The 144179-nt window shown below is 42.5% G+C and overlaps 1 protein-coding gene across 3 annotated transcripts; it reads left to right on the top strand.

The window, feature by feature from the left end:
• Window positions 1-40354: 40354 nt before the first annotated feature.
• Window positions 40355-143123, top strand: ANKH (ANKH inorganic pyrophosphate transport regulator). Of its 3 annotated transcripts, none has more exons than XM_082328674.1 (13): window positions 40624-40707; window positions 81358-81651; window positions 98139-98355; window positions 106713-106831; window positions 107974-108057; window positions 110576-110746; window positions 111346-111480; window positions 114579-114671; window positions 118354-118449; window positions 136201-136330; window positions 137356-137479; window positions 138058-138157; window positions 140399-143123. In XM_082328674.1, exons 3-13 carry the CDS (start codon window positions 98184-98186, stop codon window positions 140513-140515), a joined length of 1341 nt encoding a protein of 446 aa, XP_082184800.1. In that variant the 5' UTR covers window positions 40624-40707; window positions 81358-81651; window positions 98139-98183; the 3' UTR covers window positions 140516-143123. The 3 variants fall into 3 exon arrangements, with proteins under 3 accessions (XP_082184802.1, XP_082184800.1, XP_082184801.1); XM_082328675.1 differs by having other exon boundaries at window positions 40637-40707; window positions 81376-81651; XM_082328676.1 differs by lacking the exon at window positions 81358-81651 and having other exon boundaries at window positions 40355-40707.
• The last annotated feature ends 1056 nt before the right edge of the window (window positions 143124-144179 follow it).

Genomic DNA, 144179 nt, shown 5'->3' with positions numbered 1-144179 from the left:
AGCTGCGTCAGGAAGTTATCTATCTTCCGCACACTCCAGGAACCTCCGAGACTGTTTCCTCTCCACTGTATTGTATTTCCAGCAGACATCTGGTAAGTTGAAGTCCCCCATGAGAACAAGGGCTAGCAATCATGAGGCTTTCTCCCAGCTGCTTATAGAATATTTTGTCTGCTTCTTCATCCTGGTTGGGTGGTCTATAACAGATTCGCACCATGATATCTGCCATGTTGGCCTTGCCCCTGATTCTTACCCATAAACACTTAACCTTACCGTCACCATTGTTAAGCTCTAGACAATCAAAATATTCCCTAACATACAGGGCTACCCCACTACCTCTCCTTCTTTGCCTGTCCCTTCTGAAGAGTTTATAGCCATCCATTGCAGCACTCCAGTTGTACGAGTCATCCCACCATGTTTCCGTGATGGCAACTATGTCATAGTTTTCCTGCTGCATGATGGCTTCCAGCTCCTCCTGTTTGTTGCCCATGCTGCGTGCATTGGTGTAGATGCACTTCAGTTGGGCTATTGATCCTGCCACGTTTTTGGGGGGACGAGCCCTAATTCCTACATGTCCATTCTCAGGGACTTCTGTGGTTTCTAACACATCCATAGCCCTTGCGTCTTTGCTGCTGCATGGTTCTCCATCCCCTACCTCCACTGAGGTGGCAGACCAAAGGACCTCACTAGCACACCATCCCTCAAAAATTGGTGTGCTGCCTCCAGGCTTATCTCTAGCAAGGCTGGTTTTATCCCTTTCCCCCTTCAAATCTAGTTTAAAGCTCTTTCAATGAGCCTTATAACAATATCTATATGCTGTCCCTCAGAAATATGGGAAGACAAATGGTGCTGTGTGTGGACGATGGGAGTTGTTCCCTCCTTCTGCCCATTGAGCATCAGCTCATATTTGTCTACATGGAATTTCAACAGCTGTTCAGTACCGTGAGGAGGTTCTGCAACTCTTTACAGCTTGCTTTGGTTATTACCCCCTGAACGCGACGGTATCAGCAGCAAAACAATTAAAAGGGTAGCTTTTCTGTAATACTGGTACTGGTCAATAGTCTGGGTGTCAAACTACTTACTGTCAAGTATGCTCAACCCTAGGCATATACAAGAAGCCTAATTAAACAGTTCTGGTCTCCTGACCACTTCTAAGTTTTTAAGTACATTGAAGGATAAGAAATGCTGTGCCCACTTCTGTTCATCCTGGAAGTTGAGTGTTCCTACATAAATATAGCAACAAAGAGGCTTTGACTCAAGAGTTTCATTCCCCTTTCTTTCAGTAAAAAAGTAGACAGCACTTTAGATGCTGACTAATTTTTTTCCTTTCAAAACACCCCCTCTTGTATATATCACAGAGGTATGAATAGAGCCATACAAACAGCGATTGTTAACACATTAATTTCTCCAAGCTGAGTTTTTAAGCTTGCTGGTTTATGGTTATCAGGCCACTGCACAGCTGGTAAGTCTTGGTGCTGTCTGTCTTAGAAAGCCATAGGGTCAAGAAAACTGGATTTTTAAATATGTATTTTCAATCAGTAATAGAAGAAGATTATTAGTTTAAGATCCTAATGAAGGTATGTGCCCCCTGCAAATGCAAAGCTAACATCATACACAGTGGAGTCCTGCTGGGACAGAACCAGCCCTGGAAAGCACTTGAAATATGTGCTGTGAAAACTCAAGAATTTTGTCTTTCCATCACAGGGAGAAATTACATATGGTTGACGTTCACTGTGAGTTAATGAACTGATGTAAGCTATCTAATCCTCACACAGGAAACATTCAGTTCTTGTATCTCAGTACAGCATGATTAGCCTTCGCTGTTATGTAGTAAGCCTTAAATCTGCAGGCAGTTCTTTGACCGCTAGATAGTGCTACCCCAATGACAAAAGTTTTGGTTTTCACGCACTGATTGCTTTGAAAAGGTTTTCTTAAGCAACTCGATGGCAATAGTCTCATGGACACTTCTTCAGGTGTAAGACAGATGTCTATTAACATCTTTAGGTATACACCAGAGGGAATGTCCTCTCCTCTACCTAATCTATTGCAGTTAAACAACAACGAATGTCACAACAATGATACTGTCTTCCCATGTATTTTCTGAAAAGCACAGTAGCATATAGTATCAAAGGCATTTTCATGCATACTCTGACTCTACTTTTGACTCCAGCAAAAGTGCAATTGAAGTTGAGCACAATATTAATGCTCTAGCACGGTCCATATTAAAAGAAGATGTTTGTAAAAATGGGGTATAAGCAGTTGGGAAAGTCAACAATCGCATTATCATTGCATCATTTATTAGCCAGTATGCTGCAGTTTTTACTCCCCTGTTTTTTCCAGTCTACTGTTAGGTTTGATCTTATTTCTCTGCACCATTGCAAAAACAAGGGTCCCGCAGAGTTTCATGCAGAAAATCTTGCTGAACAAATAAAACTGTTTCTTGTATGCAGGAAATGGGAGAAAATGGTGCTACCTACCTAAATCAAGACAACTGTAGCCATAGGTGACTTAGGTGACTTTATTGCCATGTGGCACACACTAGAGATGGCTTTACAAATGATTGTTAAATAAATTAACATTGAGTCCTGAGGGGTTTGAACAGCAAATTTGCCAGCCTAAGGAAAAAAAACAAAACAAAACACTATCCTAATGCATGTGGACACTATTAGGAAACACCAACGACCACGGGAAAAAATTTAACTCTTCTTCATACCTCTCCTTTAAGAGGTCAGACATAAGAGAGTCAAAGCTACTCCCTTTGTCAGACATAAGGCAATAACCCACAATCAGAACGGAAGGCAACACCTTTTGACCATATAACTCCATGATTTAAGTGGCAGCATGGCAACCCCTGTTTCTTAGAACCTAGCTGCACTGTCAGTCTCAGATATATTGAACTGAAGCAATTTCTCAGCATCATTATTTTGGCCAACCTAGGGAAGATCCTGCAATAGAAATATTGACAGTAGTAACTGCTGTATAGTGGTGACTGCTGACCTCATAAGACAAATCATCTCTGTCTTCCCAAGTGAGAGCGGCAGAGACGACACTTAGAATTTGATTGCACAGTACACGCTACTTCTAATATGCAGGTCAAAGATCAACTTGCCTAAAGAAATATGGTGAAAGTATGCACTCTCCTCTCTGCAACAGAACTAGTGCACGTCACTTGTCCTCCAAATCAAAAGACAGATAAGCCAAGCACTGCCTTTCCCATTGCAGTCACCTTCAGAGATTCCTCCTCTCACGTCACAGTTATGCAGGCAGTTGCCTAGAGGATAAATCGCTGTAGTCTATACGAGGAGTGAGGGGAAAAGCACTGCTTCCTTATTTCCCTCAGTCTCAGCAACAAAAGGACTGCTGCTGAGACTTTATCAATTATTTATGCAGCTGCCATTTCTTCTTCTGCTCTGGATTCCCCAGATTGAAATACCTCTCTCTCTGGACCAAACTCCATCTTCAATTATTCATTCAGTTGGGCAAAATTTTTCCCTTGCTCATTTAAGATCCTTTTTTTGTTTGACTTGAACTGTTGGAACAGCAGCAATTTGTAGATTAGACAATAATGAGTTTGGAAGTTAGCCAAGAGCTATAGGTTGACCTGCAAAGTAAATCATCCAGACTTGGCAAGGAGGATGGAGTAAAGAATATTGCAATGACTGCCATGGGCTTTGCATCATATCATAATCATGCTACCCTGATTCATGTGAATAACGGCACTCACAACAACTGGATAAGTAGCACAGGCAAAGTACCTGTGCAGTTTGCAGATTCATAACTTACAGTGGCCTCTGTATATCAGTTGCAGCATATAAATCCCAGATAACCACACAAGTAACAAGTAAAATACCCAAATAAACGTGCCAGTCAGCTCCCTGCGCTAAGACTCCAGGCAACACATTTGGCTTGAGTTCACTCTTTCATCTTCGGAAGTAATTTCCTATTTTGCTAAGAAATGTAATTAAACCAAAATCAGCTTTTCTAAAACTAGCTCTACAAGCATGTTCCCATTTCCAACCAGTAGTACATATGCAGGGTACTCTAAATTACCACAGAAGCTAAAGAAAAGGAAGGAGAGGGATTTTACGTTCATTTTAAGCCCACGAAAACTCCATATCATCTCTAGAAAACTCTCTCTTTGAGTATCTGAATTTTAGATGGAACCTGTTAAGGTGTTAAGGACTCAGGAACAGCATTTGTTCCTCTTTTTAGAGGTTGTGCATGATGTCTTTAATATAATGAAAACAGAAATTTTTAAAAAATGCTCAGAAAATAACTTCCCACTCTTCCTTTCCCATTCTTTGCAGCTTGAAAAATCTTGTTATTCACACAGAACCATTTTGTCTCCTATTTCCACTAAATAACACATTAAGACAACTAAATGTAGAACCTGAAAGTTCTGAAATGAGAGGGAAAAGCACCGAGAAGGCTAATTAGTGTTGTTACACAGACAGTTGTTGTGCAATGGTTAATTATGGAGATAACAGCTGTGGCACCATGCCTAAGGCTGAATCAAGTATTTGGCTTCAAAAGCGTGGATTTTTTTACATAAAGTTGCTGAAATTTTAGTATTTGTTTAATATACAAGAAAACCTTGCTTACATTGAAAACATAAAATGGAATCTGTGTGGAAGTCTCACTGTCTTTCTCAGAGTTTCTTTTAGTGGTAACTTCTCTCCTTGGTGGACAAAGCATATTTTTCTGTCTGGTCCACTCTGTGTCATCTTACTCTACTAAGCAGAATTTGTTTTCCCATCAGACGGGCAACAGGTTCCTATGGTAATGTACTAGAAGGGCTTAAACTCTTTCTTATCATGATGAACTGTATCTCTACCTCAGATCCACTGCACCCTGCAAACATGCATTTTCCAATGCTAAACACTTAGATAAATTGGCCAGATAACGCATACTTACTAGCAATACTCAGATGACACACAGCTCTTTGTTGGCAGAGCACTACTACTACTACAGCCAGTGATTCAGTATTTTGAGAAGACCAATTACAAGATGAGGGAAGGCTGGTTGAAACTGAAGCTGAGGTAGGTAAAATAGTAGTCACACCACAGCTCAGCAGCCTTATTTTAAAAGACCATCTGCAACTTCTGGCTGACAGCTGGAGTAGGTCACTCTTCCTTTCTGACTTCGTGGGTATCTCCTGGGGAGAGGAAGGAGGGGGCCAGGGAGGAAGAAGTGCGTGCTGTGTAGGAGACAAAAAGTCTCACATTCAGTCTGTTAAATAAATACCTGACACAAACCTCATCCCCACTTCTGTGCTTTGTCTTTTCTAGAAAACTGCATGTATTAATTAAAAATAAATTTAAAAAATGCCCACAGGGCAATCCACTGCATTTCCGCCTCCACAAGGTGGGAGGAAGAAACATGACAGATGTTAGGTGGCCTTGTAGAAGGTGATGAACAGACTGTAGAAATGTAGGGAGACATGCAATGGCACAGAATACAGGAGAACAAAACAAATCAATTCTAATGCTCACTAAGTGGTCAATCATTTCAATCGTTAATTCTACAACAAAGCAACATTAGCCAGAAATTAAATGTGAGGGACTTTTAGGTCAGTATCAGTCTGTTGCAGAGAATGAGCAAAGTCAAAACAGACAGGTGTTTTAAATTTACATCTGTTAAGTTGCTTCTACTTCACAAAAATTGGTTCAAATAGACTTGTCTCTAGCTTGTATCCCAGAGATTTTTTTGTAGATTTCAAGATATTATTAATATGACTACTACTTTATAGTTACTTTTGTCAGTAATATCCCATGTAACTAAAACTAGGAAAAGCCAATGCTTCTGCAAAAGATTCAGTTGGAGCATCAGTACATATCAAATGCCACAGATTAAGCGTACAACTATCAGCCTTCATCCCCACGTAGCTTAAAGAAGTATTAAAAACACTCCAAATGAAAGCACACTCACTTCAAACACCAAAGCACAGCAAGCCTCTCTACATCTTGACAGGACTGATGTATCTTGTGTCGCTCTTTGAATACAGCTTAGACACTAGATTAGTCACTACCACTTGGAAATTTGTATTAAAGAGCTTTAAAGGTCTTGTCCATGTAACTAGTATCTTTCACCCCCAGGCACTTTACCCAGTTGCAGAGGTAAAACATCAGCAAAATACAGTCCAACGATATTTGATCATAGCAGCACTCGGCTTTCATAAATAAGGAGAGAGAAAAGGCAGAAATAATTTACTCTAAACACTCCGTAAAACAATGGGCATTCCTGAAACTGCCAGTGAAGGCGAAGGGCTGTAACTGCAGTGCATCTATTGAGTTTCACTTGGTTTGCGATTCTGCCCTTTCTTCTTGCACAGAGGAAGCAGGAGCTCATGGACTCACTTCCTGGAGCAGCTGAGCCCAAGGCAGGCAAGAAAAACAGCTCTGGGTGCTCAGCATCTCCAGGAAACTACCCGTTTGGTCTTGAGACTTCCTCCACAGGCGGTCTTAAAGCATGTTGTACATCTCCCCCTCCCCAAAGAGTCAGAGCCATGTCAATCCTACTTATTTCAAGCCTGCTACTTATAACAACTTCTCAAGACCATGATGATGTGAATTAGGAAGGTTATCCCTCTTCTCCGCGTTCCCTCTCCCAGTTATTCCTTCCTACAGAGAGAAGGGTGTGGGATGGAGCTAGCACACCCATGAAATCTTACTGCAGGCAACACTTCGTTTAACTTCTGCATGCTCCAAAGATTACCAATGGACATTTGGCATTCCATGTTGAAGAGAGAACACTTTGTATTATTAAGTAAGTACTTTGCTGTCAATTAACTATTGCTATGACTTCAGCGGATTTATGCTCAGGACCTATTTGTCTGTGAGGCCTTTCAGTGCTGCGGGTTCAGCTGCCCATTAGAACAGCAGTCCCTTGGGAAAACCTCAAAAGACAGCCTCTTCTTCCCCTTTTAATTTCATTCTGTAAATTGAATTCCAGTTATTATGTGCATTGACAATAGCCTTTCTATGCTGTTTGTTTATAGAAAGTGACATCATTCCCTTTGAAAAACAGGAGGAGGAATCTGTGGAAATAAATGCGCCATGGCAGGGGACCACTTTGGAGCAAGGCTCCTTCACACAGGGCGAGCAGCTGTACAGGGAGCTCGCTGAGGGACCCAGTCCTTTGCAACTGCAAACCACCAGCAGGAAGCAGCCTCTGTGTAAGGAAGTGATTAGGTATTTATATCCTTCACTGTGGCCTGTAAACAGAATTAGTGTGACTTGGACCAAGTTTTAATTATACAGGAGCTTAACGATCTAAGCTGTTGTGGGAGGAGAGCGTGGGGGAAGAGAATGAAGGGTCAACAAAGTGCATCTGTCTGTTTTCTCTCCTTCTCTCTTCAGAAATGGCATTCACAGAGCTATTTTTATTGGGTTTTTCAAGGTGTTTTTTTCCCCCTTAGTCCAAGGATTACTAGATTCATGACTGGCTCTTGAACAAGTGAAAAGCAAGGAGATGCTGGGTCAGAAGTACAACTCCTTACCAGCATGTAAGACTAAGCTTAAAACACCAGCAACCTCATTTCTCAGCATACATTCTCAAACCTGCTAGGCAGGTGAGAATATCCTTTCTGAATGGCACCTGCTCACGCTCTGTGAGCTGACAAAGTTACTCTGCTGCCTTGACCAACAGCAAAAGTTGAGGGTCTTAGTGAAGAACCAGCACTGATTCCATAACTGGCTACTCTAATTAGAAATCTTGGTGAGAGTGGGTCAGTTCCTACCTGTCTGAAAGGAAACTAACCACCTGCATACTTAACTTCAGGAACTGTAACCGGATTTGCATTTGACTCCTTATTTTTCTTACAATCTCCCAAATTGGAATCCACCCTTAGCAAATTGTATTGAATATTACTGTTTCATTCCAACTACCAAAAAAAGCTCTGAAAAACGTGCAGGTTCAGCCTGTCGTTTTGAACATTTTGATCTTTTCCAATTTTCTTTTGCATAAAGGGAACAGTGCTTGAAAATTTCCAACACTCAGCTTGCCTAGGGATTCTCCTCAGCTCAGCTGTTGCAGCTAGCATAGCAGGGAAAGAAGAAGACTTGCACTATAAAACTCATGTTTTGCATGTCTAAATGCACTTAAAGTAATAGCTAAGGCCTTGGCTGGTCTTCCTAGGCAAATGGAGGGTTTGTACAGGTTCAGATCAAGCCTACGTGCTGGGATCTCATTAACCCCTGCCATTCATTTTTAGGCTGGAAATAAGTATAGAGAAGTGGCATGCATGCTGAAGTAGGTAAACGCAGAGACTTCTGTTTTTAGTCACAAATACTGATATTTCCCTTTTTTGTCTTTCAAGTGTTAATTGCTACACCAGCCTACCAACATGACTCCAAACTGACAGAATACACATCACTATCATAAACAAAAAATAGGGCCATCACATTAAAAAAATAGGGTCCCGGCCTACACTAGTTCCACAAAACCAGAAATGTTTTTATGCAAGTAGTTTGCAATCCCCTGGAAAAAAGGCAAAGGTGATCAACAACATTATCCCTCTAGTGATGCTGAAAAGCACCCTAACAGTAAAGGTAATCTGAAATGTGACTTTCAGACAAAGAACCTATTTTCTTTTACACATGGACAGAGTATTCAGGTGCCTTCCAGATAGAAAATACAGCACAAAAATTGTGATTTACTGCTGTCCTCTTCCTTCAGTGGAGCTCATTACGGTTTTGACTAAAAAGCCTCCCTATCAGCAGGAGTAAACCACTGCTTTGTCAGCTCAATTGCCACTCACCCAACCAGAGCACAATCCTGCAATCAATCAACTCCGTCAGGACAGAGGCACCAAGTTAACAGATGGAGGGGGATTTGAGTCATATCAATTTGCCCCATGGATGCTCAGTTAGAGAACTCTCAAATCAGAACTGAATGACAGGCTCCTGCACTGGTCACCTGTGCTTGTGCTGAGCAGACACACAGTTAAGTACTCACAAGCAATATGCAGAGCGCAGGCATGTAGGGGGGGCATAGATGCATAGCTTAGGTAAAGGTTACACAGATTTGAACAGCTGCAGATTACAAAGCAGCTATTCAAGCAATTATTAAGTGCTGTTCACCCTGTGCTGAGACTGCAGAACACAGCTTCATGGTTCCTACACTGCTATTGAAATCAATTTATCAAAGGTTTGGTTTTTCTCTTCAAAATGCCTGCTACTAGTTTTCAGCTTCACCAGTAGTATCAGCCTATGTGGTTAAAGCAACCTCGAAACTGAAGTTACCTTTTTTAGTGTAGAGAGGTTGATAAGAAGGCAAAATAAACCATTGATACCAGCAAGCAGATAGTATTAAGTGTAATAATTCTGTACTCTCATTTAAGGGATGATCAGCTGGATTCAAGTGCCAAGTGAAGAAAAAAATCAGGTTACCACACTTGAAATCCCAGTCAAAGACATCATCATCTGTGAGTCAGCTACCATAGAAACCCATGTCTTGTTCCGTGTGATAAAGTTTGGCACAGCAAAAAACTGTTTCTCTATGCCCAAAGATAAAAACATGAAATATCTAAAATGAATCAGAGAGGGGTTTATTCTGCAAGAAGCTATCTATCATTTTGAGCCAAACTTCTGCAGTTTGTCATTCTGAACTATACATCTACTGCAATGAAATTGGCTTTTCTTTAGGCTGTACTGTTGATAAATATAATTTGTGAATGTCCTAAGTCCTGTTTCTGCAGATTCCAATTTCTTCACAGTGACGGCAATTGAAGGGATCATCACTTACTCACCTAGAATAAATGCCACACCAAGAAGTAAGTCATCCTTTAATTTTTCAAGGAAAAGAAGTTCTTTAAAAAACACACAATTTACAGGTTACCTCCTTTCATAACGCACAGAGACATACCTTCTTAAAGATGTCGTTGTATATATTTACACAGAAGCCACACAACAGAAAACAGTGTTGTCGATTCCAAATGTCAATTATTCTCTTAACACCACCATAAAAAAAATAATCCAAACCTGAAATTCTTCACTTCCTGACAAGCTCATGTAACACCACGCGTTGGCATATGCGTAGGGGTTATGCACTAACTCTATCGTGCCTATCAGTCACATGCACCAAGGACAGGGTTTTCAGAGTTTTCATTCTTACATGTAAAACTGCTAGTTCAAATCTGGAGGGCAATGCTTCAGCACAAAGCGGTCGGCCATGTGTACATCTGGGATTTACTATCTTTCCTGACTCCCATTCAGCTTTAGTGAATGACAGTTTAAAAGGTAGCATTCACATGGTAAAACACTATGACGAGACAGCTAGAGAGCTACAAAATGGACGGCTTCCTAACATGGAAAGAATTTTTACAAACAGAAAATCCCAAAGTGAGTTATTTAACTCTGCAATAGTAAGCAGCTGTTGACCAATATTTCCAAACTATCAATATAGTAAGGTTCTAGTCCTTCATTCAAATGCAAACAACATGCATCGAACATGTGTAAAACAAAACATATTTTTGTGTTCTGTGGCTTCTGGCTAGAATACTTCTACATGTACCCACTTCACAGTCAAGCAGAGTGACTGGAACACAGACAGCTTTGCTTATTTTAAATTAAATTTAAAATAATAATAAAATAAATGGATAATAAAATCCATCTTAAATTAAATTTAAAAAAAATAGTTAGGAGGAGGGGCAAAAGAGTTTATTGAGCAGAAAACAGAATTTACTTACAAATAACTTTCTAAACATGCAAAGCTGTTCAAGAAGCTTAAAAAATAGCAGATTCACTCAACTCTGAATGTTGAACAAGGAAGAAAAACCAAAGGCCATTTGAAGGGAGCATCTCTGCCATTTCCCACTACAATTATGCTATTGCAATGAACTGGAAAACTCTGCAGTATGTATTAAGATGGGAGACTTAGAAAATGTGACTATGCTTTCAGAATCCCAATCAGAATTATTTTAGGCAGCATTTTTAAAACAAGAAATAGAGATTAAAAGTCAGCCAATGTAAAGATTACCAATTTTTTTGACTTCTCACCCTATGCATGTGTTTTTCAGAATGAAATAACTTCTCTAGTTTCAAGGGTTTTATCATGACACTTCAAACAAAAACTATCAATCACTGCTTTTCAGCAGAACAGATCTGAGAACATTAAGTATTTGACTTCTTTCCTTTGCAGAAACTATTCACCAAACTGAAACCTCACTCTCCTAAACTGTTTTCTCCCAACAACACAGAAGAAGTTACTTTATGTCTCTGCTAAGCCCACCTGACGTGCAGGGCCGGATGCCCAGAGCCGACAGGAATAAAGGAAGGCGGCACAGATTAAAACCCAAAACAGAGAAAGAGGGTAGCATGAGAAACAGGACATCACCGGGAGCAGGGCTAGCTTCTGGAGAAGGAGCACCCAGTCAGATCATCCCAAGGTAAAAGCCAGTAAAACATTAAGACACAAGCTACCGTTAAACTATGCACTGTCAATGCCACTGCACACTCCGTCGCTTCGCACGGAATTCACAGGATCAGGGAAGTTGCCCTGCACATGAAGTGTCTTACACTGCAGGTTTTTTCCATTACTTTTCCATTAAGTTGAGGGAGTTCTGGAAACTACTAGAGTCAAGTCAGGAGGACAGAAATCACCATGATTACTACCCTTATAGCACAGGTCTCTTGATGTCAATGGAACAGTATTTTCCAGGGAAGGAGTTTCAGACAGTTAGTCATTGGTGATAGTGCAGGATAACAGACTATTTATAGCACTATTTCTGGAACAACTTTCCAGCTCCTTGTAGAACACTGTAATGAGACAGCTGGCATCATTTTTAAGGTACCCAAGGTGACAGAAGATAGCTGTTATGTGCCATCCCTACAAGCACAACAAATATCACAGGGGCCTTGGAAACCCCAGTTAAGAAAGGAACAGATTAAATTTCTGTTCAGAGAATAAATGGCAATCTTATAACATTTTAAAGAGAGTTTAATGATTGTCAACCCATGTTCTCAGCCTGAATCCCTGCTTTTGACAATTATGCTTTTGAGAATTTCACAATATAAGGGAGAAAAAACTGAGAAGTTGGAAAAAAATGTACACAATATGCTTCGCAACTCATTGCCAAGTCAGGTACTCATCCAACTGTAGAGTCAACTTGATAAAAGTAATAAGCCAGCAAAACTTCACAGATATAGATTAAAAAAAATGAATCATTGTATTTTAACACTTAGCAGCATGGACAAGAGACCATTTTGACTTTCATTCGGTTAAAGAATTCAGGCATTTGTGTAGGTTCTCCATTAACCTCAAGGACATAAACTATCATACAAGAAAGCACTGAGGTACCTCATTGAATTGGAAACCTAACCCCCGACAAGTTGTTAAGATTTGTTTCTGTCCCCAGGAGCTGCTCAGCACCTCTTGCAACCCCCTTTTTCCAACTCCACACTTTTTTATACTAGTTCTCCACTGAGTGCTTTTACTCACAGGTTTCTATCATCGGGTTCATGACTGTACAGCATCCTGAAGGTAGGGTGTAAATTGAAGTATGTGTGTATCAGTCAAACACCAATGTTATTTTAAACTCATTGTACGGCTATTACCACACAAGGATAAGCAGGCCAGCCAGCATAAGATAAGAAAATGTCACATGGGGTTTCATGTAAAGCTTCAATTTCAAGCACAAAAAATCCATAAAACTGCTTGGCTCACATCTACAGAAATGTGAACCTGTTTTTACAGAAGGCTTTGGCCTGACTCATGGAGAGCATTTATCCACCAATAAGCCCAGGTTTTTCCACTTCAGCTGCTCACGACTCAACTTGAAGCTTCTTATCAAGAGAAACAGGAGTTTCTCCCATTCCCTCTGTGACACATTTCAGCAGCAGCTCAGGGCCACAGTTAATGTCTTAGCTTTATAGAATAAAACACTCTACCCTTCAGTCTTGCCAGGATATCTTCAGATATAGGAGTCAAGACTCTTCCTCTCCTTCCTCCCACCAGCCCACTGTAAGATGACAGCAATTCTATGTTTTCCTCTGCACACACACCTCCCTCATAAATTTTAAGAGGTTCTTAAGAAACACAAAGCACCCAAACTAAATAAAAAGTTTAGTCTTTGCTCTGCTGATGCTCTTCAGACTGTAGAATTTGGCTTTCATAAGTCATCTTCAACTCATAATGAAACACCTTATCTATACCTGGATTTTCTACTTGTGATGTTTAAGGAATATGTTAGCAACATGGCAAAAGGAGACTTTAATGAAAATGAACCACAAATATCTCTAAAATGAAGCGGTTACTTGGCTTTGGGGAGGAGGGGCTTTATTAAGAATTCAGTATATCAAAAGAAGAAGAATGTCTTATCTGTGCTATTTTCATATACTGGTGTCTCCATTATGGAGGAAGGGGCACCCAGGACAACAAAGAATAATGCAAAGCAATTTCCTTTAAATATTCTGAAGCACATTACAGAATACCCCCAGTCTGTCAGGGCCCTGAGTGCACTAATACACCTTAAATAGCTGTGACCAGCCTCGCCTGAGGCTGCTTTCACATCCTTGGGCCCAGGAGCTCTATTCAAGCCCAGCCCTGGGCCTTCACTCTTTGCCTGGGCTATGGTAGAGGAGTGCTGGTCTCCATGGCCATATCTGGCCATGGAAGCCCCTTAATCTAGGCCCTGATCCAGAGACTAGCTTCCTGGCTTGACCTCAGCCAAGCCTTATTGTTATGGACCTGCTGGGTGATCACTGGACCTAATCCTAACCCTGACCTATGGATTGACTTCCTGGCTTGACCTTCAATCTGCCTCATGGCCATGATATTGTCTCATGATCTGAATTCTTGGTAGGACCTGGTCACCATCTCCAGATCTGTCCTGCTTGGCTGATGTGGGTACTGGAGGATAGGCCCTGGCCAGTGAGGCCCCTGTCCTGCTAGTCCAGGGATCCCTCTTGGCTTCCAGCTCCCCATCCCTTAGGGACCAGCCCTGATCTTGACACAGTCTGTGTGCACAACATAGGATGATAGGTAGGTGCAAAGCCTTCTTTTAGAAAGGCAGTCAAAGGATTATTTCCTGCCAGAATACTCTCTTTTGGGAGAGAAAAAGACAGGGATGGAGAGGCCTTTGCCTGCACATTTCCATTGTTTCTTCTGTTTTCTTCCCATGTCTGGAGAGAACATTGCCAAGTTTAGCATTCCCCTGATTCATCACATGTCTAATCTGTGTGCATATTAGACATGCTTGGCTTAATTTTTTGAAGACAGCAACTGTCTGAAATAGTAAGTAAAATGAACTTTAGAAGCTCATGACACTGAAAGTCACACTTGTTCATGTTGAGTTCAATGCTCAAACCCTGGTTTAGTGCAATAAAGGTAACTTGCTATAGATTGCCTAGCACATCAGTGACTGACCCAGTCCTGGGATTAGATCCTTCTGTCCTGCACAAGGATTAAAACAAATTCTTTTACTAACTGCTCCACTGGAAAAGAAAGTCAACAGATGAGAATTATCCAGAGTTTAACTTGATTTGGAGAAGCTGAAGAAAAGTAATAGGTATGCAGCTGTTTTTAGATGAAGCTATGGTAATAGTTGCTTTTCACTTCTGTTCTTGTAAAAGTGCACAAAAAAATAGGGAGAGACATCTCCCTCACGAGTGAAGAGGATAGCATCATGAGAATGGAAATAAATAAAACTCATACGCAAATAATAGTTTTCTCACTCTAAAGGAGAATTAATGAATAATTTTTTCCAAAACACTGAAGGAAGAGTTACTTCTACACCACTTCAAGGATCATTTTTTATAACCACAAATAAGATTTTCATAATATGTCAGATCATCAGTCACTATCTTACTAGTATGACTGTCAAAAGACCTTGACTTGTACAAAATGTCACTATGGGAGTTTTATGTAAGGGACATAAACCTGAAAACTAGTTTAACCCTAAAATAGGGAAAATTTATTTGTAAATTTAGAGCTATAATGGATTCCTGAAAAAGAAAACAATTATAATTTTTGGAAGTACATTTCAAGTTGCATTCAAGAAGCGGACTGACTTGCGGTGCAATCACACGCAAGTAACTCAAACTTCTTGCATTAGTTTACCTTTTCCTAAGAGCAGATTGTAATGCCCACCTGCTTAGGGAGTTTCTAGTGGGCCTTGTTAGACAACTTAAGAAAGTGCTTTCCAAGTCTTTCATGAGAGTTGGACAAATGGAATTTATTGTTCACTACAACTTTAAAACAAAGGCCTTCCTTTTTTGGGAAAAAAACAAACAAACAAACAAAAACATTTACCTAAATGAAGTATGCAAACACAGATCTGTTCACAACATACTTTGAACTATACTGCAAGATAATGAACATTAATTTGCAAAAAAAAAATGCTATATGCAGCCAATCTGCATACCAAACTATTAATTTTAAGGTAAAGATACTTCATTTTTTTAAAGTAGTTATGTAGATTGTTTTGCAAATATACTGCTTTTTAGATCAATGACCTCTATTTCTTTTCACCCTCAGGTTATGAAGCTTATTACAGAAATAAAAAATGTTATTTTGTACAATCTTTTCCTGCACTAATTTAAACTTTATTACACAATATGATGAAGTCACAGTCCTGTTTTCCAAAAGGAGGCAGGAAAGACCTGACCACAGCAGAAAGAATCTTGGGAGGTAAGGGGGACAGGGGCAACATAATTACCAATTACTTAAATACTGCAAGAAAAACAGGGGTAGTGAAGAGCATGCTGAGTGAAAGAAACAAGGCTTCTGTTTACCGATGGAGGAGAGAGTCATCTTCTGTTTCTTGTGTAATCTGTCAAGTAAGAAATGTTTGATTTGGGCAAGAACCAGCAGTAGAAGAAAAAATACCACTACTGATCAGTGTCAAATCACCTTTTAGACCCAGAGTAAACTTAGAATGAGACTTCTTGCACAAAAATATCTGAAAACAAAGGACCATACGTATCTAAACATCAAAACACTGATGTTTTGTTTATCATACTGCCAAAGGAACTTAAATTAAACTGCAAGAAGCACATCTTTAGGATACACTTCTTAATCCAATTTATCCCTACTATAAACCTGGAGCTCTTGTTCATACTCTATTTTGATCCATGTAAGTTTTCTGCCTCCTTCTGTTGTCGTATCACTTAATTCTGTTTTTTCATCCTGCTGCTGGAGTATCCTTTGGTGATCTTGGCTTGACTCCACCATTTTCTAGATTCTAAATGGAGACAAGTTTTGTCTGGTACTGTAAGGCAAATAGCCATGCTATGTAGCTAGTAAGTTAGCCAACATCTCTCCCTTTTAACATTCTTTCCTCAGTTGCCAAAAGACTTAAGCTACATCTTCCGTATTGCATTCTTCCTCAACCTGCATACTTCTGCAGTTTAGATGATTGAATCAGAATCAATTCTATCATTTCTAAGCAGTCTTTCTTCCTGATTTAACAAGAAAAAGAAAACTAGTCCTTTTTGAAAATCATATTCAAGGTGCTTTCCAGCAAGAGGTCTGCTAGGAAGGGACTACAATCACAGGGATAAAAGTGCTTTTCAGCAAGATTTGAGGTCTGCTGGGATGGGACTACAGTCAAAGGGGTAAACGGAATGCAACTTTATGATCACTGTGAAATACAGACAAAATACAAGCCTTCATACTAGTCATAATCTATGCATTCAGAGCAGATTGCCTAATGGCAAAACTCTTATCTCCCCAAAGATTTTATCTGTACTAGGTACAAGGAACCTTTCACAGACATATCTAGTGATTCTACTTGTTCCCTGGAAATGAGAATGATGAGCAGTCAGAAGATGCAGTTGCAGGGAAAATCACGCTGAGGTTGAGTGTTCTTGCTTCAGGCAACTGAATACTGGTGCTGGAAAAGGAAACGATGTGCCCATCTCCGACACAGCCCCCATGGGATGTGGGACATTCATCCAAGATAGAAATTTCAAAAGTGTTAATTCCAGGCACTCACAGGAGACCCTTCAGTCTGGCTTAAAAATGCTCAGCATACAGAGCTACAAATGAAGTTGTAGAGGGCGAGCCATACTTTGAACATATCCTATAGTATATATGGGCTCTTTAACATTCAGGTTTTAGGCATCTCAGACCAGGTACTCCAAGTTAGTTACCAAAGAGCTTTGACTTTAATTTCTCTGTGTTTTGTTAAAGTTAGGGCAATGTCCTTTGCACAGCTCATACAAGTATCTATCAGAATTAACGTTTGTGGAACAGACACTCTTCAAAGTACACAACAGAAATGTCCACAAAGATCCTACCAGCAGGCATGGCACAGCCTGCTGTAAATGGGGTCTACCATTATGAAGGGAATGGGAATAAGAGAACCTCAGGCAGCTATGCAACAGCTTCCCATGAGCCCTGAATTGCCCAGACACACCTCAACATCTCGCCGCATGCCCGAGGCCCTCCTATCTGCTAATGGCCACTGGGAGACATAGCTGTCTCCCCTCACCCCGCCGTGCCAGCTCCCCACTCAGGCCCCATGGGAGCGTGGGGAGCAGAGATTGCAAAACCTGTCAATACACTCAGATACCTTACAGGCTCATGTCCCATAATTTGTCTGGCTATTGAAGGACTGCTTTCCTCAGTGAGGGATTTCTTTTTTTTGGTGACTCACTGGCATTTTTCTGTGAAAACTGTTTTAGTGTGGACATTATGTATCAATGTATATGAACAAAATATGTGATTCAGTCAATAATACACGATAAATACACACAGTTTTCATTACTGTCTCAGACACAATGGTATTTAACCACTCTGGGATCATAGCAGTCTTGGGAGGGCTGATCCTCAATCTCGCCTCAGAATGAAAAATAGGGTGTAGTGATCTAAAGACTGCATCGATCTACACAATCAAGGATCCAAACCAGAACTGTAGACGGGAACTGTAAAAGACCATCTGAACAGTCCCCACACCTCTATTCCTACCCCAATGACTTCACTTACTGTAATGTTTCCAACAGTTTAACTGCCATACACTTTCACACAAAAAAATCACAGGGGTCAGAGGAACCAAAAGTTACAAATAATAGATTATGCTGGATGTTTTCACTTTGTCATCACATAGACTCAAGACTATGAGGCTTCTCTTACTGATAAATTCCTCCTTTAATCCATGGTGTTCAATTTGCTTAAATATAAAGCACCGCATTTTCAAACAGTTTTAAACTCATGCTAGGTTTCCCTGGCAGTGCTTGCCCCAGATGGGGACTCTCAAAGGAGCAGGACCCTGTTAAAAGATAACAGGGGGAAACTTTATGTAGTGAAGCTCCAGATTCAATCATCTCAGTCTCCCCTTCAAGTAAGGAATCAGTTTGCTTTTCACAGATGTCTCCAGCTTTGAGGACTCTCAGGTTGCCACCACAACCTGATCATCAGGTTAAAAGACAAACGCACACCCCATCCAGGTGGAATCACAAGAAAAAACTTTTCCCAGACAGTGAACAACTTTCCCTAGCCAATATTTTGGTGTACTTTAGCTAGAGTTAATATAAATTCTTTAGTACAGTTGCAAATGCAACACAACAAAATTCTCAAAGTAAAATAAATAATAAATCGTTGCATGTTTCTAAAGCACAAAGAGCCCAGTGTATTATGTTTCCACAGACTTTATGTGTATTAGTCTTAAAATTTTCCTTTCATACAGGAGATTCCAGTCCCACAGCCTTACCACTGCTGTTTGAACGGAAGCCCCAGTCTTACTCAGCATGAGCTGTTTGGTTGTGTTCAGAGGAATAAATCTAACAGGATAACATGCTCCTTGTAGATTCTAGTGACATTACTGTATATAAACAAACATCTGGATTTACTTTATATTTTCAATAAAATTACACATTTACTTTCAGTAAAATACAATGAAGACAGAGCTGCAGAATTGAGTAGCTTTTGCTGTATTTTTAAAATTATTATTCTAATATGAAATATATCTCGTCTCTCTTCCTTCCCTACCAATTATTTTGTTGTAGTTGTCATTTCTACAATGAACATAGGCAAAATCAAAGAATTTCTATTTTTTTTCATTACAAGAGAATATCAGACTGAGAAGTTTTAAGCCTGAAGGCCTTTGTTTTTAAGCCACTGGAAGGGTTGTGTTCATTAAGGTATATTAGTCATGTGCCTCAAGTCAGCAGTGGGGGGTCTGTAACATCTCCTCTTCCTGCACCGTAAACAAATATGGTTTCACTGCAGGCTAATGTAAAGACGAGAAAATAAGCCATTGAGGCCTTAAGTCACCTTATACCATGTAACTCAGGTTCTGATAGGGACTAGCCAGATAAAAATATGCAAGAAAGAAACTATAGAACTACAGAATTAATTTTGGACCAGTTTTGGAAGCAAACTATAAATGGTGGTACAGCTTACTCTTCAGCCTTTCTGCTGTGCCAGGTGAAATGTTAGGTTTATATTTAAGCTATCTATCCATCTGCAAGGAAACCAAGAACAGCAGCCTAGAAACCAGCCTAGAATCAATCCTACATCTAAATTATTTGTAAAGACGGCTCTTTTCTGAAATTCTGTAGCCGCAGGTACTCTGCTGTCCCGAAATCTCTGCGGGGTCTAGGAGCAGTGTTTCTGGACAATGTTTGCAGAGCACTCAAGCACACTGTTCCCTACGTCTTGGGTAACACGAGCCTTTCAATTTGATCAAGTTAGTTCTCTTACAGATGGAGACATTTATAATTTGTTATTGTTATTGTTAAAACAACTGAGGTTTTGAAGGCAGGAAAAACCCTTATGGAATGAGGTTTCTGAAACATGACCAAGCCAAAGCCACCAAAAATAAGTCTGGCTTGTCTGCAAAACAAAGCTCTAAGTCTGTCTCAGTCCATTCCCTGTGTTGCAGCTATGCTTCTGGCAATACAAACTCACCTTGCCACTTAATCACAAGAGGAAAAAAACCTAGCCAACCCCAGGCCAGTAGTTGAACCCCAAGTCTTAATATCATTCGCACAACAGACCAGAAAACATTAGAAGAATAAGTTTTTCATCTCACTGTATTCCTCTGCAAAGCAAATATACACAGAAGATAGGATTTAGAAACAGAATTAAAAGGCACAAACTGCACAAGCATGCACCAAATTCAGCGACTGTACCCCAGGTTTACGTCAGCAGAAGTGGAGGATTTCACGTGGCCGACTGACGCTCTCCAGATGTCCTCAGGGGACCAGAATGCAAGAGAGAGTACCGAGATGGCCATTCAAAAATTAGTGAAGGTTCAGACTGTTGTAGTTTCCTTCAAATAGTTAACAGCAACCTTTCTTGGAAATCTCCTCTTTCCTCAGTAACCACTGGCTAGAATCTCACCAACAAACTAATCAAACTGCATAACATAAAAATAATTACATTAGGGAACCTCAGAGCAGCACCTGAAAGAAACTCTGAACACAAAACACTGTCTCCTTTTTCTCTTGCATCAAAACCACACAAAACAACGATTATAGGGAAACCATGATAAAGAGAAAAGGAAGAGATCTTGAGTTTTTCTGCGAACGTTCCCACACAGGATATTTACTCGGCCAGTTGATGACTATGGAGACAGAATTCCAGACGTGTGGGTCTCAGCTAGGAAAGCCTTCCCCTCCCCTACACACCCACACATATCCACTTTGTGCCACTCTCAAGCAAGCTTCAGGATGAAAAAATAAGAATTATGGGTGAAATATTTGACATGAACATACACTCCTTGGCTTACGCAGGCCTCTTGATGGATTGTCTTGAGAGTAAATGTGTACCATGCAATTTTCCTTGAATAGAAGGAAATGCCAGACATTTACACAGTGATCAAGTTACCACTGAACTTCGCTGCCTCTACTAAAGAGAGCTGTATGTTTGATCCTAGAAGAGGTTTGGTTGTCAAAGAGGTCACAGGTTTTGAGCTTAAGTAGATTGTACGTTAGTAACCATTAAGAACTCACCATTTATCTGGCAGATCTTACCAGATAGACTGCCCTTATTTCTTCTGCCAAACATTGGGAACTACTGAAGTACTGTCATATATGAAGACTTCTTGATGGCCGTTTCATACTGGTATACCAGTGTTGACTATGACTCTCTCATACCCTACACAGATACCAAATGTTCGTATCAGGCTTCCTCCATTTTCTTCAAGTTAGCAACCTTGTGTGAACCTAAAAAATTAACCAGAACATAACTAAAAGCACTAAATCCTTATAATGTCTATACCAATAAGAGAAAAATTAATATCTCCATGCTACTCACAGCTGATAAAATCTATTTGCGTTCAAAGTATTGAGAGACCATGTGAGGTATACAGCTGTGGAAAGGGACATGACTGCAACAGTTTTTACTCTGTATTGAGCTTAAGCATCGTGTGAACCTAGTGGCCTTTCAGTTGGAAACACTGTTTATTCTTTTTGGTGTGAGAAGCTAACATTCATAGCAATTCTCAAGTCATATGACCTTCAGGAGAATAAAGAGCTGATATTTGCACTTCATCATAAGTCAGGAAGGATGACTCCACTTCCTGCTTGCTAAATTTACCGTAAATCCCAAAAACTGACTTTGAAAAAAGAAGTTCCAGGAGCCCAGGTCTTCCCGAAAATTTATTACAACGGAAAAACAAAGTAGTTTACCCTTCTTCCACGCCTACACCCCAAAGGAAAATAATATTCTACCTACTGATCACAGAGCTCTACCAACTGCTCCAGCCACTCTATTGTTCTAGCCTGGATTGCTTTCCTTGCTGGCTATTAGTCTTGGAGAAAATTCATCACTGAAAAAATACAAAAAAATCTCTTTCACTGATTTTCAGAGAACACATATGCTTAGGCTAATAGTAAGTTTAGACTCATGATTATAATTAAAAAGGAAAAAAAACTTCTCAGATGCCAAGCTCAGGAAAGACTACTCTGACCCAGCTGGTCCCCTGGTTACACATCTTATACAATTATCCTTTTATTTCTATTGCACGTTATGGAGCTCTTAGGTATGGAGAATGCAGCCACAGGCACCAAGTAGCTGATTTTCTCACAGACTTGATAGGATGGATAGCATTGCTAACTATTTTTAATTAAAAAAAAAAATATTGAATATAGCAAAAAGAAAAAAAATTACTTCCTCTGTTAGAAAAAAATCAATTTAAAATGCATGCTTTGCTTTTTCAGCTTAAATACGCCAGTACTTGAAGGTAAGTGTCTTTCTGTGAAAACTGCTGTTTCTAGCCACTGTGGGACAGAAAGTGAAGCACGCATGTTTAGTGCTTGCCTGTTTAATCTGCCATAAGATTTCTACAATTATACGCATCTTGTAATAGCCATGTATCAATCCAGATTCTGACCCCAGTTACAAGGTTGAAGGTTCTTGAAGCTTGGTTGAGGCCACCCACCAATTCTGACTAAATAAAGAGCTAATTATAGCCATATGTTGATGAGTGACAGGTCTGTAAAGGAAGATTTTTGTAAAAAAAAAAAATAAAATTAGTGGAGAACTAAACACTCAGCTTCACTGAGAAAGCATTCACTTTAACTGCAAGCTGTTGACTCAGTATTTCAGTGCTGATCATCAATGGCATGTGTAGATAGCAATCATAACCAAAGAAATTGACCTGCTAGGATCTATAAATGCATTTTTTTACAATACTGAAACTACAGAACAAAATTTGCAGCTTGTTTTGGAAGAGTCACGTTGTTTCTTACTGAATGTTGATCTCGGGAGAGGCAGGAGGACACAGTCGTATTGCATTTTGAAATTTACTGGTATAGAAACCAGGCTTGTCAAGACGGTAGCATCAGTCACCTAGATTTTAACCCCTGCCTGTCTGTTTCCTTCCTAAAGAATGTAGTTAGGCAACAACGCAAGGACTTCCTGTGTTTTAAAATTAGTATTTGCACAGTCTGATGGAAATGTAATGATGGGTCTTTGCTTCTGGTAATTGTGGGTTACACTGTCACAGCAGTTTTGCAAGGGACGAAGGCGGTGGGGGGTAAATTCGGGAGGATGTGGCCACCCCATTAAAAAACAAAGTGGTGGGAAGCTGTCCACTTGACTGAGGATGCTTCCCAGAAGCAGCGACAAGCTGCTGAGATTCGCCATAAAACCCAGTTTATTATTTCCCTCATGGAATTGGCAGGTATGCAGTGCCTTCCTCACCCTCTCCCCAACCAATTTTCCTCTCATGGTAGAGTAAGAACTTGCTGGTTAAGAACAGAAATAAAAAGAAAGTCTACATTTTTAATATAGGTGTAATGCCCCACTACAAACAGAAAGGTGTGACTGCATCCTTGATGATTAACATGGCTAGACTCCCTTATCTCTAGATAACCATCAGGGTGAAGCATGAACATCAAAAAGGTGATTCAGCCCCTCTCAGCCATATCTTGGAACTGCCTATATCTTTCCATTGTCTGAGAAGAAGGGTAGAACAATTTTCATCTGAACACAGGCCTCTCAGTTAGGAGGATGAAAGCTGAGCTGCCATGTTGACGCCACAGCCAGGCCTTGGCTAGATTGTCTTCCCAATTGCTTCTAAATGTGAGTGCCAGTGATACATGAGATATTTTGGCACAGATGCCTCCTGGAACAGTGCTGTTTCAAAAAACACCTCAATAATGCTGAAGTTTTCTGACCAGAATATTTGAAGGATCCTGAGAGAGCTAAGGACCCAACTTTCAGTGAATCCTCCTGTTATGTTAGCAAGGCATTTAGCTGCGTAGGTTTTTCCTGCCACTGGAATAAAGGGAAAGACGCTAAATGACACAAGACACCCTAAAATCTATTACCATTTGATATTACCTGCGTCAACAAGATGCTACTTTGTCAAGGAATAACCTCTTGGGCTTGCAGTATCAAAGAGCCTGCATTGGCAGCATACATAAAATCCAGATTTCACAACTGTAAAAAGGCATATTTGATTTTAGCTGCAGATAAAAGCACAACACAATTCTTCCACAATTCAGCTAATGATTATTAGTATAAGCTACTTTTCAGACTTCTAAAGAAAATGAACCAACTATCCTGTCCAAGTAGATTTGTACTACATCCTTCATCTATAAAGAAGGCATTTCTACATATTTTTTTTATTTTGCTGAGAGATAACTAACATACAGTGTAATCCTTATAATGCTACAATTGTTTTTATAATTACCGCCATGAATTTGCCATCATCTCTTGCATTGTTGTTGAATATTTAAATGAATGCTGGTTTTAGTCAGTATCTGGGGCAGAAAGTGAAAAATTACCCTGCATCATTGGTGAGAATTTTCCTACATTGTCTATCTATCTATCTTATTCCTTGAGCTGACGGGGTCTCTAGAAAGATGGCCCAAAGCATTGTGAATATGCAGGTGTTTGTCTTGAACCCCTTGCCAAGCAGTTTGGCAGTTACGAAATAAATGGTCAGCATGTTGTTTTTGTTAGAAATGATATCTGGCAGACAGATAAGCCCCTTAACTTCATTCACTGATGTTGCTTCAGCCCAAATTTTGTATATAATTTCATAGAACTAGAGATAAGCACTCTGACACACTTCAGTGATTGTTCTGAAGAACAGTTTTCCTCTGTACCATCACAAGTGACACATGAAATGATGGTCACTCTTGTGATGATCACAGTGCAATCACAGTTCAGAGGTTTCCATGCCTTCATGGTTTCACTACAAGAGCAGGAGACATTATTAAGTGAAGACAGCTGATAGACTCCTGAAACTTGCCAGCTTGGTCAAAATCTCCAAAAGCTTTAAATAGCATTTATATTGTCAGCACCAACCAATAAAGCAAAATCAAACATAAAGCCTTCATACCCCTTTTCCAAAAGTTCATTCTCATGTGTTCATAAAATCCACCAGCTAGAGCACAAATGTCCTTTTTTTTTTGCGCACTCTTCACTACCGGCATGATGTCATCATGGAGGTGAATTGCAAAATAAAATGTAACTAATTAACTTTGACAGCGCATTTATTCGATGAAGTATCATCTTGCAAAGCACAGAGTCAGTTACAGACACCTGCTGCCAGACTGAAGAAATCACTGTTAATCGGCTTAACTGCAAGGCTTCTCTAGCTCCCAGACGCCTTCCGACGCAGGCTTGTGGGATCCCAGCAGTGGTATCCCTATGCATAAAGCACGCAGGCAGCAAATCCTCGCAACCTTCCTAGGTACAACAGCAAATTGGTATATTGATTAATAAGAACTGTTTCTGCTTAGAGTGTGGAAGTGTAAACAGGATGGATTAATAGCAGTCTCCAAAAGATTAAAAATAAGCATCACGTTTAAATTTCTATTCAATTAATTGATATTCACAAAGCATGTCCAGTAACCAGCGAATCTCGGATTATTTACCTTTGATAAAGCAGTGTCAAGGGGAGAGTCCTGTGCCGGGGCCCCTCCTGGAGGGCTGGCTCCCCAGACTCAGAGCTGTCCATCACTAATGAGCACATTATATTTCACACTGCACCCAGAAAAAATAATATTTTCACTTATTCTGAGATGTGAAATAAGTAAGTGACTCTCAGCAGATGCCACGCTGTAACAAGGGATCTGCCAAGGTACAACCAGGTGCCCGTGTGCACGGTGGGTGACTGGGGGAGGGCTGCCCGGTCACCCGCTCCCACAGGGGTGGCCCCCCCTGAAAAAGTTCTCGGGCAGCCTGATATCCTCACAGGTCAAATAAGAAACCTGAAATGCTGCTGCACGAACTGCAGCCAGCAGAGAAACATTATGTCTGACCAGCTGAAGCTCCCTGTGTGCAAAATGGACCACAGGCTGAAATAAAACTGGCAGCAGGAGTGTGCAGCTGCACTCATCCACTTACCACCTGAATTTAGCTGCTTCAGTCCCTTCGCCGTGTACCTGAGGTTGTTTTGCACATATCTGCCTTAAACCCAAGATGGGTATTGCATATTCTTCCCCAAATCCTGTACCTGTTTGCTCTGGAAGCATGACAGGCTTGCCCTGAGAAAGAGCGGGTAACCAAACTGACGTACCCTCTTTGTACAGTACAAAATGTTTACAGACCTCACTCACTCGGACCAAGTTTCCACTAACTCAGCAGTTTTAGGGGCCACTTTTGTGACCGTTAAGAAGGACCTCCATTCTCAGAAACTAGAGAGGACCCCTCCTTGGGGGAGCACCTCTGCGTCCTATCCACTGGGCTCCACTACCTTTAAACAAAAAGTATTGCCTGCTTTACTGCAAAAGTGGCCAAAAAATGCAGTGCTTTCTGACACTTTGCCAACAACAACTGCGTGGAAGAAAATTAGCAACAGCTTCAGCACTTGAAGGACAACTCCAGGTCAAATGCCCTCACGGCAGTTTTAACAGCCCATGGTGTTTTCCTGGCTGAATGAACAATTTCATGGACTAGGAGAACCACACCTCTTGTGTTCACCCATATCCTGGAAAGATTACCACCCTTGGTCCAGACAGCCACAAGAGGTCTAGCCTCCAGTCATAGCTGGGGTTGCAACCAAAATTGGAAGATTACTACCAAGTGAAGTGGAAGAACAGCTATCACAGAATTTCCCATATGCTACATGACCAAACTGAATTACAAACGTATTTATCCTTCAACAAAAGAAGTTTGTCCTAGATGTTATACAAATTTAATAATGGAAAGAGAAGTTCATTTTAAAATAGTTTGTACCTGATCATGCTGTAAAAACACTGACACAATCAAGGTAACTGCTGATCACAGCAGAATCAAAACTTAATGTTAATAAAGCAAAAGCATCCCTCAGGGGAAATATGTTCATCTGTATTTTGCCATTTAACAATTGAACAGAAACAACAGTTAATCTGTACTATTACTTAAATACCAGAAGTACCAGAAGGAATTCAATTCAATACATATGTAATAATAAAAATCCAATATTCTGGGGTTTGTTTATTTACTCCTGCATTCCAGAGATGTCTAGATGTGCATGAGGGATAATGAAATGTTAGGAAGAAATATCAAGATCTGTTCAATGAATTGTGATAGGACTAGAACTGTCAGACCTATTGAAAAATATACAAAAAGGTTTAGTCAAGTTTCACATGCAGCATTAATAAAGACTCTTTCATGAAATCTGGTGTCCCTGAATGACCTAACCAGTTCCGTATCCACATCTGGAAGAAGTGGGAATCTCATCAGATGGAGTGGTTTGCTACATGTTAGAAAACACTTCTGTACTCAAAACAAAACCAAGAATTTACAGTCAGTTAATGGAGAACTGGTTATCAGCTTCAATTGATTTGCTCAGGAAAAGGCAATCTTAAATACATGTTAGATTTTACAAAAATGCTGCTTGATAGAATGACAAAATCCATTTCTGAAGAATGATTTAGTTAGCGTGGTAAGGGGGGCTGTAAGAAGCAAAAATTCAGAAAATATATCTTAACTCTGTCTCCTCAGAGCATTTGTGTACCTGTATCTCCAATGACCTCAGTGATAATGTGTTCTGTACATAAACAGTTCAGGATCAATCATTTTAGAAGTTTAATATTTGATCTGTCCTCAAAAGGCAAGTTCCACAATCAAGCAGCAAGCCTGTCTGAGAATTACCTATATACACACAAATACCAAAGCTTCGTAATTAGGGACTTCCCTCACAATAGCTAAGCTAGTCTGCACTGAGCCATATCATCAGCCAGAATCCGAAAGCAAATTCTGGACATCTGAGCACTATGAGCAAGTGATCAGCCCCAAATTTAACACTGCACATAACTGCTTCTCATCAACCTAAAAGCTCAGCACAAAGCTACCAGAGGGATTTTTCTGCCACACTAGAGTTATCAAACATAGCAAGGAACTGCTGTTCCATAGTGCAGAACACCCCTTGCCCAGTTCAGTCCTTATTTTTATGCCCAGGAGAAATGCTCAAAGCCTAGAAAATCTATGCAAATAGCACCAGAAGAAACACTCGCTCTGCTCAGCCTGCCTCCCACTGATGCCACAGGACCCACCAGCAGCGGGACGCTGACGCACGGTGACAGGAATCCCACAGCACCGCATTGCTTTCCTCCACGCGTGCTAATTCACACGCACAGAAGTGACTGTAGCATGGTAACCGTTACGTGAATAATTAAAATGTCGCACACATTATAAAAATGCATGAGAAAATAAGATAAAAAGAGTGATTTTTCTATGCTGAAACTTATAAGGTGAGTATAAAAACTAAGATACCCCCCAGCGGAAACAAGCAGCAATTGCTGGCTTGCTGGGGACAGGTCTGCATCTGTCACAGAGACTTACAGGCAGCACAATGGTGTGATCGCTGTCATGCTACAAAAGCAATTATTTTTGCAAAACGGAATCCCTTTACATTCTGGAGCTATATAAATAATTAAGATTCAACTAAATTTGTCAAAATATATAAGCACAGTGCTCTGCAACATTAAAGACTGTGCTTCATTCACGCAGTTTCAGTTGAGTGCACGTAACAGAACCTTGTCACCTTGCCCAAAGGATATGCGAAGCCCCAGGAGCTCTACCCAGAGCTGGAAGATCACATGGCAGGAACCTGGGGCTCGCATATTAGCTCATGGTATTTGTAACATCTTCCACTACCAAAGCCCCAAGTTAAAAGAAATTGTTTGGGCAGTTCGCATGCAGTGAATCCAACAATGCTTCAACTTAACAGGGAGATTAATCTTTAGGCAAATAGCACTGATTCTAACTTTGTGTTCCCAGCGATTCATGTCAGCCAAACAATGTTCATGGGTTTAGTTCTTACATGCGTTTTATCTGCACTAATAGGTCTCAGGGATATGCCTTTCATCTGCATTAATAGGTCATAGGGATCCAAAACACCTTTATAAAAACCTAACCTAAATTTTCCAATGGCTTTTGCATAAGTTAATAAGTAGACATAAAATATCTGGTAAAAATGAAAAAAACAGACACATCTTTTTTTTTTTTTTCCAATTTATGGACCAATAAAACTTTCAGGCTCAAGGCATAGTTGTTACAGGTCATATTTAGCACAAACAAGTGTTTCTTATGCACATGAGGCAGTCTGCCGCTCTGCTGTTTTCTGGTTCATCCATTTGTCCATGAGCCTGACACTCTTTAAGCCATCTGACCACCTTTAACTAATTTTTGCCAGAGGATAAAAAGACTGGGAAGATCTTCTGAGTTCTCCAAGGACCAGCAGTTAGGCATCTGGGGATCACAAGAGCATCTGATAAATCAGTTTTTATTGTCTGGGCATTCAAAAATGTCAAATACCTTCTTGCTTGCTAGAAACCCAAATTTCATTGGGAAAAAACAAACTTGGGAAAATCCTGAAAAAATAACAACAGATGAGACTGACATCCTTCAGAGTACATTGGCAAAAATCTTGACCTGGTCTGCCTCCGTCCACAGTGAGCAGCTAGAAAGGTATTCCCCCTTCTGGTGAGACCATGCTGAGGGAGATTGGACTCAGCGCATCTCAGGTGAAGGGGAGGTAAATCTGTTGCCTTTGATGTCTATTTGGGTTTGAGGATTCCACCTTCTACTCCATCTGGGAAGAGAAGACTCTGTACAATTCAGGCACTAAACAGCGGTGCCTGGGATGTCTGCTACCTGTACTGATCAGCAGCCGTCCTTGCTGGCTGCAGTCGCTGCTGGCTATTCCTTACAGCAAGCGCTGCAGTGCCATACAGCTCTTTCATCAGGAGACTGAGGGCAGATATCATCCTCACAGAATCTGTATTTCAAAACAGGTAACCTTTCACATGGAGTCTTTTCCTGTCCTTTAACAAACAAGGAAAAAAACCTTCCCATGAGCAACAAGACTCTACCATTTTGCACTGCAGACTACAGCAAGCACCACACCTTCCTTCAGCAAATTTACATCTGTTCTTCTCAGCAGGGCTGATCTTAAACAGCAAAGTCCCAAGCCGTTACCCACCACCAGAGCAAGCCTGACCCACTGCAGATGCTTTCACATGTTCTTGGGCAGATGCCCACAAATGACAGTCTTCCCCTACATCCCTGTGAGATGCTGCTGCTTCCCTGCCCTGCCAGGTTTCAGGCCTTAAGCCTCCTCACCTACTCAGGTTCAGCTCCCAGACCCTGAGAGGGAATTCCATTACATCCAGAAAAGGACAGAGCCTTTGGGGAAAAGCAAAGATTTACCCTGGTGTCATGCCGTAAATTCACAGCCCATTAGACCAATACCTCCTAAAACAAAAGCAAGGAAGCACAGGACCGGCTGCTTTCACCACCGAGCTCCACCCGCACAGGCAGAAGATGAGGTTAGTCCCTGCTGTCATTGCCACTGACCCAACAAGCCCTGCTCCAAGTGCAAGGCTTGCTTTGACCCCCTCCCTGCTCCCCCCCGCTGTTTCCAGCAGATCACCGTTCCCCTGCACCCAAAGCAGAGCGCTTGCTCTCTCTGCAGCTCTCTGGTGTCGTAGGGTGGGATGCATCTGGCCAGCTTGATCCAGCTGCCAAGCTGCAAAAGAGGGCCACCCCTAGCTCCTTTCCGTAACAAGGGTTTCCCAAACACACCAAGCCCACTCCAACACATGTACTTTCTCTTATTACCTCCTTTCAGCTGCTTTTCCCACCAATCCATAGCATGGCTGCTTGATGGAGGATGGAGAAAAATCTGTGCTTCACTTTCACGGGTGAAAGCCCTGTACAGTCTGCTAAAAGATGCCGAGATGTCAGAAGAGCAGTGCATGATCAAAACAGAACAACAGGTCTCCCCCTCTTTCTTCCTCCCTCATACCTGTGGGACTAGGGCAACTTGAACAACCCTCTTCCAGACTAGGCCTTGGCAGTTCAAACCTGTTAATTCAGGTTGGAGGAGCTCTGATTCACAGGGTTTATGTCATATTGTGGTACTTTAAACAGCAACTGTGATGTGTTTTGGATGTGAGGGAGATTGTTACCACTATGGGATTTTATACATCAAATCAGTCTTTGTTCAAGACTGCCCCAGGTCTAATGCAGTTCTTCTCAAAGTATTTATTTATTGCTGGAAGGCTCTTTTCTAGAAAGGAAAGGAAAAAAGGAAAATTCAATGATCAGCTACTGAATGCATTGGTGAGTCTGGAGCTTGCCTACACCAAATTCCTTGTGGTTCATCACCAACTGAGACAATACACTTGTTAAGACAGTTTTAGTAAGGAATCCATTTAGCACACAATTTTTACTTTCCATAGTAACTGAACAGATTAATTCTGTTTTATTGCAATGGATGCAACAAATCTTTCTTGCAATTTAAGATAATAACGTTAATCTGAATTCCCATAGGCAGAAAAGACTGCTATAGCAGTCTTTTTTTAGGCTTATCTTAGCACAATATGATTCAGCTAATAGAGTCTCATTCCACCTGCATGCAAGATACAATTCTTTGACTGTATCCGGATACAAATACACCTGGTTTAGACAATAAGTATAAATCTGGAGTCTGAGGGGATTAGCAAACTGATTGCGCTGCACCTGAAAAATAAGCAAGCCATTGAAAAGTTTGATAATGTAACTCGAAACATTCAGTTTTCCATGTCCTAGAAAGGATGTGAATCCTGTTAATGAAATCTCTGGAAGGGAAAGCGGGGGGATTTTGAGACAATCCCACTCAAGATATTTCATGTCCACATGCAAATGACAGCCAGTACTGTGCCTAGTCTCTTCTGCCCCTTCATAATACTGTTTTGAAACTAGAGAAAAAAAGACAGCAAAAATTTTGGGAGAAGGAAAAATGCCAATAGTTATGTTATTCAGCATCCTTCATGAAATAAAAGGAGACTTCTACACTCATACTGGATTTCAATGTAAGTGAAAGAAAGTACTTCAGATTTTTTTAAATCTCAAACTCATCTTTATATGTAGGAATGCATTTGATCAAAATAACAAAATTTACCACTGAGAGATCTGCTGAAATTTGTCGGCTACTAGGCAATTCCAATATTATAATGCAAATTGAATTCTTTCATCTTTCCATCACTACTTCCTTTTTCAGAGGACCTGACCATCCTGCCTTTTGGGGTAGTTATAAATAGTATAAAGAAAGAGAGGAATTTTTGTATTGCTGGAGTTGAATTGCTTTTATATTTTTAGCATTTATTTTTCATCAATCCACCAACTGCCTTTGTTTGGATAGGCCGATACTGACTTTGTCTCTCTAACCAAGGAATGAAAATTGAACAGACTTCCTTCAATTATCCAGTATCTATCCTTCCCTTATTAGAAGAGATGAGTATCTTGCAGGGACAGAAAGAGATGATCAATGGCCAATCCATTTTTCAGGGGTAAGCATTTTGATAAGTCATGTAAGATGCTAGTTAGGTTGAGAGCAGCTTACGTTCTTCTATCAATTACACAGGCTGCTTTTTTTTTTTTTTTTTAAGAATCCAAAATATCCAGGCCTCGGAGGAAATATTTTCAACTTTCAGATGAAGCTGGTTCTTTTTTTCTTCTTTTAGTTCTTTGTAAGAGAAGACAATGATACAACTTTATCTATAAAAGAACAATAAATGCCTGAGACCTTGGATAAGGACATTATCCACATGCAAATAACAGACTATACTTAGCTTTAAAGTTCTGCTTGTTCCCTAAATACTTATAGACTAACTAGGCAGATTAGACTCCCTGTCTGTGAACCAATTCTTTTACTTTTTTTCTTCATTTAGGTTCAGCAGAAAAACTTGAATAAATCAGAAGATGCAAAAGGGTCAGTTACAGGTCTTAGGATACATGTCCCCCTGCCTAGCCTGCACAAGCCATTCGTTTCTCTCAGTTTTGCCCATCTGTGAAATAGGGGCACTTCTTGCCCTTGGTACTTCTGGTATTGCAGCGTATATCACGAGGACAACGCAGATTTCTAAAGTCCTTTGGGTCTGGCAGGCATCAAGGGCAATGAAAGTGTCAAAAAGCGTTTTTGTGTAGTTTCATAAATCAGCTGTCCTGGCATCTTAGCATTTTCTTGTATCCTCTTGAATAACATCCTTACCATAAAAGTATGGAATGCTCATCCCAAAAAGCAAATATTTCTTAAAAGCTCCCAGTGAGTAAGAAGAACTTAAGAACAAAATCTCATTTCTCTGAAATAAGCAAATTTTATCAAATATTATAGTTAGATGGCCAGACAGTAGCAGTGTCTTAAGATATCAAAGAGCAGCACTATACATTTTAAAGATAAAACTTGCTACTACTTTTAAGTTCTAGAGTACTCTGGGAATACTGGCTTTAGGCATGCATATACTATAGCATTTTCAGTCATACAAGCACTAATAAATAATGCTTATGCGTTTGCATATTACTATCTTTTCACAAATATGTTAGATTACTCATTACTTTACTATAGGTGCAGTACAGACGCTATTTTTATGATTGCTGCAATAACACAGAAGCCATATTTGGCAAGACATATTTAGGACAGACTGACCCCCTTCTGAAGAAAACTAGAGAGGATGAAGTATCACAAGCTCATAAATGCATATTTCTGAAACATTTAAACATATTCTCAACAATTGATCTACTTACTGAGCTCAACATCATAAAAAGACATAGAATATGGGACTTTGGAACACAAATTCACCACCACCTCCTACAAGTTTTAGTTAAATGGTGTTCAACTACACCAATAATCTCTGCAGACATCTGAAGTCTAATATTGGTTACTGTTTTAATGATAGACAAAGCCATAAAGATTGACCTTTGCAACTTTACATTACTTCTTGTAAGGTTGTGCGCATGTTACATTTCATGTATAGCACAGCAAGTGGTCTTACACTTAGATGTTTTAGTGAGAAGCAAACAGGCTGCAGAAAGTCCTAGCATGTCCTAATGCTTGCAGCAAAGATGCAAAAGGTACATAAAAAAATGGATTCTGAATTCCAGGCAAATCAAAGCATATTAAGCGTATAAATACATTTTAATTTACTAAATAGAAATAAGTTCTGGAAAATATTTTAAATTATTACTTGCATTTCTTTCAAGATGTTTGAATGCATATAATCATTAAATAAACTGTAATTTAGAAATTTGGGAAGGTAAAACCCTACACACAACTCAAAAAAACCCCTACGTTTGAAGACTTAATTTCTCTCATGCTGAGGAAATCCAACATTTGTATATGTTTGCTTTGATGATGAGAAAGCTTCTCTCCCTCTGATCATGAAACAATGCCAGAGCATCAGGCCTGATGTGAGGACAATGCAACCCCCTCTGTAGTACACAAGGTTGTCGTGGTTTAACCCCAGCCAGCAACTAAGCCCCACACAGCCCCTCGCTCACTCCCCCCTGGTGGGATGGAGGAGAGAATCAGAAGGATAAAAGTGAGAAAACTCGTGGGTTGAGATAAAGACAGTTTAATAGGGAAAGCAAAAGCCACGCACACAAGCAAAGCAAAGCAAGGAATTCATCCACTACTTCCCCTCGGCAGGCAGGTGTTCAGCCATCCCCAGGAAAGCAGGGCTCCATCACGTGTAATGGTTACTTGGGAAGACAAAAGCCATCACACCGAATGTTCCCCCCTTCCTTCTTCTTCCCCCAGCTTTATAAGCTGAGCATGAGGTCATATGGCGTGGGATATCCCTTGGGTCAGTTGGGGTCAGCTGTCCCGGCTGTGTCCCCTCCCAACTTCTTGTGCACCCCCAGCCTGCTCGCTGGTGTGGTGGTGTGAGGAGCAGAAAAGGCCTTGACTCTGTGTAAGCACTGCTCAGCAGTAACTAAAACATCCCTGTATTATCAACACTGTTTCCAGCACAAATCCAAAACCTAGCCCTATACTAGCTACTACGAAGAAAATTAACTTTATCCCAGCCAAAACCAGCACAAAGGTTCATAAGCACCAAAGTCCCTCAGGATTGCAGATGCAATGCTGCAAGCAGTTGAAAGAGAGAAATCTTTAACTCGGGCAGAGCCTGGTCCCGTTAGCCTCCTGCAATGCAGTATTCCCATTTATGCAACTCCAACACTGAAAAAAGAGCCGTTGGGGTTAATCTGCTAAGGAATGGCACAGCATTGCCCTAGTTAGTGGAGCTGCAGTTGGTCATCACTACGTATGCCCACCACCGGCAGCCTGCAGTTTGAGACCAGCTGCTCCCACCAGCTCCCTTGTTTCGGAGCTGCTGCAGATTCACGTGCCTCATGTCATCTCAGAAGAAGAAGATACAGTTTTGGACTCGGAACACAAGCCCAAAAGACAAATCAGGCTGTTGCTTCCAGGACCACAAATCGTGCATAGAGCTGCAGTTACCCCAGGCCGGGAGCTTGAGTGAGCGGTGGAGCAGACACCATTGTGAAGATGGGGGATAAAGAGCCAGTGGTGCCAGATGCCCTGTGGCAGAAGGCATGTGCTGGGCTGGTTCCCTGCTGCAGGTGACCGGAGACAGCACTTTGATTCTCACCTGAAAAATGCATCAGGCACTTCTGAGTGACCCAGGTCTCCTTGTGCCACTGAAAACTGACATTCTTTTTATCTTGGTCTATTAAGCATTAATAGGAAGCTTCTCCTGCTTCATCAGCCGGGAAAGAGTTTTGCCTGAAGCTGCCCGTGCATTTGTGCCAGCCACAAAAGAAAAACATGGGCTTCCTGCAGGGCACCATCCTTATCATCTAACTTGACAAGCCAGCTGCGGACAGAGCAGACTGGCCTGAGGAAGGGGACCTAGGATGATTGTAAAGACAATTTTTAGTCTTGGCACAGAGCTGTAGCTAAACTGGAATTGGATTAGTCGGACACTTTTCTGACTGACAACCCTGATTCCTTTGGCTATTATCTTTCAGTTCAGCTCTACCCATTCATAGAATAAAACATTACATAAATATACAGACTTTCCCTGCATTATTTCTATCGCCTTTCCAGTTACGGACCACAATAGCCTAGAAGTCACGGCCAGGCACACAGCCCAAGAACATAGTGCCCTTGATCCTACGGCTGATGCACGAGGAGTAAGACAAGCAGAGTTCCACCAGCCCTTTGAGATGATTACTTTCTGCACAACTCACGGTGACTGCAGTGACAAAGGCTTAGTTTACCCCTAGGAAGAGAAAATGTTGTGCACACAGCTCTCCTTTGCCCTGCAGGAAAAGAAGAGGCTGAGCATACATTTTTCCTAGGAACAGGCTTTCTGCAGAACTGGGGTCCCAAGGGAAGAAGGGGACCTTCAGCTGGGTCAAGAAGATTCCTTAAAAACAAGTTTTGTGTCTGGCCAGGCCTCTAAAAAAAATTAGTGGCTAGATGATTTTTGCTTTTTATTCCTCAATACTAAATAGGAATGAGGATTTTTCCACTAAGTGCAGAAGACCCACATTCTGAGCATTCCTGCAGTAACATTCAGTCATAGTTTGACAACATTTTCAAGTGACAATCTTATTGTTTTAATTATTGTTGTATAAAGAGCTGGAAATACGCATCAGACTCAGTTCCAGCTTAAAAGTTTTGTCTGCAAGAGGCAGCTGTTGCAGGGGGAGGAATAACTCAGGACAGAAGTAGAGTATGACTGTGGGGATGTCCTTCCACTTTGTCAGATAACAAACAGGAAAAAACAGTCGTCGTTTGCTCTCTCCCAGCCCAAGGCCATTCAGAGACCAGAATTATTGGCCATCCTGTAGGCTTGGAAACTCAGTTCACCTGTCCTCTTATGGAATGGCTGGCTCACAAATTTTGTTATCCACTAGTTTGAATTCCTTATGCAATGAGTGCTTTTATGCAATTGCTAGACTACAAGAAAAAAAAAATCCTAGGTAGAAGATAAGGTTTGGAAGAGAGCCAGTAGCTCAAAAAAGCAGGGGTGACAGCTAAATAGCCAACTGGGGATGGAAAGACCAAGCACAGCGATTTAAAAAAAAGAGAACTAAGACCCATTTTCTGTAGTAGGTAATTAGCAGCAGCCTCAAGAAGGAAACAGAGGCATCTTTCTGAAGCAAGGCAATACCACAGCAGGGGCCACTCAAGATTCCCATGGTGCAGTTGTGGTGAGGGGCCTGCTTTGAGCTCAGGAAAGGACCGGGACTCTAACACAGGTTAAAGCTCACGTACTGATCCGCATGATGGATTTCTGACTGCGTGAGTAAAGCTAACGTGCACTGTCCTGATACAACCCGCTACTGGGGACGCCTTCAGACTTTGACTCTGTTGCTTAAGCAACGATTACAGACACATTTCACTACCAGGCACAAGGGAGTTTTCTGATATGTTTCATCATTTATACTGTAATATACCTCAGAGGAACACATTACAGCACTGTACATGATCCATACGGACTTCCATCTCCAGTGAGATGCCTCCATCCAAGATACTCCTGGACCAGATCATTTTTCTATCAAAAGCAGAGAGATTATGTCTAATTATTTCCTGCTATCCTCTCCGTGTCTTTTTTATTCCATTAAACAAACAGACAGTGTTTGGTATATGAGTAAGAAATGTAGTGTAACAGAAAATATGCTAGAAAGGAAACGATTGCTAATCACTGCTTTTGGCCCAAGACAGCTAAAATGACCTATTTCCTCAGCTCATCAGCTGAGCAAACTACTGACTTCAAGATGTGAGAAACCATCCTTGTTCTTTGCTTCCAAAGACAATTTTGTTTCTGTAATGCATTCGAGGAGCAAATATGACCTGGGCTGAAGGAGAAGCACACAAGAACTACATTCATCCCAAAACAGAAGACATGAATGGGAAGCAGACAGACAAGCCTAAACCAGAGCCTAACAGTTTATTAAATAAGTTTAATGATTTCAATATACGGGACTCGGGAGAGCATCAATTAGGTTAACATTTTCCCAGGACATTCCAGGCCATGTTATGAAGTAAAATGTAAACTACTCTTAAAATAAAACTGTACTATTGCTTTGGGCAGCAGGAAGATAAAAAGTTAATCAGAGCTCTCAAGTGACCGATCAGATGGAAATTAATTACAGATGTAAGGGGCCTGATTCATTATCTACTGTTAAAAAGTATCAACTACCTTATGAACACATAACAAACCCCCAAAAGGATATGCTTCTCTTATACTCCACTAAACTACTCGGGTGTCTCAGTATTTCCAGGACTGAACATAATTTTGTGACAAAGTAATTAATCGCTATGTATGCTTTGTAGTTCGCACTGTGAGCCACACGCTCAGTGTCCAAATGTTTTGATTCAGGAAGCTTTAATTTTGTGGTGGCTTGTTTTTGCCAGGAATGAGGAGGTAGTCCTCAAACGTGAGCTCACCTGAAAATTTCAAACGGCAAGTTAAAATCATATATTTACAAGTGGCTTCGGGGCTTCCCTTTTACTTTTCTCTGGCTCAAGAACAGCACTAAAGGTTCCTTTCCCCTAAAAATAAATCATCCCTCTAAACTGAAACAAAATAGGGACACTTTACTGAGAAAATATGTAAAAATACAGAGCTGTAAACAATATTCTTCCGGAATTTCAGCTATAAGTTGTTCTCAGACCCATGGCAAGGAATGGCCTCACTCCCAATAAAATCTAGTCCTATCAGAAAGAAATTAGTTACTGGCAATACAGTTATCTAAAACCAAATACAGCCTCAGGAAGACAAAATTTAATATTGAATTAATGCTTTGAAATATATCCAGCCTTGTCTTCAAAAGCCATGAGACTTGCTTCAAAGAAACGGACCTACTACGCAGATCTTCTACAACTTACACATAAGCATACACGCAGGCCGTGTCTAAACTGGCAGGCAACCCAGCTCAACGCAAGCGAATGAGTAAAACAAGGCAGCTGGTGCAAGGCCCCTGCATCTACGTGAGAGTTTGTACTTCAGCCCAACTTTAGTCTGGTTGGTTGGAGACCAAATGATCCCCATCGCGGATGCGGTTTGAAGCTGTCTGATGGACCGACCGCTGGTCCATCTGGAGATGATTAGAGCTTCCTTAGGGTGATGAAGATTCGGTGCTGTTAATTCAGACACACTCGGGCGATCACAAACAGCTCCTGCTCCCCTCTTCTCAGTTTGTTGTCCTCTCCTGCCTCGCACCGCTCCACTCCATCATCCCCGGGACACCATGCCCATGGCATCTGAAGTGATCTACAGGATGAAGGCAGGTTTGCACTCTCGTAAGCATTTGAGTTTGCTCCGGTGGGCCCAGAAGGAAGGCTGTACCAGCTTAAGGGCTGCTGTTTGAGACAAGCTCCAGCTGTAGGAGGGAAAAAGCCTCCAGTGACAGCTGAGACTGACTTTGCCAAGTCACCCGGGGAACCAGGGGCTCTCCCGCTCCAAGCCCACCCCACAGCCTGTCATCCGCCTGTGAAGGATTTTCGGAGCTCACCTCCTGCTGACTCTCCAAAATACGTGGAATGGCTCTCGGTTACAGGAACATATTAGCACAGGAGACTTTGGGTGAGGAAGACTGTCCACCACTCCTCTGCTGGCCACTTCTCCTCTGAGCATCAGACACAGACATCTGATTCCTCACAGGGCTTCCACCGTCCCGAAATACTTGCCAACCCTCCTTGAAGGTGGCAAGGTGAAGGTGACACCACAAACCTAGATGCCCCAGAGAAACTCGATTACAACAAAACCCCGAACCCCCCCGAGAGTCTGAAAACGTTGAGACACTTCCACAACGCGCTCAGAAGGGGCTCGCTTTCTCCCCTTTCCCCCGGCCCTTACGCTGGCCGAGCCCCGCGGTTTGTCAAGGCCGTGGGTGAGAGGGGCCCAGCGTGCCCCCAGCCAGCGAGGACCCCCTGCAAGCTGCCCCGGGGCACAAGCACGCTCCCTTCTCCGGGACTCGGGCAGAGACTTTGAAAGACGACGCGGTCGCACCGGCAAGCGTTCGCCGTTCATTTATTGTGGGTGTCCGACCAGGAGGAGAGCCGCCGGTCGGACACCTCGGTTCGCGCCCCGCTAAGGACCCCCGCCTTCCCCGCCGCGGGACGGGGCGGGGGCTCGGGCAGGTGCCCGGCCCGGCCGCTGCCCCTCGGCCCCTCCGCCGCCGCGGGCGGGGGGCGCAGCGCGGCCGCTCCGGCGGCGGGAGGAGCCGCTCGGTGCCGCTCTCTCCCCCGCCGCCGCCGCCGCCGCGGGCCCGTCTGCCCAGCCCGTGTCAAACCCACGTGCTCCGGCAGCCCGCGCCGGCGAGCGGCGCCCAGCGCCCGGGCCCCGCCGCCGGCCCCGCGCCGCGCCGGCCCGCGGAGGGACCTCCGGCGGCGGCGGCCGGCCCCGCACCGCGGCCTGCGCCGGCCCCGCGGCGGCGGCGGCGGCGGCGGGGAGGAGGAGGAGGAGGAGGGCGGCGTTTTCCTGCGCGGCGCCGCGGCCGTCGCCCCGCCGCCGGCGAGCGTCAGGCGGGGGGAGGCCCCGGCCCGGCCCTTCCCCTGGCCCCCGCGCCCCGAGGATGGCAGCGCTGCCCGCACCAGTGGCTGGCGGCGGTGTCCCTCCTCTTTTTTTTTCCGGCGGCGGCGGCGGCGGCGGCAGCGGCGGCGGCGGATCATTGTTGTGTGGGAGGAGGGCGGCGGGGATGGACTTGATCTCCCGGGTCTCCTGCTAAGGCGGCAGCACAGCGCGCCCCGCCGCCCAGCCAGCACCCGCCAGGGCCGAGCCGCGCCGGGCAGGCAGGGACCGGCCCCCGCCCGCTTTATTTTTAGGGGGCTCTGCCGCTCCTCGCCCTCGCCCCCCGCCCCGCTCGCACTCACGCACAGGGACACGCAGGCACCCTCCTCCTTTGCCCTTTCATCCTCCCCCCCCGCCGTCCTCCCGCGCCGTCTCCTGCCGCGGCAGATGCGCTGGGGGCCACCGCGCAGCTGGGACTATGGTGAAATTTCCAGCGCTCACTAACTACTGGCCCCTGATCCGGTTTCTGGTCCCTCTCGGCATCACCAACATCGCCATCGACTTCGGGGAGCAGGTAAGGCAGCGCCTCCCCCGGCGGCCACCCCTCGCCCTCCCGCAGGGCCGGGCCGGCGGGGATCGGCGCGGCGGCGGGGAAGGGAAGGGAAGGGAAGGAGAGGCGGGCCGGGCCCTTCCCCGCCGGGCCGGGCCGGGCCGGGCCCCGCCGTCCTCCCCCGGCGCATCGCGGGGACGGCGGGCGGCCGGTGCCGCCGTACGTGCCCCGGCGGCGGCCCGGGAGCGCGGGCTGCTCCGCGCCCCGCTGGATGCGCGGGGAAGGACGGCGCCTTCTGCCTTGGGTTTTGGGTGTCCCCGTCCCCGTCCCCCCCCCCGTTGTATTTTAGGATTATATAATCTGAAATTACATAACGCGGGTGCCGGGGGTCGGCTGTGGTCGGGCCCCCGCTGACACGGCCGCTCAGGTGCAGCAGCCCCTAGCGCAGTGCAGCGCGGCCCGGCGGCGCAGCCGGCAAGCCCGCGGGCGGCGGCGGCCGCCGGCTCAGCCCGGGGACCCGCCGTGCTGGAGCGGGGCGCGGCGACGGGGAGGCCCGGCTGCCGCCGCCCGTCCCCGCCGGCCGCTGCCGAGGGGCTCCGCGGCCCCCCCGCCGCTGCCGCAGCCGCAGCGGCCCCCCCCAGCCCGGCCGCCGGCAGCCCCCGCCGCGGCATCCCGGGAGGAGGGCGGCAGCCCGGCGGGGAGCCGCCCCGCGTCCCCTGGGCGAGGGGGCGGCTTCCCGGCGGGGCTGCGGCAGGTGAGCCGCCGCCGGTGCTTTGTGAGCCGGGAGTCCGCGGTGAGGGCCACGGGGCAGAAGCCCGGGAAGATGGGGGCACAGCAGGAGGAGCCGCCGCCGCCGTGCTTCGGCCGTCACCAGACCCGTCCCCTGTCCCGGGCGCTGAGGAGCTGCCCCTCCGTCCCCTGGCTCGCCCTCGGTCGCCCTTACGTGCAGCCCTGCTAATCCCCGCTTGCCGCGTTTGCACTGAAAACGTGTTTTGTGCTTGACGCACCCGCTCCTCCTTTGCCCCAGCTTTCCACGCAGGGTGCTTGTTCGCCACACCGCTGTGGGGTGGGGAAATCTCTTCTCTCGTGTTCTGGTATTTATGACAGGTAAGGCCCCGGTCTTGTGTCAGGCTGCACTATATAGGGCCTATCATTACATTTTTTAGTAGGACGGTAGACGCTAATACTTACTCACGAGTGTTAAGCTGGGCAGCCACAGTGAGTATTGCATCTCAAACAGCTTTTATCCTTGTCCTGAGTCACTCAGTTTTGCTGAGAAGCTCTTGTTTTCTAAGCAGACCAGGCAATTGCTCCCATACTCCTTGAGCAAAGATACCAGAAAATTAAGTGTGTGCTTTCACCCACTTGTAAAGAAGAAAGTGAAAGAAAAAATAGTACAGTGGGAAAAAATAGCTGACATTAATCATATGTTTGTCATGGCTGTGTTAATCGCATTTTGCTTCCTAGTCCTTTAAATAAGCTGTAATACTAAAAAATGCAATTCCATCCTTGTCTAACAACTACATAATTTCCTACTAAGTCAGGCTTCTATCATCAGTCATACTCGGGGAGGGGAAAAAGGGAAAACTAAAGATAGAAATGACAAAGGAAAAGGTGATTTAAATGCTAATAACTGTGCCACGATAATAACATACAGCAGAAGTTAAATTGAAAGGAGTTCACTCAGCAACTGAGTATGACAGGTGCATGTATACAGTTTGCTTCATACAAGGTCAGCTTGTTTCCAAATCCATGTCAGCCCATGAAAAATATCCCCTTGACTTCAGTGTGCTCTGGACCACGGTTTCAAAAATTGGCAAGCAAGGGATGATGATTTTGTAAGTGAGGGACTTTCTGGCTGGCTGGGTACCAGTGGCACGGGAGGGATGTTAACATGTGGATGGTACATGTAAGCACTTAGCTAATCAACTTTGACAGTCTTACGGACGGAATATCTCAGAAAATGTGTTTTATTTGATTGCCAAGCCATAGGATTGGCCCTCCAGGGGAGGTGCTTAATTGAAAAGGGGGAAACCTAGCGACCAGGGAGACTCCTGCAGAAAACCCCAGCTTGGGAGTGGGAGCTGGAAGGATGCTTTTTGTACCAGCCGAGTGGGAGACTTACCTACAGGGAAATCAGGAAACCGAGGCAGGGACAAAGTAACTCCGGGTCTGAAGAGGACCTCTTACAGACAAAAGGACAGGGATTTTATTTTCCTGTATATAATCCATGAAGTTATTTTTTACACTTGTAGGACATGACTGTTGGACTTGGGTGGCTGAAAATATACTGACTTGCTGAGCCAGTCACCTTTCTGCTCTCCAAAACGGTAATAATTTTAATGACAGGGCTGAATGGAAGCAACATAGAATGGGTGTGCCAACAGATAGCTCTGAAAAGGCTGCCGTACCTCCTCCTGTGAATGTATGCTGCAGATAAAAAAGATTTCTAAGAATGATAAGGGAAGTAAAATTTGCATGAAGTAATGTTACCCGCTCTGGACAACACTGTGAAAGAGACAGGAGAACCATAGAAGTAAGAGATGACTGTAAAAGAGAGTCAGAAGTAAGAGATGACTGTAAAAAATTAGGGAGAGAGTGGACCTTGCCTGACCAGGGAAGAAGAGGTGTTTAAGAAACGCTGTAAGTCATAAACCCTTTTGATGTGTTGCATTCATACATTGCTCTCTCAAGCAGGGAGAGTATTTGGAAGCAGAGTGTTCAAAGCAGAGCCTTTTTAACAAAACCTAATGCTGTAAGGTACTTGAGATTGAAAAGTGAGAAACAAAGAGAATCTCACCTTTTTTTTTTTTTTTTTTTTTTTTTTTTTTACCTGGAGAGGCTTTTCTGGGTGTTGAATAGTTCTATTCAGTAGCAAACATCACTAGGAAATTGCCAGATCCTTGGTATGTGACTGTCTCTAGATTTCTTGCTACTTTAAGGGAAATTTACAGTAAGGCTAGCGAATATTTGCTGAACATCGTTTATGACTATCACCCTTGCCCCATATGAGATGTTTTCTATGACAAGGCTGTTCAATTTGTAGGAAGTAAAAAATGCTGGAGCAACGCTCAGAAGAACGAACAAGCTCATCTCCTGCAGTCACTTCCAGAACCGCTATAGCCAGTGAAGAGCCTCCTGTTGACCTTTGGACCCTAATCCAATACCCCTTTAGGACAAGGCTGTATTACAGAGTTACTCCCATCTAGTGAGCTAACCTCATCTGTTCACCTCATAAAATCTTCTTAGACAAATACCTGATTCCGCCCCCCACCCTGCTAAAAAAGGTAGTCCTGATGCATGACCAGGTAAATTAGCAGAGGATTAGAGAAATAAACCATTTCTAACCTATTTCCATGATTTCCTTCTGCAACCCATTTCCCCTACAATTTATTTACAGTACTACATAGCTTTTATGAAATGAAATACTTCATAGCTTTCTTCTTAGAATAAGGCCTTCAGGAAAATTGTCCCAGATATTTTGGCTGAATATTCCTTCTCCAGACAAATGTGTGTATGTGTGTGTGTATGCATGTATTTATGTATTTATTTTTCTCTAGGTATATGCTCACACACAGAAATATACACAACAGAGTGTTTTATTCCCAAGAGCTTAACGCTTACCACCAGAAGAAAGATTCTCCCTTTCACTCTGCTGGTGAGAGCATTTGACCCTCATCATCTTATGCTGAGATTCACAATAATTAGTGTTTTATTTAGAGCTCAGCTGTTAGAGAGCAGAGTTTGCATTAAAAATCCTGGCTCCCCTGAAAAATGTTGTTGGATGTACTTGCTTGGAAATTAATAAACTGCTCCTACCTGATGGAGCGCAGCACAACCTCGAACAACTCACCCAGCGAATAATACCACCATTACCCCGTGCACTCAAAAATCGGTCACCACCCACATCAGTTTTCCTTTTAACTCGGTTTCAGAGCTGCTCACATATATTGTGGTGGCCTGATTGGTAATGTACGTGTACCTTTGCATTAGCATTATTATAAAGAGGCGAAAACCGAGGTGCATGTTAGTTCACTAACTCCCTCAGAAGTGCCGAATCAGCCCTAGGCAGCGTTAAATAGAATTTGCAAATGTGGCTGGTAGCTCTCTCTGCTGCTCACGGGGTGGCAAAGGCCAGGCAGAGAGCAACATTTTGAACTCAGGGCCTGGCTGCAGTCGTCCCTTAATTATGAACAGGAACAGTAGGAGGTTTTTTTTTTCCTTTCTAGCTATCATATGCATGAGCCCCTGAATCATTAGTTTCAATTGCTGTCACTAGTTGTTGGCTGGGCAGTTTTAGTTGCCAACATAACTGTTAGGTATGCAGACATCATGTTGTTCAGCGGCTTGTAGGTCCTTGGAAACTAAAACCGAGCAAGCAGAGTCCTGCTGCCGCTTTCTCCTGAGGTCGCTCGGGTGCTCCGGCCCTGCAGACGAATTGCCGTACGTTGCGCGCAGTGTGGTGGTTGGGATCAAACAGGCGAGCCATAAAGGAAGTGCTCAATGTTTTGGGTTCCAAACTATTTTTGCAATAATTTCTTGAAGAACAAACCGTTTTTTTCTCCCTGTATTTCAATGTTGTTTTGTTTTTTTTTTTTCTTAAGAAAAAAAGTGTTGCCAGAAAAGGAGAACAAGTCATGAATAATGTATCAAAAAGAATTAGTGAGCTTATCATCTGCCCATGCCATTTGGAAACTTAGTAGGGGGTTAAACATTTTGATTAATGCTTTATGAAGCTCATTTTTGGGGTAAGTGTTATTGTCTGGACATTCAGAACAAGCAATGGGAGAGTTCACATTCCCAGCTGTTCCCCGGGGATTTGGGCCAAGTTGCGTAACCTTTCGGTGGCACAGTTCCCCTGCCTTTGAAGTGTGCCTAGACGCCTACCTGGATGTCACAGGGATGTAATGAAAATTCATGTGTCAGAAGCGCGCCGAGATGAAAGGTGCCGTATGAGTGCAAAGTACTCCTGTTATTGCTGTTGTGAGAGGTCAGGGGCTCGTTGAAATCACGCAGGACTTCAGTACCATATAAACAAGAAAGCTAACAAGGTCTTATAATTCGTGTAGACCATGACTGTATGTTATTACCACAACCACATTATTAGTATGGCACACTGATGGAAGTGCCCTATTTGTTTTAAATTAATGTGAACTGTTCAGCATTTTAAATTAAATTTAGATGAAATTGTGTTGAAGAAGCAAACATCTACAGCGTAGGCTATCAACAGATTTTTTTTGTTGTTTCAGTGGTAATATTTTGAAGGAATTAATTTCTCCTGCAGGATGCACAAGCCAAATTGTCAGGCAAGCGGCTACTAGGCAATATCAGTGAAATACCTCTAACTTCCCTGTTCGGAGTGAGAAAATCTGAGTGAGACCTTATATGAAGGATTGAAAACCAAACCACACACACCTGAAGTAGTAATTTTCAGGATTTCTACCTTTGTGCTGACTCTAGAGACTTTCTTCTTCTAAGGAACATGGCTTTACTTGCTTTTGCATGCCAGCCTGAGCCCTACAGCCTTAACTCCTAAATAGTTGTTTGCCGAGCATTGAGGGGTTTCAAGCCAGTGCTAAGTGGCCTGCAGACAACACGGACAATTCTTGAGACTACCCTAGTGATTAATTAGGTTTATATGTCTACGTTAGTTGCAGCGGACATTAGGTACCAGGCATTGCATTCACCAGTCACGCAGGGCGTTTGCTGGAGTCTCACGGCAACCAACGCATGCTGAGATCTGGGAAGAAGTCAAAGATCTCATAAAATATTTGCAGATAAAAGCCAAATCTCAGCAATGCATTTATGTTCTTAAAGGTAACAAAGACACATATTCCTGGCAGCTAAACCAATATATATTTGCATTTTATAGCACATAAGGTACAAAATAAACAGGTTATAAAGAGCTGTGGGGCTATCGCCACTGAAGATTTCAGATGATACTAGAAATGATGAGAATGAACCTATGAAATGAGGAGTCCATGCCTTGTAGTGCTCCATGTTGCCATAGCGTAAAATATACAATCTAGAGCTAGGATCTGTGCTATGGCTCGTTTGTCAGTACCTTCTCTCTTTTCGTCCTACCCTCTCCCTCCTTCACAAACTCTTCTAGTTCCCCGCTTCCCGCTCCCATTGCCTCCCGCCCCCCACTGCTGTGTCAGCACGGCTGTAAGGACTTCTCCGGACTTTATTATGCTTCCCTGTTAAGAACCGGCAGGTTTCATACTTGATGGTACCCATCAAGCATGTCTGAAGTAGTTGGCTAGCTATGTAACTGCAGAGATAGCCTAGTTCCAGCAAGGGGTGGAAGGAGGGAGGGAGAAGCAACCCCGCGCAGCACCAACCAGCCACTTATTTTTTTCTGAAGTAATTTAATTTATCTCAGAAATGTGAGTTCAGATACTACTTGTCTAGTAGGTTGTTGGAAAATAAAACTTTTAGGTCAGGGGGGTGGAAACGATTCTCCCTACCAGTAGAGTAACCGATGCGGTGGGAGACCACGTGTATTTACCCCTTTGCCGAGCAGTCCCGAGTCCCAGTGTCTGGGGTGGAGGGCTCTCTCTGGAGATACTCCAGTCATCATATCACTGGATATTCACTGCAAAAGGGTCATGCGGTAGCCGAGTACTTCTGGTGCTTATTTCAGAGATAGGGGAACTGGGTTCTCCCTATGTCAGTGAACATCTGGTAGACTAAGACAGCATCAGGAAGGAGAGATGAAAATACCCCGAACCTAATTTTAAAACATGGGTTCAAAACTGAAATTTTAAAAGAGGTTTGAACCACTGTATTCTGTGTCCTGGAGAGAAAACCCCCAGTAAAACTTTTGGTTTCCAATTGAACTGACCATTGGATTTGTTTCAGCAGTTTACTTGCTCATTTACTGTAGTTGCATTTTCATGAAACCAAGAAAGCTGAATTCATTTTGCTGCTGCGTGGAGAACTTGGTTGTATACAAAAGCTTATATGACATGACCAATCTTATGACTGTTTGAAGATAAGTGACTTTTTGTATGCAAAGAAGGCATATATGCAAGGCTCCAGCTCTGAAAGTGCAGATTCTAGCTATTAATTGACTTCCTACCTTCATCCTAGACAAGGCGTTTATCTCTCTCTTTGTGTGGATTTTGTCAGTTCTAAAATAGTGATGTGTTTCACAAGGCAGTTACAAAGTTTATTCCTTCATGTTTGTAAAACATGGATGTAAGTTGCTGTATAAATAGAAAATTTAAATATATCTGCCAGCTCATGCAGAAACCTCCGTGCATAAAACTGAGCAATTCCAAACAGATCTTGCTTTGTAGCTGCTTTCAGAAATCTGTGATGTTTTTAAATAACATATATATTACTGCTGGGCTCAATTCCAGTTTAAATGGCACATCAGAACATGTGTTTCTTAAAAAAAATATGGAAAATTTGTAATGACCTTAGATTTTAACAAGCTATTGTAGCTTGTAACTAGCTGTTAGTACCGCATCCTATTTGTACTTGGAAACCTGTGGATTTTGGGGAGAGAGAAACAGGGGTGTTAATGTGCAGTTACATCATCAGATTATGCTTCCTTCTGCTTGATTGATTTTCTACTGACATGATACTGCTGTAGCTATGGCTTTAGACACCGCCGCTGCCTTTTCAGGGAACTGTTAGCCAGAGGATTAAAAAAGAACCGCCATAAGAACAGGAGACCTAAATGACCCATGAACTTCAGTGTCGGAAACAGCAAGGCTCTGCAGTTCTCCAACTTCTGTCTCCTCTATGGTATCGCTTATCTTTCAGATTTTCTGCAGAACTTTGCTACCCTGCTTTAGTTTGTCTGCATGTGCAGTTTTTCTTGATTAGTTCCTTTCAGATGTAGTGCAGAATAAAAGCGCCTGCATGAAACATTAACTAAGAATAATTCCAGGTGTAAACACGCGTTTCATTCCAAAGAGGGCTGCAGTACAGCATTGTTATTTGCAAAACTACAGTTAATTTCCATGCCCTTTTCAAGAGCATTGTAGAAAAGGAAAAAGGAAGAATACTGGAGAGTTAAGAGCAGTTTGTTTGAAAATCAGTGCTACAATGGCATGAAATCTCAACTGCTGATTTAAGTATTTTCCCCAAGATAATGCAAAAAATTCACTGTTTCTGATGTGGCAGGAGTGTTACTGTTGGAGAAAGGGTCGTCACTGTTGCCCAGCATGCCCAGTTTGCTTTACTGATCTAGTGGTTCAGTGGTTCAGTGGTTCAGTTTTAGCGTGGGAAGCGAATAAACTGCAAGACACGACTTATTTTCAAGTTATTTGCTGCACACAGCTTTTTTGCATTGCTGTTGGATCACTAAGGCAATTGTTTCCAGCCCTTTTCACTTTTCAGAGCCCAGAAAATTTTCCAGTGGAGATGCAGAGAAAATTCACATCCGTGCAAGCTGGAGAGCATATTTGTGTTTACATCTTTTTAGTTACCTGTCTCCAACTCCTCGTAAATATTCCCTAAGGTACAGGGTTCTGTGGGGCTGAAAGCTGACCACACCAAAGCACATGCTAGTACGTTTGCTGACAAATACCTTTGAAAGGTTTTTGGCAAGGAGACGGTCTGTCTTCTTGGCTTCTTACCTGTGTTTCGTACTTGAATTAGTGAATGAAGTCAGATGCAGGCCATACCTGAGCTTTCGTGTGCTGGCCTTGGATCTTTGTGGCTGCACGGCTTTGACCTGCTCTGGCCAAAGAAAGTGTTGCTGCATGCCAGCTGGGACTGTTGGTTTTCCTTCATTGAGCTGGATGGGCAGCCTGTGTAGGTATAAGGGGTGCAACCACACTGCACCCACTGTTCTTGCTGGTTTTGTTTTTTTTTTTTAATGTTGGTACTTTTAATGACATTTACTTCCCTGAAAATGCAGGATTTACATTTAGATTTTCTTAGACTCTTTTCCCTGTTTGCTTCCCACTCACATTGTGTTACCCCTCTTTCCTTCTGCTGCCTGTCGGTAACCAGTATCTCATTCGTATAACCTCTCTGGCATGGGCGGCAGCCGCTGCTCCCGCAGCCAGGGCCAGCGAAGGTGAGGTAGCTGCGTTCCCCCTCCAGCAGCTCCCTCCTCATTGCGAAGGCTTCCCTTGCCGCAGCATACCAACCTGCTCCAAGAACTTGGCAGCCTTTGATCTCAAATCTGCCGTCCTGCAGATGAAAGACAGGCTTTTGCACGAGTCCATCGTTACCATTTCCTCTGTCAGTATCTTACCAATTACAAAGCGTTTAGGCCATTTGAGAAGAAAACAAATATTTAGCAGCATTGCTGGCCTGGAAGAGACTTCACATTTTCAGTTCTGGTGAGAGGGGAAAAAATGTCAGTTACATAAGAGGAAAAATGATAGAAACGAAGCATTTATAGCTTGGACGAAAAAGGGAATTTGATGACTGTCTGCAGTTGTATCAGCTGCGGTGTGGTCATGAAGGAGAGGAAACAGGGTTAGCTAGGTCACTGCCGTGGAGGAGAACGTGGCCAGGAGCAACGAGAGAGATTGGGGCAGTTAAACACAATTCAGACTGAAAAGGTTTTCAGGTGATTTTCCATGTAAAAAGCAGGAATCGTTCCCTCTCACGCATTACTTCCTTCTAAAATGTGTTGGCATGAAGAGTGCTGTGCTTTAGACGGTGTTAGGTGGTGGTGGCGTTTTACGTAGGCTCAAATTCAGTGAGTCACTGAAAGCACAGAGTGTTGTGATCAATGTAAAGTGCTGTACCTGGTGGGTCAAACCTGAAGACCACTTCTACTGGTGAGGGAGATGAGCAGCTCGGGAACTATGTGCTTCTCAAAGACAGTGCAATCTAGAAGGGTAATGTAGTTATGGGCTGTTAGCATGGCCGCTTCCTATTGAATTGTACATACTAATGTAAAATATACAAAACCTCAGAGGTGCAGGATTTCTAGTACTAAACAGTTGTCTTATAGCCTTCTGTTTTTCACATGACGCCTCTCGGGTTCAGTGTACAGAGGGCACTTGCTAGGGAGAGAAACCAGAGTTACCTAGCTAATAAAAGTATTGACTGTGAAACCCCGGTCTTGTTCATTATAGAAGCATAGCGCTGGGGTCTCCCCGGCAGAGCTGAGGAGGAAAAACACAAATAATATGATCTTATCAAAATACAAGGACCTTTCCAGTATGAGAGAAGTGGAGTGTTGAGATGTCCTCAGCATGGAGTATTGGAGCTCTTAACTCTGCTTTTAAACTAGAGCCTTGCTGAGTTTTTTTAAAGGGCCTAAAGGCATAGCTGCTGAGACGAGACTCGGCAGGCACAGGGGACGTTTCAGGTCCTGCAATGCCATAAAGTGCACGTCCAGCCCTGCGCCCTTACCGTCTTTCCAGCTCCATTCTGCAAATCCTTTGTTTTGCTTGGTTGTCCCATGGGTGCTGGAGCCGTTTAGTTACGTTTAGTTTAGGGGGTTTTGTCACCAGGCTGGAGCCTGCAGTGCAGCTCCTCACCCTAATTGCTACCGGGAGCCCATCCATTTCACCCTCGTCCTGTTACTGGCTTTTGCAACTTACTCCATCAGTCCATCCCACTTCCTCCCCCGTTGTGGCACTTTGGAGATGACTTTGAACGCTAGGATTATTTGCAATCCCCTGAGCCCAAGAGGTCAGCTAAGGAGAGGAGTTCAAACCGGTCACCGACTCTGCCCGGCAGAAGTGAACATATCAAGTGATGTACTTGGAAGGGCAGCTGGTTTTCCCCATTTGCACAGCCTATGGGCTGCCTCAGAGGGCATGGGGAATAAATCTTCCAATCTGAGTATTTGGATCATCCTCTTCATTAAATTTGAATTTTTGCCCTCTCTTGCTCATAGTTTTTTGAAGCCCGTCAAAATAACCCCAGTTGTCCTTGGTTTTGTGTAGTCACGGGGACATCTCTGGACATTTTTCTCTGCACTACAGTAGTACAAAACAACTGCTGGGGTTCCAAATTTAGTATGCCAGCACTGTCAGCTTCCCCTGTGTTTATGTTGGGGCGTAACGATTTCGCAATCTTAAGCATTTGCTTTAAAAGGGAAAGGAAGTCCAAACCACAACACATTTTTCAGATCCTTAAGACACCAAAGGTAGTTATCCACAAAAAGCTTTCTGTTTGCCACAGGTAAACAGGATTTTCAAGTACTTCTCTAATACAAAAGATGCACACATGCGTGCACATGTACGTAGTGTGTTGTGAGCAGGCGACTGCCTTTGTAGGAGAATTATACACTGAGTGGTGCTAAAGTGCTGTCTTGATTACTTACTGGCTTACACACAAGGCAAAATGGTTAAGGAAATAAGAACAAGAGCTGTGCGTGGGACTACTTAGGTAATTGCGCGCACACCTGATGCGTCCCTTATAGTTTGAGCTGCCTCTGGTTGCATGCTATTAGGGTGGTTGCATGTGGAAATGCCACTTTATTTTTGAATCAATGATTTTGTACATGGATTTCATCTTTTCAAAATGTGACCTTGAGAGCACTCCTGATCACTGCGCCACTGTTCTTTATATACTTGTGGGCAGTCATTTTGCTTCAGAGCTTTTTATTTCAAAGCATGAAAGCATGACGACCTTTCAGCATTCACCGTCTTGTTCTTATATGAGCTTTCTGAGATGCAGTCAACGGTCTACTGGTTAGGACATGCTCCAGCATTGTAATAGTCTTGGGAAGAGCTTTCTTCAGCAATGCCTTCTGGATCTAATGAATAAGTAGTGTGGGTTTTTTTCTGCTAATATTGTGCAGAGGCCAACGTTTCTCTCTTTAATAAATTTATGAGAAATCACAGCAGGTAGCCTGCTTGACATTTTCTTATTGTAGGCTTGCCCTGTTGGTGAGCTTTGTATCGCTGTCCGGAAGAGGCCTGTATAGTTGTGGGCTAGCTTTTCCAAATCACGGCATGCCTTTTTTGTCAGCTGCAAGCTCCTACCGCATTGTGGGTGGTTGCATCACTAAGGAAAAAATAGCTAGCAAAGGCACAATCATTGCCTCAGGACTTTGTCAAGGAAACCTCATGTTAAGTGGCGTATTTGTGACTTGAGCTCCAAGGGTTTGGTCGTGCTTGCAGTAATCGGCAGATACGGAGCCTGTTGTATTCTGTGTGCATCCACTGATTTGAAAGGGGAAATGAGTAGTAAGAGAGAGAGGTTTAGATCAAGGGGGAGGCTGCCTGCAAGGAAAAAGCCTGACAGCTTTGGCTTCGGAAGTACCAGCACATCCCAGAAGTCCCAGTGTCCAGCAAATGCCTGTCTTCGGGTCATGAAAGCTTTTCACCACATTAGAAAGGCTGAGATGCTTACAGACGAAGCGGCTGTGGGGCTGTAATTTCATCACTGATATCTTGCTGAATAATGAGCTAGAAATTTTTTCCTCCCTCGTCCCGCTGAAAGTCTAAAGCAGACAGAGGAGGCATGCCAGTATAAATTTAGCTTAACGAAAAGGCAATCAGGTTCTGTATGACCAGCACCAAGAAGAATGTTAAAGCAATACTCGTCCAGCTGGCGATAAAGGATAACCTGCGCTGAACTGTAGAAATAAATGTAGGAAAAAACATGACTCACTAATATCCTTGACCTTTTTTCAAGAGCAGATAATAGTTGCAGCACCTGAAACCATTAGATATGAATACAGTGATTTCTAGATGAGTTTGCCTTATCTCTTGAGAACTCTGAGAATGGAGTGCTGTGGCAAGAAATACGCAAATTGGCCGGACAGGAAAGTGGTTATGTCTACAGCTGGAAGAACAAAGGATATTTGATTTTTTTTTTTTTTCACTCTTAACATGCTTATAGCACTAGGGACGCTAAGCACTGTTTCAGTTTGCTGTTGACACATCGTAGGGATGAGGGATGCACAGACAGCTTGGAACAGTTACAGAAAAGGATTAGTAGCTGTTTTGTAAGAGGTTATTATTGCAACTTCTGGGAGTTGGTTTCAAAGGCAACTACAAACATAAGCATCTCTCATTTGCTTTCTGTAAAGAATAGTGCCTCTATAGTCTCATGACATTTAGCATCAAATACCTCTACACTTTTCTTCTTTCTGTTTTGGCCTGATAAGATTCTATAACCTCAGATCTTCTGTGTATATCCCTTTGTTTTGTGATTCCTTTGTGAAAGAAAGAAAACATCCCATTGAGAAAGAGAGAAACAGGATATAAAAATAGGGAGCTGCTCACAATTCAATCCTTTTTTTCCCTTCCACTGAATCCCTGCGTGGCAGCACACTGATGCAGCACCATAACCAACAGTCTGGCGTCTGCAGCCTACCAAGCCGAACCGAAAAGGATTGGCCATCCTCAGTCTCATCTTTTACCGTCTTTTTTTTTGGCTCTTAGTTTATACCTGTTTACTTAAAACTGAGGATTTTTTGGTTTCAGCCCTGGCTTGGGGCCTCCCGTGCACTGCTGTGGCTCGTGGCCCTGGACAGCTCCTGACCCTCCTCCCTGCGTCCCCCTTGTCACCCTGCCACCACTTATTTGCTGCCCTTTTTTCCTCCGGAGTAGTCTGTAATCTTTAAATACCTGCTTCCCCTCTGTCCTCTCTGCTTTTCCTTTTCTGTGCCTGTCCATGGGCTGCCCCCAGAGCATGTCCCATTGCCGTTTGCAGGCAAGCAGCCCACCGTCACCATGAGAGCAAGGTTCCCACCGCCCACCCCCGGCAGATTCCTCCCTTGCAAACGAGAGGCCCTGTTCAGCAAGAGAAATGCTTAACTCGAAATCTTTTTGATGTTTGCAGTCTTCAAATTTAGGCCTGAGTTAAGCTCATGCACAGGTATTTATCTTGTATGAGGCCGCCAGGCTTCAAGTGAAGAATGTGAGCTTTTTAAAGCTGCAGAACTTTATCTAGCAAAGGGTCCGTGCTCGCCTCTTCATGTTCCTCCAGACATGCAGTTGCGGTACCAGGGAACGTGCTGCCCGGCTGTTTGTACTCCTCCTTTCACCTCCCACCGTGTCAGGGCCAGCTCCGGGTCAGTCTGGTTCAGATACTTTTCTCTAGGAGCAGGCATGTCGCAGCGCTGGCGAGACGTGGCTGTGGCTGCTCTGCCGCTGCCGGTGAGCTGCGGCTCCCTGTCGGCCTCACTCCAGTGGCTCGTTTTGAATTCCTGCTCAGCACGGTGCTGCACTGAAGCAGTGCAATTTTTCTCCCTGCATATTGGTGTCTGATGGCACGTGGGAAATGGCTGCTGCCCTCACTGGTGGTTTTTTTTTAAGATGTTGCAAACGAAGGTCAGGGTGATTATTCTCTCGCTAAGTCTTAAAGCCAATTTCTGGATCACAGACGAGAATAACATTGCCTGCATTCCTCACATGCCTGTTCATCCTGCCATAGAGGTCTCGTTGCTGTAGCTGACCAGTGATGTTTTCTTACCTGCAAGGTCAGAGATAAAGATGTTGGGAGTGCTGAGAGAATCTAATCTCAGCAAAGCCTCTTCTGGATCAGAGAGTACTTCTGCTCTTTGGTGTATTCTTTCAAAGGCAATCCTTTGAGGAGACCTGGGAGAAGAATGTCAAGCTCAGTGATTTTACATGGGCGTGAATGCATTGTGTGGAGCAGTCCAGATGTTGTGAAGGAGGTGTTCAGTGTAGGCTTCAGGCAGAAATGTATCCATTGTGAACCTGCACATCACTTGAGGGACTTTGGAGATGTTTATAACCATTCTTAACATCATTATAAATATTTTTAAAATGCTATATATAATTTGGCTTCAGACATTTTCAGGTCATAACTAAACTACTAGGCTTGTTCCAAATCAGGGACGGATGGCGTGAATAGCACTGCGTGAGTCAGACCCATCACATGTTCTAAATTAAACTTGTGCTGAGCCAACGCTGATTTTAAGACTCTTTTTGAAAATCTCCCCACCTTACAGAAATTGCTGATAGCATTTCTACAGAGGTTGGTAATGAAGAAAAAAATAAATAAAGCAAAAGAGTGGAAGAGAGTAAGGGAGCAACAAGCTGACTGGTATAATGGAAAGAGTCAAAACATGCAGCTAGGAGAAAGTATTCTGAATAAACAAATTAGTGAAATAACAGCTTCTGTAGCAGATAGCTTTTGGCTTGCCCAGCACTCTCAAGAGCTCAGATTGCAAATCTCTAAGTTTACCAAAGCAGGTTTGTCTCCTAAGGAATATGAATGGGTGTTTCCCTACCTAGGCACCGCATGCTGCCTGAAGTATTACCACAAAGGGCTCCTGTTCTCTGGGGAAAAAAAGAAGAATATGAAATATGTGGGGATGACATAAAGATGAGAAGATTGGAGATCTTGGAGGATTTATCTGATGAGCTGTCTCCCAGTAGAGATAATACATGCCTCAAGTGAGATTTCACCTGGGATACTTTGAACAGTTCTTGCCACACATACTTAAGGCAGGCCAATTCATGCTTGTTCAAAAGATTAGGTAAAAGAAACCCCAGCTATTAGTTTCTCCATTTTTCATCCTATCTGAGAAGGAGAAACTGGAAGACCTTGATGTCTGTATCCCACTAAAGCATGAGTAAGTTTGCTGCGTGTATGTAGATAAGGGAAGATGTTAGCCTACCTGCAAACAAGAGCTGACTGGGCAGCAACATCTGACATAAACAAACTGTGTGTATCTTTAAGCTGGAAATGGAGAAGGCTCCAGGCTACCAGAGGAATGAGGCTCTGGAGAGAGAAGGGGTAGGAAAGCTGATCTTTTAACACTGAGTTAATGAGTCATGCTATCATCGCATGTGTGCCTGGAGCACAGCAAAGGACCAAAGCCTATACCCTTGGAAGTTGTTTCCCTTCCCTGTGTGATAGGAAGAAAGAGAGAAAGCAGAACTTGGTACAGGCAACTATTATTTTGCGTATATGTATCCAGTGTGTGTTCCATATATACACAAAAAGGAATGGGAGCCCGTGAGTGGAGCTGCAAGAAAGCAGATGCTCTGGCTTCAGCTTATTCTGTCCAGTGATTACCTAAGAGAACCTGGCGTTGTCGTTTAAGCCCTAATTTCGAATGCTTTTCTCTTCTCATAGCAAATTTTTTAATCATCTCTCTGAATATGCGGTAGTTCTAAAATACTGGTTTTTTAATGTCTCTTCCTTTGTTTTTTTAAAAATCATTGCTTACTTAAGACCTCCACAAACCTGCTAGCTGTTCTCTCAGAGGAACAGCAGTTCATTGGGATGCACGATTCCCGGAAACAGGAGGTGTCCCCTCGGCCGGGGCTGCGGAGGCAGGGCGGCTGCTTCTGCGGGGCTGACATTGCTGCCACCGCTGCTGCTGCTGCTGCTGCTGCTGGCACCGGCGAACAAACAAAGCTCTGTTCATTTTCTGCTCCAGCAGAATGAGCGGAGGGCGGGGGACGGGACAGAAAAAGGATGAGCTCGGGGATGGACGTTACTCAATCGAATGAGGAAAAATACAATGAGAGAAGACAATGTATATTCAGGTTCATAAGGAAGTGCTTTCAATGATAACATGTTAAATAAAATCTGGAAGGATTTGGCGATGCCCTTTTATCGCTGTTCACAAGACAGCTTATCTGTTCATTTTTTCTGTTTTGCATGCTAATGATAAATCAAAGCCGAGTGTCAGTGTTTGCTTTGTTGTTACCATTGACCCTGATTTAGGACAATCTCAAAACATGAAATACCTTCCCATTTTCTCAGTGCTTATGTCTTCTCCCAGTGTTCCAAATAGCAGGCTGGCGTTGTGATTTGAAAATCCTTTTAAACACTGCTGCTGTAGTGTATTCTTAGTAAAAAACTAGAGTGCCAAAAGTACGCCGGAGAGGGAAGCATCCAGACTGTGCTGAGAGCACCAGGAGAGAAAGGCTTAACTCCCGTCGGCCACTTTGAAAGTCTCAGTCTGTGTATTTCCATACATTGGAATTAGGCTGCTTTGGTCCTTCTGAAAGCAAAGCAACCATTATGACAGTAATGAGATATTAGAAGAAAAAAATTATCACAAGTTTTATAAGACGCAGTACCTTCAGAAATGCAGCATTTTAGAAGTGCGGGCATCAAATTTGTTGGCCTCTGCATAAATGCAGTGACTAAGGAGCCATATTGGTGTTGCTCTAGTTAATTAAAAATGTGATTTTAAAATGTTTTCATGATGTGACTAGAACGATGCATCCTATAAGGAGAGCAAATGCTGAAACATGAGAGGCTTACTTCTGTGTCTGAGAGATTAAGCATTTTCATCTGGCTGAGTCGCGGGTGAGGGAAAAGGGAGTTTTACTTGACTCGGGGGTTCTGTTCTCTCTTTAGTTACACCACGTACATCCGAGTGTCCGAGCGCTGATTGAGCACGGTCTAATTGCTCTGCTGACAGCAGTTGGGAGCAAACAGCCAGACTGTCAGGTGTGTCGTACCTGCTCTGACCCGCGGCCGTCATCTGGCCCTGCTCCTTATTCGGCTGTGCCGCGGGGGAACGGCCGGTGAGAGGGGGAAGCAGAAGGTTTGTCTCGCTCTGCCCACTGCTGTACGTGCAGAGAGGTGAATCCTCCCGCCACCCTTCCTCTCAAGGACTTTTTTTGCAATCTCGTGCTTTTATCGCTGTGAAAGGACATTTGTATGGTGGGACTGGCCACAGACCCTGGCCCGTGTGCAAGGTGCCTGGGTGTGCGTAGCAAGGAGAGGATTCCCGTCCCCTGAATGCATTGGTATTAATTACTGTTGGCACTGAAAAGATTTTTGCAAAGTAGTTGTTATCGTCTCCAGCCATCCCCATCCCTGGGTGCCTCAGGAGCGAACAGGATTTCCCGTAGTGCACTCGGTTGTGCCGACTCTCTCCCGTGGGCAGAAGTACCTGCATCCAGCTGCATTCAGCTTGTGTCCTCATGAGACATGAAGGCTGTTGACCTTTATATTTTTTTTTAATCGGGGCAGAGTTCATTCTTCCACAAATAAAGTGTCAGATCTGTTTACTTTATACTTGCATCCTAGAGTCAGAAAGGTTGAAATCTTTCTGCAGCGTAGCTATTCCCTCTTCATCTCTCATGATCGCTCTTCATTGCTAGACTAATGCATAGGGAAACGGGTGCAGATTTGGCGTCTCCCTGAATACATTCCCTCCTTGAAGAGTCATTATGTTCCCCATAGCCATATGTAGGTAGCAGTGTCCTTAGAAAGTGGAAAACTGATTTTTTTTCTTCCCCAGTCTTTTTAAAAGGCTGAGCTTTTTCATTCACTCTTGGTAGTGAATTAGAAATTTGCTGTATCATTCTTAACGAAGCAGAATAAAGACAGTCTGGAAATAGAAATTGCTGCAGCCTGTGCAGAGAGATGTCAGCCATTGCTCAATGTCATTATGAAACTGTAAAGTCATCAGAAATAATCCTCACTGGGAACATGGATATCAGGCACAACGACGAGTTTCCGAACTGAAAATAGAGAGACAGAAGTCTGGGAAAAAGAAAGAAGAAGAATATCACATGACATAAAAGTGGCTCCAGTTCTTTTTTGGCTCACTGGAACTTTTTGGCTGTCTGTAATATCTGATACCCACAGAGGAGATAGCTGAAGATCTGTGACCAGTAAGTGCACTCCTAATCCAAGATGGTCTGTAGAGTTTCCATATGCTTGGTGGGAACTTTCTGCACATTAACATTGAAGCCATGCAAAAACATGACCCTCGAAAGTGAACAGGAGGAGGAGATTTAGCAAAGGATAACTTATCTTGTTAATGACACCAAAAAATAAGACACTCAGGAGAAACCCAATAGCATCAGCGGTAAAGGTTCCGTTACCACTGTCAAGGATGAAAAGGAAAGCCTTTAAGAAAAAGAGGCAATAAATTTGCTTTCCAACTCCTTTATCACCCATTACATAAAAAGCCTGAGGGAACGAGATCCTACAGTTGGAAAGAGTCTTAATGGCCCAGAACTCAGCCCAGACCTTGGAACAAAAGCTATAGTCATCACATTGCTTTGCTTTCCGGACAAAGAACTTATTATGTAAAAAGCAGAATAAAACTCAAGAGCCTGGGATATGCCAATAAGCAAATCTCCCTTTACTCGGACAATAAAAGAAAAGATCATGAGAGAGGAACAAATGCAAGGCTTCAAACAGCAGTCTGTTAACCCATCAGACCAATGTGGATTTAAGATGAAGGTCCACCAGTTTTTCGCCTACAAGGAATGAAATCGCCTGTGCCCATGCAGTTTCTCTTGTAACATCAAAGCTTGTGGCTCTACCGATTCCACAGCTTCTGTCAGAAGTTAGCGCTGTTGTAAAAGTCGGGGTATGTGCTTCTTCATATGGCATGATTCAGCTTCTTTTGCTTCCAGTAATGTAGAGCTGAAATCACTGCTGAGTGCTTATGGCGTATTAGTGGTGTTCCAGAAGAGAAAGAGAGGAAAGAACAGAGAAGCTAGTAGATGAAACACTTGTTATTTTATTACTGCCTAAAAAATACCTTTGTTTTGTACTAACTGTATTACCAGGGCTTGTTTGCCATAGATTGAGAAGTCAGCAATGAAAGAGAAGGTAGCTGGCACTCGTCATTGACAGAAAAAGAGACAGCAGCAGTGTGTGAAAAGGCATCTTTACTTATGAACTATTACCAGATAATCCTAATGAGGCTGCAGGATGTCAGCTGTAGAAAGTAGCAGCCAAACCTCACAGATTTTCATGAAACTAACAAAATGAGGCAAGGGATGTTCTTTCTTTTTACTGCTCCAATAGCCTGGTCTTTATTTGTAACTGAAGGGTACTTCTGTGAAGAAATCGTTATTATCATTATAGTAAGATGCAGAGCTCCCAGAAGAGATGAGGAGACCACTGCATCTGCCTTCAGCGGGTACGCGAGGAGTGTTGTCTGCGATGCCTCCATTGGAAGTCATTTTTGCCCACTGGCGGAGCTGGACAGCAACTGCTGGGAAGAACAAGCTCAGACCTGAGCAAGCAAAAAGCTGATTCTCACTCTACAGAAGTGTGAGATATTTTCTGGGAATAAAGCTCAGATAAAGCTGATCCCTCATAACGTTAATTCCGTGAAAATGGAATTTAAGGCAGCGATTCAGGCAAGCGTGTAGTTTCTGTTTGAAACTCTAAATTGAAAACTACTGTACATGAATAGTTCTATTTTCCACAATTTTCTGTACAGATAAATGTTTATATTACTTACAGAAGAGCAACAAAACATACAGCTGACTTTACCCATTCTTAACACAGTTAAATGAAGGAGGAAGGCTAGTTAGGGCCATGAAACAGGCTGCTCTGAAGCTACAGCCAATACATTTCACTCCTCTTCTTTTTAGAATATGGATAAAGAACCAATGTTTCAATATTGTATTGTCTCAATTATATTTATAAAACTAATAGCAGGAACAGAAAACAGTATTAGTCTAGCCAAATACCCTAACAGGTAGTGAACAAACCCCAGACAGCTCAAAATGAGAAAGGCTGTAAAACAGCTGTGGAGAGCGGAAAGCATCAGTCGCAATATTACGTTTCAGAAAAAAAGATTGAAGAAAAATGTTGCAGATGATGAGACAATACAACCCTGCACAAATGTACAGTCCTACTCCAAAAAAAAAAAAAGAAAAAATCCCCACAATGAAATTCAAGTGATTTACTTGATTCATCTACATTTAGGAAGTCTGTGTTTCAGTCTTTTCCTTTTACTGTAGAATCTCAGTATCTATTAAGTAGTGAAAATGCAGGCTTACAGATACTGAAGTAAAGCTTAACATAAAGATTAAGCGTGCTTATGCAGAGGAAGGGATTTTTTCATTATGATATCTTGGCTCGTTTACTGTGTCTGTGTCCAGAGAATTTAGACTCTGAAGACAGGACAGTTTCTGTGTTCAAGTAAGCATTGCTATAGTTCAGTTACAGTATTCTGTATTTTAATTCCATGTTTCATTCTAGATCACCTAGACTGTAGTTTCTTAGTATCTGAACACCTGGCATCTTCTGTTTAAAAAGAACCGCAGAAAGTACTAGTTGTTTTCTTCTAATGTTCTTTCTAGTTCGTATGACACTGCAACTGTAATCCCTTATTTGCTGTTACAGCGGTAGTCAAAAAATATTGTTTCCACCAGAAACCTGAAGACCCACCTTTTCCATGGATCTTGTTGCTCCTAAAGTTTGCGCTTTGCCTGCTAGCAAACATCTGCCTCCAATTTCTATGCAGATGCTCTCGGTCACATGTATCTGAGTCATGCTTCTTCTGGAAACGTACGTAATGAATTCTCTAAATATCGAGCTGACCTGATGTTATACTGAATGACCGCCTATTCACTGCTTCCTTTACTCGAGTATCACTGATCTCAGCGCTGCTGCTGTAGTCTCAGCTTAGGTGTCAGCACTGGGGTAATTCATAGCCCTGCAGTCAGTATCATTTAGGATGAAAAATGAATAAAATGCATGTCTCAGAGAACCTCACAATCCTAAGGAAGTTCCCTCTCTTCCACAAAAAACACCCCCTGCCCGCCCCTGTCCCTGATCTCAGGTCTTCTTACTCAGATGGCATCTAAGTTCCTTCCCTTCCCCAGCCATCACCGGGAAAGACTGAGGGATGCTTACACTGCTGGCACTCTTGCTCTCACCTGGGTCCCAAAGCTATATCTCTGGCATCTTCAGCATAAGTGTGCAGCAAACCAAGCCAGAACTTAGATCATCTGTGAACTGGGGAGCAGTGACAAACAGAACAGCACTTAGTGACAGCACAGTCCCCGGCAGCTACTTCCTCGTAGAAAGAAGCTCATTAGTCTTAAAACTAATTTCTGCTCAAATAATTGGTTCAATTGCTAGGTCATCAGCTGAGGAATTAAAAGTTAGGGACAGAAGTACTGTAGACAAATAAAATTATAATTATAATTCACTGCTGAATGTTTTTCACAATTAAGAACTCTGCTTTCAGGTTTATCTTCACTGTTAGTGACTGTCACCATTTCACCTGCTCTGTCTAATACGTGGAGTTGGGTGATGCAAGTCACTTGCTACTTTGCTCCGTTTCTTCCTCCCTGTTCAATAGATACTTACCTGATCTAAAAATAAATGCAAGTTAGTATGTAAATACTGTCCTGGGGCTGTAGGCATTAAGTAGAAGCAAATTCAGCCAATCGTTGTGTATGTGCGATAAAATGAAATCTGTGCATTGATTTTTTCCTGCTTTGAACTTCAGGCCATTTTGTATTTCTGGCTGCTGCTAGCAGAATGAGGCTGTATCTGCCAGCAGGAGTGGACTTTAAAAGGCAGAATATAAATAAGATATTTGGAGTGTGCCCAAGGAGATGGTTCCTCCGTTTTCCCCTTAAGTTTCACTTTATGGTTTGTGACAGCCAGTCTCCTAGTCTTCCCTGAAACAGTGAGAACTGCCCTTTGCCAAAATTCCCGTTGATGTTTTTGAACTGAAGAAAGCAAGCGGATTGAGAAAATGTGCCACCTTGAAAACAGATCTCCTGTGGTGGATGCGACTGTTCAGTGGCAGGCACTTGGTCCTGACCATCCCGTGGTGGGCAGGGGTCATGGAGCCTCCCACGGAGCCTGGGGGCTGTGCATCTGATGCTGCGGAGATCACTACAGATCCAGCATACCAAACCTGGTACAACGAGGTAGCTCTGAAGCCGTCATCCAGCACCTGGTGATACTGTTGAGGGGCTCATTCAGACTAAAGAGAAAACTCATAAAGTAATATGTGAAGTTAAAATGCCTTCCTCCCCCCTTTCCCCACGATACCAAAAAAAAGAAGGATCGGCGTTTGCGTTGCTGAGGCTGGCTGTGCTAGATGAGCGTGGTGTTGCACCATTGCTGTTTCTGTGCTTTCCTCATGGCGAGCATGAGTGCCGGCCGCTGCGGAGTGGAGAAAGGATTTCTCACTTGTGGCTCTTTGGGGACAGTGCAAATTGTGAGCTGTATTTCGGAGATTATGAACTCGGTGTAAGCACCTTTATCGTACAGCAAGCTCCATTTTGTTTGTAAGTCCAGTCTCTCCTGCTATCTTAATTACCTCCACAGTCCACATTTGGATGCAGATGCAAGCAGTGATGTTGCAAGGGTGTCCATAGAAGGGCACTAAACCTTGATGACCCTTGGTTATCAGGAAGAACTTATCTTGCCAGCCATTTTCAAGAGAAGAAGAGATGCAGAAGGCAAAGCTATGTCAGTGAAGGTCCCTGAATACTCTAAAGGCCCCCTAATTCCCTAGCAAACAACGATCAAAAGGAAAAATTTCCAAAGCTGGGAAATGCAAACAGCAATTTTTGTTTTGTCTAATTCTCTTTATTTCTTGTGCAACTGTAACACAAACTCCTGCAAAATCTCTGCGCTGTATCTCAGCCAAATCTGCTCCTGTGCTTACAAACCACGACCTGGCAAATGCATAGAAAATGGAAAGTCTAGTGCTTCAACAAACGAGGATGGTTGTGCGTGTGTGCGTGTGTAAAGGCAGGCATGTGGGGTTGGATGGGGATAGGAGTAGCTCTGACTGGACACTTGGACCAGGAAGTTCTACTTTCTTATATGTTAACAGACTGAATTTGTGTGAAGGAAATACGTCTCAGGGCTACTGGGGAGAGGGAAAAAGGTTTACCCCTAGAACTACTCCAGGCCAAGGGAAACTAAAGATATATAGGTCCACATCCAAACTCAGTTTTCTGGCAAGCATAAAACTCTGGAAACTTTGTAAGTCTGTATCATCATCTAATAAAAAATTTTGATACGTTAAAGTTGACTGGACACGCAGGAGCTCTGAGATAGCAGCAAGCAGATCCAAATTTGAAAGCCTGTTTGTTCATTTGTTCTCTCTTTCACATGCTGATGTTATCAGTGATGGCTGATACTTCAGAGTCAGATTTTAGGTTAGTATTTGTTAATATGTAAACCTACATGTTCAAATAACAAGTCATTCTCAACAGTTAACAAACTAATTATTAGCATGGCATGACTAATGCAGTGTTAACATCACTTAAGGATGATCTCCTCTACTCCCTCTTGTGAAATTTTTTTTCAGGAGATACAGACGTTATCTGCGGTATTTCTTCCATTTTACCTTAATTCCTATTCCGTGTTGGCTTAAGCTGATTTTCATAAGACTCTGGTTTGTCTTTGTCTCTTTGGACAACCTACAGCTGAATTAGTGTCTGTCAGGCAAGGTTATGCAATTTTACATATTGTCTTAGGGCTCTGAAAACTCAGTCATTCAGCATAAACATAAGAGTTTCAGCTCCAAGAATCTGGAAACTTTCTCATTTGTGTTTTGATTCCTGCCTCAAAGCCACCAGCAGATTTGATACCGTTGGGCATCTCCATTCAAGTGAGGAAAACCACTTGCAATCGTAGAAATAAAACAATATTCAGCTAGAACCTCCTAATATTGCCAAGAAAGTCTAATCTGATAAACTACATTACATTTCTCCCTTTAACTCCCAGGTATCAAGTCCGTCCTGCCCCATGTCTCCTTCTGGAGTGTTTTTTCCTGTCTTCCTCCTGGACAGTTTCCTGTGGCCTCACCTATTTCTTGACAATTCGGTCTCTCCCTTCAGGACAACTTGTGTATTCTCCATTTACAAGCAGGAGAAAACTCTCTCTTCCATGCTACCCCTTTGCTTCCTACTTCATAGTAGCTTCATTTGTAGGCCTTGTCATCATATGCCACGTCCCCATCTAAAGCTCTGAGGAAGACGAGAAAAGTGGTAAAGAAAGGATATGGTCCTTGCCACGCTTCAGTTCCCGGGTGAGCCAGACATTATTATTCTTTTTAGAGGACACCAAGTTGTCATTATTGATACTTTAAGGGAAATGGGTGCAGAAAAGGTTAGGCGACTAGCACACTTGGAAGTATGCACTGGGATAAAAGTGGCTTCCTAGGCCTACCAAACATTTTGTATCTCTTTAGTGATTTGAACAAACAGTGGATTAAGCAAATATGTTGAGATCTTTTGCTTGTATGATTGCCAAACTGATTGTGAGCTACAGCGCAAGTTGAGCTAAACATACAGACTTTATAATTTGTAAGCATGGATGTTTTACGGTTAACTTTTTCGCTTCCATAGTAGTTTGGAAAGGTGTGGGAATAGCTTCACTCGGTGTTACTGCTTTTCGTATGGAGGAAAAGAGGAAAGCAAGGTTCATAATTTCACAGTGCAGGAATAAGCATTCTCTGCAGTCTTACTATTTATTTTTTGTTGTCATCTAAAAAACACCTATGGAGCCAATTTTCTCTCTTTTATGCCAGCTAGTAACCAACCCACTGTTGATTTCAGCAGCAGCCATGAAGTGAAAATGATACCATAAACACTTCTAAAAGGAGAGTCAAGTCCATCAAGTCCACAACTTTCTCCGCACAATGCAATAACCATAAACTTCACACATTACTTAGATTTGCCGTATATTAATTTAAAAATAGAAAGCCAAAATGTTCTTGAGCAGTGTCTTACAAGTAGTCTGCAAGTACTACTGTCATGGTCAGTGTCAGTCTGCTCCTGGTACATGATGCATATGAGCAGATGCTTGTAGTGCTCCACTGACTTCAAAGCAGCTTTGTGCGTGCCTCGAGAGATTATTTCATGGTCAGGCTCGAAGACACTCGGTACCAATCAAGTGTGGTTGAATGTGGCTCAGAGGTAGAACAGCAAAAGGCACCAAGCGTGGTTTATGGATCCAGTCTCAGGTGAGCGCGTTCTTGTGTCACAGCCTGGGATGCCAAAACGCATATTTTGTCCAACATGGTCCGGAGTGAGTTTTACTAAAGTCATCTTTCCTTTTTCCATGCAGCCTTTCCCACGGTACTTCCTACTCATCTGTGCTTCTGTTCACCATCCTTGAGCACCTTCACCTACCTCTCTCCCATGTTCCTGATGGCCCTTGGGTATCAGCTGTTTGACAAGCTGCTGGCCTGCCAGTGCTCTGAACTGCTCATTTGCAAGAGCTGACTTCTCTAACATCTTCAGTTCATGAATAATCTCTTGAATTCACCATTGACATCCGTTTCGTTTCAGTGAAATTAATTTCATCATTTACAATGACTGCTCCCTGGCAAGGCCTAAAGCCTTTGCTTTCCTCTTACCTTTTTCTTTCCTGTAGTCTCTTATTGCAGTTCACCGCTCTTTACTGCATATCCCATCCGTTGTTAGTATCCTTCCCAACTTTTGTTTATTCATTTTCTGTTTTATCGTAACCATCTGTTATTGGACTCCTCTTTTAACATCCTCTTTTGTAATCGTACCTGTTTTCACAGGCTTTCTTATCGGTACTGGCTGATGACTGTGCATCTCACCTCTCAGCCTGCTACACAAGAAACCCAGCATCTGCTCATTCAAATCTATGCCTATGTTGTATTTATTACCCCCTCCAAACCACAAATTCTTTCCTCAAAACAAATATTGTCAAGGAGAAACGAGACTGAGTGGGACAGTCAGTCGGAAGAACACATCCAAACGAACATATGTTATTTTGCAGCGTGTCCCATATATCATTCAAATACTTTTTGGCATATGCAAAAACTGCCCAGGACACATGGCTCTGCTACCTTGTCTCCTGTCCAGCTGACTGCCTCCCTAGCCCCGCTGGCTGTTCTCCTTCCCCTAGCGACAGTATTTGTGTTGACATTGCAATGGCAGTGCCTGGTAACAGGATCCTGTATTTACAAGTACAGCAGTACATGGCTTTCGCCCTGGCCCTGCTCTAGGAGTAAGGTCTCTTGCTCTGTGTGCTGAACCTCCGCAATTATTTATATGATCGATAAAGAGAGTCAAAACCTGTTGGAAACAGGATAAGCCGCTGTTGATTTGAATTTTTTTAAGTTAATACTATTCCCACGTTTCTTTTCGTCAGTAAAAAAACATTCACTCTACTAGTCTGGGTAGAATTCATGGGGATAATCAGCAATTACAAGCAGATCACGATTACTAATTCACTGCAGCATTCTTGGAACACTGTTTCCATTCCTGGATTGTTGTGCTGGCATTTATTATTTATTAAAGCTGCATAATAACAAGTCATAAATTCCCCCTGGAGGACCTGAAACATTCTGAAATTTCTATTAATGAAAATACTTCAAAAAGATTTAAAAAAAAAGTTTTAATGAAGTACCGTAGGAGCGTGCAACCATGCTAATAGGTTAACTACATGTCCACTCAATTTAGGAAAAGATTAGCAAATTTAAAGTAAAGAGAGCTTGTTGGGACACCATTGAGAGCACTTTTCATTTCTTCATTCAGATATGTATGTATTTATGTAGGCTTCTCAAGCCAAATTCAGTCCTCTTGAGTGACTATTTTTAAGGAGTGCATTAGGATTGATTTAGTACAAATTCTTTACAGCATAGCTCTGCAATGTGTTTTTCCAGTCTTGCTCTTTTACCTCCATACACATGACTCGGTTTGGACCAAAACCGATGACGGCGTCCGCGTTACGGTGTCTCGTCTCAGGCCGCTTCCCTCCCTGCTCCACGTAGGCTGGGTTGTTGTGCTTGGCCGCCTCTCGCACGGGCCGAGAGGTGCGGAGGGCCAGCGTCTCCCCCCGGTTTCATGTCGGTGGTGCCGGGGGAGGCAGCTCCCTGTAGCCCGCAGGCGGACGGGGCGTGAGCACCATGCATGCTGTGTGTTACTTTTTCCACCTGGATTTAGGTTTATTGCGATCGCTTTTTCTGCAAACGCAGAAGCCGCTCCAGAAGAAAACAAACAAGTTCACTCGGTGATAGAGGACCTGGTCCAGTATCGATGGAAGCCAAAGAAATGTTTCCGTTGACTTAAGCGGAGGCTGGGTTGGAGGAGGAGGAGTGCCGGGGAGGCTGACATGGCGGAGGCTGTGTCAGGCAGCTGCCTTGCCGCCAGCCGCGGGGCCGGCAAGGCCGGCCTGCTGGTGGGCAGCTTCCAGCATCTCCGCAACCAGCGCTGGGGTTTTTAATCGGCATTTTAAAAGAAAAGAGCCATGGTTCTTCATATATGATACTGCAATTTGCCAAAAAAGCTATTGAGCAAGACACGACACTTATTTCACTGAGAGATTTCTCATCACACACTGTCCAGATGGGGTACACAGCAAAACAATCCACCAGTAAAGACCTCGCTCTTGGGACACAGAGACCATGAGATGTCTCTTCTTCTCTCTGGCTTATTTTTAAGCTTATTCCTATCAGGTCATTCCTTGTCCTGAACTTTCTGGACTACTTATCCATGCCGTATTTTTCGCTTGCATGCCTTCTGCTCTTCCCATGGGAAATCACTTAAGATTTACACTGGGAGCTGAAGGGGGAGATGAGCAAAAGTAATGGTGGACAACTTGGTGGGATGGTTCCTGCTGTTGAATGACAAAAACGCACCTGAGGTGAGAAGCTGGCTTTTTAGGAGAGATCAAAATGAGCCTGGTGCTCCTGCCTGCTGAAGGAGAACAGCCCACCACACCTGGGTTCAACAGCATGGCAATAAGGAGAAGGTTGGGAAGGTAATAAATACCCTAGCCGGCATCAGCTGAGGGATTTAGGCTGCCTGCTGCTGCTGCTGAGAGCCTGTAGCAGCTGGGTGCCTCATTCTCTGGAGGGTTTTTGGAAAAAAACCTCTCTCTCATAATTGCACTGAGGAAAAACACCAACTGGAGTGTCAGCTTGAGTATACATTAAAAAAACAGATCAATTAGTGCGATTTGTTTTATGTCAATTTATTAATTTCTATGTGCATATTGTAGAAATTATTTGGCTGGCCACCTCAGAAAGTATCCGAAGGTTTACAGGTGTAAGAGCATGACTTAATGTAATTTTTACCAAAAAAATTAACCCTGCAAATGCTGAATGATCTGGGCTTGTAATTTTTCTTGTCACCGTTGTTTTTAAGCAGACCAGTGTTCCATATATAGGTTTTCTTCTTTTAAATACCTTCACAGAAGATATAGATTACTTCCCATAAACTTAGGTGCATGTTTTGTACGTAGGACTCTTCTCTCAAAGCACACCTCAAATATCAGTAAATATCCTCTGAGGTAGGTTAGTAGTATTTCAAATGGTATGAATAAGGAGTAAATTGATGTTATTAACACCAGAGCAGCCAGTGTCCCTCTAGTTGTCCATCAGCATCCACTTAGTTGTCCGTCTAGTGTAGCAGCTCCTTCTGACAGTTCCTACCATTTGTTAGAAGCCGGTGCTGAGGGAGGTTTGTGGAATCCCTTGTCCACTGGGGCGGTTTTGTCTGTCTTTGGCAGTGATGCTGCAGTGGACATGGGGGCTCACATACCCCCATGTTGACAAGGAGGATCATCCTATTTGTGTAAAAGCTCTCATACTGCTTATCATCAGTTTCCTTTTATTCTGTGAAATATTAAAAAAAAAAAAAAAAAAAAAAAAAAAAAAGATTTTTTAGGATTCGGATTTGATGAACTCCAGTTTCTTTAAACATGTATTATGCAGGGGCTTGCGCAGATATTTTTTTTTTTCGTAGACTGCACTCAGTTGTCTTCCCTCATGAGGCAAAACCTCCTATCCTTCTCTGAAAATGACAGTTTTTGCGTATAGAAATCGGATATCCAAATCCACACAGCAAAGGTCAGCATGGGGTGTTCTTTATTTCTATACTACTATTGCATTTCCCACTATGTGGTTTCTACATACTTAAATTCTCAATGCACATTGCAAAGACGCTATTATAATGAAGGTCATATAAGTCCATGGCTGGACAAGAAACAGGACCCACTTTCTTCACTTCAGACCACGTCCTTAAAAACTCCGGGCCGTGTTTTCTCTCTGTTAAACAGTTCATCCTTCAGCAAGGTCCTGTCACTTGCTGATCTTTCTTTTTAATAGTCTTTGCTTCTTCCTGCTGCCGACTGAATGTGCACATCCCTATAAATAGGCACGTTTCTGTCTATTACACCTGTATTATCTGTGGGCCTCTATTTGAGACTTGTGTTTTTCTCAGCAGTGAAAGAGCTACAAAGTCCTTTACCTAGTAAAATAGTATTTAAATTAAATTTAAGAGAAGCAGATGTCACTTTGTGGTGGAGAACAGCCCTTAGATGCAGAGCTCTTTTGCACATGGGGCCTAATTCGGTTTCTATGATGGCTCCCCTTGTGATATTCGGGATTCGGATCAGTAACCTGGGGACACATTGTGCTAAAGCTTTTAGTTGTGACAACCACCACTAGCATCTTACTCTGTGCCTTTCATATAACGTTATGCTTCTAAGCCATTGCGGTGTGCGCAGAAGTGATTTAAGATGCTTGGCTGAAAGGTGTAGCTCTTTCCTCCAGGACAACTGTGTCACGGTTGTTGTCATTTATTTTCTCTCCTCCTTTGTCCTGTACCCAGTAATGAGATTTAGTTAGCCAGCAGCCACGATGTGACTGCACAGAAATGCTGGACCAAGAAAAATTGATTCTTACTTCCACTGTTGTCAAAGGATGTTCCTGTTAAGCTAGGTGTAACATAATAAATTACAGCAGTAGCTGTTTCTAGGTGGAACTACCTTTAGGTATAAACTCTACAGTCTGAGCGGCTTGCATGGAAGTTGCTGTTGGTTTTTTCCATTATAATTTGTATTTCAGCTGCTGGTGCAGGCCGATCAATTTTGGCTACTGATGTTCCTTTTTTTTTTTTTTTTTTTTTTTTTGCTGTGTCACTGCACTGCTCTCTGTTTTTCAGACATTGTGCCAAACTCATAATTAATCCAGTGTCAGAGGAAAGCAGTAAGAATTACCAACAAGGGAGACTAAAGTGAGGTACAGTTTGTGAATACTGGCAGCAAAGGAAGGAAATTCACTTTTTCTCCCACTTCAATCTAGCAAGTCTCCTGGCTGAATTAATCATGCCTTTCTCCCCGCCCCCAGCTGTATTAGAAAAGGTGTAGCAACGGCACAGCCTTGCCTGAGAGTCGCTTTCTTCCCGTAGCCTTTCACATACACGCCAAGGGATGGCTTCTCAGGAATGACCCTTTTTTAATACCGTGGCCTCCTTCCATGCAGCTCAGTCCCTGCGACTGCAACGCAAATCCGACAGAATAACCACCATAATAAACATAGCTCCATTTCTACTGACACTGGTATGTACAGTATTTTCTCCTTTTGCTCCCCCCCCACCCCCTCCCCCTCAGAAGGAAGGCAAAGGAGAAAGACCAGCTGGGAAGACTCTCATCATTTCATGTCATTTTTCTAATTAGCCCTTAGGATCCTTCCAGGAGTCTCCACGGGGCTGAGCCTCATCAAAGGCTGGAGATGCTGTAGGGAAGCAATGCGTTCATTCAGAGAGCGTGCTTTCCTCCTGACACTGCTGGTACTTCCTTTCAAGTCCTTTTAAGTATCCCTTTAAGTCCCTTTCAAGTATTATTGCTCTTTTAACCTCCCTGGTTTCCTGCTACTATCAAGCAGCATAGGAATAGCAAGTCTCAGCAATTTCTTCAGAAATTGCAATACCAAGGGGGAAAGACTGAGAAGTAACAGGACTTACAAAGAATATCCTCCTTCAGCCCAAGGATGAAACAGCTGCCCGTTCAGCTTTAGAGGCAAACTTCAAAATGACAAGCCAAGTCACCAGCAGGTTCCATATATTTAGATTCAAGCTGCATCTTTTGAAGCATACGGGTTCAGTGTAATGCCAGTGGTACATTATAGTTGGGTCATTTTGTATGACTTCAATTAGATATTTTTGAACAGTTAGTCACTGGTAGGAAACAGCAATAAAGGGAGAAAACGCTTTTATTTTGAACAAAATACAGTAAGATTAGGGCTCAGGAATGGCCCATAGAATTAAAGACAAGAATCCTATGTGGACATTAACAGTAATAGTATTAACTTCATAGGTGTTTGTATGCAATAAGCCAGTATTGGTCAGCATAGTGAACCAATGGAATTAGTTCCACTAATGAATTAATGGAAATCAGCACAGATGGTCTTACAGAACAACCAGAAAGGAGCAGGCACCATGAATTACTTTTTGAGAAGTCATTTATATGAATAAGCTCATGTATGTCCTTCTGGGCCCACTACTGTAACTTAGTGAGACTTTTTAATTGTGATATGAAGAAGAGAGATTTAATGGCAACGTTTTTTGTATTTTATTTAAGAAAAAAAATACTAAAATGGAGCTTTATCCTCCTACAAAACCAATCTGGGTCATTTCTCAGCATGCACTGAAAGTGAAATATGACGGAGCCGTCAGTCAAGGAGCACAGCCTCTTTAGAAGCAGACACCACTTAGCAAACTGCAGCAGGAAAGAGTGAAGCTCCTAAGCATCTAAGCAAGGAGGTACTCAGTTTGGTGAAGAACCACCCAGAGATGGTTCTCATGCCAGTTCAGTCATGAATTCAGAAAGAAATCTGTCATTTCTTCAAAAATAAAGTAAAAACTTAATTTTTTCTAACTAAAAAAAAAGCTAAGCTAAAAATCACTTCAGTTCCTGTCAGTAGTAGAAGCTGGGTGTCCATTCCCTGATCTAGTCTCTTCTCTACGAGCAATTTTCCTACTTTGTTTTCCATCGCGCTTGCTTTATTTGTACTTTGTGACGTGGCAGGGGCAAGGTATAGGAGCAGAAGACTTTTTAATAGCAGTCCTCTCTGATGTTCCACTTTTGTAGTACTCTCTATTTTCTGAATTTAAGAGGACTAATGAGAACTTCAAAAGAAAGGAGGTGGCAGCATGCGCTACAGCTCTTTGCAGAAAATCGAGTTGGTTTTGCAACAGAAGAGACTTGTGTGCTTAGGTAATTTTTACCTGGAGGCTGTCATCTTTTTATCATTATGATCCTTATGAAATGACTCACTGACATTATTTATTTATTAAGTTAATTTTGTTGTTTCACTTTCTCTGAAAGTCTGCAGCCTGTGGGAAGGACGTGACATAAGTCTTTCCTCTTCCAGAGCTTTCATCTTCCCGGGGCAGTCGCAGGCTCTTCTGCAATAGGAGCCAAGTTTCCTTCACCAGCAGTAGCAATTCAGTTCCATGTTTTCCCCGCAGTTTGCTGCGTCACAAATTTACGTGCTGGTACTTAATTTCTTTCTCCCTTTCTATAACCTCACTCCCATCTCCGCTGGCCATTTTTGTTAGTTAGTGAGATGCTCTGGTGTTTAGTTAATGCCAGTTCCCTGTTTTGTACTGTTAGCTTGCTGCAGGAGCCCTGTTTAAGGTGTCAGCTTGCGTGAGATGCAGTTTTTATGCTGCTGAAAGACCGATTTGGTGTTACTACAGTTACAGTTTTAAATGTGAGAATTCCCAAAAGAAATTCTGACTTTATTCTTATATAGCCCTGCAGTGCTTTTTCACAAAGAATATACGCTGTATGCTTTCATACTTTTTCTAGATAAACATGAATCAGCAAAGCCGCATATGCTTTCAATGCGACAGAAAGTTGTTGACAATATTTTTCTTTTTTTATCAAAAAAAGGCCCAAACCCAAGTTTTGGCAGGCTCAGCGAGAGAGTTTTTTAAATTACCATTTTGGGGCATCCTGCCATCTTCCTCAGTGTACGCTGCCTTCCTGTTTATGCCCTTCACTCCCCCACAACCCATCGGGGGAAAAAAAAGGCTACAACTAATTTCAAACCAGCCTATGGAGAAAGGTGGGAGATTGAAAGTTGTTTCGTGGTAAATACACATGTCCTGTTTAAAAATAAATAATTTCTCTCAGCAATGCCTTTTCGGCTTCCAGAGAGCGTTAAGGGCTATGACAAGTTGGCATTGCTGCTGCGGTATCGTAGCAACTCCAGCAAATCAAGACGGCGCCCTCCAACAATGAATCATTCATTTAGAAACCATATCTACTCTTTCCCCTACTTGTGAAAGATTTATTCTTTTCAGGAGGAAAATTTATATCCACCCTACAGATGTTGGCTGCACAATACCTGGTGGAGCGCGTACAATAGCTTTGGAGGGATTGCTCAGGGCATCGCCTTCTGCCAAGGCAGTAGTTTTAAAGAAGCCTGAAAAAGGCAGCAGTGGTAGCTGTTTGGATAGCTGCCACTTCGCAATGCTGCTCCCCTTCAGCCTCTGCATTTTACCTGTCTCATTGAAGGGAATCAGCATCACATCATTATATCCTTTGATTTGTCTTCTTCTGGTAAGGTAGGTGAATGACCTAGTGAGCCAGCAGCAGAAAGTAATGATACTGCCAAGTTAGTTATGAATGATCTGCCCCTAACAAGCATCTACGCTATAAACAGGAAAAAGAGAATTATTTTCTTACTCGGAAATCCCAGCTGAGCACATCGCTAAGAAACACATCAAAAGAGTCAGCTTAAAGCACACTAAGTCAGATTTCCTAACCACTGCTAGGCACCTCTGAAATCAATTAGATGGCTGAGAACCTCCATAAGAAGCCATCCGAACGAGAAGCCCATGAAGAAGGAAAGTGCCTTTCCAGACCTGTGTCCAGTCCATGGAGTTAATAACACCATCAGAGCACATGCGTTTTTTTTTTCATTTGATGTGCAGATTGAAAGAGAGGACTTGGCTTAGGACAAGTAAGCCAATTCAGTTATATACAAATACAGAAGTGAAATGTCTTTGCACAGTAAGAAGGTATAAAGTTGTTCTAGCACTGGAGTTCAGCCCTTCAGGGAAGTAATATGGTGAAGTAATTTGATTAAATTAATAAATAGAGGGATATGTCATACTTAGGCTTACTGACAATGAAGTAAACAATAAAAAAATTGCTTGTGCGTTCACTGTAATCAGATTTTATTACATTTGACATTTCCTAAAATGCTAATTCTCCAATTTTGTGATTTTACCAACAGTTCAGCTTTTCAAAGTTGACAGCACTCCAGATTCAAAAATTGAAAACATGTGCTTCAAAGGGTTAAAAAAATGCAAACTTTATTTTTTTAAGCTAATCAACAGATATTTTTATATCAGATGTAGATTTTTTTCTTACTGCTTCAGTGCTTCTAAAGCACTAGGGCTGGTATGTTTTGGTTTTTTACTTTTAACTCGGGTATGGCAAGTTTTTAGGTAAAACTGGTTCAAAGAATTTACTGGATTTGAAAGAGAAAGTGAAAGAAAACTTGGCAAAACCATTTCTTCCATGCATGGCTGAGGTTGTCAATTAAAAAAAAAAAAAAATCATTTCCCCTTTCTCTGCCTCCAGCTTTTGTACCAGAGCTGCGCAGGAGAACAAGGACGAGTGAATAAAAGGGTAGTTTCATTGGCAAATACCCTCCCTTTTTCAAAGGACACAGAACACCTGATAATTCAATTAAGGTACTTTACGTGGAAGGGCTTGGTATCTGCTTCATCATAGCGTGCTAAACTTTAAACATAGCAACTATTTGTGCTTCGTTTTAACCACGCAGTAGTGGAGAAATAAGATGATCTCAATCGTTCATTGCTGCCTTAAGGAAGCATCAGGTTATCTTTTACACTTCGCTGTAGAATAGTATAGTAGACAAGTGACAGATAAGCTTTTTTGAAAAAGCACATGGAGATACCTTTCAAAGCTATGGTGTCCCCGTTTTTTTATCTGAGGGCCTTTTGTTCCTATTTCAAGGTGAGGGAAATAATAAATGCCGAAAAAGTCATGATCAGGGTTGAACCTACAAATGCTTTAAACGTAGCAGTTGAAAAAGACTTCTGATGCACACGAAAATATTCAGATACATCCCTGGTTATAGGATCGTCACCGTCACAAATCAAATTTCCGTCAGTGCATTTCAGCCCTTTTAGTTTCTTTTCTTTCCTTTCCAGCATCAGAAAATCTGGGAACAGTATTTTCAGTTGTTGTGATGTCTTCATTAAAAATAAATATGTGGAGGGGTGCTAAGCAGTGTTCAAATATAGAGGAGGCACTCCCTGTCCTAACAGGTCTAGTCCTTGAGGAACAAGGAGATTAGAAGAAAACACTTTAGTATTTATAAATAAGGCTGTGGTCTGGCTTCCAGTTCCTTAGAGTTACACAGTGTATGTTCATTGTTTTGTGTTCACCGTCCTGAAAAAAAGTTACTAGCTTTCTAGGGAATTGCTTGTATCTCACTCTTCTCTGGCAAATAAGGGAGAGAGGTTTGAGAGGTTAACCTCTAACAGAAAGGTCTGTAAAGGTATGACTGTTTACTAGGGAAGGAGGCAAACCACCTCATTTTCCATTTCAGATCTGCTCAAATTGTTCAGCTGAGTTTCAGCCTTAGTTAAACAAAACTTCAGAGCAGTGGTTTAAGCCCCACTGTTTGGTTTGGCTCCCAGATGAGGATTTTGAAAGTGTTGTTAGAATCCATAATACAATTCTGTTTGTGAGATTTTACTTAAATGTGGATGGTTTGGTTTCTTTTTTGTTTTTTAATTAGCATCATCCTTTGTCACTTGGCTTTTAGTACATTACTGTGCCACCTCTGAACAGAAGACTGAACTTCTCTCACCAAAGGGGGAAGCAATTTCAGGTAGAAACCCTGTGACTGCTCAGATCACTGTGCTGTCTTCACTTAGAAGAAGTGAATACTGTCTTCTCTCTATCAGATATCTTTTAAAGCTGTTTAGGCTTTACATCTCTGGGGAGTAGAATGGTAGGTTTTTATTCGTTCTCTGCCAAATTGGCTATATCAAAATTTCAGGTCTGGCATTTGAAGTCATGCCTGCCCTCGTGCCCATGAAAAACTGAAGACACTTTCATAGGCTAAATGAAATCTTAGTCTTGATGACCTTTTCCTTGTTATAGGAGATGATTGTTTTTTTGGACTATGGCCTCTGGCCTTCAAGTGTAGTATCAGATTTTTCCACTCGTGTGCTGCGAGTACTTAGTCATCAGGAAGTATGCTGCCAGACAAATCATAGCTCTGCCTTTCCTGTTGTCACTTTTTAGTACCATTCTTTGAACTATTCGTGTACTGATGAGTTTTTCAGCAACGAATGCAGGGGAGTAAAGTTCATGATTCCCCATTGAACTGCTCACCGCTCATCATATTCCTTCAAAGGATTGAAAAAATGGAGATGATAGATACATTCAGTTTTTAATTACTCAAAAGATGTCCAAGTTTGCTCCTCCTTCCTCCAGACATTTACAGGATGTTTATTCTCACTTTAGCAGTTGTTTGCTCTCTCAGACGTGCAGATGAACACCACTCCCAAAGGGGCAAAGTGAATAAACTTTGGTTCATTGACTGGCCTGTGGTAGGAAGAAGAGAAAACTGTAAGAAACCTTTCCATCTAGGTCTATTTGGCAAGAAAGAAAAAGGAAAAAAATACAGGATTTGCTATCTTCAGGAATTCAAGCCTTCTGCCCTGGAGTATATTAAATTTAGAAAACATATTAACGTACCGCAAAACCCACAGGACAGATTTCAATTGACTCCACCTAGATTTTGGTGGCAAAACATCCTGGCCACATAAACCAACGGAGCATTTTATGTGGAAAGGTTGGCTTCAGCAGTTATTACTCACAGGTCAAAACAGAAAGATTTATTTCATTTTCCATTTCAGTTCTCCTCCATCTTATAACCTCAGGAGGAGAGCTTTCTTCTTTTCAGTTTATCCAGATGCAAACACCTATAGAAAGTAGAAGGCAGTGAAGAATCCTCCCTGAAACTTCCTCCTGCTGCATCCTTCATGCAGAAGCTTGTTGGAAGAGATTTCTGAAGTCAGAGAGGACACTTGAGATTCACCTTGGAAGCCTCTGCAGCTGCTCCAGAAAATAAATGCAGCCACTTTTATGACTGGGCATTTTGGCTAACTTTGTCCCAGTATATAAGTTTTCTAAAAGTAATACTTCAGAGCAGGTAAATGTATTGAAAGAGACTGTTGCTTAAGGTGGGCAGGCTCTGTAGCCCTTGAAGATCAGAAAGTGTCATGCAACCAAAAGAAAGTCAAGCAAAACTGAATCATGAAAAAAAAAAGGGGGGGGGGGGGGGGGGGTTAAGCAAATGAAGTATTTCCTTCCACTGGACTGAGATACCAAACTAACCAGGGTCTTTTTAGTTCCTAGCCTAAAGAGAGATTTTGAGCGAGCCTCAAACCATTTTGAGGCACAGCAGCTGGCTCCTATACCTAGCTGGTGTAGGAGGTCTGACGCCTGTCCCTATCTTGTACCCATTTAAAGTCTTTCTGAGATGTAAGCGGGGGAAGAAGGACACAGATCCTGTCACACTCTTACTAAAATGAACTTCAGAGCCTGCACCCTTCCAAGCCTGAGTACTTCATTGAATGCAGAGTCCTCACGATATTGCACTTTTAAAAAATACAACAAAAAGTCCTTAATCAAATTTCTCATTATCTTGGCTTGCAGTGCACATACAGTTATCATCTCCATTATATCTTTTAATATATATTCATCTGTTCTGTTTGCACATGTAGTCAAGTAAAAACAGTGATGCTGATAAAATATTGGTTTAACTGATGCTAAAGGAGATAACTTGAGGCAAGGCTAATAAAAGCTGAAGCCAGCATGATTAAAGAAAAAAGGAGGTGATACCTGTAAGTATAACAGTATTGACTGGTGCTGGCAGGCTGGTGCGACGTGAACACAGTGTACAGAGAAAGAGGAGCCAGGTGCTGTGGTGGTTGAGAGCACAGGAAAGTAGGGGCGATGTGGTCGTGACCCATCCCTCCCTTACAGGCTTCTTTTGGAAGACTACAAATTTGCCTTCTTACTTGTTGAAGAGGAAACGGGGAGGCAAAGAAAGAGGAAGCTGTAACCATAGTGTGGGGTGACAGGCAGAAAAAAGCAGGACTGTCAAAAAACACCCTCCCAACAACTTCCCCCTACGTAAGAGAGCTGTTGAACACGCGTACTGGGCTCTCAGCAGCACTAAAATATGCTGCCTCAGAGGCTGGCCCAGCTGTTTTGTGCTAAAAAACAGCTGGAGAAGGAGGAGAAAACACCTCTGGGACGGGACCTGGAGCACCTAAGCCAGAGCCCTCTGCTGAAGTTGTCCTTGGGAGCATCCTCCGCAAAAGGAGGTGAGGCCTCCTCGGTTGAAAGCTGGCTTTTGGGAGTGTTGTCTCATCCTCATGCTGTGTGTTGTACTGAAAGAAGGGGTGAAATGGGACTAGAGATCCAAGTGACATTAGTGCCTGTGGAAATAGTTAAAAAATAAGATGCAGGCACCCCTTTGGTTTTCCAGGTCATGTGTCCCTACGTTCAAGTGCACAAGTTATATATTCCTGAGAGGGATTATGCCACATATCTGTTTGCCCTTGTAACCTCTGGAGGAAAAACAGTTTTCTGTTTCAGTGGTTGGAGAGCCGCCTTCTAAACTACAGCCAAAATGTATCCAAGTCCTGTTTATACCCATTTGTTCTAATGCCAGCACCATCTTCTGAATTAAATGGCTCTTCTTCACTGTTTTTTCCATCATGGTTATGTTGAAACAGAGCAGCCTCTCAGCCTTCCCTTTGCTATGGAAAACAAGCTCTTCTGGTTTCCTCTCACTTGATCAGGTTTCCCTGTACCCCTGGATCAGCTTAGTAACCTTCCACTGAACTGGGGATGCTCTGAAAGCCTCCTTGATCCGGTGCAGAGTTATTCCTGCTGTCGTCTTAACAAGGCCTTAAAACAGCAAAAATATTTCTCAGTCTCTACCAGAAACGCCTCACCAGACCCATTCTCCAGTTGCATTTGCCTTTTTCCATGGCTGCGTTGCACTGCCGGTCAGTCATTTGGCACCGTGTTAGTACACCCAGTCTAACTGATGAGTTCCTGGCTCGTGGCAGAAATTCTTGTTATTAGTCCCCAGTATTTGGCTTGGCATTTTCTACTTTTTTTCATCCCATTTTTATTACACAAGTCTCAAAGTCATCTGTGCCAGTGGTGCTTACTAGATTTGCATCCTTAGCATATATAATCTTCATATTCACAGTCATTGCAATGTGGTGAATGAAAATTAATGAAAAGGCTAAAGAATATCAGCTTGATCTTCAGGAGCCTCACCAGTAAATTCCTTTGAGGCCGGTGCGTCTCCTTTCAGCATTGCTGATTGCATTTCTCTTTGAGCCAGCCCCGTAAGCATTTCAGAGGTCCTCTTCTAATCCATGTAATTATTCAGTCTGATGAATCCTCTCCTATGTGATACCATATCAGATGCTGTTACCTAATCAGATTGTACAAACACCAGCATGACAAATTAATTAAACCCCCTGCAATTTCATGCACTGGTTCTTTCAAAGGTTTGCAGTGTAGACTGTCTAGCTGTTGTTGTCTGGACCCTGTGTTAAGCTTACTGAGTATAGCTTCAATTCTCAGCTTTGCCTGCGTTCAGCATCACTGTATTTGCGAAAAATACAGTGGTGAGCTATTCTTTTGGTTTTGGAATGATGTTTATTATAGTTTGATCCATTTCAAGTAGTAAGAGGAGGACAATGTTCTACTTCATTGGCCATTTTCTGAAGCGTTCATCATTACTTTTTCTCCCATGTAAGCGCTGCTTGAAGATTTCCTCCGATTTTTTTTTGTTTTCACTGCTGCAGTATGCAAGCTTGGTTGTTTACTTGATGTGGGCAAAGTATGTAATGTAGTCAGAATGCACTGGAGTGCCGGCGCCAGCAGTACTCCCACAGACCTGTGCAAAGGCGTCCGCAGCAGACTGGGATTTTTTGTGAGCTGAAACCAGCAGTCCTGCTTCCCACTGACTTGGGTAGTGTTCCACCATGAGATCTACTGTCGCCTTGAAAATAAAATGTGTGTGTACAGCCAAACAGGCTCATCAAAAGAGCATTTGCGATAAACGTGCAGCTTTGTTTCCCCCAGTTGACTTCATGGTCTCCTCTGTCCTTACTGCTGTTGTAAAATTCTAACCAAAAAATACAATGGCCTTTTTCAAAGGCCTTTAATTTTTTTCCTTTTTTTTTTTTTTTTACTTTATAGCCCTTGTTTCTTTCCCAGAGATGCTTCTGACAACACGGCTTGATATTTAATGCAGCTCCATTGACTCCTCCAGAAGCCTTTCTGCCCATCAGCTGGCACCTGCCCCTGTGCTGGCTGCAAGGGTGAGCGCTTTCCCACTGCGGTCAGCAAGGATGGCCCTGGCTGAGTGACCGCCCTATTGCTTCCCGTTCCCGAGAAATGAATGCAGACTGCAGTACGTCAGCAGACTGGGGTGTACCTTCCCGCGCCCTCAGCTTCACTGCTAGCTTGATTTAAAGGCTGTCACTCCACCGGGTCTGTTGGGAGGGGTCCTCTGTCACTGAAATGCCTCGTGCGGGGCTGGAACGTGGTCTAGGCTGAGTGTTTGCATTGCGAGTCTCATTACACAAGCATGAAGAGCGTGCCAGTTCCTCCCGCCACAGCCGTCTGGGGTTCAGCAGAAAACTTTGGGGTTTACCATCATCGACAGTACATCCATTAGTGCTGTAGACCTTTCTCCAGAAGTCTGAGAGCAGAGGGGGGAGACAGTTGTGCTAGCCCAAACTGGGGCTCAAGAGTTCATCCCCAAATTGGGGGGCAAGTAAATACCATGACCGAAAGAGGTTCAAACTATTCTTCTTTGTCCTATGCTATTCGGGTTTCAAGATAATCATGCAATAGAGCTTCAGAATAGAACTGCCTTTTAATTTTACAATGCCTATCATTCAAGGCTCTTGGGTTATAAATCCCCCCAGTTTCAGGGAGAAAAGGCTTAATCCACTAGATACCACTGTGACAAGCATCTGCTTCCTCAAAAGCATCTTTATTAAAAGGAATCAAGATAGTCTCCTGGGGGAAAGACATCACGAAAGCTCTGTAATAAAAAGAAATACCTTATTTTCCTTAAAGCCTTTTGATCAACAGCAGCAACTTTGTTACTGGCTGCAAAAAAAGAACTTATACTATTTGAATATGTAATTGAGTGGGCCTGTCTTTTGTTCAGAGTGAAATAAGCCATATAGCTAAAAAAAGAAATTAAATTCTTCACCCAGATTTTAACCGTATTTGTTTAAGAGATTGTTAATTGAGTTACAGAATTATTGCAGCTCAGTTCCTACTATAAAATAAGATTTTTGGCACTCTTGCCTGGAGTTAACAAATCGGTCACACTGGTAGCTTAAATTTGCGGTGACAGCAACAGTTCCCCTCCACTGTAACCTCAACAAAGGATTTTCTCCAATATCAAACACTAAAATGAGGTCGAAACATAAAGTCAGGTCTTCCAAAAAGAGAACACAGAAGTAGTAAGGGAGTTGCCTCATAGACAATGAAATATGCATGAATAGGTATAGGTATAGGTATAGGTATAGGTATAGGTATAGATACAGATACAGATACAGATAGATATAGATATAGATATAGATATAGATATAGATATAGATATAGATATAGATATAGATATAGATATAGATATTTCCTCTACTTCTAAGTTTATGAAAATACAGTGCTTTTATGTTTAAGGCAATTTGGTCTTACCCCATGGCAGGGCAGGAGGCAATTTGCAGTGCTTTTAAAGCTAGTTCAGCTATCTGTGATGAGAGCTGAGACGCAAGAACGGCTGGAGCCCAGCAGGGTCCGGCTCGGCCGGCAGGCGAGGGAATGTGTACGTGCCTGCCCCACACCTGAGTGAGATCCGCCGGGGATGCAGCCGAGGAGGGAGAGGGTGAGAGGAGGAAAGCATGAAGAAGGTCTAAAAGCATCTGAGGGTGGGCAGAGGTGAGAAGCTGTTTTCTGTGATACCGTCTACTGCTCTTTGGTAAAGTGCATGATGTCCTGAAGAAAGCTGAATCTGTTGCTGTTATATCAACCCACAAGGGACAAACCCATGGGGGTCTGTATGTTACCCACCAGCAACAGCCATAGGAGCATGTTTTCCTGGGGACTGGGCTCCGGAGCTCACTGGGGGTTGAGGGTCCTGCCCTACACTGTGGTCACAGTAGAGTAACCAATTTCGGGAAATTCACTGCTGGCAGTAAATTTGGGGTAACCCAAGGGAAAGGCTCTTTTTGGATCATCTAACCTACAGGTTAGACTATTCAAGAGACGTGCCATGACACTGTTTTCACTTTGCTCTTATCACAGTCATGTTTTTGACTCTTTGGGGCAACAAGTTTCAAATAGAGAGTTTAGAAATTATATGGGCTGTGCAGCATTCCTGAAGTCTTTAAATAGCTGGAGTAGAGAACTATGGTTTTACAGTTCTAGTAAGCTGGTTTTCAATCGCTGTCTCTTTAGGGTCACCACTTCCAAATGACAGTGCTTTGGAGGATGATCCCACAGTACTCCTACGGCTCTTAGACTGCAGTTCCTAAGCTAGAGCACTTCTTGCATTCCAGCAGAATATAACCTGGTTTTAGCTCCAGTTATAAATTTTCCTTAGAGACCTGTGACTAGTATGAACAAGTTTCTTATTCTAGCCTGCTCAGAACAAACAGATTATCAGCAGGAACATGACCAGAGGGAGTAGCAATTAAAACCATCACACGGCATTATCTCAAAGAAATTTTCGTTTTCTTTGCAAGCACACCTTCTAGCTTTTGTCGTAAGACATCAACCAGTGGTAACTGCTTCAAAATATTTCAGATGTTTGCTCCTGCTACCACTCTGGAAGGTCTGTTCCAGGACTTCATTTCCCCGATGTCCAAAATAATTTATTTGTCAAGACTGGCATAGACTAATTTGTTCCTGACCGGCACCTGGAGGCTCAGTCATCTTTGTGCCTTCCTGGCACTTCCCAGAAGTGTTCCACAGTGGCTGTGAATATCCTCATTTCAGTTTTTCTACCACACAAGTCGAAAAACAGAGTTCTGTCAGGATCACTGTGTGCTGTTGGCTTCGTGCATGCTTCTGCAATGTTTGTACTCTAGTATTACGCACCACCCCTACAAAAGCTTCAGCGTGATATTTACCCCAAGATGGTATGTCCATTGCGGTCCAAGTTTGCGGCCCTAGCATCGTCACATTTCAGAAGGTGTTTTGGGAGCACTTAATGCTTTTGCCTGACTGCCCTGCAAACCTGAACAAAGCAAGCCCAGCAGCCTCTAAGGGCTAGAGTTTCGCCAGCGCAGAAGCTGGAGTCCGTGGAAATGTGATGATGGGCAGAGCATCCACTGCTTTCTATCGGTCCATCTCATCATGCTTTAAAAATGAAGTATCCACTGTGGTTATTGTTTTAGGTAGAAAAACAGTGCTTCTAAATAAACAAAGAATGAGGATAGAATATGTGTGCAAGTTACACAGGCAGCAGGATTTTAAACCCTGTCGTTAAGCCCCAAGGATGAAGCCAGTAGAGTTTCTTGTGCTACACTTTTCTGAGGACCTGCAAACACAACATAAGCTATTTACACCCACAGTTTCAGAAACTGAAGCTGAGCTGAAACGTGTCCTTTGTTTCCTGCTTTACTGCGAAGCCCTACCAGAGTTGTCAGGGCAGTCAGACAGAATGCAGGCAGTTTGGGTAGATCATCACAGAAATATGCCATGTTTGGGTTTGTGTCCCCCTCTGCCAGTTTTCAAGTTTTGTTAAGGCAAAGTACAGCTAGTTAGAGAGACCATCAACTTGTCCATGGTAATGTTGGTCCTTCTATTATCTTTTTTTCTTCTTTTTTTTCAGCCTTGTACCCTGTATTGTATTTTATCCTCTTGGCACTGCAAATTTCAGCAAAGGATAAATTTTAATCCATTGTTCTTGTAGATAGGGAAGTGTGGTGAAGAATTCACTGAGTGAAAATAGCTTATAGTACATACTACACTATCAAAGCAAGCAAGCTCAATTTTTCAATCCCCGCAACAGCCATAGTGTGACACTCAACTCAACTCTCTCCCCCTTGGTAAGGGTCTTGGCAGGATGCCCATCCGAAGCCAATTTTGTGTTTCATATTACAGCAGCTCAGAGATAAATTTTAACTGTGCTGAATTAATGTTTTACATCCTGTGCACTTCCCTGCCTATCAGCAAGAGGTCAAAAACCTCAGGTATGGAGAAGATAGAAAAGAGATTTCACCTCCTCTGACTTTATGGAGATAGGGTGTTAAATGACTGAGGAAGCAGAACAAGACTGGTCTGGGGGTGCGGGAAAGTGACAGGAGGCTGTTCACCCAGGGAAACCTCTGCACAATGTAGAGTACCGGTGTGAAAGCATGGTAGATAGTGTATCTTCATTGCATTTCTTACCACTTTTGAAATCCAGGAGTAAGGAAATCCATTATTTAAAACCAGTGACTCAGACAGAGAATCTGCGAGGCAAAATCACCTGTTGTGCTACGACATTTCAGCATCAGTTTCGCTTAAGCTTCTGGGAATCTGTCGGTGTTTTTACTGAACAAGTCAGGTTCTTGTGCTTGTATAAAATAAATGAAAGTGAGCTAATAAGTTTTAACTATGCAATTCAAGTCGATGAGTTAGAGGGAGTGGGTTAGTAGAAAAATGTTCATTGCTATTGAAAGAATCACTTTTAGTAAGAAGGGATCGTTGCATCAGGTCATAAGGAATGCAAGAACGAGAAAGGATGTCAGTAAAGATAGTTTTAAGCTTGTAGTTAAGTTTGGTGTAGGCACAAGGCTAAGAGAGCATTGAGCTTATATATCAGATGTCTCATGATTGCGGGTGCTGTGTTGCTGAAGGTGTCTGTAGAGATGCTGTTCGGCAGCAGAACCCATTTAAGAATTACTGCAGCACCATGTACACCTCCTCGATTAATGGAGGAACCCATCCAGCTGGAAGAGATATAAAAATATATATTTTCTTGAATTTGGATTTTGTGAACCCAGGGGTAGACATCTCTGAAATTAGATTAAGCATCAAATGATACCACATAGTTGGCATAATCAAGAACACGCACAAAGTCACTTGTGACTGCACTTCTGGTTAAGACTCACCCCTGCCAGACACACAGAAATAAAAGTTACAAGGCTTGCTACAACTCCACGGGTGTTTCCAAGTCTCTTCTTCCCTGAGGAGAAGGCTGCCTAGGTACTGCTTAAGGAATGCTTAGTAGAAGCATTAGCCAAGGATTTGGTGAAGATGTAACAGGATTCATTATTGCCAGGCATTTAGAGGTTACTCCAGCGAACCCCTGGCTCTAGGGTTTGTCTGTCCCAGTATATTCAGAAAGAACACCTTTTGTCTCCCTCTGTAACTTATGTGTTCCCAGGAAGTACAGAGGAAAAGCTTGAAACGTTGATACATTTTCCAGTTCTCCTCTTTATTATCGAATCCAGTAAGGACAGAACATATCTAGCCTGATTGCATTTCAGATTAATTGGTATTTTACCTGTATTTCCATTACCATGGAAAGCCAGTTACTATTATAACAGCAGCAGTTGGGCTCCCAGCTGCCATGAGATCATATAAGCAACAGTAATCAGGTTCTCCCATGGCCTCCTGCTCTTCTAGGCCAGAGAGGGTATTTTCTGCCTTGCTTGCGTAGAGATATTACTGTGCTTCCCCTTGTGAAAGATAGGGGGTTTCAAAAAGAGTGCATGATTTCAAGAGAAACTTCTTAGTTATCTGTGCTCTGTCCACCTACTGCCTGGAAAAACCCGTCTGCCATAATTTCATTGTGAGTTGACTTGTTGACTTCATGTCACTGGATACCAAGAGAAGCAGTCGAGCTATTTTTAAAAGGAAATGTTAGCCAATCCTGTCAACACCACCTGCAAGAACTGGGACTGGAGTTCAAGGTTCTCAAAACTTAGGCTGGGGGCGTAGAAGATTAGATTTTCTGAGAGAAAAATTTTACTTTGGAGAAAGTCTACCCATTCTCCTTTTTGTCTTCCTCCACTCCCACATCTTTACCACCCACTTCCCATTTATCTTAAACAGGTACATTAGGTCAAAATCTAGAGGCAGAGTTACCAGTTCAGTGAGACTGTTGCTTTCTGCAGGTATTTGAGTATTGGAAAGTGCTGTAATAACTGGAAGTGCTTCAAAGCGTGTTTTGCAATGAATTCACCAGTCGTAGAGAAAGGAAATCACTGTCACTATCCACAGTTTGTTTCCAATTCAACTGAATAACTTTGATCTCCTACTAATAAAGCTGGTACAAAGAATAAGAATGGAAGGGAAAGAAAAACAGGTACAAATTAAAGGTTTTCTTACCGATGTTATGGACTTTGTTTACTATGGGTGTTTCCAGCAGTGGAAACACCAAGTTTGTATTTAGGCTGGTGATCTGGATGCCCTCTATTTGTGGCTTCTAAGCAATTAAGACATGAGCTAATCTGGCAGCTCTACACTTGCAGTCGCAGGCACTCGCACCTAACAAACTCTGCTTTGTGTAGCCCAAACTGTGCTTTGCCTAGCCGGCAGCATGCTGGAGGGAACAGCTGCTTAATGATGGGCCTTAACCAGCTGTGCTCCCTGCTCCTGACACAACAGCTGATGAAAATCACAGACCTCAAATATGTTCTGCTCGGCTGATGTTGGGCAAAGCCCTGGAACATAAGTAACAAGTCCATGCTGGGCCACATGGGGAAGTAAATGCTTTAAGAATAAGATAATGGAGAACAGATCATTGCGTAGTGCACTAAGTGCACATAAAGGTAGGGCTGTACAACGCGTTCAGGGGCAGCTGGGCAAGCTCCCACTTCTCAAGTCAGGCACAGAAGCCTTATTTGATAGTTATGTGTATTTTTTGTAATCACAGTAGCCTTGACATGTACTTTATAGATTGTTCTCTTTTTTTTTTGACATAGTGCAGTATTGAAGAGGATGAAAGACCAAACTGCAATTATTTGCCTTTCTTCTTCGTAAGCCCAGCCATATGACAAGTCAAGAATTTTGTGCGTTTGCTCAGCAGGGTCCTTACCTCTCCTGCCTGCAGTGAGAGAGGGAGAACATTTACCCAAGCTGAATGAACAAAACCTGCAGACACTTGCTTCAGTTTGCTTTAGCCTTTCATCATGTACAAGTAATGTTCATTAAACGGCAAAGACTTGGTCGCTTTACATATTTTGCCTAGCAGGCATATGTGATGACACTTCCAGGGAGCTCTGAATGACTACGGGAGCTCCGCTGACAACAGAGGGGTTGCAGTTTTCAAGCTACGGTTACTTTGGTCTGCTGCTGGCTGCTGATGAATTTGAACTACACTGGGGGAGGGAGGGGCGGGCAGACACCAAAAGATAGCCCCCCCTAATTCTGACATTTTCAACTTTTGAGTAACTAACTTGCGCTTTAGTCACATCTGAAAGTGATTTAAGGACTACTTTTGCACAGTGAGTGTCTTCCCTTACAGCCCTGTTATCCGAAACTGTTTTGGTCCCATGCTGCGTGTTGTCACTGAGGCTGAACTTCGCCATCTTCTGCAGTCAAAGCAGCCTAGACATCTACCACTGAACTAAGTGTCTCTCAAGGGGTTATTTCCCAAAGGGATCAGCTGCTGATTTCACAGAAGGTTCCCCTCACAGGACATCCATCTTGGGAGGCTTTCACTTCTTTTTTACACCAAACCCAAAAATAGCTGTTTGCATGGCCATACTCCAACAAAGTAACCCACCCTTCCCAACTGACTACCAGTTTTGACTGTGGCAAAATTGGTAACTCTGAACGATAGCAGCAGTAGGGTAATCTCTAGAGCAGCCATGAAATAGTAGGATAGTACGTGTGATGATACTAAAATATTTTGCTGCAGTATTGACAGCCTCAAATTTGATTGTTGGCTCTCGCAGGCTTTGCAGGGTATAATTATTACATCCCTTACATTCCACGTGGAAAGAGAATTGAGAGGAAATGCCAATTATTAGTCTTCCAAGTAGGAGGACATGGGCTCTTAATCACTAACAAAGAGTGGGAAGTGTACAAAAATAAGAGCGATGAAGCAATAAAAGCAAATTTTACAGATCTGGCCTCCAGGGTACTTCCCACAAGAGCCAACATAGGAGAATAAACCACCTCACAGTTCCTGAGAGAAAGTAGTCTTTGTAGGGTACTGCATCTTCAGTCCATGGGAAGAGAAATGCTTTCCCTTTTGCTTTGAGCTAATGATACAGATAGTGTTTCCTTGTCTCCTGGCACCTCAAGGACTCGAACCTACTCAGTCTCTGCTGCATGGTGCTTGACCTTCGCTGCTCTAAGCTTAATGCCCAGGAGCACACTCAGCACAGCTGTAACATAGACAAGATTTCTCTGCAGTTAAAGTAGTTTAACAAGTTCTACCGAACCTGTGCAACTCAGAGTTTGCAGATACTTCGCCAAGTTTTGGTCTGTTTTAAAGGCACTTTTGATAGCCTCTGCCAAATTTCAGAAATTTTCACCAAATTCTGCATGTGTTAAGATTTTTTTAATGTGAAAAGTTTAAGGAAAATGGTTAAAAATCTACAAGCCAGGGACAAACCTCATTAATTTTCCTTATTCTCGCAATGGGCAAAAGTACTTTTGCAGATACATATAAATAGTTACTTGGACTTTTTTTTTTTCAATTTGGGTCTTTGTCTAGACTGATTTTTTTTTAAGGGGAAAAAGTAGACTTGCATTGGATACAGGGTCTTGTAATTGGGAGCATCAGGTAACCTTATGTGAAAAAATACCGCTTAAGAGAACTACTTATAACATGTGAAACAATGAGAAAGCAAAAGCCTAGCTTCATATGTAATGCATGAACTTAGAAGTACAAAAGAAACAAATACAACATTAAATTACTGAAGAATACTGTTCTACTGTATGGTAAGTTATATCTATGAAAAAGCTAATAACAGCAGAACAGGAAGGATGAAAATTGGAAGGCAAGTGGGGCTAAATAATTTCTTGCCATGAGGTGAAAATACAGGTGAATTATTGTCAAGGACAAGATCTTCGGTGAAAGACAGCAGCGAGGAGAAGTGGTACAGAGCGATGAAGCAAAAGAGGCTTCGGGAAAGGAAGGGGAAATGCGGGAAATGGAAATCCGGGCCAATGCTAGGAGCGCGGCCTTCGCTGGCGGGAGAGCGTGTTTTAACGTGCAAGGGAGATGGCCAGGGATCTTCAGATGCCAGTTCTGGTTAGATGCTAAGGTTCAGAGTGAGGGCGGCCTCTCAGGGTGGCTGCCCAGGGAGGGTGTGGGGTCTGCTCCACACCTCCCAGATGTTCCGCCTGGGGCAGCCCTCTAAGCTGGCCCCCAAGGGCCCCTTACAGCCCGAACCTGCCTGTGCGCTTCGCAGCCTAGGGGGAAGGTGTGATCACGGAGAGAGTGGCAATCTCCATTTCAGGAGGTGAGGGACGCGAGGAGTATTTCAGCAGAGACGGAGTTAATGCTAGTAAAAAGGCAATATGCCAGAGTTGTGAGAGACTGACAGGTATGGGACCTGTGTAGATTAAATTTGCTGTGTGCATACAAACAAGTCTTATAACAGTCCTTGCAGAGATTCAATTTATAAACATGAGAAAATGTGATTTTATGAAATATGCAACTGATGATTGATAGTAAATCAGCTTACTTTTTACTTTGGGGGTATAATGTGAGGAAGAGAACAGAGCCTGTTTCTGTGAGAAATTAAAAACAAAAGAAGGAGCATTGCTGCAGATACTGTATCACTTGTGATTAAGGCAAATATTCTTTGTGTGTAGATACATATGATATGCATTTGTATCCTCCTCAGTGTTTTCTAGCGCTTAAAAGTAATCAAAATGGAATTTGGTGAAGAAATGATAGCTATTCCACAGGGCATTTTGAAGAGACAGGGAGCCAACCTTTTCCTGCTTTTATGTGTCTCAAATTATGTCTTAATTTTATTTGTCTGTACTCATAGACTTAGAAACAGAAATAGTTTTTGAAAGAAAAGGAGTCTCTGGCCTCCATGTGAAGAAGATCTGGAGGCAAATAACCTCGGCCTAGAGTTAGCCATGCTTCTGTGATGTGATCACAAATGCTTCTCACCTTTGTGGATGAGCTCCAGGGAAACCTGAATGAAAAGCTCACATACTGCTTTGAGATCAAAGCATTCCCTTGCGACTTTAACCTTAAATACATTTTGGACAGTTGATTAGCATCAGCCGGAGGATACCAGGGAAGTCATAATGCAGGGGAGTATCTCTGACATGTTGATTTTGCTTCTGTCCTGTGTCCCAACAAGCACTGCTTGCCTAAAAAGGCCAGGAAAAGTTAATGGTTATGGTGTCACCTCAGGGGATGGATTTCTCCACAGCCGTCAGTGGAAATGGCAGTGGTTTAGGTCTCGTTCATCCAGGTGTCAGCCATCCCCATTCAATAGACACTACCTGGGGAATATGTCCTGAAGGGCTTCCCACCGTCATGGCTCATAGCTCTCTTGGCTTCGGGATCACTGTTCTCTGTCCCGCAGGGAGGCAACCATCTGCAGCAACTGATTCCCCCCTCCAAGATTGCTCCCTGTTGTAAACATTCTGGCACTTGGTCAAATGTGGTTTTGCGTGAGGCACGTTTTGCCTTCACGGAGTCCGGTTTCTCTCCTGTGGTCCTGCGCCATTATCTTCTCCAGTCTCCTGTGTTTTTTGTATTATTCTCTGCCTTGTTCTGCTGGTTGTTGTTCATGAATCTAGACATAGGCTGTAGGTGCCCTAGGGTAGTGTGTCGTAGCTACTCTTCCAGCACCCTGACATGTCCTCCTCTGCATTAGTTCTTGCAATGGGAAGGACTTCCCATTTTCACTGACTTCTCTGTTGCCACCGCTCCTATTCTTACACCTCCTGGCTGTGCCTGTTAGGAAGTGCTGTTCCCTGATGTATCCCAGGTCAAGTGAAAGCCGCAAGTGCTCAAAAATTATGCTATTTTGGATTTAGAGTCTTTATTTAAACTTCTCCCAGGACACACTTTCATACAGCCTTGACATTGTATAGTGAGTGGATAGTGTCAACAAGTAAAATGGAGAGCCTGGTCGTGGTCACAGAGTAGCAGGCATTTCAGATAAGAGTAGGAATCATGCAAAAGTGTTCATTGCTGCCCAGGAAGGTGAATGGGGAAAAAATTGTTAGATTGCGTCCTGGTCTTCATGGCTTGGTTTTTTTGTTTCACAGGGTACATGGACTTTCTTCTAGGCCATGTTCTTTTTACTTAAGCAGACAGAGTAAATTCGATGGAAATTTTGGTACACTAACATTTTTTTTAAGATAAAGCTATGATACCTGCCCTGCATTTCCAGTTTCTTTTGAATTAGGAAGCAGCAAGAGACAGAAGAACTTCAGCTCTCATTTTCAGGGCTCTTCAAAGGATACCATGGAGGTGTCTAGGTGTCCCTCTCCTGGGATGGGTATCTATCTCTTCTTCCTTCAGAATGGGGGTCAGGGCTGCCGTCTCTTGCTGGAGACTTGGATTATTTCAGTGGGTCGAACTGATGTCAGCACTTGCAGCGCTGTGGACAGGGGTGACTAGCTGTTCTCTTAGGGCCAGCTTTAATCAGGGGCCGGGGGGAAGTCAAATATTTTCATAGTGGGCTGATAGGAATTGACCTCAGATGGCATTTCAGTCACCTGACACACGATCTACAACAGATGCTGACCCAAAATTAGAGATACTGAATTAGGGTAAAAGTGTTGCAAAACAAAGCAAAACAACACCCAAACCAAAAAAAAGGCCCAAAACAATGAATGCTCCTCAGTCATCATTTTCAAGCTACAAGGTCAGACTCCCTCTACCCTTCAGGGCTCTCTCTTCATACACCATGTTTGGGGAATCTTGAGCCAGTATAAATGTGTGCGTGCTATTTTTACCCCATTTTCTCCCACTTCTCTGTCTACGTCCATGGAAGTCTTACACAGAACACTAGCTATTTCCCTCAAATTGCCTACCAGTGGCTCCTGCCTTTACGAGAAACCCAGCCAGGAGCAGAGATGCAGATGGGATAACACTCAGGTAGCACCGACACAGTGGTCTGATTATGCCATGCTTATAGAGCATCGGATCTGTCAGGTGTCCTTCTGGCAGTGCAGCTGATGACAGAGGGAGACAGAACAGCCAGAGCCAACTGGTGCATTTGATGCTGAAGATTTCATTGTGACAGGATTTAGTAAATGAAAACTCAGCCAACAATCATCAGGAGAGGGATTATTTGACACAGGAGAAAGACTGTTTCCTACGTCACCTTGCTTTGGATACTTTGGCTCTCTTCCGTTTTCTTAGGGGAGGGCAGATAGGAAGAAAGATGTAGGGAGAGAGGGAACCAAACATACATTTAGCCAAGTTACTGCCAAATTGAGCAGGTTTTTGATGTCACCTTTAGGTACAGCTGGAACAGACTCGAAAAGAGCTCAGGCAGAATCCCAGCTTCAAACTGAAGAAGCCGTAGGAACGTGCCAGCTGCCACTAGGTCACAGTCTGCTTTTCTAGGATAAGCAAAATTGAGGACTGACAAGAATTAAATTTCTTGGATTTTACTTGCTATTATTTGAAACACATGCACTGGTCAAGTATGGACTGCATAGTCAATAGTTAACTTCAAATGAAGTAGAAAATGTACCCTTCTAATTAGATATAGACTATTGAAATTGTGTGCAGTATGTAGGTAATAAAACATGTTTAAAAGCAGAAGACGACATATACAATAGGTGTGGCTTTCTCAGTGGATTTTTTTATGCTTTTATCTGTCTAATCCAATACAAAATAAAACATCAGTCATCCAGTAGTCTCTGGGAGGGGAGGATCACGTGAGAAACGGTCAAACTCTATAGAACCAGCTTAAGAGACAGACTTTGAATTTTTGGCAACAGAGGTGTGTAGCTGTAGATTGGAACCAAACCTTTTCTGCCAACATTAGTGAATAGAGCTGAAAGCTCATGCAAAATAGGACAAGCTGGACCCTTGACATTTTTCTCAAAATTGTCGCTTTTTAAATCACTGCCTTTGCATGCAGAAGTTTGTTGGATTCATCCATTATGCATGTCCTAGAAATCTGATAGAGGTCTCGTATGTTCCTTCTAAGAGGATAAAGCCAGCTGCAGTACCCAATTGTAAAGATGTGGTTAGTGGCTTGAAATGCCATTAAGTGTATTATTTGATGCTGCTCTGACTTGAATCTTTTGGATGGGAATTTAAAAATGTTAGTCCTCTCTGATTTTAGTGAACATTAGAGACAGCACACAATTATTCATAAAAAAGGGCTCAAGGGGTTGTTACCGGGTCCTATAGTAAAGATTTCATCTTTCTACTGATAACATAATGTGTTATAGAAGACATTGCACAGAAGTAGCTCTAGATCTTGGTGCCTTCCTTTTTGAGAAGTGTTTTAGGAATGTGACTTGCTTCAACTAACCTGTTCATGTACCTACCGGATCATGGTCAGCCTGGAAGTATTGTGTGCTTTTTTTCTGTTATTTCTAAAAGAAGGGTCAGCAATGTCAGTGGCTTCGTTTTAATCACGCTTGATGAATAGTGATTTGCTGTGACATTTTCACCTACTACCATATTAGGTTAGCTGTTCATTAAAAACTCAGGAGAAGGTGCCATCAACAATACTCTTTCTTAGAGCATCTGGATTTCCTAGTTCTCTCTTCAAGTTTGGTGTGAATAAGCTAGCTGAAAGTAAGATGACATCTGAAAAATGTATGATCAAGCTAACTTGTCATATTAAATATTGTCATTATTACTACCTAGTTCTATGCGATTTCGTTGACAAGCTACACAAATCTTTGTAGAGATATGCTCTGTTGTGTGTGACACAAACATGGAATACAGATGCTAATGATGAAGTTTTGTTATTGATTTTTGTTCACACAAAAAGTGTACAAAATAGAGTCAGATAAAAAAATTGAGACCTTGCCCTGGTTTATATTTTTCTTCCTTTATGAGAGATTTAATTGGAAATCTAACAGGAAATTAGACTGGAAGATTACCAACTGCATGGCTGGCATGCCGTGAAAGATCAAGTCCCTGTGTCTTTCATATTGCACCCCAAAGCAACTTTATCAAGTGTCTGGGATTTCTTGTGGTTTTAAAGATACCAAATATGACATCAGTAGCTTCAGTAGCAAAAATATTCTAAGGTACGTGGGGTAGAAAAGCTACACTGGTTCTTATATAGTGTTTGGAAGTCGAGGATGAAGAACCTTTTGCATTGCCATCTTAAAGTGAAAAAGGAAAAAGAAAGCTGCAGAAGCTAAACAGTCAGTACACAGCCCTATTGACTGTTCATTTCCTAAGGATCTTTCCAAAGAAGCATTTAGGAGGATTGCTTTTTCAGGGCTAGCTTCTAGAGTATTTCATCGTGTCAGCCAACCATTCCACAGGAGTATGAATTAATGGCAACATACCTCTTACAAAAGTCCCTTTTGGATTTTGCCAATTTACCTTACCTTACCTTACCTGGTACACAGTGTGTCTCTGGAGAAAGTTACTCAGAAGTATCTACTTGGGTGTCGTTTATTCATACAAAAGAGATCAGAGTTAAACCTGTAAAACCAGAGAGGGAGAGAAAGAAGAGTGCTCAAGTCTTTCTGTCTGTCCTGCTTAGGTGGAAAATGTAGTTACGCTGGGGCCAAAGTCACACGGAGCTAGTTTCACTGGCTTGAGGACTGTGCTCGGCAAAGATTTGTCTCTCTGCAGAGGGATCGTAGTGCTGTGCCTCTTGACAAAATGTCATTTCTTAAAGCCACGTTTATCCCAGGGACCTTGTCAGAAGTGGGTTAGTATCTTCCACGGACTCTGGTATTCAGTAGCTGTCCAAACCAGGAAGGAAGCACTTGTGCTTGTGAAACTGTGCTGGAGATAATTCAGCTCTTTACATGTGACGAGAAGCTTTTAAACCAGACTACCTGAAATTGGTTACCTGTTTCTTTTTAAGTTGAAGCTGCCAGAAATATTTCACTGTTGACAACCGAAAAGAGAGGGAAAAGCCATGATCAAGGGACCCTCTATATGACATAATCTAAGGCTATTTGCCTAGTACTGGCAACAGCAACAGGGAGCTTCAGCATCTTTAGGAAGTTTAAATGCAAAGATTATAACTCTGTATACACCTTGATATCGATTACAACATCATCACGAGCATCATCACAAAAGAAAGACAGCTAAACTTGACCATTCATTTCAGAGGCTACAGTCTTTTCCACAAATTGTTTCAGTACAGTTTTATGCACCCACTAGTGGTTTTGTCATCTGCAGATTAAATATAGTTTGAACTCTTATCGATGCAATAGATGATGGAATTATCTATACCCCAAAAAAGGTTGCATATAGCAGCTGCAGATATTCCATATCTAACACGTGGTATTTTCAGGAAGGGACAAACTGGAGCAAGACATGGTATAGACGGACTTGGCAGTGATAGGTTAACGGTTGGACTCGATGATCTTAAGGGTCTTTTCCAACCTTGACAATTCTATGATTCTATGATTCTATGATTTGGAGCCTTAGGTGTTCAGGTCAGAGCACGTTGCAAGAGAGAGATTTGGCAGATATCAAGGATGGAGAAGTTGGTATTTTCCACAGCTTTTTGCTATGTTGACAGTGCAGCTTTAGTTTTAAAAATTAAGCACATTTCACAGAAAGAGTAGAAAAGAACAGTAGGAAAAACGCTCATTTCTCTGTGGGGATGCGGTTTCTTTTGAAGTCAATGGGAGTTGCTTGCTTATATGGTCTCTGGAAGGGAAAAAAAAGTCAAAAGACTGCAACAAAAAGACTAAGCTTACATTTGAAATGGAAGGACTTCACCACAATTACCTGATGATACTCTGTCTGGTTTGTTCATTCAGAAAAAGCGGTATTAGAGCTGCTGTGTAAGCGGATAGACTGAGATTGGAGGGTAGGTTGGCGAGATGTTCCTGGTTGGCCTCATTGCCATGGCCCTGTCAGGACACATCAGCTGTAACCCATAGGAACTAAATACTTGTGAAAACAAGTTGTATTTCATCCTTCATGCTTTTTGAATCTAATCTTGTTTTAACAGTTTGCTGGGTGTACCAGATGATTGATGCTGTCACACTGCAGATAAAATTTGTCATTCTGTCATTTTTATTCAATATTTTAGAAGCATTTTGGTGCAAGCTGGAATCTGAAGCAATGTTACACATTTTTTCTATGGTTCACCGTAGTTATAGAAATAATCCATCTAATTCTCAGTGATTCATTGGCAGACATTTCCTAATTACGGACCTAGAATGAATTAGTAGGTTAGTTGAACCTGAATATGTCTTGAAATACATGTGGTGTATTTCTTTTAAAATATGCTACAAGGAGATATAAATGAATACAGGATCAGAACCTTGTGAAATACATGAAAGGAGAAGACGTGTTTTCTCACAGGCATATTTGGCCTAGTTTCATAATAAACCTCATAGGATAATATCAGCTATTCACAACAATTACATGGGATGTAGTGAAAAGCTCATTACACTGAAAAAAGATTTGAGCTCCTGAAATTTCAGCATGTAATAATGTCAGAGTTTTACCTGTAAAGATGGCCTGCAAGGACTGTGCTTTGTTCAATTCAGGGCTGAGACCTCAAAGCGACATTTAAATGGTCTTGTGTCATCCATGATTATTAGCAGGTCATAAAATTACTTTAAAGAGGAAAGAGACTGACTTCTGGTGTAGCAGGAGTTCCATTATATACTTTAGAAATAGATATTTACCTTATCTCCAAGTCTACTTGACTTGAATTTACTGTCCGTATGAAATTATGAGGTTGCCTGTGTCACAAGTTACAAGTTAGTGCTGCTGAACCCAGAGAAATAAGGTCTGACTTGGGGTGAAAACAATGAGCTGCACTTGCTTGTTCCTTCAGAAACCGGCTGCAGAAGATTGGTTTTGGTACACTTCCACATGTGCTACATTATTTGCTCTTTCTGTGTTTCAACAGGCCTTGAATAGGGGCATCGCTGCTGTCAAGGAAGATGCTGTGGAAATGCTGGCCAGCTATGGGCTGGCATACTCCCTGATGAAGTTCTTCACGGGTCCGATGAGTGACTTCAAAAATGTAGGTCTGGTGTTTGTGAACAGCAAGCGAGACAGGACCAAAGCAGTTTTGTGCATGGTTGTGGCTGGCGCTGTAGCTGCTGTATTTCATACCTTAATAGGTAAGGTCACTTCACATCTAATTAAGTCGTCTTTTAATTTGCTTCCTTCTCCTATTCTTCAAAATGATTAATCTGTAGGCTTAAGATTTCATTTGTAAAAGTGCAACAGGAGATGCAAAAGAGATTAAATCTCTTGGGCTGGTATCATGCCCGTCCATGCAGTTTTTATGACTTTTTAAACAGGTTGTTAAGTGGCAGCTTCCACCCCCAGGGCTCTCCTGCCTGGCAGCAAAACACACTGCTGATCTCTTTCAGTCAGGTGTGCGAGCAAAACTTTGGCAAGGTTGACAGGTTGCATGAAGCTGATAGCTCAGTCTTACCGTTAGGTAGTGAGGATCAACTAGCAATATCTGCCCAAATGGGTTTAGCAGGACTTCAAGCTGTGCTTGGTAGGGCTGTTGGTCAGAACTTGGTGGCATTGTCGGTGTGCTCTCTCTATACCCCTTTCCTACTTATCTCACAGTACAAAACTCTGAGCAAGTAGGTGCCAGCATCCTCATTAAAATACCAGGTATTACTCCCTACTAGTGCTAGTCATCATCCACTTCTGTTGAATAATTAATCTGTAAGATAAGAAGTAGTTACTAAGAGCACTTTATGCCACACTGAGACCCGCTCCCTGAGTGTACTCTGAAACAAAGAAAATACATAAGGAGATACGAACTGAACATAAAAAGTAAGGCAGCCACAGGATTTGCCAGTTTCTGAGAGCCTGAAGAAATGGGATATCAACCCAAGCATCAGCCACAGCAATAAAAAGCCACGTGACCTGGAAGACTTTAACTTCCTCCTCTCCAAGAACCGTACCGGATTCGCTGCACCTTCTGGCTCATTCTACAGAGCCGAAACCTCTGGACCTCAGCAGCAAGGAACAGGAGATGCTGGAGGAAGAAGCAGAGAGTGCATTGCATTCAACAGGTAAAATCCTAAAAGCTGGGAGCTCTAAGGGATGGGAGGAGGGAGGTAATGCAACAGCCTACGGGGGCATGTGTTGGTTGACAGGCAGTAGGGTTGAGTTGGATGACCAGCAGTAGGGGGTCATTCCGTCGCAGAAAGATGGGAAATGCGAGTATGGTGGCAATATCCAGAATTGCTGCGAAATTACAGAGTGGCCTGGAAGTGAGGCACCATTCATTATCATGCTGTTAGTATCTCAAGAGCAGCACGTGCTGCTGGTGAGCTTATAGAATAGAATAGAATAGAATAGAATAGAATAGAATAGAATAGAATAGAATAGAATAGAATAGACTAGACTATTTCAGTTCCTGCCAAAGTAGGTACAAGAGCCATCTGGTAAATACGGATGCCCCTGCTCTTATCCTTTAACAGGCTGCCAGCTATATTCACCAGCTTTATATGCCTCCCAAGCACTCCAGGTTGTTTGATCATCACATCTCCTGTTCCACCACTGATACAGCAGCCCTGTGCTGTTTACCTTTACTCCGTGTTACAGTCATAATAAGTGCTGACAGTAACAGCTCACTAGCCATGGCAACTCTGTGCCAGGGATAAGCTGTTGCTAGCTTTATAAGCTCAATCCATGCATTCAAGTCAACTTAATTCACTGATATTGATTGGTCACTTCCTCAATATGTTTACAGTTGAGGCTGCTTTATTGAGTCAGTATTATAAACTTCGGGCCATTTGTACGTTTGGCTCTCATATTTCTTTGCTTGGAATGTTTCTTCAGCCCCCAGAGCTGCTCTTCTAGTTGCTCACTTGTTTTCCTGTCAGTGCTGGTCAAAGTTTTTGGCTTTGCCAGCTGGATAAGGAAATATTTTCTAGTCGTCCAACATTTTATTTTAAGCTACGATAGATTTTAAGAAAATTTAAAGTATAACTATCAAATTTCCAGGTGAAAGACGTAGCTGGATTTTCCATGTGGGACTTCTTATTGAAAGGAGGTGTTTGAGGCAACCATTGGAAAACATGCTGGATAAGTTTCTTGCCTTTGCCTGGAAGTAGAGCCCTGCTGAGTTCAGAACCTCTGAAATGCCCTCTCTGCAGATATTAGGAAAAAAAGAAAAAAGAAGGCTGTACTTAAAGTACATGCTTTAAAGTCCTGAATTAAAAGGCTTCACACAATCTTTCAGCTGCTTATGGTGGCAGACTGCAAAATATTTTTTAGTATTTTAACTTGTCTATGCCTGAAAATATGCAAAGGCCACAGCAGAGGCTGGCGGAGCGCCCGAGAGAATGGAGTTAGTCAGATTCTAGCACCAATTGCCTGGGTGACGTTGCCAAGTTTTATGTTCCAAGTTTCCTTTGAACCTGTTTCAAATCCTGATTATTCTTCTCTGACCCACAGATGCACAACCTGCCTAGCAGGAGGAGGAGAAGGCTTCCAGTGACAGACAGGCAGCCTCCTAGGACCTGCAACTACTCCCCAGCAGCTGCAAGCCTATCACAGGCTATCTACAGGAGTCACAAACTGGGGTTACTGATGCTCAGCAGATGAAAAAGAGAAACAAACAGCACTCAGGGGACTGAATTTCTTCCACATTCTGTATGTATGGGGCTAAGGAAGATGACATGACTGTCTGCCGTGGACTGTTGAAGCCCAGGATGGAACAGGGAAAAAAAGCCCAATGAAATAAGGAGGAGTACCGAAAGTCAGAAGGGAAAAATCAAGTGGTGGTAGAAACACAGTGACCACAGTGAATCATCACATTTCCAACTGTGATAGAGACTATTTGCAGTCTGTACACACAGCTCCTCACAAACAGCAGCCTCTGCTTATTTAAAATATCAAAACAGACCGTTTCACCCACCTGACTCATGCTTCATTGCTTCAGCACCAGCTCCCCACCACTGCTTCCCCACTGGGGCTAATGCAGTCCTCTGTGGGAGTGACTGGCTGAGCCAAACCACTTGAACTCACAGTTGGAAGCTCTGGGTCCCTAAGTCATCACCCCACCACATTCCCATGAACATCTGCGAGGTCCTCACCAACAGTTCCTATCACTCTCCTGTACGGGTAGGAGTAAGAACCAAGAAACAAGTTGAGCTTGACCAAAGGGATTTGACACCATATTCTTGTCCCGCTTATAATGCTGCTGCAAACCTTGGTCAGTACAGTATTCCTGGATTTGCTGTTTCAGTTGCGATCTGGAAATAAAAGATAGTATGCTGCCTTCTTTCCCCTGTGCTATTATGGGGGCAGCTGCTGCCACCAGTTAGGGTTTCCTGGTGGGAAGTTCGCTATGTAGCCAGGGTCTAAAGCGTCTTGTTATTTCATAGATTGGCTTTTGGTGGGAGTACTGGGCTGTGAGAGAAGGGATTCAAGACACTAAGCCTGCCTGTGCACATTTTTGACATCTTACCAAATTGTCAGCTTGACAGAGGAGAGAAATCATTTATATAACATTATGCTAACATAATGCATTTCGTGGTGCTGCTGGTAAGCCCTCCATACTAAGTGAGTCCTTTTAACACCAGTGTCATGAAAGACGTGCACATTTTCTTTGGCAATAAAACAGCATTGTTCAGCCTTTCACTAGTTTACTGAGAAATAGTATACTGAGAAAGTTTATTTCCTTTTGCATATTAATATTACTTTCCACAGTTTTCTGAGGTTCTGGCAATGACAAGGCAGAAGTTGCTTTGGGGAAACATCCTCTTTGCTTAAGTAGGCATCCGTAACTGGTGCCCACTGCACCTGATGAAAAACTACATGATGGATCATTTGCCATCACCAGGCAAAAAAGGTTGGAACTTTAGTAACCAGGCAAACCTAGAGCAGACTGGATGGTCAAGACATGCGAGCCATTTGTGTTGTGCCAGTTTATTACTGACAGGCTAGCGGGCATGGGCCGCCCACTGCCCAGAGGGCACGGGGGAAAACTTTAGCAGTTGCTAGTAATTCCACTGATTCTTTTGAACTTCCCACATGCATGGTCACTGCATGTACGTGAAAGATCTGCATGAGAAGCAAGACATAGGTGTAATCCCACCACTTCCAGTGTAACACTACTGGAATTTTCTAGAGACTAGGAGTTACAGAGTGGCTTATGACAATCATCTGAACTATTTTTTCCAGTCAATCTTGTTCCAACGTGCCCATTGTATTGGCTCGCACTAAACATTTTGCCCTGGAAAACAATGATAGCACAGGAACACAAATCAGAATGTAATCCAGGCTTGCTTTTTTTTTTCTTTCTAAAAGATGATAAAACGTTATTCATTAAAAATGTGTCCTATTTCAGCATCTTCAGATGGCTATTGCTAAAGCAGTAACATGCTTCCCCAGATGCCCCAACCCTTCTCCACAACAGGGGTGGTTTCTTATCAGCCAGGTATTCAGGGTAAAGGAAGAAGGAAGAAAGCCTACGACCTACGAGGATAGCAATGATTGGTTTTTAGTTAAAACAGGCTAATTTTGAGACTTAGGAGATGTTGGCCTACCTAAAGATATTTCAGAGACCAACAGTCATTGATAGATTTTGGAAAATCATCTAATGCAATTTTTGAACTAGAGCTGAGCACAGAAAGAGATGATTGCAGTAATCAGTCTGCATTGAGATGTTCCTAAGCTGTTTTTTTTTTTAATTCATTTATTAATATGAGCAAAAAAATCAAAGCCTAAACCACTCTGATCATCTGGGCTTTCACAAGGGGGACACAGGCTTTTGCTTCTGCTTTAAGGCAGGCTAATCAAAGACGTAGAGAAATCTGTGTACCCTGTGCCATCTCCAAATGAAGATTTGCCATTCTTTTTTTTTTTTTTTCCCCAAATTGGCATTTTCCTATCTGCCCAAATCACTTAGCTGAACAAACTCCTGACCAGCACCAGTTTTGGCCATGAGCCATCTTTCTGACAAGCAGCAGAATAGATTTTTACTTCTCAAGTCTCCAAGTTCATTTTTAAAATTGGCAGCAAAGTATGAAAATGGAATGCATCTAAAAAGAACACACTTTAACCCAACAACATTTTTGGATTTTTTTTCCTCCAGTAAAGCTAATATTGACATATGTAACACTGTGTCTTGAAGTAAATGGTATCACTTCCTATGAGGGTTTCTTTTTGTTTTCTTTATGATGTAAGTATAACATGCTGGGTAGTAGACAGCTCCAAAATGACTACGGTACAGCTATTTGTTTGAGACTGCTGGCGGCATTAAGAGTGTGTTCAGTTGTTTTAAAAATGCCTGAAGTATATGTGGTAGTAATCAGCTTGTTGGAGAAATCAGTGTAGGGAAAAGGAGATCCAATTAGGTATGCAGTTTTCAGTGTCATTTCTTAAGCTTCTGGGTCTTAAAACTCAACTGGAAAAGCCAAAAGCAAGAATTTCTGCCTAAATTCTGTAGCAAAACTAATCCATAGACGTATCAAAACAAATGAGGTATTAGAGGAGAGCAAACAGGCAGCTTGTCTTGGAGTTGGACTTCTCTGTTTTGGTTGAAATGATGCGAGGAATGGGAAGAGCCATCTGCTTTAGATTCATGTAATACTCTTCAGCTCTGTTGTCTGTGTTATTAATTTTGTACCATGCTTCATAATAGGTTTGTAAGGTTGGCCAAGGTTAAGTTCTAATTGCATCAGCACTTGCTTTATTTGCAGCTCAGAGACACATGCCCGTATATTTGTCAGTAAATCTCAGCTTGCTGTGTCCTTCTTTCTGAGGATGGAAACATTCATGGACATCAGCAAAAGTGATTGTGTGCTTTCACTGACATGTGGAATAGTTGACTATTTTAAAACTAGCTTTTATCCTTAGCCATTATGATTTTAAAATCAAAATCACATTAAAAAGTGCAGTTAGACTTTTTTTTTGGATGGGGGAGAGAAAAAAGAATCTTAAAGCTTACAGGGCACAGTGCTGATATCCCTAGAAATCTTAAAAATGTGGTGCTGTGGGCTGTGGTGTTATAAGTCCCTTGAGAGCGCCCTGCCAATGAGCTACAACCCTGTGGTGAACTGTCTGTTCCTAGAAGTGAGAGTAGTTCAGCCTCTGACCCCTCTGATTCTGTGCATTTTTCTGTGATAGTAAACTTGGGGAAAAAAAAAAAATTAAACATCTCAGTAGTTTTTAGAGCCAAAAAAGTTACTTATTACTCACTTTCTAAACACTTCAAAAGTCTCATTTAAAGCAGGCAAAGCCGAGCAGGTGAAGTGCACAGGGAGAACAGAGGGTGACTTCTGTGGCGCGCTGTCTTCGCAGCACTGCAGTGCTGGTGGAGGCCCCTCCACAGCAGCAGGTTCCTTGGCACCTTGACTCTGATTCTGTCAGTCCCCACATGAGGAATGAGGCTGGTGTGTTTCCTGCAGAGGTTTTTAAGTTTTTGTGCAAGAGAAATGTAAAGCAACTTCAATGGAACCGGAGACAGCTTGATGAATCTGACCCTCACAGGCGGCTTACCTCCTGTGCCTTCCAAACTTCTTCTCCTTCATTCGGATAAGTCCATTCAGAAACATCCATGTACTACCCTGCCATAAAAGCAGCTTTCCACAAGGACTTACCATGCAAAAATCCATGCATAACAGAGTTTTTAAAATTATTCATGCAAAAATAAAAAGAGGCTGTGCGACTAGACTGCAACAAGCACATGAACACTTAAAGAACTAAACTGGCCTCCCTGAACTGAGGAAAGGCTGGAGTCCTGGTTTAAAGTCCTTCCCCAGCCCCCTTCAAAAGGAAACAAGGGTGGGAGTGCCTCAGGAGGATGGCTAAGCAACTTGGGGTGAACTGGGAGACTGTGAGTCTAACAGTTGTAGTTCAGGTGAAAGACACATACATAGGGACCAGAATAGGGAAAGGAGGAGTTTTTAACATTTTAGTATCTTTTGGGCAGTCCTGGTCATCTGGAATGAGGCTCATGCCTGTTCCCAGTGCTGCCATATCACCTCCTTCTATTTTACTACCTTGTTTACACTGTCTTGTTTGGACTGAAAAAGTTTTTTCAGTCCTGTTAACAATTTAACTGCTGTATCCCTAAGCCATCACAAAATAATGATAACTCAAACTCCTCTTTAATTCCTTCCAAACACTGTTTATGAGTTATGAGAGAGAGTTTTAGGCTAAAAAGTTTGAATTGGATGACTAGTGTTAGCATTTGTCAATCCGAGTGTGTCACCTGCATGCATGAGAAGGATAACTTGCCTGAAATACCCTGTATGAAGGTCTGTACAATAATAATAGAATTGTTATAAATGGAAAATCAGATAGATGTTCACATTTGAAATAATTACCTTAGAAAAGATGCAAGTGGAAGAGAACTGAGGTAAGATTCCCTAGGCAAAAGTAATTCTGCTATTACTTGTGAGGTTGACTTTACAACCTAATTGTTCTTTTAACAGCTATTACAAGTGTATAGAGGAAACTTAAGTAATAATATGCAGGTCTAGAACATAATTTATAAAAGGTTAAAAACTATTATTTGGATTATTTAACTGTGCATATTATGTTAAGTCCCCATAGTTCAGAGACTCCAGTCATAGCTAGCTCTTCGTTATTCCTGGTCATGGGGAGGACTTGGTTATTAAAACAGCTGGATAACATGGGCACAAACAGAGATGTAAGCAGTTCTTTAGAGAGCTGTGTGGTGAGTCCCTGCGTCTGTGCTGTCTTCAACCCAACACCTTGGGAAGAGAGACCTGGGAGAGGCGTGTTGCCCAATACTAAAAATTCTCATCTCGGTTGAAACAGGACGGCGAAATAACATACTGGCGATTGGAGGTGGCAACCCCCTGATTTGCAGCGGTGCCCATTTCTGACTTGTGGCTCCTGAGATGCCAGCTGTAGATAGGGGAGGAAGCTAAGGCCGGTCGAGGCTGCCCAGAGACTGTACAGTGAAGGGCGCAGTGCCCTGCCAGGTCCCAGCAGAGGTGGTCATTAGGCAGAGTAAGGGAGAGGCATAATGAGCGTGGTTTGTTGCATGCCTTCGCAATTCATACTGTCCTTTTACAGGGCAGGTTTACAGGTAAATGTTGTGAGAATGCAGTGACAATAGATGGTTTCAGCATTTGTAAGGTACATGGTTTCCCATGAAATGCACAACGTCTGGTGAAAACAGCTTTTCTAATAAAGAGCCTTGAGTTAATGAAAGAGCAGTAGATTTTCTGGAGTACCAGTATGTTCATTTAGCAAACAGATGTGGCACTTACTATACCCATCTCCCAACCCAGCCATTTGTTATCGCTCCTCTGCTAAAGGTTACTTGAAAAAGAACCACGAGAGCACTCCTTAGTCATACACAGCAGCTGGTGAGGCTGTAAGATCCTGAAGCCCCTGCAGCTGTTTGCTAAGTGGATGCGTGTCTGAGCTCCTAGGCATCACAGTCTTTCAGGTACTTCTGAGTATCTCACCCAGAGTCCATATGTAACCTTTATTATTCATTCCTATTCTTGTGTCTCCACAGCATATAGCGATTTGGGGTATTACATTATTAATAAGCTGCACCATGTGGATGAATCAGTGGGAAGTAAAACTCGGAGGGCCTTCCTTTATCTTGCTGCCTTCCCTTTTATGGATGCCATGGTGAGTGCCTGATTCAGAACTGAATTTTAATATTAATGTTATTTTTTTTCTTTGGTGACCTTAGTTCACAAAGTCTGTTACCTGATGGGAAACTGGAGGTGTGCAGAAGGAAGGTGTGTCCTTTGCAAGCAGTAGCTCTGGATATACCTGAACACATCATCTCCTGCTACCTGAAAAAAGCATCTGGGTGGATTTGAATGTCCAGAGATCATGACAAATGTAAAAAACCTCTGCTGCCTTGTTAGAGTTACTGTATGTGCATGCTGGAAAGCACTGGTCATCTTGTGATGAGCTGCACCGGTTGCCTGTATGTGTCCTCTCATTCCAATTTGTAGTGAAAGAATTGGATTTGCTGTGCATTCCCAGATCACTTGCAGAGTTCACAAGGAATAAGCTCAATATTTTCTCAAAGCAAGTTTGTTGAAAAGATATTTCTTACCATCGATTTTTGCAAGCACAGCTAAGTCCAGTATATCTCAAATGCTTGGGCAAGAGAGCCACACATGGGGTGGGCTGCTGCTTACCAGAACACCAAGTTTACTGCTTGTGGCTTGCACAACATAAAAGTAGGGCAGCTCTCTTTAATGCCTCTACTTCTGTGTAAAACTGGTAAAGGATAACCTTGTCATGGCATGCCTCCACCACTTTCTCTACCACTTTGTCTGCTTGAAATAGTAGCTGACAATAAAAAGAAGTTGGATCATTAAGTTTTCTTTTCCAGACAGGACTCAGTATAACTCAGTGGGCCAATGAATATTACGCTTCAGAGATGCATCCAGCTGGTGAATGAAAATAAACATTTTTTTCCTTCGGATTATTTAGTATGATAATCCATCCTGTGCAGCATCTGTTTTATGAAGAAGGGGTAGTTTCTTATTGATCTGCTCGGGAATTTCTATACAGTCTATAAAATTATTCCCATTCTCCCTGTCAGCCCTGGCAATGAGGAACTGAATGCAGCAGTGCTTTCTCTGCATTACTGGCTTAACATTTGCCCAGGTTCACACTGGGTACTGCTGGTGGAAGAAAGCTTTGTTGAGTTGTTTGTGTACAATGTAACAACCAGAAAACAGCATTCTGGGGCCTGAAGTCATTCACAAATACCGTAATCACTTCCCAAACTCTTCTCTGCCTTTTTTCAGGCATGGACCCATGCTGGGATTCTGCTGAAACACAAGTACAGTTTCCTAGTGGGATGTGCCTCCATCTCAGATGTCATAGCTCAGGTAATGACCCCTCTTAGCAGTCACTGTTCCCCTTGTGCTACAGACTAGGTGCTTTCCTAAGCAGGAACTCTCTTGCACAGAGACTGCCTTCTCTCTCTGCTGTGAACAGCACACCCGAGGAGGTAATCATCTTGTGTGCTGTTCTCTGGCTGTTTCCCCGTCATGTGGAGGCTGTTTGCTGACAGTTGTGGTTTAGGCTGGTCTCACTTGACTGGATCAAGTCAGTCCCAAACCAATGTCAGAAGGGAACCAAGACTATTTGGGCTAGGGCCATGTCTTCCAGCACCTCCACAGCCCTGTTTCAGAATGGATGAGGAGCATGTTACATATACATGTGTACATCTGGGAAAAAGAAAGGTCAGGCAAAGACACCAATGGCTGCTACCAATCCTGAGGCTGATGGAGTGCTTTGAAAGAAACGCTTCTCCCCCCTGTGCATTCTCCCTCCTTGCACAGTTGCACTGAAATCCAGAGTGGGGCTTATAGGTGGGGAAATGAAGGCTTGATTCTCCAGTCCACCTGCCAGTTTTGCACACGCTGTCTAATCCAGTGAAATGCAGTAGTCTAAGCGATCTTCTGGGTGCCACTATGGCACTGTTCTTGTTACTTGTCCAAAAGATGAAGGCTCAGAACTGCAGCAGAAGGGATCTGTGGTAATAGCCCCTGGGTGATACAGAGAAGACCAAATGTTGTTTGAACTTTCATTTGTGAGGGCGGTGTTAACTATCCTGTTGCTTTTTACTAGACACGCTTAGAAAACAACATTCATACACATTGCTGATGGCCAGTGTTGTAGCATTTGAGAAGCAATATACAGCCCTCTTTTTAAAGCGTATGTAAAAATATTACGAAACGGAGAGTCCCAGCACCTGTAAAACAGTTGCTGTACTGCCCCATTACCAGCTGAATGGTGTAATGACTGGGTAAGAAAGAGGATAATAACAGTGCAACATCAAAGGAAATATGAAGTCAACAGCACTTAGTTCAATTTTCCATAGCATTTTCCTCCCACTAAATATGAGCAAACCATAAATCAGGTTGAACCATTCAGTCAGCTGCTATTCTATGTTTGGCAGGTCTGCCCCTCTACAGTACTGCACTAAATCCCTGAAGATAATACCAATTACTGTAAATGACCTTAACCCTCAGGATCTGCTCTTGTTCTGATGTGACCTACAAAGTTTGCTGACCCTAGATGCATGTCAGGTCATACAGCTAAATACAGAAACAAATTCTTATTTTGGCCGTGGTACACATGCCCTTTCCACAATGGTTGGTGAGTGGGATGCCAGGGTTGTGAAGAATAAAACACCTGTCATCTTCTCTCCACGAAATACTGCACAGAGCAAGAACAAATCCGGAAGACAAAAAGTTGTGACTCTCCACACTCCAGAACTCTCTACACCTACATCTGCTCCCTACACAAGCAATAGGTGCGCAGGCAGTAGCTAATTCTCCTCGGGTAGCTGCATAGACATGTTTTTTGTGACTGACTTTGCGTCTGTTTACTGAAAAACAATTCTTTTGTAGGGTTGAACAGTTTTGCAAACCCTCATAAACAGCATGGCATGCCTAACAAACATTTGCACAGTGTGATTTTTCTGAAGTAGTTCTTGAGCTCTAGCAATGAAAGAGAGAACCTGCCCCTGAACAATGTGTTTTGTATTTCGTGTAACTCACTTGAATGCCAGCATGTCCCAGCAGGGTTGTCCTTGATTCTGCTGTTTATGGCACCAAACACCGTTGGCTTTCCAGTTGTGCCTCCCATCCAGAGACATTTGGAATTTAACAGGCACGCCATCAGCTCTCAACTTAACTTAACTATAGAATAATATCATATTAATCAATTCCTTTGCATTTTCTGGATTGAGCATTTCATCTTATGAGACTGAATTATGAGCTGTTCATTAGCCCAGAAGTTTCCATTTCATTTACATCAATGTGGCACTCAGATAGCTGAAGAGAGAATGATGAAATACTGAAATTTCACTCAAAAAAGTAGAAAATTAGGATGACATAAGACTTCCTGCTTCTAAATGCTGAAGTGAATACTTTAAAACACCTGGCTTCTTAATTGCCGCTGCCCCCCTTCCCCCCTCAAAAAAAAAAAAGTAGGGCCTAGAAGCTGACCCTGGAAGCATGTCTCCCGCCTCAGCGCATATCAGAATAGCACATTCTCCTGGGAAGGGTGACACTCAGCCACATGCTTGCTGCCAGACCTTGCCAGACTTTCATGCTAACCTTCTCCTATTTATGGCTCCTAGTCTGACACCTGCCCATACCTTCAAGTACTGTTTAATGGAGCTTCTGTATGATGTTAACTCGTGTTCTCATTTGTATGACCAAATGCAGGGGGGTTCCTGACTAAAGTTTCAAATGCCACAAGCTCAAAAGATAGGTACTGTAGTCACGCATCGTTGTTGGTTCAGATGGACTAGCTTGGAGTCAGACAGGAGATATGGTGGCCCTAAAGAAACACACAGACAAATTACTAACCATTTATTTCTTTGGCCTGCAGGTTGTTTTTGTAGCCATTTTGCTTCACAGTCACTTGGAGTGCAGGGAGCCTCTCTTGATCCCAATCTTGTCCTTATACATGGGAGCACTTGTCCGATGTACCACGTTATGCCTCGGATACTACAGGAACATACATGATGTCATTCCTGACAGAAGTGGGCCTGAAATGGGGGTATGTCTTAATACTTCGCGCTTTTTCAAATTCAATAATTTTAAACTTGCTTTTTGTGGTATAATACTGTATTAAACCACTGTGCATGAAGGGCCTCCTCTCTCTGTCCTGCAGGAAAAAACATTTTCACTTAAAGAGGCATGGTACAAACTATTCCAGCAACAGTGCACATGAGGCAATGCTTCCCATGGTATCGATGTGCTGTCTACTGAGCGCCTCTGTACTGAGCTCTCTACTGAGCTGTAAGACAGCACAGCATGAACTAAGCGGACACCTTATTTCACAGGGAAGAAGCTCTCAAAATTATTCTTCTTCCTCAAATGTCATATTGGTTTTCACGTATCTTTGATAGTCAGAACAAATTATGCAGATGGATACCTTATGCATTATTTATTGAGATCCATGACACAGCTTCTTTTGAATCAGTATTACTAACATGAGTGAAAATATTTTAGGCTCCTCATATTGAAAACTATTGAAATGAATGTACGAAACTGACAATGGGTGGGAAAAGCAAAAATCCTTTCCCTGTGCTTTTGGCTTAGTTCTGCATGTTTTTTTCCAAACCCACTTCTTTTTTTTTTTCCTACGTGTTGCAGGGAGAGGCTACAATAAGGAAGATGCTGAGTTTCTGGTGGCCTTTGGCGTTAATTTTGGCAACTCAGCGAATAAGTAGGCCCATTGTCAACCTTTTTGTCTCCCGGGACCTAGGTGGCAGTTCTGCAGCCACAGAGGTAAGAAAGTCAGTGCTCTCAACCGATCATTTGCATGGAGTTACCTCTGTGCTTCTCTTCTCAGCCATGCTGACAAGAAAAAATTTGCCTTAAGTACATTTCTGTGTAGTGCTCTCTTTGTCCTTGAAAAGAAGACTGCTTGGCCTCTTACCATGAGTGTTTCTGCCAGGCCTAGTGGGACCTCACCCTCAACAAGACCAGTAGAATTTTTTCACTGAACAGTTCCTGCGTCCCAGGTTTCATGCTCTACATATAGGCAGATATGCTCTACATGTGCTCTGGAGCATTCAGATCCCAGAGATTTTAGGACAGTCATCAGTAGTCCTATGTTCCGCTGCTTCCTGTCATGTATATTTATGGCTGTACAAATTGATGTGAAACTACTGTTAGCAGTCAGTGCATCACACAGAATAGGGTAGAGACGTAAGGAAGCACATAAAAAAAAATCTGTCTCCTGGTTCGGATATGGAATGCACCCTGTTTCTCTTGAGGAATTTCAGGTTACTCCAATAGTGTCCTACAGCTGATGGGAGCCGGACTTCTGATTGTAATGCAGAACCTTCACCAATGCTCACCGTGAGCTGACCCATTCTTTTAAGAAGTCTGGGGGACCGTTGCCGCCAGTTTCAGTGGGAGGATGTCTAGATCCACGTAGTCATTAGCAAATCTCTCATGTTTTTCCTACAGGAAAAACAAAGCTGTAAGATACTAATTGGAAAGGAAAATTCAAACAGCTGGTGCCTAACAAACATTCTCTCAGCACTGCTAGTTTGTCATACGTGATACTGTGTATTTCACTCACTCAGGAGTTGCCAGTCACTGCAACTAAACAGCTGTGGAGAGAGAATTTAGGAAACAAAACGCATTTACATGTGTAAATCAGGGATCAGTCTATGTGTTTAAAGGTTGGACCAGATGATCCTTGAGGTCCCTTCCAACCTGGTATTCTATGATTCTATGTCTCAGTACAAGGGGAGCCAGAGCGGGTTAGCAGAGATCAGTTTTGCGTTTCTTCGTGGCTTGATTTTAGATGCATCACATTTCATGGCTAGCCAATTGCATTTTGTTGCTATGAGGATGACTCCAAATACATGTCATAGCTGGTGGTTTGCTGGCCTTTTTACGCTAACAGTAATGGTCACATTTCAGCTTTCTCTGCTGAAATAATTGCCTCTGAAAAGGGAGGTGCTGGCAACACAGATAACATCAGTGTCTGGAGCATCAGTATACACAGGAGTTTTATGGGTATCCTGATCAATAATATCAGCAACTTCCAGTGTGGGCAGGATGTCCCTGTAAAGGGCCAGGCTGTAGCATGTTCAAGTCCGCTTGCATTGACCAACTCCCACTGCTTCTATTTGTTTGGACTGCCGGCACAGTTAAGGTGACTGGGGTACCTTTTTTGGTGTTGGCTTTGATGGGGGACTTTTTCACCTGTCAAATACAGGTTCTAGACATTTAGGAAACCTTTCATGCACATATTTTGGGATCCCACCAATTGAGGAAAAATACTGGAAGAAAAATCACTGCTTCAATAATATAATCCAAGTGGAATCTAACATACAAAATGTAGTAGTGAAATATTTTCTTAAACAGTTACTGTGTCTTTGCAGTCTTTTTGGACTTTATAATGAAAATAACCAAAATATCTTTTATATTCCTTATTTGATTTAACCTAGTTAGGTTTCATACAGGTGGAAATTCTGCTGAAAATGCAATAAGGGGGGGGATTGCAATTAAAAAGGGTACTGTCTTAAAATTCCAATTTGTTTTCTTTGAACCAATTACTTTTTCAAGGTACTTTAAACATTATTAAACCTATTATTATCAGGGAAGAATCTGTCCCGCTCTCTTCCTCTCTGTGGATATCACTACTTTCCCTCCCTCTTTTTAAACAGCACAGGGAACAAATTAGCTTGGTACATCATGGTCCTGTCTTTGTATAGATCTTTTAACCAAGCAAGGACAGCAATTACATTTCTAATGGGAAAATGGGCTCAGATAACCAAGAAAATGTACATCGAAAGTTTAGGAGTGAAACAGAGACAGCAGTAGTTAAAAAAGGTCTTTCTTAGCACTACCATTGCCAGATGTAAAATGAAACTGAATTTAGGCAGATGGTAGCAGGTCTGAACCTGCAGACAAAAGGCAGTCAAACACTTCGATTTCTGGAACTAAGGGAGTCAGGCAGTTCTCAGTACAGATGCACACTTCAGCTCTGAGGACTAGAAAACTTGGGGTGACAGGAGATTTCCAAGCAGCTGCAGGAAGAGCTCCCTAAACACCCTTAATAAGTGAAAGACATGAAGTACATGTATTTGCACTTTTTTTCAGAAATCAGAAACATCAGCAAAATCATTCACACATTAATATGTTGGGGGGGGTTATGTCTTTGATGTACCTCTTCGAATGCACTTGTGAAAGTGCAAAAGGGCCTAGCTTTAAATGGGAGGCAGTGAGTTGTTTCTCATGATAAAAATAGCCATCTGGAATTATTTTTATCTGGTTTTCATTGATGAGCACCAAAGTGGGGAGAGGTTTTTTTTTCTCGTCTCATAAGTACCTCCTGCCCCAGAACAGTCAGTTTGATGTCCAAAGTCAGTCAGCCACTGAGGCCTACTGTTTTGTACTCTGTCTGTCTGTCTTGAAACTGTTTTACTTACGAATAACCAAGTAAAATGTATATAAATCAAAATTATGAAATATGATCCAAAGCTACCGTGAGCTGTAAGGCTTTCTGCTACTCAGGTATCTGTAGGTAAAATAACTCAGGAGCAATGTGGGAGGGAGGTATTCAGCTGGTTGAGGGGCACACACCAGTTCAAGTTAACTGTTATCCCAAAGCATCAGAGTGAGGGTGAAACGACAAAGCTGGGTAATGTAGCTTTGTGGCATGGAAGATTTTGTAAGCTTAAAAAGCCGGGCCAAATGATGGCCACTCTAATGGTTTTCTTGAAACAAAGAGCTTCCAGTTGCCTGCCTGGTTTCTCACCGCGTCAAGGTCAATGTGGTGATATTGGTGGGACATGGTACCCTGTGTTAGTTTAACTGTCCTGTTCAAAGATTTGAAGTTCATGTTTCCCTGTCTCTTTTCATAGGCGGTGGCGATTCTGACAGCTACGTATCCTGTGGGCCACATGCCATACGGCTGGCTGACAGAGATCAGAGCAGTATACCCTGCTTTTGACAAGGTGAGTGTCCGTGTTAGGGGTGTAATAAATAACCTTTCGTGTGGTTTCACATGCGTGGTCCTCCCCTTTCTCTCTGTTACAACATTTTAATTTAGGGGTGGCTTCAGTGATGTCAGAGGAATTTCTGCCAAACAAATATGAAGAAAGTTAGTTCCTGGCTCCATAATCAAGTGTAACAGATTATTTAAAAAATCAACCAACCAAAGATTAAATAGGGCTGTATTAATGACCATCTATTGTCCTGCTTCTCTTTACTTTTGCTTTTGCTGCCTGTTGTTCCTTGTCCCACTGATAAGGTTTTCTTAAAATCCTAGTTAAAATGAATTTGGTTTTGGTGGCTTCAAGCTGTTGTCTGATTTATGATTTTAACCTTAGCTCTGTGTTACAAGGTATTAAGCTACCTTCTTAATAGATAGGAGCTGTATTTTTAAGGATTAAAAAAAGTCCTCACTTACTCACTATGATGTAACTACTTAGCTAATGAAGTGATTTCTCATAAAGTGTCCATCAGTGAGTGAGCAAGCTCACGTCTCTGCTCCACATTCTGTGGTATCTCTCAAATGGATTTGGGTTCATTTACTTATGTTAATATTTAGCAAAGGTTGTTTCATAGACTGACAGTAACACAGATAATATACATTATTTTAGTAGTACTGACTTAGATGACCAAGACTATGAAGATTTTTGTTGACAAATCATGTAATTATGTAAGAATGCAAGGACTGCTCCTGCAACTGAGCACAGAGTAAATACATAACCAAAATTAATTTAGTTTAGACTCTTTTTTTTGTCTGTTTTAGAACTGGTACTCACTAGCCCATATGTTGTGTGAAGAACAGTCATGTTCTGTGACACCCTAATTCAAATGCCAGATCCTCTCCTTCCCTTTGTTTACCAATTAGTAACTCAACTTTCTGGTTCCAAATACTGATGAAATAAAATGTTTGCTTGCTCATGGATGTACTTAACTGAATCAAGCCCTGTTTGATATGATCCACCATATTGACAAGGAGAATTTAAAAACAAAACAAAGAAAAGTCAAATCAGTCATAACTTCTTAACCTGCCTGTGTACAGCTAAATTGGCCTGTCAGATAAAGTACAACATGCAGGCTTTCTCAGAGGTCATGCTGCTGAAAAGGAACTGCAGATGCAAAACCAATAGACTGCAAGATAAAAATGGTTTGGGACAGGAAACACAGGGGCTGCTAACCTCATCTGTTACAAGCCACAGTCAAATGCACTATTGCCAAGCAAAATTAACAGCAATTAAGACTCCTAAATTCAGGTCTCATTTAGCTGGTGGAAGATGTGCTGACAACTTCAGTGGTGACAGGATTAGACCATGATTTGTCTGTTTGTTTATTTCAGTTAAATAGCTTCTCTCAGAGCTCTTGTGGAACAAATGTGAGGAAGAAAAAGCTAGGGTAAGGCACAGATAGGTACAGTTTATCTAATTGCCAAAAAAGTATATAATAGGGATTTTAGTTGCATGTTTTAAGAGCAATTTGGCATAAAATGTGCTAAGTGAGGTAGCAGCAATATAAAGGGTATCTCATCCTGGCAACCATGTGTGCAAAAGCCTCCACCATACCTTTCAGACAATAAACACCAAACCAGAAACCCACAGTGGGTTTTTTCAGATCGCTGTGAGAATTGCTTTACCCTCAGTCACACGTCATTCGCGTGTCACCGTGCCTTTCAAAAGCTTTGTTTCCTTAAGCTAAGGCTTTCTCGGAAGAGTCCGGATAGAAGCACTTTTTATTTCCGGACTCTGTAAAGCCGCCATTGTGATTTTCAGATGCTGAAACAGTTTGCATGCATGCAAACTCCCGTTTTCTTTTGTCAGTTACTGAGAAAGCTGGCAATGCTGGCAAAGCTGGCCATCATAAGCACACTGCATTGCCTTAACTGACTGATGGGATTTGGGATGCAGATAGTAAGCCCCTCTTCAGTGGCTCTACTGGAGAAGTCAGATTCTGGTCTTCACAGGGAAATCGTTACCTCAGTTCACGTTTGTAAGAGAGACGCAGGGTCCTGCTTCAGTCTTTTATGAGTTGCTGTGTCCAGAGCAACCTCACGGCCCAGCAGTTACACTCAGGTTAAGGGTTACTGCTGGTTTTCTGAAAGAGAACGGGCATATCCTAGTTCTGTGCTCTGTTTGCTGTTTTATCTGGTGATAATGCCATTACTCTTAATGGACTGTGCCGTCTGATTTAGAGCAACAACACTGGCTGTGAGAGGACTTGTGAATGCTATTTATCTGATTAATAGATGGGGCTGGATGTTCTTTTTGCTCCATAATCTGCATAGTGTTTTGATCCAAGAACTAAGTAGTGTGCAAGAGATAGGAATAGAGTACATGGTCAGGAGTTAGAGCAAAGGGCAGAGTAGAGCAAGGGAAGAGTTAGCAACAGCGAGGCAGGAACGACCTTTTCTTCACAGCCCTTTTGGATGGCTGGATTTGGATGTGCTTTCCTTCCTGTCTGTTATTAAGGGCATTATATAAAGGGCAGACGTGGGCGTAGCTTCCTGCTTTAGGGTCTGGGTTGCCTACGTGCATCTTCATGCACCCAAACTTCCAAGCAGATATTTAGGCAGGAGCGTGAGGCTGTTCAGGTGCCGTCACTGCACTGATCACCACAAAAGCTTTAAACTGCAAAATTCCATCAACTGCTTGAATGTGTGTGAAATGGTGTACACTTTACAGAGCTCACCTTCAGTTCGTCCACTCCCAAAATGTGTTTGCATAAGTTCCTATTTCTCTTATGAGTAACTTCAGTAAAGGAGGCTGACCGTGTGACAGATACTGCTGTTCTACCTGAGTTACATCAAGGATGAATAAATGTTGTAGTACATCTCATGGTACAAGTTTTATCAGTGTGGGGACATCCTTGTGTATCTATCTCAAACAGCCCCGGGGTAAATGCAATACATGACCAAACAGCCTATTGCTACAGGGCTCCTAATGGTGCCCTGCTTTTGATATCCCATCCTCTCCTTTCACAGATCATTTAGTTTGTTTTTATGTGTTCCCTGAGGGCAATTTTAAATCTTCAGCTTCATTTGCTATATTAGACGTTTGGAAGAGGGCTTTTGTTGTTGTTTTAAATAAAACTTTGCTGCCATGTGAGTACAGAGCCCATGTTCAAGGTGGAACATCTAATAGTCCTAATTATGTTCTGTTCATTAAACTGCATTAACGGAGCCAGCTGTTCCAGGAGCTTTGTTTATATTACCTACTTGTCTAATTGGATCAGTAAGGGTGTTTGCATTGGCGTATGGATTCGGTACCACTCTGTGGTAAAAGGGAATGGAATCCTATTTTTCCTGTGAAAACATGCTACAGACTTTAAACGAAGGTAAAAAAAAAATCATGGAGTTTCCTTAGAAAGAGCTACCACCCTTTTTCAAAGCTGAATTTGCTAAATAGGACTTACTCCTTAGAAAAGTAGGGAGATTACTCAGCCCTCAGTGACCACAAGAGCAGTTGCTGTCAGTTTAAGCGGAAAACATTCTGTGGTGGTACAAAGTACTCAGAAAGCTCTAGGTTAAAAAGCAAACAAGCAAAGACAGACATGCATGCACGCAGACAGTCAGGTCCAACATATGACCCTGGTGCCGTCAGCCTCCCGCTAGTCTGGAGCCAAGCTAATGCTCGTTATCTCTTTCTCTCACCCTAGAATAACCCCAGCAATAAATTGGTGAACACCAACAGCACCGTCACAGCAACACATATCAAGAAGTTCACTTTTGTTTGCATGGCATTGTCCTTAACGGTAAGAAATGTTTGTTCAGCTCTCTGGCTTTCATCTCAACTAGAAAATTATCTCCTCTACCCAATGCTAAAAGCACTAGCAGTTCAAGAAAGGTGAGTTGTCTTTTCTTATGAAGGTCTGTTGCTTTTATCTGGAGGAAAGAGTGTGATCATAGTACTGGAGTACTAAGAAAATCAGCTATCATTAACTCAGGCAAGATATCTTATGGGCTAGAATTATTTTATTTAATTCTTCTCACTACTTTTCATTTCAAGTCAACCTCCATATGCAAAGAGATATCAGAGATCTGCGTTTCTTTTTTCTCTTTTTTAATGAACAAAACTTCTGGTAACCAGCGCGTCAGGAAAATGAAAAACCGCATTTGTCTAATGTGCAGTGGGATGGCAGCCGGTCCCTGAGCATCATTTACTGTGAATGGTGGGAAAGGCAGCACGTGTCGAAACTGCAGTAGCTGTTCCCTGCCGCCTCACATGGCACTCGTCTTCCATGCTGGGGGTACTTACATGCATGTTGGTGTTGTTCACTCTCAAAATGAACTAAAAAGGGCAATCTCAGAGACGGTGCTAACAGGGACGAAAGGATCTAAAGCCTTGTCTGTGCTGGGAAGCATTGCAAGGGGCTGACATTCAGGGATAACTTTTGCTGAGCCTGCAGCATTTCAAAACAACCAGCTTGCAGACATACATACAGTGCATCTTCCCCAAGAAAACTGTTTCTGCACAAGTCTTTTTAGCAACAGATGGGCAGTTGTGGAAGAAAACTCACGCAGGTGGTGGGGATCATAGCAAATAATGGAGCAGGTGACGGGAGTAAATGCAACTTCTATTTCTACATAGGATGGATTTTACATTAGCGCTTGGAGCTGGTCAAGCTACCCTCTTCCCACTTCCCTCTTCCCACTAGCAACCATACCTCTGTCCGTGACAGTCATTAGCAGATTTGTGATCCGTGCATGGAGTCCTAAGGAGTCCTGGGCTGGCTCCTGTCAGGGCACCGCCGGGCTGGGACGCGGGCCCACGGGTGGGCCTGGCTCAGTGGAGCCCATGGCCGGGCAGGGCAGGGCTGTGGGGAGCTGGAGACCGGCCCCGCTGCAGCGTTGCTGGGGCAGGGGCTGATGGCCCTGGGGGGCTGACGTGGGGTCCTGGGCCATGGGCAGGGTGGGGGGAGCCCCAAGGGCTGGGCAGGGACGGTCAGGGCTGGCGGTGCCCTCAGGGCCATGACAGCTCCTCTCCTCAGTACCTGCACTAGCAGGTGAAAAGCCAAGGGGAACAGAAAATAAGTTTCTCAAAGAAAAAGTCCTTCCTCACACTAGAAAAGTAAGAGGGAAATGCTGCAGTTGTTTTAGGATATGATGCTCAGAGTCCTAAAATTGAATCTGTTGATACCGCAGGCAGGTTTTCTCTTCATCCCCAGTGTTGTGTACCTTCCATGAGGTAGCTGGCTGCTTTCTAACTCTCTTCTCCCCGTGTTCACAAATTTACTGTTGAGTAACGGAGGGCTGACATAATTTCTCTCTCCCTTTCTTTTTAGTGTAGAGCCTTTTGACCGCGTCCACATGACCTATGCATGAAGGGAAACTAATTTATATCAAAGGAAACCTTACAGTACACGAGCCTGCAGTATTTGTAACCATCCGCACCCCCTTGTCCCAATCTGAGAAACTGGGATACGGTACTCTGTCTTATTTAACAGTTGAAAATGAAGCAACTCAATCCATCAGTAGCTGAATTAGCAGATTTCTTCTCTCTTTGGTTCCTATACTTTTTCCTAAACTGGCCACTATCAAAGACAGTATTGCATGAGCCAATGTGTTTATCTCTTCTGTCTATTCATTTCCTATATTTAAGATTGAACTCTTTTTTCATGTGGCTTAGAGACCAGCAGCGCTTGCTCTAACTTGGATTTCCTACAGCATGTGGGAAATTGGCTACTGAATTGGCCATTGTCTGGAGACTTTCTGTGGCTCTCACGTTGTCTGCCATCACGCACCTTGAGGGTTTCTCTTGTGTGCTGTGCCGAGCCAAGGTTACATTCTCTACAGCTGGAGCCTCCCTTGAAGTCTGTCAGTGTTGTTAGAGACCCACAAAGGGGAAAGCTTTCCTCTTTATAAATTGTTCTGAGAATACTATTTCAGTCTCAAAGGTTTCTCTGAACTGACTATTTTCTTAACCCTTCTGGGCATTTATCAGCTTACTCGAGTTCTGATAGATCATGAGCTTCTCACCTTACCATCACCATCCTCTGCAGAGTAATTTTTAATTACTACAATAGGCTTTTGTTTCGTAACTTTACAGGATTTTTTTTTCCAAAAGTTCTCCATAGTACTTTCTATGCAGAAGGGCAGTTCTTTCATAAGCTCATCATGAGAGATTTGTCTGCACTGAAATAGCAGAAACACTTTTGAGGTTCATAGCTTTTCCTGTCCTGTTTCTATTTTTGCCTACTAGTGACAGATTCTTAGGATTGCTTGTCAACAGACAGAGCAGAAAAATAGACACATGAGCTCTAAAGACTCAGTTTGGTTCGAGGGCCTGAGCCTGCAAATGCTTTAGCACACAAGCTCAGCAGACATCAGTATGACTCAAGTTATTATGTGCCACACGTTCTAAGGAACTGGACTTCAAATTTGCCTCTGTTGCAGTCAGGTCAGATGGCCACTGTAGCTGAGGTCCTATGGCCATCGGTGATTGCTGTGTTTTTCTGGAGGGGCTCTGTTGCAATGAATGGCTGCCAGACTAGTGGCATCACTGTTGGCAACATCTTGTTCTTCGGGATCAGACGGAAAGTGGGAAACAGGCTCCCAGGCTGACCAAGAGATCAAAACATAGAAATGCCATGCGAATCCATTCTTCAGTGGATGATCTATAGAAGGATTCCAGAAGATGGAAAGATAAAGGAATTCCATTAACCTGTGGAAAAAATAACAGTGAAACTTTTAGTATAAGCAGCAACCATGCAGGAAAGTACCCTCCCAGTGTAAAACTCTGGGAAACCTCCCAATCATTTAAGAGATGCTATTTCATAGAGTTGGAAGAAAAATAGCCTGCCTCCTTCCACAAACCAGTCATGCCTGCACAATACATACTGCAAACCTACTACTACAGCAGAAGCACTTTTTCACCCGTGCTGACAGTGGCAGTATTGGGTCAGAGTAAAAACAAAAAAGGCATAGTTCTGTTAAGAAACATAACTTTGTTTTTATTTTACATCTTCATGAGATGTGAAAGGCTGCACTTGAGCCTTCCCAGGCTGAGTGGGCAGCATGCAGATGTGTTCTGCTGAGTGTGATCATAAGTACCGTCTCATGGCTTTGAAGCATCAGGCTGGTATTAAAGCTGCTTCTTCAAAAAATGGGAATTAGTTGTCTTGCTTAGTGAAAAAATTGTAGACAAGCTGCAAGGCTGTAAATAGAAGTCATTAGACTCCAAATATGTAAGAGCGCTGATGTGATTAGTCATATTGATGTGGTTTTGGTTGTGAGTAAGCAGTGACTCCTTCCAACAGCCCTGTTTTCTGGTTATGTAGCTGAATGTAAAATTTATGTAGCAGAGGGGAGGGACTCAGCTGAAGAATTTTGCCCATACAATTAACGGATTGGTTCCGATTTTAGAAAATAAGGCATCCTTAATAATTTACTCTCAGCTTAAAGAGTGTGCATAATGTGCTTGCCATTATTTGTTACTTCATTGCCATTAGGCACTTCAGGAAAAAATGCTTCTTTCTATATATAAGTAGTGATACTGGTCCAAACGCCAGTCTTGCTGCCATTGCCAGATAAGGCTGTTGAAGAACTAAACATTTTGGTTCAATGCTAGACCTGTTTAGATGACCCTACAACTCAGCCCTGAGATCATTGCACAGCTGTAAACTAAGTGAAGGCTCCCGAGAAAGAAAACTGGTGCATTTGTAGCACATGTCACTTTGTTTGTGGGATGTGTCAGCCTCAGTACAGTGCAGTAATCCCGAAATAATTTATCCGGGTGCTAAATTACTGCTTACCTCCATTGCCGCAAAGGTTTGCTCCGTCAGGGGAGAGCATTCCCTCGCTCATGAGCTGTGTGTAGAGGGGCAGGCTGTGCGAGGAGTGAGCTACTCAAGGGAACCCTGCCTCGCCCAGCAGGCGTACCAGCAAATGGGCTGCGCTTCAGCAAGGGTTTTTCTTAAAGTAAGTGTCTCTGAGCTCGGACACTACAGTGCGGAATTCAGGGGCTTTCCAAGGCAGCCTGTAGGGCATAGCTACTGCCAAATTTCCTTCCTCTTTCTTTCTTTTTTTTTTTTTTTTTAATTCTATGTCGATTTCCCAGTTGAGCTCTTCCTTAAGTCTTCTGTGATGACATGGAAGGTGCAGTCACTTAAGATCCTTTTCCCTGGCTAATGTTAGCTGCTGGCAGCCACGTGATTAGCGTTTGGTCATCTGCCTCTGAGCTGCAAGGCTTTCCAGGCTGATTTTGTGTTAGTTAGTGCCTGCTCTATGAAAGTGATGAGCAGGGGGCTCCTTTGGGAGGGCACGAGCTCCTTTGCTGCCGCTGCTGCTGCCCGCTCCAGGCGGCGGTCACAGCCGGGCCCCCACGCACACGTCTCTGTGCAAACCCTGCGCAAGTCGGTCAGGTTGCATGCCTTGAGTTGAAAGCAGGCCATCGATTGTGCAAGCAGCAGTAGGGAAAGTGGGACGTTTAACTCTCTGAGGGGACTGGGAGGGGTGGCATTGGTTCATGTCTCGGAGTGGGCTTGGAAGGCAAGTGATGTCTTCCTTAACAAGAGCTGCGAGCACCCTCGTTTCAAGTCGCGGCCATTGGGGTAAAAGCATGGCCAGCTCTGTGTGGCTGGAGCAAGATCACTGCATGAGGAGCATACACGATGGTGATCAGAGAAAGCAGTTTCTGAGAGACCACCATGAAAGCTCCCTAGCCCACCATCACTGAAAGTGACCCAGAATAGTTGGTACTTACTTGTTTGTTTATACCAGGGAAGGAGCAGTCAGTTCTTACAGCAGTAGTTAGTGAACTACGCTATTCAGTTCTGCTTCCCCTTCAGGCAGCCTCAGCTGCGACAGGCCACGGTGCTTTAGGGATACATTTCCAAACACCAGCTCCTGTTAGCTGCGTGGTTCCTGTTAACTAAAGTGTCAGCAAGACCTGTGGCCAGTTGTATCTTCATATTCTTGAGTGCTCTATGTATTACAACAGGTTTTCCCTTACCAATAAGACAGGCTCACGGTGCCACGGGTGACATGCGGTGCGCACCACGCCACGTTCAGCCGTCTGTCACCAAGCTAACGTACAGCAGGAGACCTGCGCAGTACTCCTCCCTTTTAACATGTTCTATTAGAAAGAGCTCAAAGCTCTTTCCAGCTCTCAGTATAATAGCACCAGTGCTATTATAGAAGGAATTTCGATGCTGCTTTGCTTTTTTTTTTAAATGCACATGTAGTTACGGACAAATGGGGAAAGTAGCAGTTTTCACGAGTAAACAGCCTGATTAAGGGGAGAAGCTAATTGTGTAGAATGCTATCTTCTATTTAATGAGGGGACACCGCTTAAGCAAAATCCATATGTTCAAGTTTGCCCTGTGATTTTTCGTTCCTTTCTATTCCAAAAGGAGACTGAAAGATAGAGTGGAGGGAAAGCTTTCACATTTACACTTGTATGTGTGTGTGTGGTTTATGCAAGGCTTACAAATTTCAGATTTACTTGTTACAAACCACAGACAAACTAGTAAAAACTGTAAATCCTTTTTTTTTTTTTAAAAAAAGAAAAACATTGCCATGAAGTTTCAACTAAAGTGAAGGCTCAGGCACTTAAGCTGAACAAATTGATATGCATCCGTTGTGTTGTGGTAACCAAATTCAAATTCCAAGTAGCCTGCATTAGCTTTAAATCTCAGTGAAAGCTTAAGTTTAATGTACCTAGGAGCAAGTAGCTGGTCAGTTTACTGGCTTATATGTTTGGGCCTGAGAGTTGAATATGTGTTTGTCAATACATGTCAAAATGTCACCTGCTTTACAGTCAGGTTTGTCCATAACTGGGGAGTCTAATGATAGCTTTTAAATGTTTCTAATACTTACAATATTATAATATTACTTTCTATATGATACATTAGGACATTTTTATATTCTATGATAAAATTTTTTTGTAACTAGAACGTAATATTTAGATTAATATCTGACATATTCTTTTGACAGGGGAAAAAACACATATTGGTTTCGAAGGGCTCCTGCTGATGAGCATCTGTAGTTTAAGGAGTTACTATTGGCAACTGTCTGTTTCTTTCATTTGGTGGAGGTTACCAGCCCCTTAGGAAGAGCAGCACGCAGGCATTGTGTCAGCCCTCCAGTGCTTACATCTTCTAGCACAGCAGCATAAGCTGCTATCAGTTGGCAGTTATATTCATCTTATCTATTAACGTATAGTGTATGTAATTATAAATATGTATCCGATAAGTATATAATCATATGCAGAGTGTAGTTATATATAATTATAAGTGGGGGTTTTTATATTCTAACGATCAGAAGTTTTAAGCTGCAGTATTTAACATGTTCACCTATTTCCCCCCAACCATGGACAGACAAGCGCAACAGACTGCTGGGGTCTGTAGGCTCTTTAACTGATTTTGCAAGATTCAATAGAACGATCCCATCACAGTCTTAAAACAGCAGAGAGAGCTCCAGAGTCACAGGGTTTCTTTTGCTGGGTCCCTGTGATGGGATAATTCAGTTTCAGCCTGAAGAGGGGAGGAGGAAAGTCTCTGTCCCATTTGATGACAGTTTACTGCAAGGCATCCCATCATTTGCCTGATCTCCAGTCATCATCTGCTTGGTTATCTTCTATAATTAATCATGAAGCACCTAGGGGATAAGAAGAAAACCCTAATCAAGAGCAAGGAAGCCAGTGGGGCAGGGAAAATTCCCTATATGAAAGAATTAAAGTACAGAATACAGGACTCGGCAGTTGCTGCTTTCTACTTATTTCTTAATTCTGTAAGAGCTAGAGCCAGTCACTGTGGGAGAGAAGCAGCTGTGTTTCATTCAGGCTGAGAAGCCTCGTCTGTTTAAAAGGCAACTCCAGATGCCCAAGCTTTTGCGCTCTGCTTTGGATTTGGTTATGCCAAACTATGAACTGCCAAGTGGCTACCATCTGCCGACTCTCCTGTCCTGTTGATCAGCAAGGCTTCACCAGCCAGTGAAGTGTAGGCACTGGCAGATAAAATTGGAGCCCACATAAGTGAAGACAGAATATTCATACCAACTCAGTATATTATTGAAATAGCACTGGTTTATTGGCGTATTCCCACTCTGATGGTATGCATCTTCCAAACATTTTTTACTCAATAGTTGTTTAATTTCCAGTTGAACTTAGCAAATCTTATTATTTCCGAGCCATCAGTCCTGCAGCTGATTTTTCCCATGAGGGTCACCAAAGACTATCTAGTTTTCAGTAGTCCTGTTTGATCTCAAATTTTCAATCTCTAATTTTAATAAATATGCCATTTTATATCACTTTCTGCATTTACCTCTAAGTTCATTTTCCACATGACAAAGCATCCTGAGTAAAGCTCTTATGTACATAAGATACTGATGTATTTGATGTTTTCAGCTACGCTGTCCTGCTAAACAATGAGACATAAAGCAATTGTTGGTAAAGGACAGAAGCTAAAGAATACTTTGCATCTCCGCAGCAAGACTAGCGGCTGTCCTACTAGGCATCCTTAGCTCGCATTCAGGGTAACATGAATTAGGCTTGCGTATTGAGAAATGCCAAGGAGCATGTTCCTGTTTCACTGGTGAAGCCTTGTTTCACTGGTGAAGCCTTGTGAAGGCAGAAGAGGAGAGGCCATAGCGTGATATAACTGCACGGCAGTTCCACGCCGTAGGCGTCTCTTGCTGCACGTCAGCTGGTTGGCTTCTGGAGTCCCACGCAGGCTGACATTTAGCCACTGTGAATGCACTTAATGAGTTGCGATACCTACGAAAGTATGGTGCACTTTGTTTCCATCTTTGGAGACCAAACACCAGAAGAGTCTTGTTTCAAGGCTGAGAGGCAGTAAGTTGCATTCAGGACCTGACAGGAGATCAGCTTTAGTTTTTAGGTGCCTCAGGCAGCTTCACTGTAGCCAGACGGTGGTGCAAAGAAGTATTTTAAAATAGAATTTGCCACAAGCAGTATATGTGAACATACTTTCACAAAAATGTAGTTAATTTTTTCCCCTTTCCTAAAGAAAATAAGGTCAGTTGCCACTACTACTGTGAAATCAGTATTAGACTGCCAGCTACCAAGAAAATACAGGAATACTGGAATTTATGCCCTCACCTTCATGCATTTTAGCAAACAGAGTGAGAAGTTTTCCGTGTACACACCTGATTAAGTTTGATAAAGATCAACCTAGATTAGAGCAAAGTGATTTGCAAAATCTGGCCAATGCAAGAGACGTATCAGGGCTTTTACTCCATTATTCCTCCTTCACTCTCACTTAAAAGACCTTCATCCAAGGATCTGCTGCCTCAGCCCCGTGGTTTCAAGTGATTCAGAAGCTGAAAAGGGGAAAAAGAAAAAGCAAGGGATACTGTTTTTATTTCCTTGTGACTGATGCCACAGATCTTCTCTGTGTATTGAGAGACGGTTGCTACCTGAGAAAATCACCCGGTTATTACAACTCTTACAGCTTTGATAGCTATATACATTCCAGGCTTCTAATGCTGGTTCTTAGTTCACAAGCTGAAGAAAGCATTTTCAGAACAAAGTGGTGATTTCTGAGGTCCTTAATTTAGGTGTTTCTCTCTGTGCTTTACGCCTAACCTGTTTGCAATGCTGAAACCTTCCCACTTGCCCATCTCAGCTCTCATATAGATGACTGATAGCAGATATTCAGAAGATGGCTCACCAGGGCCAAGCTGGGAATGGGAATGGGGGTGGGATGAGGCGGGGTGAAATATGAGAGTATTTAATGCTAAAGAGAGAGCCAAAGATGTAGTCTTTGTGCAGTGACGGTGCAGAAGAGCCCAGCAGCTGAACAAGTGGTTACAAATGGACTGAAGTTAACAAAGCCACATTTTTTCATGAATTTGTGACTCATGATCGAGGGAATAGCATCAGGGTCTGGAAAGGAGAAGCCGTACTTTAACTTCCTTAGCCTTTCACATACTCTACATCTTTCCTGCAAAAGGGAAATGCAATATGACACCCAGTTATAAACTTCATTAATCTCTTTTATCTTGAGGATTCAGCTACTGTAGCATTTCTGCCCTACTAGAGGAAACAGCTAAGCCACACCATGGAAAACAGGATTCATCGTGATGATTTCTTTCATGTAAACAATGAAATCTGTGAGTTTATCAGTGTTCATGTGCTCAAGCTATTAACATTGCACAGGCTAAGTTACTCTGTAGAAATTACAAATTTGAATTCTGGATCAAAAAGGTAATATGACTTCTGATGGCAATAATGCTTTTCATTTTTTGAGGTGCTAGTGTTTTAACAGACATGGCCAGGGACATGAGCTAGAGTTTTGCAGCGTTGTAGTTCCAGCACATCAGTTACCAGCCACTGTATTAGAATTTGTAATTGGAAGATTACTTAAGAGCCAACTTTCTTAAAGTGGTTTGTGTTACCACATTAACTAGGGCAAGCCTTTGTTGTTTTCTAAAGCTGACCAAGGTTATATGATTTTTGTGTGTGTGTTTGTTTGTTTTTGAAGTAAGTTAAGTCTAACTATAGAACTTTAGAGTTTGAATAATAATTGAATTTTTTCAATGCATCACACAGTATCAAGTTGTAGATTAATACTGCCTATCCTCATTCCCCTTCCACCAAATTTAAAGCAATCGCACTTTATAGTACATTGTCCAGTTCATCCAGATTAAAGCAGTAGTTCATCCTCCCCTGTCCAACGTCATGCTTACAGCTCTCCTCAACAGGAGATTTTCCTTGAATATCTCCTTTTCTGCTTGTGAGAATAAGTAATTCCCCCTGTGTGGTACTGAAGAGCTTCAGACTCAGAGTAGGCACTGCTGCGTATTCCTCCATTCCTGGTATTTGTTGCTTGCTTTCAGGAATACCTTTTTATAACAAAGAAGAGCTTAGGCATGGGTAGCAGTTGGCTTTAAGAAACAATACAAACTGCATTTTCTTCAGAACCAAAGTACTATATAGCATTATTTAGCTTTCCATGTAGTTTTTCCTCCCAAATTTAAAGATGAATGAAGGGAAACGTGCATAAGAACCATGTTTTGCTGACACCGTATGTACCTGTGACAGTCAGTGTTTAAGCCATTGCAGAGGCCACTGGATTTGTGTTCAAGGTTCATTCATTTTTTCCTATCTTTTATTGGCTGTCATTACTTTACATCTCTGCATTGCTTTATTACCGAAGGTTACAACTGGGCTTTATTAGAGTCATGGGATAATAGGACTGAGAGGCAGTAAAATCCACAGGAAGAAATGACATGGCAAGAAACCGGTCCCTCTGAGAGGGCACAACCCTAGCTGCCAACGGTGCCAGTATCTGGGATTCCCTGGGTGACCGAGTTCAGTGTCATTATCTGTCATGAGTATACAATGAAAGGAAATTTAAAAAGAGGGACAGATTTCCCCCACACTCCCCAATCTTATTTCATCGATGGCTTCATTACAGCCTCATTGTATCAAGGAGATTTCACAAGTCCTATCTAGGATATTCACATTTTAAAAAAATAGCATTAACTTTTCAGACTAAATCCACATTCTTTATACTTTACTGTCATACATTATATGGATGCCAAGGACAGCTTTTAGAATAATACCACCCATCCAGTGGACGAGTTTGTTTTCACTGCTTTGATTTTGCCTGTCTCTGAACTCTCGGATTGTTGTTTTATCTTCAGGCTGCTGGCACAAAAATGACAATTGGAAAATGACATATTGGCAATCACTTGAGAAGCTTTTTACCTTTTCAAGGTCAGGTTTGGTTCTCACTTCAGTAAAAATTATTTCAGACATGAGTGGAAGTATTCCTGCCTGTTCAGGAAGATGCTGGACCACCAGAGGCTGACTTTATAAAATCCTCACGAGGGCCTTGTCCCATCCGTGGTACTGCACTGAGCCTTTGTGCCGGAACAAAGGATTTCTGTTTGCTCCAGTGAGGTGGAGAATGATATCTCCTTCATGGCTGTTCAGGTTTCACACAAAGGGTCTATTCTGCATGATTGGCTAGAGCAAGCAGAAGAGGAAGGGTCAAAAATTGTCACTGCGGCGTGTTTCTGCTCAAACTCCGTCATCGCGATAGGAAGCAGCAAGGGCTGTGGAAAACGCAGGACAGAAGAAAATGGCTAAGTTGTGAAGTCGATAGTTTTCACAGAGAGCCTAGGAATCTGCCAGCTTTGGTTTATTAAAGCTTTTTTAAAGGGAGGCTGTACTCAGTAAAATATCCTGCTTTCTGTAAAAAATAAAGCAGCATAATTCAGTGGGGAGATATAATGACTATCTTAAACAATTTAGTGACACAACCCCGCCTGGAAAGTACCACCTAAGTATTTTCAGCAGCAGTTGGTGAGAAAGCAGATGTGGCATCATGTTAACGCTATCAAAGAGTGCAGCTGCTGGACCTAGCTTTATTTCTGAAGAATGTCGTGCTCCATCACTCTGAACTATAAGGAAAGCTGGGGGAGGCGTGGGGACACTTAGATCTGTAGAAATCAATTATTTCAGGAGAAGAGGTGAAGTTGGAGAGTTTTCCCGCAGGCAGGCTCTGGTTTCTTTTGCTCCCCCTGCTGCTTGACAAATTTTATGATGGCTGTTTTCAGCTTTACACCACCCTTCGCAGAACACAAAGTTCAGAGAAATCTATACTGACGCGTGCGCCTGAGGGATAATTGCTATAAGAGAATGTCCTTGTGATTCAAGTCATCAGCATTATGATAAACTGCTTTCAAATACGACCGTGGCCTGACATTTTTACTGCACCCAGATCAAGGGCTTTTTGCTTCATAGGATCACAGGATTGTTCAGGTTGGAGAGGCCTCAGGAGTTCATCAGATCCAGCCTCTGGCTCAGAGCAGGGTCAGCTGTGAGGTCAGGGCAGGTTCCCTGGGGCTTTGGCCAGTCTGGTCTTGAAAACCTTACATTTCCCACACAAGAAAAGGACACACTTTCTAACTGCTTCAGAATTACAGGACGTGTGAGCACATCATCATGATATCCCAACAGAGCGTCAGACTGTAGGAACCTTCAACACCTCCATTTGGGCTGATCGAAAAAATTTTTTTTGTCTTAAAAGCTGTATATCAAAAACTCCTCAAAACTACCAGAACTGCATTTCATCACAGAAGAACCTTTAGCAGGTTAACAGCACCCTTCCCCATGGTAAAATCTGTTATCCCCATCTCATTGCAGGCTGGTATATGTCTAACCCATTTTTAAAAACATCCATTTCGGATTCCATAGCTTCTTTCTGAGGAACATAGAGCCATATCGTGTCTTTGTCATCAGGCAGCGTTTCTTCTAACTGGAGACTGCACTGAAGTCTAGAAATGCTGTACTGTTGTTCATAGCTCACTGGAATACTCTTTTGTGTCTTATATTTATCAATGGATGTCCCAAAAGACAGGCAGCTTTCTGCAAGTGCCTAAAAGCAAATCAGTCTAGCACCCTGCAGATTACTATACACATGACAATAGCCTTCGTTAGCATAATGTATTATAATGCATTATGTAGTGGGTCTCTGAGGTTTAGTAATCCCTGTCAACAACCAGAATAAATGGAAATAGCTTCCAAGAGATGCAGAGCCTATGAAAAGACTGTTCGTTTTCAAGAACTACTAGCATTCAAACTCACACACGCAGCATCTGAAACAAAATCTACATGAACAGTCTTTCGTCACAATCGTTTGTGAAAGTCAAACGCATGAGGTGTGCTGAAGAAAAGGGATTAAAGAGAGCTGGACTGAGCGCTACCAGTTTGATACTTTCCCTGCTGAAACAAAGACTTGGTGCATTCTCTCAGGCTTGTTGACAGCTGAAGTTTTTGATGTCTAACCTCTTAATGTGCCTAGACGCTGAATTTGCTAGCTGGGAATAGCAAGGTTCCCCATGAAAGTAAGCACACTTACTTACAGAGTGTCTAAGCCACAAGTGAGAGGGTTTTTTTGACTTTTTTTAATGCACAACTGGATTGGGGGGGGGGGGGAAATCACTAATATTAGATATTTCATATGCACAACATAATGCTGCATGGGATGAAGGTGCGCTACAGTTACTGAACACCTGAAGCCGTAACTGCCAGCAGCTCAGACCATGCAGCAGGGGAAGGGCATCTCTTACTCTGCACTTGCCCTGCTCTTTGTGCCCTTGCCTTACGCAACCCCCAGTGACCTTCAGCAGGGTACTAATCTAGCTGGAGCTTTGACCTGATCTAATACAGCTGTACTGATTTTCTTATGCTGCTGTAAATTACTGACATATTTGATAAAGTCTTCCAAATTTTACTACTGTAGATCAGTTAAAGACATGTTACCCGATAGCACAACCCTTCAGATCAGTTCAGATGATTAAAACTTTCAGAAATACTGAGGCTACTGTTTTTTATAAAGAGATAACACCACCATAATAAATACTACTGTCTTTACTCAGGCCTGCATATTCTCTGTAGTGTTCCACTCTCATGTTTATATCTTCTTTTTTTTTTTCCCTGTGTTTTTAAAATGTTCATCACTGCTCAGTTGAAGTTCTGTTTAAATGATCAAAGGCTTTAACAAAACTATCCTTTAATATCATGCTGCGCTCATACCATAAGATAACAGAAAATCAAGTCAATTCTCTTGCTAGAATTCCACAAGCAAAATCCTTACTCCCAAAGCATTCAAATGCTTCAGCCTCAGGAGAGTTGCCAAGTACAGTATTCATTATGGCATGTAGCCATTGCAGCCAACTGCAATTGCAACCTGAAGCTGCAATGCCATTATGCATGTGTGTTGCTCGCCTATGCTGAAGCGTTTACTGTTTCATCTCCACCTTTTGATTAGATTAAATGAAGGTATAACTGTAACCCTACCCAAGCCTATTTATTCTATTTTTAACCTTGCAGACGCATGCAGAAGGACGTAAGAGGGAGGGGGGAAATAGTGTTTAACTAAAGGAAAGATAGGAGACATACTAAGACATATTATAGGTAAATCTATTTCCTTAAGTCTTTCCTGATTTGAGCCCCCAGAAGTTACCACTGCTTATCCAGTAGATCCCACCTCTAGTTGTGTGTGCCATACTCTCTGTTTCACTGGATGACTTGCATCATTTCATCTGTTACCATCTTCTCCGGTCTCTTTTCTGATCAGTCTTCACCCTTTACCAAGGTAATCACAAACATCATACAGACCACTCAGCATCACAAAAAGCTAAAACTTCATCCTATTTTCAATATACCCCATCTGTAAAAAAATCAGTAGCTGAAATACCTTCCCTCCTTTGCATCTTTAGCGTTACTGTTTTCCGGAAGTAGAGCCTGGTTTTTTTCCCACTACATTTCGAATTTGTCTTTGAAATAATATGGAAACTTCCCAAGTTGCAAGTGCTCTAGAAGTTCATTTGCAAAGGGCTTGCATGATGCAAAGCATTAATTTATTTTCCTGAGGCTTTGTCCCCTGCAGGCAACGAGAATATTATCTGCTCATAAGACGACAGAGAGGAATCTCTTTGCAAAATGAAACTAGATATCAATATTGCAACCGAAAGATGGAAGCATGCTGAGACAGAAATAGCAGGTCCTTCTGCTGCCATGCCTTACCTCCTCAAACTGCTTATTCTTGAGCTTAGCAGTCACTACTGTCTTTACCCACCAGCTGCTATATAAGTGCTCTTTTGAAGCCATTTATCAGCACTGACTCTGCTGATCAGGGGAGTGGGGAAGGCTGCAGTTTGTAACAGCTGAGGAGGAATGACTGCATACCACCTGGGTATAAGTCATTACCTCTGATTTGCAAACTGACCTTCCTCCCATAGGAGCTGGATGGAGATTGAGTCTGTTCTTATTAAGGCCAGAAACAAACTTTAACTTCAAAGAGAACAGGATTGAGAGCAATGCTTTTGGTCACTTATTTGCTTGCCTGCCTAACCATGTTAGAATATTCTTTCAAACAGCTGTTGAAGAAGGAGAGACTGCTCTATTTGCCTTTTGCTAGCAGTGGGCAGACTCTGCTGTTAGTATAAATGTATGGAATCTTGCAGCAGCAGTAACTGTACTGCTCAGTAGCGTGCTAATGGCATTGTGCACTACAAGCGGTGTAAAGGTCTTTGCTTCCATGAAAACAGCAAATTATAATTGAAGAGTGGATATCTTTGCATCTTATTTTGTTTATTGGACTTTAGAGAACGATTTGACAAAATATTCCCTGTACGGTTGCCTTACAGGTCATTTGCAGTAAGAGTACAAATCACTGCAGTCTGCCTAATGGTGTCTGCAACAATCAAAGGATTTGCTCCTGTCACTGTACAGTTACTTTTTAATAACTGGATTCTCAACCACACAACCTTCTCTGCTCTAGATTGTCCCCCCTGCTTCAGTTGTACCCTGTACAAGTAGTTTGGCAGGGAGAGAGAAGTGCTGGCTAAAGCAGAAAAAAACTCCATGCTCAGTTTATTTGTCTTCTGCTCTTACCTTCCTGCACTTAGTATTCTCTATATAGGTGATGGAGATACACTGCATGACAGCATAAAATTAGTCAAGTAAAACATTCAGTTGTGAAAAATAAATAGTGGTTCCTACCCTAAGAAGTGGAGAAGAAAACTGAAGATGAGCCTTTTTGCAGGAAGTTGAAATGTTTTGTTCACCGCACAGGCTGTCAGAACGCGAGACCTCCCACAGGCCACTTGGTCACGGACCTTGGGAAACTTCTATGGTCTGGATACTCGTAGGCTAAGCAGAAAGGACACTCTCTGGCACACAACCAAAGAACGAGAGTGAAATCCCAGCTGTCTTGGAGGTGGTAGGACTTCAAAGATGAGCTTTAAAGGCCATCTGAACATGTAGGGATGTTACGACTGGATAATAAGAGAAGAGCAAGACACTATGATGCTAGCTTGTAGGCTAAATTACAAGAGAGCGGTTATAGAGTCTTACAGAGCCATCAGATTGTCCAGCCAGTGTGCATAATTTACCTGGTACACTGGTTTGTAACCTGACAGAGGAGTGCCAGAGCATTTAAAGTCCCAAGTTTTGCCCCATTCAGTCTGCTGAACAGATGTCTCCTTAACATCTGCTTTACTGTGAGAATAACAGGAAGAAATCACTTTTTAAATCACAAAACCAAGTTAAGTGACAAAGTAGTTATACTTGAAAGGATGTCTGGTATCCCTTCTTACAGGAAAAGTCCTGTAAGGGCTGTCAGCCCTCTTCTTTGGTGAGTGCCTTGAGCTGAAGCTGGACCTGCCAGCTGCCAAGAGCCCCCTCAGCCCAGGCTGAAGCCCTGCCTCAGGACTGGCCAAAAAATCATGTATGACTGCTGTACCATGTCTTGCGGGTTTTTTATGGAAGTTTTCCTTTCATGTATGGACTAAACAGCACACTCTTAACACAGCAAGACTTGGCGGATTTGTGGCCTGAGGGCACCGTGTCTGCAGGAGCATGCTGAAGACCTTTGCCTTGGTATCAGGCATATTACATACCAACAGTACTAGTAGCAGCACGTTTAAACCCCTCATCTTAGATTTAGGTTAGATCTGTGGGTTTTAGAGTACTTCAGATCTTTAGTTATTAGAACATTTGATAATCTGTAGGAATATGGGTGTCTTAACCAGAGCCAGTACTGTAAAAATCAAGTTTCTTACTGGTTTTGTAACAATTAGGCCATTCAAGTGCAACCATTTTTAGGCACCATAAAAATTCTTTCCATAGGCGTCAGTCTTGGTATGTGAGGAACATGAAAAGTAAGAATTGCTTCTGAAGTTAACATGCTTCTTTTACTTGTCTACTCTGTGTATTTGCATGCAAGCTGAGTATAAATATACTATCTGTACACTAGAGTTTTACTGCATGTAAATATTTTAAAACATCTTTAAATTGTTGCAAAACAGTGCTTTGAATAAGTTTCTCAAAGTAAAGGAAAGTAATTCTGACTGTGTGTATGAACTTTGCTTGTGATTGTTTCTTTTCCAATATTTTTGATTGATTGATTTGAGAGAAGTGAGAATCTGTTTTCCACTCTTTACTGAGAACAAAAAAATTGGTCATGCCTTTTGGAGCTTTCAGCATCCTCAACTTAAGTCAAAGACAAGAACTGTTGGTGGTTGGGCTGGGTCTCTGAAGAGCCTTTTAAAACCTTCCCTCCAATTTCTTCTTGATTACAGTCAGACTGAACCATCACATTTGAATTGTTAGAATCCAAGCCCAGCAAACAAATAATTCTGTTAGGTTTGCATGCATGTGTGGTATTTTTTTATGACTGCTTCATAAACTGTTGAGTCAGGACTATCGCTTAACGTGTAAGTTTTGTTACTGTCTTTGTGTGCAAAGAGGCAGAAACATAGGAGAAGGGTTAAATAAAGTGATTAAAGTTAATCATAAAATATGCCTGCCTTAGTGATGATTGAAACCTTAATCGTTGCATGCTACACATCCCTGAACACTGTAGAAAAGCAAACATATTTTTATTACTTTGTATGCATCTTCTTCCTTCATTTAATACCAAAAATACCCATCAGTAGAGAAAACGAATGTTTTAGACCAGGACGGCCTATCTTTTGTTGTGCTTCCCTTCTGAAATACAAACATTTCTTAATTTTGTTCTTCCTAGCTCTGTTTTGTGATGTTTTGGACGCCAAACGTGTCAGAGAAGATTTTAGTTGACATAATTGGAGTAGACTTCGCTTTTGCAGAGCTGTGTGTCGTTCCTTTGCGCATCTTCTCCTTCTTTCCCGTTCCAGGTAAAAAACAAGAAAACAAAAACTCTGTAACCTCAAAACCAAACCAGCTTTGAGGTATGGTCATAGAGTCTGGCATGGCTGTGCATACAAGAGTGGCTAAATGCATGCCTAGCATAAGTAACATGTTTTTTATTGAAGTTGGTGTAGACCAAGATTGTTTACATCAGTAGTCAAGATACAAATGTTGCAGTAAGAGCAGTCTGTCATTAGGCAGATTTCTGACTGTCAAAACTCTGAATTCTGTCTGTTGTAGCTGACCAAGAACACACACGTGAATGGCAGTAGCAATACACGCATGCCACGACTGAAATTAACAGTTTGTTTGGAATAGCGTCTAGGACCAGCTCCACAGTAACATCACCTCCATTAGTCTCCCCTTCTGCTGCCAGACTCAATGGCACTTTCAGATACCATCACAGCATAAACAATATAGAATAAAAGTTAATGCCCGTATGCAAGAGAGAGGCAAGCTTGACAGCAGTAATCAAAATGTTTCCCCTCAAAAAATTTCTAACTTCTGTAATCAAATGCTACATCATGTAGTGCTTTCTGCTTATCTGACAAGACAGTTTTGTAATAAAGGTAAACTCCAAATATAAGAATAGGTACATGTAGATATCATTTTTTGTGACTAGCTGTTACACCATGTACCACACAGGACGTAGAGGGAAAATTTTCCTTGGTATGATTTCTGTGTGGGGAAGGGATATTCTTTTAATGAAGAAAACAGAATGGACCATCTAATAAATTGGTTGTAAGAGAATATCTCTAAGGAAGACTTGGTGTCTATAACTGATGCTTTGTTTTTTTCAAAAATCGGTGTATTAAAGCAATTTGGACACAAGATCTACTTCATTTCCAGTGGGGCTTCCCAGCGTGCAAAGTTACCAGAAACAAGTTTCACCATGGTTATTTCTGAACAGTGCTCTCTGCATGAAAAAGCTTCGTATGAGATGACTGATTTATTTTTACTACTCTCGCCTCCCTTTCTTCCCATCCCCTCCCCTTCCCCTGTTTATGAACAGTGACGGTCAGAGCGCACTTGACTGGTTGGCTGATGACTCTAAAGAAGACATTTGTGTTGGCACCCAGCTCAGTGCTGCGGATTATCGTCCTCATCACCAGTCTCATTGTGCTGCCTTACTTGGGGTAAATCATTCTCCTCTCCACAGAGCTGATGGGTTTGCTTTCCTCTTCATTCCTGTTTCCTGTTACTTAATAGCTGAATATGGGTAGCTCAGAACATTTTCCCCAAATACTAACCATAATATAAAGCCTAAATAGTGCCAATATCTGGAAAAGAAACATTTACATGCAGTCTGTAGGCAGGCATGACAGTGATGCCCCTTTTGAACAAGTAGGCAAATGTCAGAGAGGCAAACATGTATCCTATGGGGAATTTATTGCCATTCTATTAAATGCACTAATGGAAAGCTAACGGAAGAATATCTTTTTTATAAGTTAAATAATCTGTTCTACAGCACTCTGTACAAGACTTTAAATTCTTAGTCCATAATTTGATTCAGAATGTATTTCTTTTAACCAGCGAAGCCATAAAACCCCCCAAAAAGTCCTTTAAAATACCAGTTATTCTTTTTGCCAGTGTATTATGTCTTTGAAAGAAGTATTTCTAACAACGGATTGATTCTGTATGCCAGTGAGAAATATAATTATGAATCACGCATTCTCACACAACCATGACTGCTTTCTTTTTATGCCTCCCACAGAGTTCACGGAGCCACTCTTGGCGTAGGATCCCTTCTAGCTGGTTTTGTAGGAGAATCCACCATGGTTGCAATAGCAGCCTGTTACGTCTATCGGAAACAGGTAAGAATTAGGCTTTATGGGATCTGGTGAAAGCAGTAGATGAATATAGTGGATTTTAGTTCAGATTAAGAGTACACTTTTGAAATGTAACTCCCCAGCATCCCCACTTAATGAATTTGGTTTGCTTCCCCATGCGGTCTCAAGAGCATGCAACCTGGGAATTCTTTGGGTTGAAATAAAACCAAAAGGTGCCCTCCAGCTGCTAGTGGGTGTTCAGGCCATGGAACCAGGCCATGGGACATGCTGGTGTGAAGTAAACCTCTTGCTCCTCAAAACATGTGTATCATGGATATCATGTCCTTACCACCACCTGTTTTGCACTATAGATCTGCTACTACAGTACAACATAGCTTCTTTGTGTAGACATAGGAACCAATCATCCAAGCTTATTATAGGTATATGTATATGTATTTGTATTTGTATTTGTATATTTTTATTTCTTTTTAAAACCAGCTCTGCTGAAAATGGACAAGAAGTACAGTTGCTTATTTTTTTTTGCCATCTAAAGAAGTGGCTTAAAACAAGATATACTCCTGCAGCAGTAGAGGATAAGAGCTTACAAACACTTAAACAGGCGAGGATTTCTCATAGGCATACTTTTACATATTTCACATACTACAGTCCTGCATGTATGGAGTAGTAGTGCTACATGGATTTCAAAGAATATTGCACTAAATGAAGTCAAACACAGGATAAAATATTGGCTGGGTGACTGGGTACATCAGCACCTGCGAGTTGTGTCCTTCCAGTTCAAGGCACTGTGCGGGCACCAGGTCAGCTCCAAGCAGAAATTGCATGGTGTGTACATCATTCCATGGTGCAGAAGGACTCTGTGGATGGGAGCAGAAAATATAATCTGTGCCTTTACTTTTTTTTTTTTTAATTAGACTTCTTACTAAAGGCCAAGCAAAGATGCCCACTGCTTCTATTTTTAGCAAAAAAATAGGGAAGATGGAATATCTGAAAGCCTTATGTTGGAACAAACTAAAACCGGCTTTGATACGTATTGATATTGCAGGCCATGGCAGTAGACGAAAGTGTACAAGGTTCATAAGAAAACAGAAGACCTTGATCTCTGTCATGATTAGTCTGTCATGTTTTTCTTGAGCACCAAAGAGTAAAACCTGTAGACACTGAAATGGCTGTTCTTGGCCTGTGGTTTCACAACGTGTATCTGTTTGGACTAACCTCCTCATCGCTCCTTTGTTACAGGAGTAGCTCGTGGAGCGTTTCTGGTCAGGGACGCGGTGCTTAATTTTTTGCAGTGATTAGTGCAGGTGGTAGTAATAATAACTGTGCCAACCTAATGTATTCTCTTATCAGAATTAGTATGTAGCTGACAGCATCGTCTCAACAGCCAGTGCGACAGTGGCAGAGCCAACCGGTAGCTGTATACACCAACTTCTTTTCACCTACAGTGGTAATAAGTGGGCGGCATTTGAGAGCTGCAAATCAAGTGTTGTGTAGACACCTCTGAAATTTTGAAACTCTGATATGCCCAACTCAGCTGAATCAATAATACCTGTGGGGGATTTTTTGTCAGCGGTACAAGTGTTTTCTGTAAAACTAGTCAGCCTGCTGAGAAATGGATAATAAGGAACAGATGCTTCAACTTGTTTTGTAGCAGGGTTGAATGCTTCTTAGCTTTACTAATCCAGGACATCCTGGATGAATCATAGGACTCTGGAATGCCCTCCTGCTCCTGCTGGCCAAAAATACTCTAATGTTACTTGGCCTTGATGGGGTGGGGGCTCACAGTGGATCAGCAATATCAAGAAAAGCCAGAATGCTCACATCTTGTAAAATTCCTGAAGTTTGACATTTCAGAAATTAGGTTGCCACCTCTGTCTCCCTCCCTAGAGCAGTTTATCTTCTCTCATATTGTGTTTGCTTTGCTTATTTTTTTTAATAAAAAGTCTGTGATATAAAAGATTCCAGATGCTCTCTTCCCTCCAGTCGTGCTGAAGCCTGATTTGGATGTTGTTTAGCATAAGAAATGCCTCTATTATTGCATTTGTGTTAGAAAGGAGAAAGCTGAGCCCCCGGAAGGTTATGGAAACCTTCTAAGTTAAGACAACTTACTAGTGGCAAGCCATGAATATGACACAAATATTCGAGCTCTTAATAACATTCTAAAAAAAAAAAATTATTTGCACCTCACTTCTCCCAGTGCCAAAAGTTTGTAGGACTGTGTTCACGCACAACTTACTGATAGGTTTCCAAATGCTTGTTTCAATCTAGAAGAAGAAGCGGAATGAGAATGAAGCAGCTGCAGAAGGTGAAGACTCTGCAATGACCGACATGCCTCACACAGAGGAAATGACAGACATCGTAGAAATGAGAGAAGAGAATGAATAATAAATGGGATGCAATTGTTCTCTGCAGGGACGATTGGAGTGACACTTCAGCATCTTGTCGTCTCTCATACTTTTTTGTTTGTTCATTTTTATTTTTGTAATAAAGAGGCCTTGATTTAAAAGGTTTCAGATAAATTCTCTAGCATACTGAGTATGCTCTCACTGATGAGGGACCTAAAAAGAGGTCTTTGCTTTTTTTTTTTTTTTCCAATTGAATTTGTTTTCTCACTCCATGCAAACATAAAAGATACAATTGCATCACTGTAGTCTTCCTTACTTATGCATCCACCTTCTCTGGACAATCTGCATTTGTCAACCAAAGCCCTGCTCTCTGTGCGCGCGTGTGTGTGCGTGCGTGCGCTTGCACGCTCGCACGCGCACACGCACGTGTGCCACTGGCTCAGTGCTACTGCCATAATCCTACTCCCTCCCCTCTTTCCTTTTCCTTCCTTTTCTTTATGAGAAATGTTAAGGAAAAGAAGTTTGGAATACAGAGCTTTATTTTACTTGCTTGAAAATTACTTTGCTACATAAACTAATATTCTATGGTGAACTATATCTTTTTGTTTGGCCTCATCACTAGAGCTTATACTGCACAGGGTACAAAACAGGGAGGAACGTGTAAGTCTCCACATAGAGAGCGGAGAAAAACAGGTTCCTCTCTCCTGTTAAAAGTGTGTGGATGTGTATATACACACACAGGTACATAAATGGAGACATATATATATAGTTATATATATATATGCATATGATAAAATATACATGGGACAAGAACTCTATTTAGCTTTCATTCCATCAGAAAGACAGTAATCTTTTGAAACACATAAACATTTAATTCAGAATTTTCTTGACCCGTTAAGCCCCACCTTACATATAATTTTCTTTAGAAAAAAAAACACATGCACTTTCCTCTTGTGAAGAGGGTGATGGCAACTGATAGACTTTGACTGTATTTGAATAAAAAAAAATAAATATTGACAAGCTTTACCAAAGTTCTTGTCCACTGATTTAACTTTAATTTTTAAAGGTTGATTTGCTCTATATACTTATTTCTGGTGCCTATATATTAAAAAAAAAAATCGGATAACGTATGCAGGATACCATGGTATATCACATCACTACACATAGCTCCATGAAATTTTTTATATAGAGATATACACATACTCACACACACGTGTGTATATGTATATGTACTTATATACACACACACACACACATATATGTATGTTTTGCTATAATATATTTACCTATGCAGTAGATCAAAATCTGTATGGTGAAGCTCAAGTACTGATGGTCCTCCAAGTCGTTAATTAGGGACCTTGATCATATGTTAGCGCTCAAGGCGAGAGCTGGGTGGAAGCGGGGAGCTGCTCACATCAGTCAGCAAGCGCTGTACTTGGAGAAGGCGGCAGGCGCTGTGTGGTTGCGGTTGAAGTGGGCCTTAAATAACAGAGCGTGAGGTCGGGTGGGCAACTTGTATCGGGTGGAAATGAAGCCTATATAAGAGGTGACCAAACCAGAGAGGGTTTGGATGCCACCGATGACGGCCGCAGCAGCGGCTTGTATTTCCGTGCTCTTCGGTGTTTGGCTGCGGGGCAGCGTTCGTAACCGGTTTGTAGTAGCTTGGGGTCTTTCAGGTTTGATCATGCCAGAGTCTGGAAACCATTATCCTCCATGCTATATCCACAAATCAGCTAATTTAAACCTTATTTAGTAAAAGTATATTTTTCTAAGTTGTGGAAATGATTATTTAATTGTGGACAAATTCCGTTTCTAGGTTTATTTGCCAGGTAGTCCCAGCACTCAGAGAACTGATCAAAACTAAACATTACTTTAAATGTTATATCAATATATGTGTATGTAGACATACACATGTGTATAAGTATATATATATTGTATATTATGTACATTTATTTTAAGCTACAACACATTTCCTATTTTTCCAAGTTCAGCTAAAAATGTCTCTAAAAAACTACAGAGTTGGCTAGTAACAGGTTATGGCCATCATGAAAGGCATTGTATCAATGAACTTTACATTTTATTGTAAACATTTGTACCGATTTGTTACATGTACAAATGCAATAAGAAAAAAAATGTACAAATTATTGTGTTGAATGACAGATTTGCAAAATCATTTCATAGTTAATGAGCAGTGGCACTAGGAGGGTAACACTAAATCTAGTAATTACACGTTTTCTATGCCACCACAAGGTTGTTCTCCTTTCTGACAGTAGTTTGAAAAAAAAGATTAAAAAGAAAAAACCCTCAGACAAATGAACTTTGTGCAGTATGTAGACTGTACGCATTCATGAATACAGGCTCTCAAACAGTCATATGTATATAACGTGTGTATATAGACTGTTACAGATCACGGTGGCCATTTGAGGTCTTCTCTATTCATACAGTTTTGGTTTCTCCAGTACATTTGTATCCAGGTCCGCAAGATGCAGTTTTTCAGGAACTGTAGAGATAAAGCAAGAAAATATTTTTGTGTAATATTTCTTTTGGTACATAACTAAAATTCAAATGGCAGTATTTTTGAAGAATTTTGAGCGTTACCGATGTAGGCTTCAAGGTAATAATTGCACCAAAAAGCAAAAAATTGAAAACAAATTAAATGAAACACTGAAACTTTTGCTTTAGATAGAAGATGAACAAATACCAAAAACTGAATTATTGGCCATATAGAACTAAGCTAATGGTATTGTAAAAGATAAATTCTCAGTTGTGTGGGTAATACTTAATAGTCCTTTACTTTGCGAGACACCGAACGAGCGCAGGAGCGGTGGGATCTGGGCAGGAACTCAAGCAGTGACATAAGGACGCATGCATCGCATCTCTGCCCTCTTCCTGCGGGTCGCCTATTTCTTTACATGGGTCTACTGGGTTAACAAAAGGCGCTGACGTTTCTGCAGCGAGTGAGCCCAAAGCAGCCCCTCGGGCCGGCCCGGGCGCTCGCTGCGGGGGCGGGCAGGGGGCTCAGCGGGAAGGCGCGTGCCCCAGGAGCGCCCTGTCCCCGGCAGCCTCTGGTCCTGCTTCTGGGTAACGACGTCAGGAGCTGCAGCGACCACCTGAGACCTCGCTGCCCCCGCTCCCGGCTGGCGGCAAATTCAGCCAGGCTGGTGAAGCAGCCAGTCCGGTGGGTTACAGGCTGGGACCGGGCAGCTGTCCTCCTCGGCTGAAGCCCCAGTCAGAGCATTACTGGTCCCAGTGTCTCTGGTAGGCAGGTGCTGGTGGACGTCGTGTCCTGCACCTCTTCCTTCCCAAAAGGACTTTCCTGAGTTCTAGTAAAATGACTTAGCTGTCTCTTTTGTGTTACTGCTTACGAAATTGCTGTCTATCTCTCCGATCAATATTTTCCAAGAGAAATTTGTAGGATTCTGCTTTGGAGAGCCAGAGTGCAGTCAGCTCAGTGAATTCACGTGGAGGTTTGGCCCTTGCAGACTTTCTTGAGAATTACTGAATTATACAATCGAAGTTACAATAAAAAGAGGAACAAAGTTGATTTGCATCCTACATCTTAAATTTCAGACCATGAGAGAAGAGCTCACACAGCGGGAAATAAGAGCAGAACACCAATAAGCTGTGGATTAATGTTCCTCGGCTTTTAATACGTACATAAAATTGTGTTAACTTGTCTTGAGTTTTCCTTTTGCAGACTTAAC

Source organism: Platalea leucorodia (genome assembly GCF_965183815.1).
Source record: "Platalea leucorodia genome assembly, chromosome: 1".
Classification (NCBI taxonomy): Eukaryota; Metazoa; Chordata; class Aves; order Pelecaniformes; family Threskiornithidae; genus Platalea; species Platalea leucorodia.
Note: the sequence above shows the minus strand (reverse complement) of the source record. Positions and strands in the feature narration are given on the sequence as shown.

What these genes read in the sequence shown, in the direction of transcription:
- ANKH (XM_082328676.1), top strand. Translation starts at nt 40,612, where the DNA reads ATGGTGAAATTTCCAGCGCTCACTAACTACTGGCCCCTGATCCGGTTT. An exon ending in TGTATTTCATACCTTAATAG is followed by an intron (nt 98,356 to 106,712) that starts GTAAGGTCACTT and finishes GTGTCTCCACAG; the next exon opens with CATATAGCGATTTGGGGTAT. An exon ending in GTTACGTCTATCGGAAACAG is followed by an intron (nt 138,158 to 140,398) that starts GTAAGAATTAGG and finishes GTTTCAATCTAG; the next exon opens with AAGAAGAAGCGGAATGAGAA.